Raw genomic sequence first — 118901 nt, forward strand, 5'->3', positions numbered from 1 at the left:
CGCCAGGTAATACGAGGATGTTTGCGCTTTCCTCGTATTGACCTCCATGTCATCGCAACTCTTGGTATGCGTAATTCATTTTGTCGCAGAACATGTCCCGCAAACTTCACGCGACGCTCTGTCGAATCAAAACTTCACTAAGTGTTCGACTCCCAGTTCGGCATAGAATTTCCTTGTTTGAGACCCGATGTCTATAACTGACTCTCAAAATCCGTATCAGCCATTTTTGTTGAGCCACATTTAGTCTTTTCTCAATTTTGACAGATGACTTCCATGTTTCACATGCATATGTTGCAGTTGGAATGACGATTTTGTTGAGAAGGTGTATTTTTTGTCTCGAGTCCAATGACTTGGCTAGTCCAAATAGGCTGCAGCCTTTGGAAAATGCTCCAGCTTAGGGGTGCAAATTTATTTATTATGTAAACAGTAGTATCACATTAAGAGGTGAATCGGATACGAACAGCATACTATTGTACACCATTTAACCGGTACCAAAAGGCCTATTTTGAGTTTGTGTTTCCACACAAACTGTCTTTGTAACCTTGTTTTAAAGTTTGTACAACTCCCTGGAATTAACCATGCATGCATCAAAATGCATGCATTAAAATATGGCAGTCAATTTATTTGATCTTGTATTGTCTACTAAACACCACTGCAGTACTATAGAAAGTGTTGTTTTTTTTTTTTTTTGAGGCAACAAAATTGTCCTTTGTAGTACATTTACACCAAAACTTAGTACTCTATTTGTATTAGACTTGTTTTAAATAGCTCTTTTGCTTAATTAATGGTTTTGCCAGTGACTGCTTGACTAATATTGTTTCCAAATTTAGACATCACAAGCACTATATAAAAAGATTAAGTGGGTAGTGCAAACAGTTCAATAAGAAACTGTGGTTGCATTATGTGGATTTGTCACTGCTTTAGACACTTTCATTGATATAAAATAAAAAACAAACAATGACGAACATTCTTTTATAAATCTTATCCAGGAATGGTACATTACTAATCATAGACTCATACTTGAAATTGTGTATGTGTAATGTTTCTTATATAAAGGGTGGTAACACTGGTATCTATAACTCTTAGGATTGGTCACACCTACATCACACACTCCTTTTGTGCTAAAGGGAGAGGAGACCCCACTGTGTGAGTACTGAGGCTCTTATCTCACTGTAGAACATATCCTCCTTGATTGCCCCGGATATAAGAGGGAAATATTTTAGAACAAACAACCTCAAAGCGTGGTATAGAGGCTAAGTACGCTTGAACTAGGCATGGCTACCTATGATGGGGGCTCGAGGTTCGAGCAGAGTTGTGTTTTCTGAGCGCCTAAAGGAGGCACGGAAAACCTGCTTCCAGATACCCCTCACCCCACTGGTCCACAAATAAGATAGGACCATAACGCTCTGAACATGCTATAAACATGAAAGTAGCGCTATATAAGAGCCATAATTTAGTTTAATTATTTAATTATGTTGATCCTGAGGAAATACTGGGCTTTATCAGGGAAGTGGGGCTGACTACTACAACTTGAGATCAGGGAAAGTACATAAATTTTACAAGAGATATTTATTAGATTACTAAAATGTTTACTACTTGAGCTGTGAGTGGACCTTATTTTGAATACCTCAGTTGTGTTAACTCTTAATGCTTTGACCTAGATAGGGGAAGTAGCCCTTGAGGGCGTATGGGCACAACATAGCCCCAATTGTGCCAATAACCAAACTTTCTGGGTTAAGACTAAGAGACTAAGACTAAGACTGCTTTATTGATCCTTATGGAAATTTGTTGTGATTACAAGGACTCTTTTCTCATATAAAGACAACACAACAGAATACACATAAATACAACAGACAACATAAAGAGTTCATTCAGCGACTACACACAGGTATCTTGGTGCATTTCATGTTCCCTGATCAATGAGTGGCGGTGATAGAGTCTGACCGAGTGAGGTACAAACGAGTTTTTGTACCGCTCCGTTCTTGTTTTGACAGCAGTCGCCCACTTCGCGACGACCTGACGTAGTTCTGATGGAGCGGGTGGCCGTTGTCTTCCAAGATTTTTTCGATTTTTGTTAGGCACGTTTGTTCAAAAAGTTCCTTTAAATGTGGTAATGTTGTGAGTGTAATTTTTTATGCTTTTTTAATGATGTTTTCGAGACGTCGCAACAGTTTAGATGAGGCGTTGCCTTGCCAACAAGTTATTCCGTATGTTAGCAGATTTTGTATAGTCGCGCCGTAAAAAGTCTCAAGGATCTTCTTGTTTAGTTTAAGGCTATTGAGTTTGTATAGAAAAAAAGAGTCGCTGGGCTGTTTTCTTTGTCAGAGTTCCAAGTTGGTCTTACCATGAAAGCTTGTTGTTGATGATAACGCCTAGATATTTATATGTCTTTACTTGTTCTATAGATGTAGTGTTTATTTGCAGTTCACGTATAGTTTGTTTTTTCTTTCTAAGAAGTGTTCCATATGAAAGTTGTCTATTTCATAACATGGATACCATTCTTATACAATTCAATTCATCAAGTATTTATTTCAATCCATATTGAAATATAGGTTTATAAAATATGAATTTTAAAAATTTTGAAAACCTAAGTTGTTTTATTTGATTTAGAAATATATTTTATTGGAAACTAAAAATTGATCCGTAGACTCATTGACACCCCTAAACAACGCACAAGTATTATTAATGGCTTCTACTGTTGTGTTTTAAACTAATGTCTATTAAGATGGTTAAAAACAAATGTCAAAACCCCAGATACATTGTTACAACCATATTTTTTTCTTGTAAACTTTACTAAACAATGGAGTCAGAAGCTATTAGATATCTTGAATTATTGAGTCTTTATTGTTAGATAAGAAAAAGTACAAGAAATATGACATCACCAATTAGCAACAACTCTACTGAGCAAGGTCATAGCACACATACACAAGTCAATGGTCAATTTCGTTTCATACAATTGCATGATGTGTACATTTTACATTCCATTAGACCTACTGCTAACATTGACATCCATGTTGGTTTTTTTTTAAAGAAGAAAATACATGTTTCTACAATATATTGCAATCACTTGCTAGGTTTTGACAATGTTGTGACTTCATTGAATGAGCAACAGAAATAGAAATTGTAGATGAAGTCAACAGAAAAAAATATCACAATTGAAAAAAAAACAGACAAACCATGACCTACATACACAGTTATGAATTCTATTTACATTATGTATAAAGCTTTGCAATTCTTCAAGTAACAATTACTGAAAAGACAGAGTGGACTATATTAAGTTACAATTAAAGACTACTCAACATGAGTATGTGATGTATCAACAGTACTAATTCAGCAAAATGAGAAAAAACTTGAAATTCTTTCCTTTTCCAAGGGGCTAATAAAACATTTTTGTAATGACAAAAAAAGTAGAAATTAATCTTTTACTTTTCTACAATAAACCACTATTCCTAGTAATTTAATACAGGTTGAAGTTAGTAAGATTTCTCTAACCAGCATATATCATCTACAACAGAGACGGATTAGAAGAGCATATATTGCTAGAAAATCTAAATAAGCACTGGCGGACAATGGTTATGTGGCAAAGTATGTAGGTTGCAGCTGTGGCTGCGTAGCTATGGTAAATACTGCATTCCTCATTAATCTTCGGACGCGAAGACAAGCCTTATTATTTGTATTTCTAGATAGTTTATTTGTATGGGCAATATCAACATCAACAACCACATGATGCTAATCAATAAAGTTTAAAAAGAAAAAAAAAACACTTAACTATGATAAGTATTAAATGCATTAACATTGACAGCTGAATAAACAGCAGGAAAGGGACAGAAGTGACAAATGAACTAAAAGAAAAAAAAAGATTTTAAATCTATTTTAGTTTCAGTTCTATTGTATATAGTAAACAATGCTGAACTGGCCAAGTGTTAGATAAGCTTCTAGTAAACTGTTCTAGACATTAATATTAGTTGTCTTCAAAATACACAGGTACAAATAAACAAATCTCACCAAAAATTTTTTTTTATGCAAAACCAAAAATAATTTGATCCACAAACGCACAGCCAAAAGTATGAACCACACACACTATGAACTCTGGCACACTTTAAGTAATAAATTTTATATGATATATTTCATGAAATTGACATTAACAAATAATATGCTTTTAAGGAACAAAATGACAGTCAAATCAATTTCACTAAAAAAAATGACTCACACATAAGCAAAAAAGAAAAACAACTAGCTTTTCATCAACAAATGGGTATCATCTTACATAATACAATTTCATTTCAATAACACTAATATATGAAAATAAAATTCAGAGTATACAATCATTTTTTTTTATTATAACTACCCCAAAATTATGAATATCAAACTAAACTATCTAAAAAAAAACTTACAAAAACTTGAAAATTCTTTTGATGCTATTGACAGTTGTATATAAAAAAAAAATTCTTCAGGTAAAAAAACTTAAGACATTGGGAGAAAATAGTCTTTAAAGCTTTAAAGTTAAAGTGTATTAGTTTTCTGCTTGCCATACTCTGCCAAGTTGTAAAGATACATCTCCCTAAAGCCACACTGCACAAAAAGTTAAACACATCTGCATCACATCAGGGCACTCTATCGTGCCAGGGCACAGATGAGGCTGGCACACATCTCAAAAAACTCTAGTGTCTGGTGTACCTGACCCCCATTCTCCTCATCTGTGTCCATGCGGTCATCAATGGACAGCATGGAGGCTGAGCTGCAAGGGCTGGTGGAGAAGGCAGGTGGACTCATCTCCTGCGGGTCGCTGCAGTTGTTCAAGCTCTTAAAGTCCAGCAGGTAACTTTTTTGATCCACTTGATACAGCTGCAGGCTTAGGCGAGTCTGGAGGACAAGAAGAGGAGCATGCCATCATATCAAGTTTAAATGTGGTGTTGAAGAAAACACATTAGAGCAGTGTTTCCCAAACTGTGTTCCGCAAAGCCTGAATCCAGACCAATGTTATAGAAGCCCTGAACACTGACATGCAATGTCACAACCTGTGGGCAGTTTAGACCAATACCTTATTGCCACACATCATACAGACCTGTGATGTGGCAACCAGCTATTGGTCTAAATTGCCCACAGGTTGTGACATTGCAGGTCAGTTTTCCGGCTTCTATAATGAATGATCTCACCTGAATATGTGTTCAACAAACTATTAGAATAATTAACTAGTATGCCACCATGTGAATTAATTTCTCTAAAAGAAATAAGCAAAGTGTTCACTAAATATTCTGAATGTGAATTGAAGACCTGGGTTTTGAGCTTCAGGATTTTTATTTTAGGATGCCCCTTAGCCCAACCAACTCTAATAAGTATTTTACATCCGTTGGGGAAGTAATTGCGATTGGTTGTTGTGCTGGCCATTGAATCAACTGAGCCTCACCTCATCTACCCTCACAGTAAGGTATGAAAAATTTACTTACCTTACAAGGAATGGAAGAAATAATCACATCATTAGGTAATATTAAGAAATAAAGATCACTGCCCATTATAAAAATAACATTAAGAAATATTAGTCTAGAAATTCCTTCTACAGAAAATCCCAATTTCAAAACATTTATAGTTATTACATCTAACATAAAGAATAGGCAGCAACTTAATTGCATATTTTTAAACTAAAAGTTGTTTACAAGACAAGTAAAAAAAACTGAGTGTAAAACAATGACTTACATATTTCAAAGTAATTGGGTTCTTTCTCCTGACTCGCACATGCCACTGGTTAATGATCTTCCATTCCTGAAAGTAACAACAACAAAAAAATTGAAAAAAGGGATTGATCATCTGGTCCCATGAACACATGGCAGAGCAACAGTGCAAGGAAAAGGATTAAGTTCTATCTGAGCAACACTAGTACCCAACACATTTTTTTTAAATTAACATTTTATAGCCTGGATGGCTGATGACCAAGTTCATCACTATTTATTGCCAAAAAAATAATAGTATATTAATTAGCTAACACAAAGATTATGTGTAAAGTATGAATACTTAAAACTTATGCCCCAGAACACAGAAGGCTAATCCAGGATACAAACAAAATTATTTTAAAAAAAATGTTAGCATGTATATTATAAAAATGTATTATAAATGATATTTTGATAGGGATAGTTGAATAGCAGATGAAAATCAATGTAGAAATGAATCTTAATTTGTGAGCTTACATAATCAAGTGTTTTCATAGCTCTGTAGACTTCATGCATAATATCCTGGGGTTTGCTTTGGGATCTGATACCTATGGATATGCAAATATTTCAAAGTTAATTATGTTCATATGTCAGAATAAAATAAAAGCTCATTATGTTCATATCAGAATAGTATTCTACAAGCCATATGAATGCTTTGATAAAGTTCCTATTTACTTCTATTTATCAAAAATTTCAGACAAACTGCTGAAATACAAAGTTGTAATTGTGATATAGTCTGTGCTGAAAATAATGAATAAATATCTTCCCTAGCATCAAAATCAATTACTTTTTTTTTTCCAGACAGTAATCCTTTACACTCCAGTGGACATTTTGGCTTACAGGTTTTATTAATTATGTATGATGACTGACTACTCTTTTTTTTTTTCTAAATTAATCATCTAGAAGATTTTAACAACTGGATTCAGAGTTAACTAAGTCACTTTTACAATGTCAAGATGTACAGCCATCATAGCATCAAACAAAATATTGAAAACATGTATTCAGCAATAGCTCAATAAAAAAGGGGGTACAAGCAAACTAATGCGACACATGGAGTGGCACTTGGGTCAATATAAAACAACTGTCACAGTACTCGGGATATACATTACACTTATTAAAAAAAAGTACCTTCCTAACTTAAGTTGATGTACAACTTTATATACCTATTTATTCTTTTATTTATTCAACATACTGAACAAACTTTAACAATATTTAATAAGATCACTAGTTTTGAGCTAAATATTCCTTTAAACCTAAAAAGAAAAGGGCTCGGTGGTAGAAAGTAAAAACAAAGGATGGTGGGAATGCGAAGACAGCATTGGACAGCAAAAGCGATTGTTTTGTGTACTTTATGTTGCACAACATCTTTAAAATTCTTCTCAAAGAAGATTTACCAGTTTCTCAACCAAAAGTTAGATCTACATTTACTTTAAAATTGGGTGTTTAATTCACATATGACAATAGTTCAATGACACATAGTTATTTGGAGTTATGCCTATGGTGTCAGCACCAATCAGCAATAGGATTTTTTTATCAAAGGAAAAAAAGCAAAGGAAATTAGGTAGGCAAGACAATGATGACTGCAGAACAATACAATTTAATCATAATTCATACTACCAGTTAACTAATGTCAACAACTTCACATGATTAATAATGCATGTCTCAAAGTAATAGTAAGTAAAAGTATGCTCAGGGAACAAGCCTCAAGCTGAATCACAATACTAATTCTTTATAAACCTCTATTACTATTCTCTATGTAACCTAACATATTTACTATTTCTATCTCTCAAATTGCAGGAGGAACAGTGGCTGAGTGGTAAAGAACTTAGCTTCCGAACTAAGGTAGTCCAGGGTTCTAACCCTGGTGTTTTTAATTTAAGGAACTTGACTTTTTTTTTACTTGCACACTTTCAAAGAATACTCTTCTTACCATAATGGTTAAAAATGTCACTAAGTAACGATTAGTCGGGTGTTTTAAGTAAACTACATAACTGCATACCTAAATGCCACTTCGCTTTCTTAGCATGGCCGCTGTTCTTGTTGTCAATAACTGGGTCCAAGGTATGTGAAGTATTTTTCATCTCTGAAAATTCGGCAAATACATTATAAGAATGCTCTCCTAGCTTTAGTCCATACCTAATTTAGGTAATATTTAACAAATCAGCACTAAAAGGAAATTGAAGAAAAATGAAAGTGGGTAACACAAAGGATAGGGAAAGGCATGAGGTGAAAAAGGTCTTACGCTCTTTATCCAAAAAGATTATTTTTTTCAAGAGATGCTCAAAAATATCAAAACTTTATAAACATTTTATTGCAAGCTTGCATTTAAAGTATTCCCTCCCCACCCCACCCCCCCACCCTAAAAAAAAAAATAATGTGCAGCTTAGCATTTGTGGAAAGCAAATAAATATACATTATATAAAGAATTTCAAAACTAAAGATGAGTTGAAAAAAAAATATATTTGGGAAATTAAAACAAAACAATAATGTATTACCTGGCATTCTTTCTGGGTGTGGCCTTAAGGGACTAGACGCCTGTACAATTTAAAATATAAAAAAGAATTAAAAGCATAGATGGTTAATAATCAGTAAAACAAATTAAAAGCAATAACTACTAGACCACTATCAGAAGGAAAAAGCATTCAAATTCATTTGACTTTGCGCCCATGATTCTAGTCTCTGAATATATCAGATTTTTTTTTACTCCAATAATAGTTTGTTTTACTCTGAAAAATGTATTCTAATACAAACATTAAGACTAAGATGATTAGGTAAGGTAGAGTTGTAATTTTATACTCTAAATACTCTGAGACATTTTTTACAGAGTAAACATTTTTTTTTTAGCTTTCTCATCAAGCAAACCAATGTCCTTTGTTAGTGAGGAGACTGAATTTTTAATTTGAGGAATGTTAAAGCAGTTTCGAAGATTGAATAAACATAACATTCACCATACATGGCCATCTGCAGGTCCAGATTACCCATCTGCTTTATGTTACAGAATCTGCTTTATAGTCAAAATTTAACATTTTTATCAATTTGCCATTCAGCAAAATGTTCTGAAAGCTTTAGACAAAATGGCAGCTTTAAAGCAGTGTTAAAAAAAAAAAAAGTTAAGTTCACTTTTAGACCTTGTGATCTAAAGGGCAGATGATGTAAAGATCATCCGTTTCTGCGGCTCACTGTTAATGAGAGTGTCATGTGGCCAGCACAACGACCAACCGCCTTTACTTTCCCCAACTAATGTCAGGAATCCATTAGAGCTGGGTGGACTCAGAACCACCCAAAGATCTTGAAATTAAAATCCCAGTTCAGTAAAGGTTCAACAGCAAATAAAAAAAAAAATTGATATTCATAAACATTTGACCAAAATAACTGGATTTTTAAAAACTCTCCCTTATATTACTTTTACTTCTAATTTTTTTAAAATTTCAATTTCAAGAACTGGTCTTTCTCTATATAAAATTAAGTTTTCTGTCAAATTTACCATTAAGTTTTCTGTCAAATCTAGAATTAAGATTTCTGTCAAATCTAGAATAAAGTTCTCTGTCAAATCTAGAATGAAGTTCTCTGTCAAATCTAGAATAAAGTTCTCTGTCAAATCTAGAATAAAGTTCTCTGTCAAATCTAGAATAAAGTTCTCTGTCAAATCTAGAATAAAGTTCTCTGTCAAATCTAGAATAAAGTTCTCTGTCAAATCTAGAATAAAGTTCTCTGTCAAATCTAGAATAAAGTTCTCTGTCAAATCTAGAATAAAGTTCTAGTCAAATCTAGAATAAAGTTTTGTCAAATCTAGATTAAAGTTCTCTGTTAAATCTAGAATAAAGTTCTGTTAAATCTAGAATAGCTTACCATGTTGAATGATTCTGGTGGTGGACTTGATGCTAGATAAAAGTCCTGGTATTCACTTGACACTAAGACAAGAGGTAAATAAAACTGTTACTGGCAGGTTTTACACCATGAAATCATCAAGACTTAGCTTTAATCATCCCCCAAGAGCAAAAATAACATGAATTGCTTACATGTCTCACCTTTTATTTTGCATGAGATTTATCCACAACATTTATCTTAATAGCATGTCTTCATCTAACTTTTTATGAGTTAAAAAAGCACAAGACAGTCTAACAAAGTTGACTGTTCATCAGATATCATCTAAAAAAGTGGTTTCCAAACTTTTTTGTGTCATAGACCCCTTGGAAGTCTTCGTAGACCCCTGGAGGTCTATATAGACCACTTTGGGAATCACTGATCTAAAACATCTTTTAAAAGAACAAAAATACTGCAAAAGTGGGGAAAACTACAAAGGGACAAAAAGGATCTTTAAAGTAGGCTGTATATAAATCTACAATTAAATACATTTTGATAAAATGTATACAATATAGGAAAGATGTTAATGTGTTCTACAGCTTTAATGAAATTTTGATATTGAAAGTTAATCTCTAGCATAAAACTTTAAGCGAGAAAAAAATTGCAAAAAGCCTTTGAAGCATCCAAATTTTGTATCTGTGGCATTTCAAGTCTCAAGAGATTATCTTTTCCACTAGCATCTTATCTAAAGAGTGGGATGTGTGACAGCATTGTATTTGTTGTCAACCGCTGACTAGCAATTGAACAGTCAAGAATTTTTAATAGACAATTTTACTTAAATTCTTCCACTCATACACATTAAATGGGTTTAAGCAGGATAGTTGCTATATTTTTTTTCTTTTTTTAGTTTAAAAAAAAACAACAACATTTTTTAATAGAGCCTTTCTTATTTAAAATGAATGGATCTGACCAACAGACAAGTGTAAAATGAACAGATTCAAGAAGCCAAAGCAATACCTCTCTCATGCATCAGCTGGTTGTCCAGGATAAGATGATAAGCAATGTAGAGCTGATCATGGGGGTTGTCATTCAATAGAGCCCTGTGCACTTCTGTTTCATCAACGTTGAATTTCTAGCACACGAAAACAAAAAAGTTCTTTTTAACCATTTTACAACCAGAGTAGCCAGAAGCCACAGCTACTGGTAGACAGCTAGAGTCGCTGGCAATCAAAGATTTTGGGTTGTTTCGTTTATGTAATCACTGCTAGCTTTTAAATAACTATTTTTACCTTTACAAACACTGACCTAAGTTAGTGATAGTGACACTATTTTTAGGTGTTTATTTGGTATCTGCAGCATGTTGGAATGGAATTTTATGATTTTTTTAATATTACGTTATTTTTTTTTGCTAGCCCACAAAAATGGAACATATTGGGCTAATTTGTAGGATTGAATTGAATAAGATTTTAATGGGAATATTAATGTTTCAGTTGTAGAATAAGGACATTATGGTTGGGATAAGTGAGACCCATTGAAGACAGTAGTTAAGAACAAATTGTTGCTAAATCTAGTCAAACTGGAGAATGGAATGCAATTAAATCTGACGAGATTATTTAATGTATGTTTTTTTTTAGCTCTGTAGACCTATTTAAGACTTGAACATGATGCTAATCCCTAGGTCTGTTTCTCTATTATAAAAAGAAGGTTTTTGTTAGGTTTTACTAGTTTTTTCTGTGAATTTAATAAAATTGAGTTTTTAAAATTAATAAGGAGTTATCTCTTAGAAATGAGGGAGATAGTTTCTGACAACGCTTAGTGGCTAAATGGTTAAGCCAATGCCTACAATAAATACCAACTCATGGGTATTAGCTGATGAACAGGTGGGTAATAATGATCCATGGATAGTAGCTAAATATGTTTTTTTTTAAAAGGTAACATTTCTGTGTTTCCTATACTTTTAAAGGGCTTGACATTAGGGTCAAGATTCATTTTTGATTGCTTTAGCATGCACTCTGATCCAAACTCTGGACATGTTGGAAGGGTTGGGGGTATCTGGGATGTTTCCACACCGCCTTAGAGCACTCAGCAATCCACTCAGCTTAAGTCAAATTCCAATAAAAAACTCTTAGTCTACATCAGAATTTTAACTCGAGTCCACTCGTTAGGTAGACAAGCATTTTATCCCACTGAACCACACATTCCACGATACAGCCGTGTTTAGCTAAGGTAACTTTCAGTACGTTAGGCTAAAGGATAAAATATAATCGGGAGCTCAAATTTAAAGATTATTATTTAGAATAAGTTTAGATAATTGCTTCAAATGATTCTGAGGTATATTTTAATTTTATAATTATGAACCCACTTTAAAAGAATCCACGTTTTTTTTTATAGAATAATTTTAAAATACTTCATGGGTGACTTGCAAAAATTAAAAAAAAAAAAACAAGTAGAGAATCAAATAGGATATTTTTTTGAGTGAGAAAAAAACAAAACAAATTGGTACCTCACAAATTTCCCTGACAATCTCTGTATTGACAATGGAAGCATCCTGATCTGCTGATGAAGGGAACAGGTACTCAGGTAAGTCTTTCTTGAACCACTCTGTTTCTCTGTTTGTTTAAATAGAAGCATAATAATAGAAATTAACATCAGTGATTCATACTGAGAAACAGTCACAAGTAAAGGTAAAATTCATTATTACTAACACCAGGGATAACTGAGAATTCTGTCCAGGGACTTGAAACTACAAAATAACATTAATTAAACAAAAAAAATTGTCATAGAGTTCTATTTGCTTAGTTAAAGAATGAAAGTCAAAAGCTGATATTAAATTTTGAGTAAATTGTGAAGTGGAACTCAATATGGTTAGTTAAAAATTGAGTTTTATGCAGATATTAACATAATTTCTATTGTGATACAATGTGATATTTACTGTTAACTCCTAATAAGGAAATTATGAGAGTTTTATATTTAACTTTTGTATTAGAAGAGTTCTTCCTGTATTTAAAAATATAAAAAAATATGACCAGGTACTTTTTCAGTCTGATTTTTTTCTCCACAATCGATTGTCTAGATTTAATCTTTAGTGAGCCTTTTTAGATTTGCTCATAATTACTTGATATTAGAGCTTCAGTGCCATTCAGTTCGTTATCTTATGCATTATGCACATTGAGCATTCTATCAAAATACAGATTGTGAATACCATTTACTTTAGAAGTAAGAAAAATTGAAATTGAATCAAATTTTCTTGTTAATTTGGCTAGAATGTAAATGTATAAACAGAGATTTGTATAAACTATTTATTTATAACTGAACCTTATGTCCTTGATGGAGGCTCGCTTGACAGGATCTACTTGCAACATGTGACACAGCAGGCTGACAACGTCCTTGTTCAGATAATCAGGAATGGCGAAAATACCAGCTAAAAGGACAGATTTTCCACTTATATACAATAAGCAAAAGAAAAAAAAAACTTTTAAAAAGTAAGCCTATAAAGATTTGCTTCAAAATAGAAATATATAAAATGCGTATATTTACATTTGATTTTTCTAAATAATGTTGGAACATGCTCATCATCGAACGGCAGCTGAAAAAACAAAAAACATATGATTTTAAGTAACTTATCATACTTAATTTGTTAAAATATACTTATAATGAAATTTTAATTTTTGCACACTATTTCTACTTACCGTGCCACAGAGTAAAGCATACAGTATGACACCACAACTCCAAATATCAACTTCAGGACCAGCATATAATCTAGGAAATTTATCATGGTATTTTTAATTACATCTATCTAAACTAAGAGCATTGTATCTTTTTAAATGTATTTATTTCATATACATAGTAGCACTGTACAAATTCTTTGAAAAGTTCCTCTAGGAGAGATAAAGATGTGTGGGGCAGTTTAAATAGAATACATCTATTTGGTGAGTTTCAATGAGGACAGCTTAACAGAAGTGCTGTAAAGGTCAACCTAGTAGATTGTTTGGCCGTACTAACATAGAACAAAGCAGCAGGAAGAAAATGGCTTCTGAGACCCAAAGAAAAGTTGTTGCAAATGACAGGACAGACATCTAAAAGAGAATTTAAATAGTCCCATGGATACAGGTTTGTCTGCTTTTAGATGTGGAAACATGTAGGTCCCAATTGGGTAGGAGTAGTCAGGTAAAATACTTAATCTTCAGACTTAAAAAAAATTGTTTTAATATTGTGACCATAACAACAACAAAACATTTTACTTTTCTGAGACAGAAAACCTAGAGTAAAAATTTACATATCCCCAAGTGTACCAAAAAGTGCGGGGGAGTGGTCTTACTTTCCAGAGATGACCTCAGGAGCGGCATAATTTGGAGAACCACAACTTGTGCGTAGAAATTCACCATCAGTCATCATGTTCGACAAGCCTGAATAGAACAAAAGTAAATGGCATGGAGAGCACAACAGATTGTTTATAGGTAAGTGCACATTATTAAGTTTAGTAGAAGTAGTTATTGTGATTAATAATGAGATGTAGAAGAGGTCTGCTCATTATCTTATTATGTCTCAAGATTAAAACTTTCAAACTCAAACCAGAGAATTTATACAATAAAATTGTTTTTAAAAGTATAAGAGTTACTAAATTATTTCAGAATTAAAAAACAAAACATTCTGAAAAAGTTAAAATTAAGTAAAATAAATGTTACCAAAATCTGCTATTTTGACATTGGTGTTGGAATCTAATAAAAGATTTTCTGGCTTGAGATCTCTGTGGACTACCATGTGCCTGTGGCAGTAATCAACTCCAGAAATAATTTGCTGGAAGAATCGTCTCGCTTCTGGTTCCTTGAGCTAAAATAATTTGTTTAAAATTAAAAATAAATTTCAAAGAAAACCTATCAAGCTTAGAACATAATATATACAAAAACAGTGTTTAAAGCTAAAAGGGGTCATGGGGGCTGAATGGTGAAGCACTTGGCTTCTTAACTGAGAATTCTTAGGTTTGAATCTTGGTGAAGACTGGGATGTTCAATTTCTGGATTTTTAGGATGCCCTTGGGTCCACCAAACTCTAATGGGTACCTGACATTATCTGAGGAAAGTGTAATCCATTACTTGTTTCTTTAGCCACATCACACTGTTACGTGCACAGCATAGCGTGAATGTGGAATGGTGTGAATGCATGTTGAAAGGGTTAGAGAGAAGAACTAAAATGGAGGAATATATACAAAAATAGTGTTTAAACTGTTAATTAAGATTAAATTATTTATGAACTATGATATTGTCGTTTTGGTGTTAGTGTACCGCTAAAGAGTCTCATTACATAATTAGACGTAACACACTCCCTCATTAGTCCATAGAAACAGATCTGCCATATAGATGAAAAGGTCTGAAAGGTGTACATTACTTAATTACTATCCAAGCTAAAATCCTATATTGGTAGTGGTAAAGGAGACTAGACACCTGAACTAGCAGACATGTTGATAAAGTTAGAAATAAAGCAAAATGATCTCCCTTGTCTATAATACTGTGAGCTTATGAGATTGTTTTAATGGTTATTCAAATAAAAACTGTAGACTACCCAATCATAGCCTCTGAATTCCCTAACCCTAATTCCTTGCCCCTAAATCCAATTTTTTCAATTTAAGACTAGACTATCCTAACCTTAACTCCTACATTGTACAGAAAAAAGGTCAAACAAGGTAGATATTATAGTTCTGGTCATTAAGAAACAAACTGGTGTATTTCCAATAACAATATATTTTGTATCACTGTATTAAATTTAAAAAAAAAATAATTTCAAAACAGTTGTCTCTGGATAAAACAAATCACATATTTACAATCTGTATTTTTTAAATATGAATTCTTAAAATTATATAGAAACTTGATTCTGGTATCTAGTCTCCTATACTAATACCCTATATTTTACAATTTTACAGAAACAAAGCTGCTTTACATAGAGAGAAAAGGCAGCCAAAGCATTTAAGTGTACTGCTTACCCTTCCATGTTTAACAATGTAATCAAACAGTTCACCACCTGCCACATGTTCCATCACCATGAAGATATCAGTTGGTGTTGAGATTACTTGATATCTGATTCAAACAATTTAAGGTAATCAACATTTGTCTATTTTAACAACACAATATTAAGAAAAATAACATTTTCCTTGAAATGAATGGAGGATGACAGCTCATGGACTGATACTGAGATGACAAACATGATTCTGAGCTCATATATTTTAAATTCATTAGCATTATTGCATGATTTCGAAACAAATTCTAAAATGAAATAACTGGTTGAAAAGTTATACAAAATTGATACTTGGCTTTGGAAATAATTTGTAAGAGCATAGAATTACTACACAAAAATTTATTCAACTGTGGCTCATTTAGAGATAGTTGCATTTATAAACATTACTGGGTTTTTTTTAGACCTTGTGATCTATTGGGCAGATGATGTAAAGGTCATCTGTTTCTGTGGCTCATTGTTAACTAGGTTGTTTTGTGGCAAGCACAACAACCAACCACCTTTACTTTTCTACAACTAATGTCAGGTACCCATTAGAGGCAGGTGGACTCAGAGGAGCTCTAAAGAACCCTAAATTAAAAATCCCAATCTTCAACAGGATTCAAACCCAGGATACCAGTTCAAAAGATAAGTGCTTCAACAATCAGCCACAGCGTCTCCAAGTGTTACACTAAAGGTCTGTGAATTCTGTTTCTCTTTAAAATGTATCAAAGGATGTGTTTTAATTTTCACTTACAATTTAATAATGTGTGGATGCCGAAACAGCTTGAGATTCTGAATTTCCCTCCGAATTTTTCCAACAACATCGAGATTTTTTATTTTTTGTCTGTTAAGGATTTTCACAGCAACTTTATGACCAGTTAATTGATGTGTTGCAACTGAAATATAGAACACAAATGTATAAATAGTGTAAACATTTATGAAAAAGAAATATAAAAATTGCTATAGTTTTGTTGTAATACTCAAAATATATTTTTAAAAAATTCTATATAAAATAAACTAATTGTATTTATAATGGAAAACGTTAAGTATAAAGGTTTAAGTTTGTGCAGTTAGAAAGCATTGAATTTGAAAAAACATCGGAGTTTCCCTTTAATGTATCTTTATTTTGATGATTATTACAGAAATACAGTGCCATTACGGTGTGCGATCCAAATGCTTAGAAACATATTTTAAAAATTAGTAAATTCTTGAGATCTAAAAAAAAAACTGGGGTTCTTTGAGATTGTTTTTTAGCTTCTAAGGCAAGTGGCACTTCCCTCAACTATACTGAAAGGGAAACTAGATTTAACCAATCATATCGTTTCATTCTTGCAGTAGCTGTTAAGCTTAGTGACGGTCTAGTCCAGAGCTATGGTACAGTTATATATATAGAGAGAGAGATCTAAAAGCATTGGGATAACCAGCTCGAGAAAAAAAGTAATTTTCATCTAAGCACCTCCCTGTCCAAGAAGTAAATAGATTGTGTGTCTGACTGATTCGAACAAACTGGTCAGTGTAAGGCTAGTCTAGACTACGTGTAGTCAGACATGACAAGACAAGCAAGCAATAGTGTTTGTTGCCTGTTGAGTGGTCAGGCAAGAAAAAACAACCTGCCGTGATTAGTCAAGAATGTAAATCTACTTTTAACACTCATTTTTTTTCTTTGCTGATAAGATCTAGATCTAACTGCATAGTCAAAGATATATTTATTTTACGAGAAAGTAAACTTTAATGTTTTTCGTTATACAGTAAACAAGTCATTAGATTACATTAATATTAGAATTAATAGGTTTATGTGATGTGACATAGAAACCCGGTGGAAAGTCTGATCGTTTTGGATACGCAGGCAGGAAAATTACGCAAGAAAAACCCTATCACTAAATAAATAGTAAATTATTATTGCAAATAAAAAAAAGATGAAGAATATATTAAAATATTCATTAATGACATTCATCTGTAAATCAAAACACATATATCAAAATTGTCTAAACCATCGGAGTTTCCCTTTAAGCACTCAACACAAAATCAACACTATTGGTAAAGACTAAAGTTACTCATAATAGTATTAGTAAATTTTAAAATTACACTTCAGATATGAATTAAATTAATTCAATTTTTATTTTATGAGAGAGTGAGACTCAGACTGAGAATCGAGTATAATCACTCAAATCACTGTCAGTATTCGACTAGAGTGTCTGAAGCCTACGTTGCCATTAGATTCTACTCAAATAAGTTATGATAAATTAAGCATTTTTAAAAAGAAAACAATTACTTTTGACTTTCCCAAAAGTGCCAACACCAAGTGTTTCGCCCAATATGTAATGTCCAATTTTCACTTGGGCCGAGGACGACCCACTTTTGTCCGCCATCTTGATTGACCCCTAAAAATGAAAATAACAACACCTGTTCAAGGTTTCTTAAATTACTGATTAAAAAAAAACAACATAAAAGAGAACAAAACTTTTCAATATGTAAAACTAAATAATGAAATAAAAATAATTTAATAATAATACAAATTAACCTTTTTCATGATTTTGTGTATAATTGAATTATGGTTACTAATTTGACTAGACTATAAGAAGAAAAACGTTTTTTTAATTTATTGGTTCGTAGATCTATAATTTTCTCCATAGTTTGATTGTTTTCTTGCTTTATGTGACCTCTTGTTCAGCAATTTTTTTCCCTTCTCTAGGCATTGTTTTTGTTCATGCAAAACATAAACAAAGTTCACTGAAAAAACGGGACATTGATTAGAATTACTAGTTTATAAAGGTTACATTTAAAATTGAAACGAATTAAAATTAAGCATGAAATTTCGCAAAGGGATAGTAATTTAGGGAGAGTAATTTGGAGGCTATATAGTAACTATATAGATTTTACTAAATTTAGATTCTAGATGTTTATTGCGAATGAGTGGCGCGTTTCTCGGTGAAAAAAAAAAAGGGGGGGGGGGGATATTAGGCCAAGGTAAATAGTGGTACCCAACATTTTGTTTTTAGTGGGCATAGCTTAATAAATTAATAAACAAAAAATTTTGATTGTTTGCGTATCTTTAAAATGTTTTGTTTTATATGTTTTCGGATGTTCCTTCAGAGTTGAAGATAATTTATTCCCTAATCCATATCTCTCGTAAGACGATGGGGAATGGGAGCGGACAGGGTTTGGACGCGATTATATAATAAATCCGAACGACAATCCAGCGCGTAAACCGCACTACCAGGCATCTGATCTAGTCTATTACGCAATGTGAATTGATGATTGACTGCATTGGATAGGGTGGAAAGATTTTGTCGGCTACTTTGCATGGTAAATGGGGATCAAACCTATAATAGCCATCCCCTAACTGTTTTTCGACAGATTTTCTTTTATGAATTTCGAAGGAACGTCCGAAACATAATTTAAAAGACACTGAAATTCAGAGAACCCATGGGTAACCCTTTACTTAGATAACTTTTATGTTGCTTGTGACCCCAATGGTAATGGGCCCATATACATATTATAATGAACCACTTCGCGCCATGGTTACTACACCACGACTGTTGATTGCGAAACTAAACTGACCAGATGAAACTGGGTAAACATATAGATCTAGACTAAGTTTATTATAGGAATAGTCATTCATACATTAACAAATCTAGAGACATTTCAGTAAAATTAAATAACGAATGGAATATGATCAATATGTAAATTCTGAGATAATTTTGAATGTTATAATTTGAAAACAATATAGATCTAGTTCTTAGTTATCTATTCAAAATTTGTTTTGGTAACGAAATAGTAATTTTAAATGACTTGATCTAGTTGGGTTAAGACACGCATGCGCTTACTTGCCGAATTCCGACATTTTTGTTGTCAAGAGAAGCCAAATACACACAGTGAGTTAATTTATGTTAACATTAATCATTAAAAGGCTTCTAAAAAATTATAATTTTTAAAACTTAGATCTTCACAGATGTAGATCTACATTTGTATTTGTTAAATTGATATTTTAGTTTATGTTTTACTTTTAGTACATTTATCTAGATCTATATACTTAAATAATAATAAATACTATATTATTATTTATAATTATTAAATTAATTTAATTAACATATTATTAGTAATAAAAAATAGTACTAATCTGAATCAGTCTAACTAATCAGTAATCTATTATCTAGATCTACTGATCTAGGTCTAGATTCTAGTTTTAGAATTTTAGATACTTCAATACTTCATTACTTATATACTTGACTCAAGACTTTACGTCTTGAGTCTTGATCAACTTGATGATACTACTTTACTAACGTTACTAGTAAAACTAGTAAATCATCAATTGCGCACACACGTTGGCGCATTTTTTCAGTTTTTAATTTTTAACTTCCTAATGGTTAAATCTAGGAAAAAAATGAAAGTATATAATAATATATAAACTCATCAACTAGCCTATTGGTCAATAAAAATAGATTAGTTGCTTTGATTGCCAACACTTTTTTATACTTAGGCTCGTAAAGTAATTCTGTACGTAGTAAAGAATGAATAAAATGCATAGCCGAATTTATTTTCTAATACAAACTCTTAAATTTCACTTATTGACTGCTTCCCTACCCAAACTTGGTCCCGGGAAATCTGTTTCGCATAAGCCCCCACAATGCCCTTCTATTTAGTGACGGGTGAATATACATAGTAGATTACTTGTTCTCTTTCCATGACTTCTTGGTCACAATGGTTAAGTCCAGTGCTGCTATTTAGTGTTTGTAAAATGTTTGTTTGAAAAATGTTTTACATGTTTCGGATGTTCCTTTAGAGTTGAAGATAGTTTACTTCTTAGTCTAAACCTCCCGCAGGACGAATGGGGATGAGAGTGGGCAGGGTTTGACAGTCCAGCGCGCAACCATCCGTAGCGATGTGAATACCCACTTCCCCCCCCCCCCCTCCCTCTTATTTTTTCATGGGGTGACTATCCGCAGAAATAAGAGAGTGATCTTTCCTTTACTTCTTGCTCGTCCAAACTGTTGAGCGAAGAAGAGAATTATATATATAGATAGGCACTTACCACACTACCAGACAGCATGTTTTTTTGTTTTCTTTTTTTATGCTTACATCCTAAAGGAATCAGACCTTAACGTATATCTTTATTATGTCTTAATATACAGTTATTATTATGAAGTACCACCAACAAAAGAACAATTATAATCAATGCTTTTTTTTTTGTAAAAGAAAAAGGTGCCGGTACTCAGTGATGGATTCCCTAACTTTCAACTACTAATAAATTCATAATAAACGTTAAAATTACAAGAGAAGTAATAATTTTTTCCCCACATTGAAAAAGGTGCAGGTACGCCGTATCGGTGCATTCCGTCACCAAAAAAGCACTGATGTTAATACTTTTTTCTCCTTATTTCAAATACCTTTGCTCCCCTTGGACTTTCCAGTGCATCCCACTGTGTAATCCAAAAAGTTTGGCTATAACCTTATATTAGATTTTTCTAAGGCTTTTGACAAACCAGGGCAGAGTACCAAAAGACTGGAAAGAAGCTAATGTCACCCCCCTATTTAAAAAAGGAGAAAAATCTGACCCAGGAAACTACAGACCAGTATCACTTACCAGCATCACATGTAAAATCCTAGAACACATAATATGTAGCAACATCATAAACCCCTTAGACAAACATAATGTCCTCACACCATACCAACATGGCTTTAGGAAATATAGATCATGTGAAACACAACTAATAGGACTAATTGATGATTTTTCAAAAGGTTTAGATAATAGTGAACAAATAGATGCTATCTTACTAGATTTTTCTAAGGCTTTTGACAAAGTTCACCACCATAGTTTGCTTAAAAAATTAAAATATTTCGGCATTAATGGTCCACTGCATCAGTGGATTAAAGACTTTCTGATAGGGAGAGAACAAACTGTAATAATAAATGGCTCTAAATCAACACCGATAACAGTAAACTCAGGTGTACCTCAAGGAACAGTCTTGGGTCCACTACTATTTTTAATTTACATAAATGATTTACCAAATTGCATTACTTCAGGAACAAAAGTCAGATTATTTGCAGACGATTGCATAATATATAGAACAATAAAAACAACACAAGACACAGATATTTTACAAAGAGAATTAGATGAATTACAGAAATGGGAATCAAATTGGAGCATGTCTTTCCACCCAGAAAAATGTCAGTTGTTAAGAGTAACAAAAAAAACTAAAACAAAGTAATTCCACTTATCTTATTCATGGCAAACCAGTACACAGACTAAAAACGCAAAATACCTAGGTGTTATAATAAATGAAAAACTGTCATGGAATCCACATATTGATGAAACTACAAAAAAATCAAACAAAGCATTAGGATTTATTAAAAGAAATTTCTATAAATCAAATAAGAACATAAAACTAAAATGTTATTTAACCTTGGTTAGGCCAATAATAGAATATGCATCCTCTGTTTGGGACCCCTCAACTCAAGAAAACATTAAGAAACTAGAACAGACACAAAATAGAGCAGTGCGATTCATAACAAACGAATATTCACATTTGACTAGAGTAACACCTTTAGTAAAATCACTAAATTTAGAAAGCCTTCAGGACAGAAGGCTCAAAAGTAAAGTAGCAATAATACATAAAACACTGAACCATAATCTTCAAATACAAAAACAAAATTTAATAAAATACTCTGAAAGACACAAAGATAAAGGCACATTCCTCGTCCCATATGCTAGGACAAATTTGTACAAATACTCCTTCTTCCCTAGTGCTATTAGAGCATGGAATGGGTTGCCTGAGCTAGCCAGGAAAACCAGTGACTTGGCAGAGTTTAAGTCATTGGTTAATATGCATGACTAAATGCATGACGCGTAGGACGTAATCATCTTCTTTTTTGAAGTAACGTCTGTATTATATAAGATAAGAAGAAGATAAGATTAGAGAAGGAGCCAAGTCTTTACAAAGGGGCTTACGATCTGCCAATAAATAACACTTCAAATCATAGAGAGCGGTGGAGGTTGCAATTTTTTTGACCCAATATGTAAGATTAAAGCCTAAGGTTAAAATACTTTTTGTGTGTGTATATTACAGATATTGGGCAAAATGTAGACAGGATTTAGGGGTTTGTTTTTACGACCAAAGAAACAGAATGACAGCAGTTGATGTTGACCTTGACAGTTTCATAAAGCAACAGAAAGCAAAACTAGCCAATGAAAGACTGACTCTGAATAAAGTAAGTTGATGTATTTGTAGCCTATAATGCTTCCCCTTGATTTCTTTATGTTAAAATAGAAATTTATTTTAAATAAGCGTACATAAACAATTTCTGTTTTTTAATTCAGGTGCATGTTTTTCAAATGGTGTAAATTCATCGTGCTTAGCAATACGTGTGTGTATGTGTATATAGGAACTTTCATTTTGTTTTACTTTACCATTTTTAGACCTAATGATCTATAGGGCAGATGATGCAAAGTTCATCAGTTTCTGTGGCCCATGGTTAGCCAGGGTGTCATGTTGTCAGCACAACGAACCAACTACCTTTACTTTTCTCCAACTAATGTACCCTTTAGAGCTGGGTATGCTCAGAAGCACCCTAAAGACCCCAAAATTAAAAATACCACTTTTCACCAGAATTTGAACCTGAGACTTCTAGGCTTAGACGCTAAGCTTTTACCACTCAGCCCCCCTGCCTTATTACTGTACATAATAAATATAATTTTCTTTGCATATATATGGCTAAACTCTTTGAAGTATGTATAACCTTTGGTAATCCAACTTTTTTACAATAATTCTATCACTATCCCGGTCACTATCAAGGGTCAACTGTACTTTCTTTCATAATCATTTGTTATATATTTAACAAAAATATGAATCTCCAGATATACAATTATTTCCATACAATAAAGTTATAATTAAAACTAAAAACTTCTACCTCTGACAGTAAATTAAATTCATTATAAATTATTTAGGTAAAAATTTGTCAGTGTTTAAAGATTATCCACGTTTTAACCAGCTTTTCATAAAACATTGTTTTTAACAGATCTTCAATGCTTTAACAGATCTTTTAACTTTATGTAAATTAAAAATTAAATTAAATTAAAAATTACAGTTGAACATTGATACAACTTATGTCAAGGCAACTTTCATTTCATTTGATTCAAAATATGTTTCTGAATAGCTAGAAAATGGGAAATTCAATAAACTTTGATATATTCACAGTCCCTTTCTCAGTAGTTTTAGTTTATTTTATCAAGAGTAATAAAAGGGCTATGCTTTAAAATGTTAAAATATTTTTAAGGGTGCATGATGGTATGCTACTTGTGCACAGCACAGAATTCATTAATTGTCTGGTAGCCAGTAGTGATGATGAAATCAATTATCCTTATGAGATTTTACTCTACACTTTATTTGTCCTATGTATGCTCAACTGTATAAAGTTTTTATTTTAGCTGACATATATCAGTATCAGTAGTTGTAACTGGTTTGTGTTCATTTCTAGACTACAAACTATTAGTGACTTAAATTTCTTGGCTTAAAGAGGCACATCATTTTTTAGCATTAACCCATTTGACTCTGACCCCTACGCTATTGCTTTGCTTAAAGAGGCACATCATTTTTTAGCATTAACCCATTTGACCCTGACCCCTACGCTATTGCTTTGCTTAAAGAGGCACATCATTTTTTAGCATTAACCCATTTGACCCTGACCCCTACGCTATTGCTTTGCTTAAAGAGGCACATCATTTTTTAGCATTAACCCATTTGACTCTGACCCCTACGCTATTGCTTTGCTTAAAGAGACACATCATTTTTTAGCATTAACCCATTTGACCATGACCCCTACGTTATTGCTTTGCTTAAAGAGGCACATCATTTTTTAGCATTAACCCATTTGACCCTGACCCCTACGCAATTGCTTTGCTTAAAGATGCACATCATTTTTTAGCATTAACCCATTTGACCCTGACCCCTACGCATAATTTTTTGTACTAACAACTGACAATTAACATCTTGCATAGACTATAACTTTGTCAGAAACCATTTATTTTTCGCTTGTTGAAATTGTGTGAATGAATTTGCATGTTTTTTTCGCTTAGATATTAAAATTACAATAAGTAAAATCTATTAAAGCAGATTTATATGAAATTAATTACTTCCCTTTGAGGACAGAATAACAATCTCTAGCAAAGCTGAAACATTTGCTGTAAACTAACTGCTACATATATATTTCTATAAAATTTAAATTTCCTAAGTTCACCTTAACTCTTTCTCTCCATAATTATCTTCCACATTCCGATGGAATGATTAATTTTGCTCATTTGTGTTTCACTACCCTGTTATGATTAAACTTCAATAACTTTTTTGAAGGTAATCAGAAAATGTTATATTAGGTATATAATTATAGAAGAATGCATGCTCTTTTTATATCACACAAATTAAAGCTTATAAAGCCGAAAACTAATTTAATGTGGTCAAATCAACGTTGACCACATCAGTTAGGAGAGAAAGAGTTAACTGTATTTAAACAAAGACATAAGAGTACATTGCTACACAATATTGTTGTGTTGTTTTTATTTTTGTACATTTTCTCTTCTCTCTTGTCTTAAATGTTACTTACTTATTAAAATATTTTAGTTAAAATTAATTGTTCCCTCATATACCTACTTCTGCATATATACTTTTATTCTACTTGGGACATGACTGTTAGATATTTGTGTTATAAGCAAACATTCTTCATAGCAAATATTTTCTACTGTTTAAGAAATTCTTAGGGCCCAATACCGAAATGAAACAATAGATTCTAAAAATAAGTAAAAAAATTCAGCTTCTATTTTATCTTGTCATAAAACAACAACAATTAAAAGAGACTGAAAACTGAAAGAATGAAGCCATAGCTTTTCAAACTGAATATAAGTTTTCATTAAATTATGGAGAAATCTGACGGGATGCCAGATAACTCAAGGCCACGGACATACTGCACCAATAGACTAGTAAGAATTAGACTGTTCATTTGTTACAAAGAATTCTGTTATTTAGTTTTTTTTTTTTTGTTTTTTTTTTACAAATTTATGTAAAGCAAAAGAATGAATTTTAATTTTTTTTTTTTTTGTTTCTTTAAAGTTGATTTCTGATTGAGATTTTTTTTTATTGGCTGGTTATCAACGAAGATATGTAGAAAATATGCATATGTAAGAGAATATTTTAAAAGTTTTGAGCTTAATGTTCAGTGAAAAAAAATATAAAAATATGTATTTTTGTTCCATCTAAAACCTGACTTTTAAATCTATTCTAAAATTCAATATCCATCATGAAATATAATCTTTCTTATTGTATTTTGCATGCATGCTTTTTTTTTATATATATCTTGCTCATATTGTTTCTATTTGTATTGAAAATTTAATGCTATTTTTTTTTTAAATCAGAAATTAATTTTGAAATTTTTTATTTTTAAAGTATGCTTTTTTTTATTTATTATAGCTATAATCTTAATTGCCTTTCTTCCGTGCAAAATATTTAAAGTTTGTCTCTATTTACTCTTCATATTTTCACACTTATAACCTGCACAAAAGAAAGGTGCAGGGTTAACAATTTTGTTTTTTACTCATAAACACTGCATAACAGAAACTATGGGCATACCAGTGGGTCTTTGTACCTCCTATAGTTCATTATGTGGTTGTGAAATGTACACTGGAAAGCTTTATGAACATCTCATTATAAACCTCAAGAAAACAAATAGTACCTATGGTAGTACTGGTAGTACTTTATGTACCGGTAGTTTATGCTTTGCACATAAAGAATGTATAAGGGTGTGGGTTGTATGATTTTGTTTTTACTTATTTTTTAAATTGTTAGATGTATATTTCATTTGCACATTATACACGTAGTATGCGAATATATGGTAGTAAACTTGTAACAGTCAATTGAATCGCTACTAAACTTTGGTTATATCAATAATACTTTTATGTCTACAACTTATCACATTTCAAAGTTTTACCAGGAAAGTTTTGGCACTGCCACTGTAGAGTAATTATACTTTTCTCAAAACAGTAAGCACCACTGACTTGAGTTTGTCTTTATTTGAAGGTAATGACTTCATACAAGTATTTTTTTTTGACTTAACTACCATGATATGTGTTAATGCTAAGTCATAATTTTAGACACCTAATTTGTTTTTCTAAATAATAACTTCATTTGCTTTTATAATGTATAATATGACTAGAGCTTCTGTTACAGTTGACCTTTTCTAAGTTTTTCATTTCTCTGCAAAATAACTAGTGTTTATATCTATAACTTGTTTTTCAATTTTTTTTTCTAAAATATTTAGACATAGTTGTTTATCCATATAGTTATTTGTAATAATCAATTTTTTAAAAACCTAACTGAACCATTCTCAGTCGCCATGGTTTATATAATAATAAAGGCTTATTTTCATAATAGAAGATTAAGAAAGAATGCAGTACTTCATTAGGCTTTGAATACTCAGCTTTGATCTACATATTTTTACACATTCAAGGCAGACAAAGCCCTTTTGGAGTCTATTATGTTTTGTTTTTTTCGCCATCTTTGTTGATAGCTTTACTATGGATCTAAAATCAAATGCGTGCCCTCAACTTTTGTAAGTTCCCCAGCTATCTCTATGAAAGTGAAATCAGGCTGACATCTGGTCTGTTCTTCAATATTTTTCCTTGGGTCCTCTGTTACTTCATCTTCCATTGAACTCACCAAAAAAAGATTGTGTTTATATTCGGTACGTGACGTTTTGGCGCCGCCGTTTTGGCGACGCCGTTTTGGCCCCGCCGTTTTGGCGACGGGACGTTTTGGCGCTAGCCGTTTTGGCGACGGGACGTTTTGGCGCGAGTTATCATTTGACGATAATTTAATAAGTACGTAGCTTTTATAACAATGTTTATTTCACTCAACCATAATATTGTATGTATAGTATGAATTCTAACACCGTTCAGCGAATTGTTTTTTTTTTTAATTATAAAGGTTTTGCTTATTTCATGAATATTGGCCTATAATAAGTCAGATACCTGAATGGTAATGACATGCTATATTTGAGTTCTGCTAATCGCACTGGATGACATTTTTGAATTTCTTTCCAAAAGATTTTTTTTATTTGACATTAGTGTAATATACGAACTAGCTAAGTGTCACACTTTAATGTAACAAAAACCATGTTAACATCTAAAGCTCTATTACGCTGAATGATGACAATAACTCCACACATAGTAAAGATCAAGACACGGAATGTGATCAGTACAAACTCTAACGTGAAAAGATATATTTTGAGAAATTGGGTAGGGGTGATTTGAGTGGCACATCTCGCATTGACGCAGGAAGAGTTAAATAAATGAAGACAAGACCAGCACCGAGCACTGGTCGTTGGCGTCATGCGTCTGGCGATCATCTCCTTGGGAATGTTCATTACATGTGACGCCTATCCCGCCCCCTCTCTTCTGCTCACATTTCACTCCTTGTATATACTCTTTCCTCCACCCCTCCCCTCTCTAACGCGATATTTGTTTTTAATTTTAAAGTAATATCTTAAAAAACTTTTTTGAAAATAAAAATGTGCTTCTTAATAAACACACATACACAAGCCAAAATGTTTATTAAAGAAAATGATGTGAAAAACAAACACACATTTACATTTAGTACGTGAAAAATATGTCTTAACACAAACACTCATGCAAAACATAGATATGAATAATTCTTTTAAAAGAAATAATACAATAAACGTACATAATGTATATCGCGCCAAAACGTCCCGTCGCCAAAACGGCTGGCGCCAAAACGACCTTCGCGCCAAAACGGCGGGGCCAAAACGGCGTCGCCAAAACGGCGGCGCCAAAACGTCCTGCTTCGGTTTATATTGCATTCCTATTTACATTTGAGAGAAGTTTGTTGTACTAAAAATTTAATGTAGAATTTTAATGAATCTGGCTTTAATTTTCTTTAAAATAATTAATCTATGAACTGAAGTAAAATAATACTAAAACTGATGACTTGAAACTAATGTTGTAAATTCAACTAGATTATTCTATTCTTTTTATATTTCCATTTATATGTCCATTAATATAACAATACTTTTTGCTTTGTTATTAACATTATTTTTGTTATTTATTTAGTTGACATAGTTTTGTTTAGACCTATGAACTATTTCTTTTATATTTGAAATAGTCAATATTACGCAAAGTACAATGGAATTATCATTTCTAATTATAAAGTTTAAAGCTCAAGTTTTATAATATACATGTTTTAAAAAAAATTGATTGAATAATTTCATATGATTTATTTTATTATTGCTATTATTATTTTCTTTTTGCATGTGATTATTATAATTTTAGATTCCTACTTTACTAGAAATCTAAATATGTCTTAGTTTATGTATTATTTTATTTTTTTAATGTTTGTTTGTCTGATATAATACTTTATAATTACTGCTTTTTTTTTCCTCTTTTTTAAAACAAATAATAACCAATTTTGACAATCATTTATGCTTGTAATCTTTGAATTATAAAAATGATTTTTTTTTAGGTATATGTATCTGATTTTTTTTTTTTTTTAAAGAAAGGAAAATCTGATATAAGTATAGAAAAAAATCATAAATTATATTTGTATTTTGCATGTTAAACTAGATAAAATTTAATAGATATTTACATGTGTATGTTAAATATAAATGTTTGTTTTTTCTGCTTGGTCCCGAACAAGTAGGCCTATTTAAAAAATTATGCATGCTAATAAATGTGTTTAAATATTTCACAGTCTGTTGTTCTAAAGTCTTAAAGAGGCTACCAATGCATTACATATATAGTGTTCATTAGTAATTGTAATGTGTAACTAACTGTAGTAAAAATTTTCTTTAACATTTCAAATTAGCAGCTGATTTTTCTTTTCTTACAATGTAGACTTAAGTCTGATTTTGCATAGTTCAAATATTTTTAAAAGTATTTTTATCTGGCTTATCACACATAACTACTAAACTGCTTATGAAATGATTGCAATTGATTGAATCAGATGTTTACTTTTGAATTATGCTCTGCAGATTTTAGCATGTGAGAAATTCTTTAGCTCTTGTCTTCAAATATTTTGTATGTATAAAGTACTAAAAACCCCATTAAGAACGAAACACTCACTTATCATTGTCTACATTATTAAATGAATGAATTTCGAAAAGAATTTAATTTTAAAACACAATGACATCATAATTATTATTATTATTATTATAGCTTTTATATAGTGCTACTTTCATGCTTATAGCATGCTCAGAGCGCTTTTGGTCCAATCTCATTTGTGGACCAGTGTGGGGGGAGGGGGTATCTAGGAGTTGGTTTTCCGTGCTGCCAGCCAAAATAACTTTTCTTGTTTTCTCTTGATCCTCTTTGAACCTTTCTCTACACAGGCTTATTCCCTCCAACCAACTAATTTTTTTGAGACCCTTCCTTGAATTTGTCATGATCAGATTCAATTTTGAATTATTAGATGAGAAATAGTTACAAATGTATTTCCTGCTTTCATTGAGAAAAGATTTCCTCTTATGTGGTGCGTGGAGAAAAGATAGTAGAGAAAGATGAAAAACTAGGATTCTTGTTTTTGTCCTTGCCATTGTGTTAAATACAAAATAGACAAGGAATTTTCAAGTGTTTATCAACACAAAAGTTTATTTTAATAACACCTAAAGGAGAATAATTTCTGTACTAAAAAATTTGACAAATGGAAAAAGGAGGTTAAAGAATTTTTGTTTAGCAATGTTTACAACGATCTAGAATGAATTCTGTCATTTTTTTTTGTCTCTTGTTAGCATTGCCTTGTCATCCTCATTTCCAGAAAGTTATGTCCTCTGTAGTGCTGATTTGGATTTGTGGGTTTATGGGTAGAAAAATATATTTTGTACAACTAGCAGTACTATGAATCTTATTGTCGTATTTTATATACATATATTATTTCATTGTTAGTTGTTTTTTTTTTTCACTTTTTAAAAAATATTTTACTAATCATCACTAATATTTAGTGTAATTTAGCATACACCAAATGAAAACATTTTGTAAAAAAAAACTAGTGCAACGTTTAATTCTATAAACTTAGAACTCTTCTCCGCCTGCTTTTTCTTTTTTTTTTCTTCCAGAATTATGCTATCTGCTTCCTACAAAATAGTAACCATTGTTTTCTATTTTTTGTTACCGCCCTTTTTTTTTACTTTTCTTTCAATGATTATGACTTAAAACCGAAAATAAGATACAAAAAGATTGTTAAAAATTGTTTATCGTGATGGAGCAGGAACCCATGCACCAAGGGGCCAAAGGGAGACGCAAATGGGGCCCTCCCGTTGACATTGAGTCTACCAGAGAGACTGAGAAGGAGAACTATAAGCAGCTATGGCATGATTTGAAGGGCAAATACATTGAGGTACATGTAGATCAATAGTGAGGTACTTAGTTCAGTATTGAGGACCATTGATAAAAAGGAGTTTAGAGTGGAATATGTATTTAGGAATATGTATTGTCTATATTTTTTAAATCGATATTGTTATTGTCAAATGTATTGCTGATATTACTTGTTGCAGTTTTATCCTCCTATGTCTCAGACTAGTTTGGTTTGTCTAAAGTTGTTATACACAATACTTATTATTACTGGACTCATCAGTAGGATGTGAGCCAGTGAAGACTTAAAATGAAAACATACAATTCAGACAATTGAACCTTTGCCTCTATGTTGACAAAGTAAACTCACTGTTAAACTGTGTCTACCATTTCCTGTTTTGTTATAACTGGTGAGAGGCTTGTTATTAATATTCACAAGATGCAAACTTATACAACCAATACTGTAACCAAAGCACACTTTTAACATTCAGTATTTTAATCATGTTTGATGCTATTAATATAAATGTAGTATTTTTTTAAAGTTCTTTGGAGGTCTTTGTATAATGTAATAAATTGCTACTAATGCTACGAATCAGTAATATTGCTCTAACTGCCAAGGATGTCTGTTCACCACTTATTTTTCTTGTTATGCTGTAAGAAATGTGTTTTAAACACTTTCTTATGATCACAGATGGTGTTAACTATTTTAAGGTAGTATAGGTCAGAGTCAAAGAATTATCAGTTTTATTTTAAACATAGTTTTAAGTCTTCTTTAACCCTAGACTTTCAGATTCTAATCTGTCTAGGAGCATACCATTTGCATATTCATTTGCATATTTTTGTGGTTTAGCCATCTAGCAACCGCCAGAGATGGGGGTCCCCTGTCAAATTGTCACCCAGGGGCCTTCTGGACACTGATGCCCTTATCTTGGATGTCCAAAAAGAAAAGGAGCGTGCCGAATATGAAGAGCTATGGCGGCGCCATCATGGAATGGTAAGAAATGATGGCAAACCTTATCACAAAGAATTAGGTTCTTTCAAGGGGATAAAAACTTGAGTTTATTATACTAGTAATAGTTTGATATAATATTAAATACCTTATTTAGATATATTTAAAGCTAGACCTATTTATTCAAAATATCATTTCCATTGTAACAATATTAGAGAAAAACAAGAACTTGAACTTGACGCTTTTTATTTCTATGCTCTCTCTTACCTTTAAGCTTTGAATCTGTTGCACCATGGGTATAAAAGTAATTCGGAGAGGTTTATCGAAAATAGTATTTCTTGTTTTCACCATGATCCAGCGTAAACTGTAATAACAGATGAACAAAGAACTAAGCAATGTGTACTCAGTCAGAAAATTGATTTCTACAAGACAGAGAATTAAATATTTATACTGCAATGCTAGTTGCTAGCAACAAATATAGTATTCCCTTTGTCCAGCGCTCATCAGAAACTAAAATAAATCAATGGCTGCTGACACTTGGATAACTTTCCCCTTTTTAAGATCCACATTTCTTTTACTTTTTCATCAATGCTTTTGAATGCAATTTAGTGATCAAGAAGAAAGCAATTAAAGAGATGTATGTGTATAGTTTATGTATTAACTTGAGTCATTACTTTGTTTTGAGTTGTACACTGTGGCGCTTTTTTTTTATTGCTATTTAGGATCCATCACCACGTGCACCAATCAATGATCGTGGAGCTGGCAACTCTGAGGAACTAGAGCCTACTTTTGACCAGTCACCAAGAATACTAAACAATAAAGAGAAAGACGAGTATAGGCGTCTGTGGGAACAGCAGCATCCAGAGGTGGTCAGTTGCTTTAGTTTTTCTTGACCATGTTATGATAATGATCCTATACTATAATATGTAATAACGGGGAATTGGCTATATGCATCTTTCATTGTTGTATTAATATAAATACAAATACTGTTCTCATGGTTTTTATGTATAAATGCTTTTGAATTTGTTTTTATAGTTCTAGATTTAAAATTAACACAAAAAAAAAAATCAGTTCATCAGTTGTTGTTGTTTTTTTGTGGATAAAGTATTGAATATCTTAATAATATTTTGTCCCACTTAATAAGAGTACTTCAGAACCATGTTGCCTACAACATGCATCATTTAGTGACTTTTAAAAAAAAATGTTCTGCACCACAACTTAAAGTACTTTGCAATCACTAGACAGTTAAACTTATTTTCTTGACTTTACTATGCCTCATTGTTCTGCTTTTGCTGCTAATTTATTTTAAGAAAACATATATAGACTGCCTATTGGTAGGTGTATGGTCTGTTAATGTTTAATGTATTCTTGTAACACTGCTTAGCTTGAATCTAGAACAGTGTTTCCCAAACTAGTTCCTTAATGGAACACTTCGCACATTCTGAGTATTTAGTGGAACACTTTGGTTATTTTTATTAAAAATTAATTCATGTGGTGCCTACTAGTTAATTATTGCATTAGTTTGCGGAACACCTATTCAGGCTTCATGGAACAATAGAGTTCCGCAGAACACAGTTTGAGAAACACTGATCTAGAAGATTAAACATTCATTCTTCTATCCTGAGATAGCTTACATCCAATGAGTTCATTTGTGCAATCATTATATCATTTTGTCTGAGAACATGTCCCGCAAATCTCTTGCGATGCTCTGTCACAACCTCACTATGAGGTTGACTCCCAGTTCCCAGGATTTCCTTGTTTGAGACCCGATCTCAACCAGCTTTAGCTAGTCTTTGTATTTTTGTTATCTTAACTTTTTTTACTTTCCTCTTCTGACTTAGTTAACACTCAAAGGACATTCAAAATTTTTCTCTTGTTAAAATTTATAAAATTTTGTATAGAACAAGCTGATACTTGATAAAATATTTTGAGTTCTTAATAGAAATCTTATCTTCATTGATCAGGTTAAAAAACCCAGCCCTCCTAAAATGTACAACCGGACAAAAGCACTGGACACTGCCCAGATCATCAGGGAAGTAGAGAGAGAAAAAAGAGAAGAGGAAGAGTTGATGAAAATGAAGAACCCACTTCTGGGAGGCGGTGGTAAACAAGACTATAGACAAGGAAACAGAGGATTAACCAATGGGCAGACGGCAGGAGTAAACAGAGATGAGTACAGAAAGTTGTGGGAGGAGCAACATGCAAAGGTAATTTTTTTTTCCCTATTAGTTCTAGACTAAGAGAAAAGCCCATTATGAATATTTATTTAAAAGGCCCTTTTCCTTTTTTCTCCAGTTTTATTGTAAAACTTTAATCTGAGACTTATGCATGATATATAATCGTATTATTTAGTAGTTTTCGTTTTCAAAAGCAGGACATTATTAAGGGAAGTTGCATTCATCACAAGACCAATTTCCCTTCAGATTAATAAGGCTTATTATTACTATAATTATTATAATATTTGTTTACATTTTTTGTTTTCTTTCTTATCTATTAAATTTTTTTTCCACACACTTTTGGTCCATTATGGACATGATTGCCATTTTTTTTTTTTGATGAAATCAAACTATCTCAACACAAAGAAAAAAAGTTGTAACTTTTGCTTCTTTAACAAGTTGTTAGTTTTATAGTTAAGGATTAAATTGTATGTTCTGTGATTAATGTGCACTTTAGAAATTAGATTTTTTTTCTACATTGCAGTTAGGATTTTACGGTGACCAATCTATTTTTCTTCATACTTACATAATGATTCAGCTTTTTGGCAGATATCTTTTTTAAGTCACATAGTCATAATCTTTCTCTTCACATTTCTAATTATTTGAATGATGTATAAAGGGAATTAACTTGGAAGTAAAATAACATTCAAATAACAATAACCATTGAATTCTATATTTTTGCTTATTTGATAGTCTTTTGTATTGATGGAAGAGGATTTTTTTTGTTTTCATTTAAGATAATATAAATTTGAATTTAGATTGTGATTCATTATTATTTCTGCTTATTATCTAGTATAGTTGACTTGTTAGCTAGTCATTTGAGGAAAATTATGCTAATACATTTTTAAATTAAAAAAAAAAATCTATAGAAGTATCAATTCTGTAAGGTAAATTCAATCAGCAGAATACAAACCGTTACTTAGGGATTGGGTCACCTGAATGTTAGCACCCCAGTATTGTAGCTCTAGGAGTTGAAACATTGTCAAGTTTGCGATCTTTAGAATCAGGATATCTGACCTTTCTCAGCACTCTTTCTTAGCACTCCACATTAAGTTGTGTAAAGTAGTGTCTGTAAGACTTTTGTGCTGGACAAGAAGCATCTTTCTTCACATTCAGCCTTAGAAGCAAATGAGCTTTACATTTACAAGCTAATACATAAACACTAAAAAGAATTTGTACTTCTGAGCTTTTTTAAATTGTTCTTTCAGTAAATTTCTTTGGCTAATAGTTTTAAGAGCTTTATAAGATTTACCCTTTGACAGCAAATACAAAATTGTGTTTTTATCAAAATAATGTAGAGAGACGCGGTTGGGGTCAAAGGTAATATAGAAGATACACGGTTTGAGGATAGCCAGAAGAACATTCAGGATAAAATAGCAGAGGCCAAAAAAGAGGCTGAAGAGTATCGAAAGCGTTGGGAAGCACATCACAATAAGGTACACTCAAGGGGGCGCTGTATTCATTACGCCATTTTTTTAATTTTTGCCTATTCATTAGTCACAGTCATTAAGATTTTTTTTTTAATGTGATGTAGATTTGAATAAAACTACTAACGGCTGCCTTCGTATAAATGTTAACACATCTTTGAAGTCTTTGTCTTTAAATGTAATTTTTGCAATTCTTATATCAACTCACTCTGACTGTAAAAAGTGTGCACATGTTATTTCTCCCACACCCATTCTCAGATCAAGCTGAAACTTCCCTCAATTATTCATTGACGTGAATCCCCAAAAAAAAGTAACCAATTAGATTATTAATTACTTGTAATTCATTATTTTGGTTAATAGCAACAAATTAAACTATAATTTTGTTGGGTTTAGTCCCCTTCAATAATTGTTAATGCTATTTCTCCCTCACGCATTTTCTGATCAAGTTGATACTTTAAACAATTATTTTTTGTACCCAACAAAACATAAATCAATAAACAAAAATACTCAATTAGTCAATTAGTTATTGGTAATTAATTATTTTGTTTGATATTGAATAAGGGAAATAGTTTGTACATTATTGGTAGATATAGTTTTAAGAACAGAATTCTTCCCCCTTTAGATAAGCTTTGTTTCTTTGAGAAAAGGATTTAAAAAATTTTTCTTGATCTTTTTGCTATGGATGAGAACATTGAGAGATGGATCTTGTAGTTCTAAATTTAAAGTGAATGTCTCTTGTTCCAATCCATGTTTTAGATTAGAAATCAGTTCTGGAGTGGAAAACAAGAGTAAAGTACTGGTTTTATGTGCTCATGACTTTTCCACATGAATACCTAGCGCTGGCTAGGAAATGTAAAAGCAATTGTACTCTCAACAGAAAACACTTTACTGTTATGTTAAATTTGACATAATTTTTACCTCAAATCTTTCTAAATCTCTTTAAATGACTCTGTGGTCCACACTGACAAACTGATTGAAACAACTCTCTATTTTTGTGTGGCCATTTAATTAAGTGTGATGCTGTTATATGGTCAAAACAATGACCAACATGTTTCTGCAAAAAAATATCTTCAGGCTTTTACTATTGCTGCATGAAATTAAGGACTAACAAAATAATCATCCTCAATTAGAGAATTCTATCCTGAAACCTTTTGTTTAGCAGCTTAGTAGAACCTGAAATGAAAAACTTAATGCTTTTTTTTTTACTTTTTACTCAACTTCAGTTTATGCTTGTCTTTCCCTACCACTTCTATTAACATTTCTTCAGATTTATTTATCTTCCACTTCTTATGGTTATCATTGGCTCCCAATCTGGAGGCTGAGTGGTAAATGAAGCCCCAGTTTCACTAGTTGGGGAATAGTAAAAGTGGTTGGTTGTTGTGCTGGCCACATTACACCCTCATTAACCATAGGCCATAGAAACAGATGACATCATCTGCCCTATAGACCACAAGGTCTGAAAGGGGTACTTTACTTTTTTTTTTTTTTTACACTCCTATGTAGCTTTTGATTTTGAAATTAACAATTTTAATAATGTGAAACATTTATTGACCTCTCCTATCTATCAGCTTAACATTTTTGTTTTTAATTCTTTTATTATATCTAAAAGTGAATATAAAAATAACATATATATTAATTAGTAATTATGTGAAACCTACATTTTATTGTATTTTTTCTTTTTATTGTTGCTTAATATGAATCTTCTGCGTTGACCAACAATAACATGATGTTATAATCTCTTAAACCTGTGAAACCTTCTTTCTACAAAAATGTGTAACTTAAATGCTTAAAAAAAGATGTATTTGTTAATTTGTTATAAATTTTACTGCCTGATTAAAATATATATGTATAACTTAAAGGAGAAATAAATCTTCTGCAATAAGATGGGAAAATTTTGTCAAAAAAAAAAGTAAAGCTTTAGGAAAGTTAATTCCTCTTACTGACTTTGTTGTTCATTGTGTAATGCCCCTGATTGCATCACACAGACAGGGAGGCCTAACTCTGAACCTGCGATTGAGAATGTCCTCCCCTTGGGTGGCTATGAGGCCAATAGGAAGAAACTTAATGAAGAGAGACAGAGGGAATATAATGAAATGCTTAGACAGGTACCATTGCTTTTTCTTTTCAGTCATGTTTATTTTGAATGAAGCCGTGTTGTTCTTGTGACAGGTATGTCTGGTCTATGATTATTGGGACTGTTTTTACAAAGCTTATATCAACCTACTCTGTCTGTCTCTCTGTCTGTCTGTCTGGTAATAAGTTTGAACATGCTTTTTCTCCCATTTCCCATTCTTGGATCAAGTTAAAACTAGACATGAATCAATAAAAAAAAATTAAATTAGTGATTAATTATTTTGTTTGATATCAAAATAAAGGGAATAAATGCTACTTAATGACAGATATGGATAGGCTTATATATATATATATATATATATATATATATATATATATATATATATATATATATATATATATATATATATATATATATATATTTTATCCCCTTATTACGTTTTTTCTCCCTTTTCCTATTCTTGGATCAAGTTGAAATTTTGCTTAATTATTCATAGTCAATGATCAATCCAAAAATTAACCAGTTATTTAATCATTTTGTCGTAGTTAATTAATTTTGTTTTATATAGCAGAAAGGGAGCTAAATCCCGTAATTTTCTGATAAATGGCAGTAATTAGCTGTTCTTTCCCTTTAATACGCTTTGTTTTTTTTAAAGTATTCTTTTTTCTATTACTTGTTAATATTTCTATTTATTTGTTTTAGTTTTGTGTTAGACTCCGTCATTTGACGATTCTTCTCTTAGTGACCTACTTCTTGTGTCAGGTTTTCCCGGTTCATAAAAATATTCACAATTTTGATATAGGGAAAGTTTAAGACACGTTCCAATAAGAGTGCCCCATCTTCCGAGCCAGTTGTCGAGGACCCCCTACCTCTTGGAGTCTATGAAGAGAACAGGAGAAAGCTGAATGAGGAAAGGAAAAGAGAATACAGAGAGATGCTTCAGAAGGTAGCTGATTAGTCACTTGTATGACAAGTTAAACCAAAGAGAAAAAAAACCCATCAATATTGAACCTCTATCATACCTGAATCTTTCAAATTAAGTTGCATTTTTATAAAACATTAAATCCCACAAAGAAAATATTGTGTTAAATAATTAAACAAATAATTATCATGAATCATGAAATCTCATAGAAAAAAATGGGCCCTAAGTCTCAGTGGGTACAGCCAGAAGAGCAAGGAATGATTCCTTTCCGAAGTCAGGAGGAGAAGAGAAAGAAACTCAATGAGGAACGGAGGAAAGAATACAATGAAATGCTTCAGAAGGTATAAACTTGGCAGCCTTCCAATTTTTTTTGTTTTTCTATCAGCCGCCAGTTTTGCTTTTCCCTACATGTATATTTTAATTAACGTACTAATTACTCAATATATTTTTCCAGAATGATTTTGCCTTGCTTTTAATTTTTTTTTTCAACAATAAGGATATTGCTTGCTTCTTACATTTAACAAGACCTTTTTTTAAAAAAATTTTGTTTAGTATACATACAATTTGTGTAAATATATCAAAGACATACTCATGATTTTGGTATCATTTGGATAAGAGGCTATATTCAAATACAATATAAATTTTAACTTTGAATAATTATTTATCTGATTTAAAGTATGTTTTATATGTTTTTCAATTTCTACATGTCCTAAGTGAGCTAGATAAACATTGTCATTATACATTTGAAACATGAATGACTAGTTTTCACAAACAAATTTGTATAAAATGAAATGATCTTGCCTGGAATGAAAATGTATGAATGATAGGATACAATTATAATTTAAGGAACAGCATTTGAGGAGCAAATGTTTCCAAAAAAAGTTAATCAATTTTTAACACTCATAGCACAGCCATTCATATGTACATGTATTTTGAATTTGTTAAACATATTAAATTATCAAAGTTTTTAAATATTCAATTAACTTTATTATTGCTACTTTTTTTGTGTGTGCCTATAATGTTTTATTCCACATAAACATTTTGTTGAAGCAATGCATTTTCTAATCTTGTAAATACTTTTGTTCGTATTTTTTTCTCTGCCAACTAACATTTTTTAAAAACAATTTTTGCATAAGCTTTGATACATTATTCTTTTAAAATTCTTAAAACTCTTTTTATACCTTCATTTGATCCTATGTTAAGTAGTTTGCATTTGTAACCATGTACTCGACACTAATTAAAGTAGAAATAGTCCATTGCCATTAGGCTTATTTATTAATACTAAAAATGCTTCTAGGTAAAAACAAAAAAGATATTGTCAGCTTAACACCTATTGTTCTTTGTTGAAAGAAAAGTACTTTTCATGCATCACTTGTTTTGGAGTGTCCTCAATTTTAGGAAAGGCAGAGAAGTGTCAAAATATTTGATTGGCTGCCTGGTTCTGTGGTATGTTCAGTATGTGCTTCCGACTGTTGTCATATTGCTCCCTTGTTGAATCCTGCCCACTGTTGTCCCCGCTGTCCTGCAGGATGTTTGGGCTTGGACTTTATTTTCATTTCTGAAGAAATGTCTGAAAACATATGAGTCAAAATCATTTCAGTTTTGTTTTATAAAAGTGAATTTTAACCCCAGTTACACTGTTGAATGCACATTTGTCAAGGGTTGATAAAAAAATACCAAGATGTGCAGTAGTCAAAATGGGCTCAGCAATTATCTTTCAGTATATGTCTATTTGCATCTGTACATTGGATGGCCCTCTCCCTTCACTCAATATAAGCTTTGTTGTTGTTTTTTTTTTAAAGAATTTTTTTTTTGCTTGTCATCATCTGTTTACATTGACTCATGCTGGCCCCAAGTAGCATTACAGTCTTGTTTACTGGTATTTGAATGGCTACCTTGTCCTGTGGACTGTTGTCTTGCTGGTCCCAGGTTCAAACCCTGCTTGACACCATCCATCTCCATCCTGAAGAGGTTTGTGTTAATAGAGAATATCTTCAATTCAAAAGATGTAAAGATGGTGAAACAAACAATCTCACGTTTTTTCTTGCCAAGGAAATGTATTCTAATGTCAAGCATCACTTTTGTTTTTGAAACATACGTTCTCTTGTGTCCCTCCATATGTTTTACTTTCCATCAAATATGCTCTATTGGCTTATTCCATATTTTGTTTCTTTCCCTCAAATAGATTCTGACATAATTCATGTTTTTTTTTAACTTTCCTCCCAAAGCCTCTTTTGATTTATCTTTGTGTTTTTATTTTCGCTCAAAAAGGTTCAGTTGGATGATGCCTGGCTTTCTGTTTCATTTTTTAAACTTTTATTCATTTGGTTCAGAGAACTTTTGCCAAGAAATCCATGAAGCCAACAGAGCCTGGCGTCCTGATACATGACGGGGACAGGCTGGACAAAATGAAGTTGATGGAGAAAGAGAGGAATAAAGAATACAACGATTACAAGTCCAGGAAATCAGTTGGATCTGGGGCACATGATAGTCACAGTAAGGTTCTGCCTAAAGCTGTTGAACCTGGTGTGCTCATTGCAGATGAAACTCGGAATAAAAAATTGCTCAGAATGGAAGAAGAAAGAAATAAAGAATACAATGAGTATTTATTGAAGAAGGTGATAAGTGTGGTTTTTGTTGACGGATTCACCTTTCATTTGCTGATTCACCTTTTTATCTGTTATATTATGTCACATGAGTTTATCCCCCTTGATATGTTATTAGGTCTCATTAGGACACTGCACAGGGCTGTTTCCTATGATATTTTGTTAGGTCACATAAGTTTGTCTTTCTTGATATGTTGTTAGATCACATAAGTTTGTCTTTCTTGATATATTGTTAGGTCACCTAAGTTTGTCTTTCTTGATATATTGTTTGGTCACATAAGTTTGTCTCCCTTAATACATTGTCAGGCTACATACGTTTATCTTCCTTGATATATTGTTCGGTCACAAAAGTCCATCTTCCTTGATATTTTTTAGGTCACATAAGTCAGCCCGTCTTGGTATTTTTTTAGGTCACATAAATAAGTCTGCCTTCATATGTTTTTGGGTCTTTTTTTACATTTGTAACTTTAGGAACATAAATACATATTGAGTTTCAGCTTGATGCTAACTAGTTTTGAAGAAACTGCTGCACATTTATAGCCAGTCACTTGACGATCTCCCTACAAGTTTTGTTACTGGCAAGGTTCATTGAAAAATATATGTTAAAATTTTGGTTGTTTCACCATTGTTTCATTTTATAATACATAATGACTTGTTTGTTTTTAATTATAATCAGCTGAGGAAGTTTTTTAAACTTAGCGTTATAATGCTTGCTAAGAGAATAATACGATAAATGAATAAAATGAAAATGAATAAAACAATAAGTAGGTATTGATCAGATCCTGCTTCATTATACCTTGCTTACCCAGTAGCTAGTTATAGATAGTACCTTTTAACCCACTAAACATGTGATGATTGCAACTGTAATCGGATAATTGCAATAATAATTAGATGAAGATATTTAAAAGAATTGAATCATTAAAAGAAGCAATTAATAGTCAATAAATGTACTTAATTATTTATTCAAACCATTTAAAGTAGATTCTTGTTTAGATCTATACGTAATCTTCTTAGGATGAATTATATACTGTAAGTTGCTATATGTTATGCTTCCAGCATATATATATTACTAACAATTATGGTATCTATTATGGTTAGTTTTCCTATGATTATTTTAAAATGCCTGTGTTACATATCTTCACATCACTTTTCACAACTATCTATCCCTAGATTTAAAACATATTCTTTTATTCACTATTACTTTTATATATGCTCTACCTTAGTCATTTTTTGTGTGTATGTATTATTGCATTGCAGCATGGACCTCCTGCAGAAAAATTGGACTTGACTGAGTTAGGTTTAGCTCCAGAGGTTGATGAGTCGGAAGACTTTGGTCTTTTTCACAACCTCGGAGCAGCAGACAAAAAGCTTAAGGAAGAGAAGAAAGACCCACCCAATCAGTTAAATCTCCTGGGACAAAATATCTACGACAAAACTATTCGAGTACTTCTTTTTAACTTGATTTTATTTTCATGTCTTAACAAGCACTTCTTTTTTTGGTTCTCTTAATATCTCTTCAAGTAGCTAGTTTATTCTTGAGCAGACTTCTACATTTTTTATTTATAATTGGACCTTTTTTATTTCATGAAAATTTTCTTATTAATAAATTAATTCATGTTTTTTTTTTTTAATAACGATCAGGGCCTCTTTAATATTGTCAGTTTAAGTAGTACGTTGAAGCACATAGTTAAATGCTAACATTTTATATTTTGTATGTTTTCTCTAATGTACTGCTCACAGAAAGCTTTGCATGTGGTTTCCACTGTTACTCTATTAGATTTTTTAAATCTTTTAGTCTAATTTAAATACACCCTATATTTCTCTGCATTGTAAGATATCCTTCTATTTAGCCAGTTCCAGTTGTGTGATTGTTTCTTGCTGTCACTTCAGCCCTTCTCTGATTGTTTCTTGCTGTTACTTCAGCCCTTCTGTGATTGTTTCTTGCTGTTACTTCAGCCCTTTTGAGGCTGAGGAGTAAAGCGCTTGGCTTTCAAATAGGGGGTTCCGGTTTGAATCCTGGTGACACGGTGGTGACGACTGGGATTTTTAATTTCGGAATTTTTGGAAACCTCCAAGTCCACCCAGCTCTAATGGGTACCTGACATTAGTTGGGTAAAAGTAAAGGCGGTGCTGGCCACATGATACCCTCATTAACTGTAGGCCACAAAAACAGATGACTTTAACATCATCTGCCCTATAGACCACAAGGTCTGAAATAGGAACTTTTGAAAATCCTCTTAGCTTGTTAACTCTTCATGGGTGGCGAACATGTCTCTTATGATTTTCTAGAAATTTGGCAGTTTGGGGAAAACAAATTACTACCTTATCTGTCACTCTGGGAAAACTCTGGTTTAACCTTTATAATTTTTCAAAATATAATCATCTTAACATTAAATTTGGTCTGGAGATCTAGATCTTGAACACAAGACAGTGTAAGCTCTCGCATTTATTCACTAAAGAGTTAAATAAACAAACATTTATCCCACTGTCTTATGTAGAGTTCTAGTCTAGGCTACTGTCTTTTTTTTATGCCTCTTTTTATGGATCTGTATCACCAAACTAGAATCTTATATACCATATGTCTAACTAGATCAAGTATTCTAGGGGCGAATTTGGGCATGGAAAAAAAAAATGTTCCTTTTTTTAATATCTATCATTCATTAGTTATTAAGAACGAAATAATCACTCTTACACAAAGTCTTCAGCTTCGTAAATGAGGAAAAGTCTTTTGAAATGAAAGTATCTTCTGTATATATAATTCTCTACATCGCCCAACCATGCGGGACAAGATGCATGCACGCAGACTCTCTAACCCTCAGTGAAAAAGTCATGGAAAGATAACTCTTTTATTTCTGCAAGTCATTCTAGAGTTAACCCACATAACTTTCGCGTCAACAGAGAGTGTGGCTCAGAAAAAAAAAGAGCAGAGAGGGAGAAGAAGTAATCTTCTCTGTATATCTAATGCTCTACGTTGCCCAACCACCCACTCCATTAGGACTACTGTGTCTTTCAGGAAGTGTTCACCCATCACTAAATAGTGGCGTATGCTACACCGCTGGGTCGACTAGTTTTTTTAAATATTTTTTCTTGTTTCAGAATAAAAATGTATGCAAGTTTTTTTTTTTAAGCTTTTTATCATTATAGTGTCTTCCCCAGGATAACTATTAAGTCAAAACACTTGTACCTCTACCCCATTAGTTTTTTTTAAATATTCTGAGTAGGATACTGTTTACATTAGATGTGTTGTCTTCAATTTTTTTTTTTTTTTACTCCTTTGTTAACCCATTCATTGCTGGATACTCTCAGCTCAAGCAGACTTTGTTCCTTGCTAGCATGACTGCACAATGTTAAAGCTGCTTACCTAAAGATATATATGGCTGTGTAGTTTATAGTCTCTGCATGCCTTGTTTTATCTTATGAAAGGTTTAATTAAAGTCCTTCAAATAAAAATAAACTACTATCTAAAAAAAAAGACTATAAGAATTTTAAGTTAATTATAATATGTGAAATTAAAAATACTACTTGCATTATTCATCATTGTATTTTTGTTTCTATTCTTTTAATTATTTTCTCAAAGAATTGGCTATGAACTGTAATGCTAGTGATTATCCAATTAAAAAAAATATTATATTAAGTAGACAAACTTGATAACTTTGGTGAATACATTTTGAATGATTTTAATTTTTTTTAATGCAGAAAGGTTACCAAAGCCGTCTCCAAGAGCAGACGGATGATCATAAGACAGCACTGTTGATTGCCAATGAGAGTGATGCCATGAAGGTAAGCTTAACTATATCAAATGTGATTTGTGTGCTGGAATGTTCCAATAACCTCATAGATATTCATATTTCTTACACCTGAAATTTAAAGGAGTTAAAACTGTATTTTGTGCAAGGAAGAAACAGTTAATTTGAATGTAGCCTTTAACAACTATAAACTTATGAATATTTAAAATCTATTTTTGTTTAATATCCAATGTTTAAAAAAAGAAATTCTAATTTTGAATTTTTTGTTTCATTGAATCTCAACGTCAGTTAAATAATTTTTTTTAAGTTTAATAAACTCTATATCCACATAATTGTCTACAGTTTAGGCAAACTAGCATTGTTTCCCCTGAATACAATGGCCATGCCCTCAACACACTTGATTCTAGTTTGTCTGGACACTCTTACCTTATAGACCAGCGTATTAAAAGACAGAAAGAGATAGATATAAAACCTTACTCTGTGAGATGACTTTCCAGCTGTGTTGAAACTTTGTTGTTCCTTTTTTTTTTTCAAGTTCAAATTTATTTTGAGAGTTTTTTTGTTTTTATATGACTTAGTTTGACCTCATTTAATTTTTTCTAAGCTGTCCACTTTGACTGTGCATAATATATTATACTGACTGTTATATAGAGATTTTATATGTTGTTGTTTTTTTTCATACTTTTTAATTAAATAAACTTTTTAATATTAATTTTATATTATTGAATATTTCAGTTGAGCATTTTTTTTTAAAGTATCATACTTATAAAAACAAGTTTTTTAAGAGTCACTGAAAGTAAATGTAACCTGTTTCACTTAGGTATAAAGTATCCAGCTTGGCTGCTTGATTGTATTGTATGTGCTCTAGACTATTGTTTGGTGGTCTTGAAGGTCCTGGGTTTGATCCCTGCCCACTGTAATCCTGCAGGAGGTTTTTTGGCTAGGATGTAATAATCTTCAGAAACTGAAGGAACATCTGAAACATTTAAAACATTTTACAAAACAAAGCATAACGTATTTAACACGATGATTACCCACAATTATTGATGCCATTTCTCCCCCCCCCATCCCTTTCAGACCTTATGATCTATGGTGCCTATGATGTTAAGGTCATCAGTTTTTTTAGCCAATGGTTAATGAGCAGGGTGTCATGTGGCCAGCACAACGACCAACCGCCTTGTTTCCCAGCTAAAGTCAGGTACCCATTAGAGCTGGGTGGACTCAGGGGCATCCTAAAACCCAGAAATTAAAATTGCAGTCTCCACTGAGATTTGAATCCAAGAATCCAGGTTAAAAAAAAACAGCGCTTAATCACTCAGACACCATGCCTCCGATGCTATTTCCACATTGAACTTATTTCTAAGCTGTCCACAAATTTTTATGTAATTATTATTTAATTAAAAATAATGACAAACCTATGTTCATTGTTGGCACTGTTTTGATGTGTTTTTTGGTTCAGCTTCAGAAAATCAAAGAAAGGAATGAAGAGTACAATAAGTTCCTGGCCAATAAAGCGGAGAAGGAACAAAATCGATTTGCTGATAAAAAGCCTGCAGTGGTAAAGATTTTTTTTTTTTATTTTTAATTAGTTAAGTCAAACCTTTTACATCATAATCTTTTAATATCACCTTATGAATTCCAATCCTAATCAAAGCAAAACATTTTTACATTTAGAGCCAAGACGATGGTGTTTATGCAACAATACCAGGTCTCAGATATTCTAATTCTGCCCAGGTAAGCTGACCCGATTTTCTGATAATAATAAGGGCTTAATAAAATGTTGGCAATTTTTATGTTGTAATTACTGCAATAATTTAGATTGAAGTGGCAATTTATTAAGATAAGTTTTTATTTTTAATTATCTTTTTAAAAATGACATTTATTTCATTTTTTGTTTGCAGAAGGTAAGTCTGTTTTTTTAAACTGAGTAGTTGTGCAAGCTGGAACACTGTCTATCTCTCTTTTATTAGTATAGTATCTTTGTAGCTAGTGGCTAATAAACTATGCACAAATACTTAATATATGTTGTAGTTACTTGTATACCATAATATATTGCTAATTAGATGGGCCTTGTAAAAAAAGTTCTTTCTGAGTAACATAAGTTACTAAAATAGCTTCTTACATGAATAGTTCATTGTTTCATTAAAAACTTTGTTCTTCAATTTCATTTGAGTTCTGGTGACATGATCTTAACATACACATTTTTTAACTTATCATTAGTTACAAATGTTAATTTGCTCATTTTTCTAGATGTATTTTATAAAAATAGTTTATTAGTTTTGCATTCAAAATTTTGCTAACATCTTTGGTTTTCTTAAAATTTTCAATCTTTTAAATCACGGAATAAATATATCTTCATGCCCTTTTTTTTTTTTTTCGCCTTTCTGAAATACAAAATAAAAACAAGTTTTTAAAAAGAATGTTTTCCATTGTTTTTTTTTAAGACATATTTATTGTAATAGGCTGCCTGGTAATGGTATGCGCTCTGGACTGTCATTATGATGGTCCAGGAATAGAACCATGCTCACTGTCATCCATTGCCTTTCTGCAACATACTTTGGCCAGGCCATAATAATTTTCATTTCTAAAAGACTGTTTAAAACCTGCCAGTTAAGATAGACACAAAAAGCTTATAAACTGCTACTTGAAGTAGTGATCAACATTTATTACTTTCTAGCTGTTTTTTAAAGTATTTTCATGATTACATGCTTTTCTCCTACATGCAGGGCCAGATTTACTTATAGGCACAACAAGCTTTAGCTTAGGGCTTGCTTTAGTAATATTTAGCATTGACTTATAATTTCTGAACTGATAAATGGCCCCAAAAAAGCCCCATATCTCAAATGGGGCCTTTTCAAGCCTAAATAGGGTAGATGTGCTTTAAATTGTGTTTTAATTAACTTTGCATTATTTCATTATTTGTCCATTTTATTGATTCCTTATTTGAATAATCTTCTTGGTCCTAAATTGATGCACACCTAATCATTTCAAGATGAAAAAGTTTCACAAGAGTTGTAACGTTAATATTTGTAATTATTTTCCATTTCTAGTCATATGTCAAAACTAATTGTTCTGTAAGCTATTTTCTAAACTCAATCCTGTAAAAAAAATCTTTAGTCTTAGCTAAGTTTATTTTGTAAATATTGTGAACTCCTGTATGCAAATAAGAAAACAGTTCTTTTATATATTGCTTGATATTGTTGCAAGCATGTACTATTCTTCTATGCTAAGATTGCCAATATTTCCTGAGGAGAGTAATTCACATGAATGGGTGGTAGGTCAACTTTGTGATTAGGGAATTGACATCTTATTAGGGGATCCACCTCTAAAGGCTCAGTCATGCTTTTTGCTAAATTATAATTGAATTTAAATTAATTTGGAGTCTTTTAGTTTTAATATTTTAGATACAGAGTTTCTCTTTATGAATATTTTATTAATTAGAATCATTAAAATTTAGTCTTCATTAGTGATACTGATAACAGATTACAGTAATATAAACAAACCTGATTAAATCTTACTTTATGAGTAGTTAAGTTAATCCATATTTTACATATCAAAGTATAGATGTCACAATGATAAACTGCATTTGACCAATAATTTAAAGTTTTATCTTATGGAAACTTTTAACAAACTTAAGTAACATCACATGGCAGATTTCTTTAATTTTCATTTCACTTTAACTACACAACTGATTTTATCCTTTTTTTTTTTTATGACGTTTACTGTCGATCTATGTGTTCAATTTTGGATCCATTCCTTGTTTTCAATACTATCTGTTTGATTTACATTAATTTGATAATTTTCAATAAAATTGTGATTCTTAATAAAAGACTTATACTTGTGATGTAAAACTATATGTTTATTTCTTTAATTCAGAAAAGAGAGAAAGAAGCAGAGAGGAATAGGGAGTATAATGAGATGTTGCGCCAGAAAGGTGGAAGGGTAAGCACTCTGTCATTCTTAGACTTATCTTTTTTACTTAACAGAACTGACCTTTAGATGGATTTCTAATTCTAAGTAAAGAGCTGAACTTTGAACTGTCTAAGCCCATCATTAAAGACGATTAGATTTATTGGAGCTTATCTAATTCATTATATGTCCTTTATAAAACAACTTGTTCTAAGCATTGAACTTGTTGGGCGTTAAAGTAAACTATGTTTCAAATAATGAATATTTAACTCGACACATATTTCAATCAACAGAGAAAAGGATGGGGTACACCAACTTACGAGGAACTGCTGGAGCGTAAGAGGGCACAAGAATCTCAGTACAGGTAGACTGAATTAGTCTAAAGTCCAGATAATCTTTTTAGACCTTGTGATCTATGGGGGGGGGGGGGGGGGGGAAAGATGATGTAAAGCTCATCTGTTTCTATGACCAGTTGTTAACATTAGTGCCTTGTGACCAGCGCAGTGATAACTACCCTTTACTTCCCCAACATGTCTGGATGGCTGCCTGGTCGTGCAGTTTGCGTGCTGGACTGTCGTTTGGATTTATCGATGGTCCCGGGTTCAAACCCTGCCCGCTCCCATCCCCCATCGTCCTGTGGGAGGTTTGGACTAGGAAGTAAACTATCTTCAACTCTGAAGGAACATCTGAAACATGTAAAACAAACAAACAAACATGTCAGGCACCCATTAGAGTTGGATGGTGTCAGGGACACTCATTACTCAGATTGGAACTTGATTTAATTACACTTTTCTATAACCCCTAAACAAAAATATATCTTTCTTAATGTGAATGGGTTAAATTGACTGAACATGTAATGAAAATCAACTAGCTGTTGTCCTACAGAGTTTTTTTTTTGGACAACCAATGAAATTATATACAGTGCTTCATTTCTTTATTTAGATTATAACTTTACTTCAGTAATACTAATGGACTATATTTATATATACAGTACTAGAAGAATATTTCATTGGTTCTAACACTTTCATTTTTTTGCAACCTTATTGCAGACGTGCCAATGATATTGGTTATGAACCAACAGGAAACCTGGCCGAGGTAAAAGTTTAGATTGTGTGTTTTCTAATTTCTGTTTTTGTTTCACATAAAAATCATACTTTTTACTTTAGTAATTAAACCCACTCACATTTCTAACACCTATGTTCTAGTCTGTGTGTGTGAATTATATGAAATATATATAACATGAGTTTATTTATAAATGTTCATCTTTTTTTTTTTTTTTATTTAATTTTTAATCTACACAACTTACTGCAATGCAAAAAAAATAGCCTATTTCTAATTAGTCTGCTTCACATGCTCACCTATTTTTCTATATAAGGATGTATTTTGAAATGTTTGATTTGACATTTAAGCAAGAATTGTATAATTCAGTTTTACTGAATTAATAAACCTTCTTTACCTTTAAACTTATCTAATTATTTATTAATTTTTTTTTTTCATTCATTATCCAATTGAATATAAAATGTTTTTTTTTTGTGTTTTTTTTTTTTTTATTTTTTAAACTTGTATGGAATGATTTGATCTTTTTTATGGAAAATTTAGCTAAGGCTAAAATATTTTTTTTACTTTCAATGCAAATTTGTGTGTCTGTGTCTGTAATTGTATTAATAATTTCTTTGTTCCCTTGCATCTGTTGGTTTAATAGACAGATCGCAGGATTAAAGAGCTGGAACAAGATTTAGCACTTAAGTAAGTCACTATAAACAGTCATGTAGAAATTAAATGATGTCACTTAAGATCTAAAATAGCATTTATTTCTTTCATTTTTTTTTTGGTGGCCCTCTTGAGTTTTAGATTTTTTCTGCATAGAAATTTTAAATACTGTTAGAATGATTTCAATTGAAACATTTCCCTTTTTTTTTTTTTAAATTCCTCTCTTTCTTATGTCCTATTGTTTTTTAGAAGATATTTAAAGATATTTTTTGGAAGGCTTGAATTATGTTTGTATTTGTAATTTGAATCTGAGTAATAATACCTATACTATTTATCAAATTCAAAGTACAGGCGGTTGGTTGTTGTGCTGGCCAAATGCCACCCTGCTTGTTAACTGTTAGCCAAAGAAACAGATGACTATACCTTATCTGGCCTATAGACCACAAAGTCTGAAACGGGGAACTTTACATTACATTACATTGGATTACAGGGCCCCCTCCTCCCCTCCCTGGTGGTGACTTGCATATTTAATATATTCTACAATAGTCTAAGTAATATTTATGCAGAGTTTCATCAATACAGGTCACTGGTGTCGATTTCTACAAGGGGGACATACATACAACTTCTGTTGTTGTTTTTTTTTATATCAGCTTAATTTGTGGTCCAAATCCAAAGTTGCCTTCAGAAGAAGGACCATCATTAAATAAATTCATAGGAAAGAAAAATTCTTCTGTTTAAAAGTCTGTATTTTTTGAGAGTACAATTTTCAGTTTGTTTGGTTTAGTACATGAAAAAAAATTTTGCCCAATATTCTTTATAAATATCAGCATTTTGTCAATAGTTGTAGTCATAGAAAAAAGGACTTTCGAGAGTATAATTATATTCTGTGATTCTTAGATATACTGTTAAAGACAGTCTATTGCTACAGATAGGCATATGTTAAATATAGTCTGTTGCTACAAGTAGGCATACTGTTAAAAATAGTCTGTTGCTACAGATAGGTATACTGTTAAAGAAAATCTGTTGCTACACATAGGTATATGTTAAAGATAGTCTGTTGCTACTGATAGGTATACTGTTATACATAGTTGGTTGCTACAGTTTGGTACATACTTAGATGAAATGGAATTCACTTTTAGGCAATAATGTTGTAACTGTTGATGGTAATCAATGAAAGGAAGTGACCACATCATGAATGTTTTAGTACGTCTGCTGCACAGGCAGAATCTTTAAGCAGTTCAGTCACGAAGCTCTGGTGCTTAAGCAATGTTAGCATGTCTTCCTTGTGTTACACATTTCATGTAGGATTGTTTGGTCGGTATAAATTAAATATATATTATTGTTAGGTGGTATAGGTTAAAGATATATTATTGTTAGGTTGGTATAAATTAAAGAATTATTATTGCTAGGTCAATATAAATTAAAGATATTTTATTGTTTGGCCTTTATAAATTAATGTTATAATATTGTTAGGTTGGTATAAATTCAGAATTTATTATTGTTAAGTCAGTATAAATTAAAGATATAGTATTATTTGGTTGGTATAAATTAAGAATTTATTTTTGTTACGTCAGTATAAATTAAAGTTATATTCTTGCTGGGTTCAGGACATTGCGAGCCCCTTCTTGTAGCCAGTATTATTCCTAAGTTTTTAATTTTGCTGTTTACATTATTTTATTTCATTTATATCTAAATGATTTTTGCAGTATAAACTAGAGCCTTTTATTTTCAAATTCGGTATATCTCAAACACTGACTGATTCTATAATGTTTCCATTTACTGTAACAATTCCATTTAAATATTTGCTCTAAAGCATCCCTCTGGAGATAGAAAATGATTCTTCTGCTTTGATACAAGAGTATAAGGAAGTGGTAAAAAAAAATAATTGCACAGTTACTTGTATAATATTGTTCCCTTAATAAGGCACTTTAAAGTTCTTTTTTTTAATTAATGTCTAGCTTGGTCCTCATTTTTTACTAAGCACTTTTGTAATTATTTTAATCATCTATTATGTATACCTTATATAGTTGTTGTGAATTGTATTCTGTTAGTTGTTAGTTAACCTCAATTGTAAATTTCACTCCAGACAGACTTTCTGAATTGCTTGTTTCAGAATAATGTTGTACTGACAAAAGGTTTTTTGGACTTCAGGATTATTATTTAACTAATTTAATTATTATTTATTCGTTGAACTTTAACCCTGCCAGACCAATGTATTGCTTGGTCCAGCAGTGTTACCCATATGTATGTTTATCATATTTTTAAAAGATAACTTTTTATAATTATTTTGTGCTTCAGGCAAAAACATAATATAAATGTTGTCTTGTATTTAAAATTTACTTTTTTTTATGGGGGGCTTTGAATATTTATTTTTTTTGTTTTGGAAAAATTACTTTTAGTGGAACAAAGTTTTTTTTTCTTCTATATTACTAAATATAACTTTACTTTAAAATGATGACATAATGAGCACTATTAGACTTTTTAAAAATGTTTACTTATGAGGGATGATAGATAAAAAGGAAATTACATTGTTGCTTTAAGGGATGCTGCACTGAGACAAAGCCGCAACTTTAATGGCATATTGGAAGACCCTTATTGGTTAAGTCCTAGAAGATCATACACAGAGAGGCCTTATGATAACTTGGTAATAACATAACAGAGTAGCCACCAAAACATAGCATAGAAAACTAATGACTAAAAATAGGATTTTTTTTCTAAAATAGAGTAAATTTGATTTAAATTTAAAATGTTCAAATTTTATTTCAATAATTTTTTTTTTTTTTACTTTTTGAATAATAGCTTTGAAAATGTTTTTCTTTAAAAAATAAAAAAAAAAAAAATATTCTACCTAATGAAAAATATAAAAAATCCTTTTTAATGTGCATTAAAAAAAGGGTACACATAGAAAAAATTATGTTTTAAAATTCCATAATTTATTTTTTTAGAGAATTGACAAAAATCTTATATATCTTATCCCTTTATATCTATTTTATTTCCCCTTTTTTTCTTTTTATCTTTATAAAGTTGTATATAGACTTAAATTATTTTAATAGAAATCTGAAGTGTATTTTTTTGCTGATAGATTTTATCTATAAACTGTGAATGTATTGATAGCAAATTTGTAGCAGAAAGTTCATTATTTCAAAGTATATTTTGTGATTAATAAATTTGATTTAGCTATTTTTGAATCCGAACCCTTATTGTTTTTAAGTGCCTGTAATGGAAAAAAATGCTTTGTAGATTTATGCATAAATGTTTTTACCAATTCTATATCATGGTAGTACTCTTATAATGCTCCAACCACAAAGGAGATAGTTGTTTACACATACAGCACTTATAATTGTTAGTCAAAGCATTTTGCACATTATTTTGCCCGCATGCATTTCCCATTCTTTTGTTTTCTCTGTATTACCAACACTGTTTATGAGTTACATAACAGTCTACTTAGAATTCATTTGTGAAGAGCTGCTAGTTGCTGTAAACAGCTTATTTAATCCAAATATTATCTAACAATGTTATAGTGAAGCCATACTACATTAACACTTCACAACCTCCCTACTGCAATAGACTCAAAAAGTAATAAGATTTACATGCTTGAACAATACAATAAACATACTTATAGAAAACCCTACTGGACCAAAGCAAAAACAAGATGTTTGGTCACTTGGCCTCCATTAGCTACAAACAAACAAAAAAGAGAAACAATGACAACAAAACAGGAAAATAGTTAAACTTAGCTTTTTCAATATTGCTGTCCTTCTCTGTCTTGATAGACATATTCTATACTTCGATTTCTTGTATGTATGTTTATTGTATTTTCTATTTCCATAGAGTCTGTTGTTTATGGGTTATTCCTAATATGATATAGTTTTATAACTTTTTATAAAAGATGAGCTCTATTGTACAAAACAAGAAGATATACTTAGAAATTTTTTTTTAGAGAAAATGGGCTAAAATTGTTGAACTTAAGTGCCAAAACCAAACTGTATAAAGCCAACCCCATAAATCTAGTGTTTATTAGGCTTGATTTTTTCTTTTCTTTTTGAAACCAGACACATTGTCTTATTTAATAATGTGATTTTGTTTTTTATAATAATAATTTTTTTTTTCTGTAAGAATAACAAACTTCTAAAATAATTATTTAAAGAGTTCTTTCTTTGCTTAAGAGTCAGACATGATTTTTTTAAAAAGTGAATTGGCTAAATTTTATGGAGCCTCTTCTCCATTGTTTGTCTGAAAGTTGACTTTAAAGCATGTATTCTGTGGCTAGATATGCATTTTTAAAAGCCAGACATTCCATTAATTTTGTATCTATAATGTTTTCATTTTAAGACCTAAAGATCTTTTAAGCAGAATGTTTCTCTAGCCATTTCATTTTTTTTAAATGTCAGAAGGCCAGACGTTGACCCATCTTCCATTAACTCTTTAAGTAAATTCTTGTACTAATTTTAGCTGAATGGACTTCAAGGAATGTCCTGAAACCCTGAGAAAAAAGTAGTTGTCTTTACCAAGAATTGAACTTATAATCTTTGAAATAAAGGCTCTACACATCATATGCTTTAATTATAACAAACTTATAAATGTATTTTTTTAATGAAAGACTAAATCTATATGAAAATGTTAATTTTACTTTTCTAAGAAAAGCAGTCTTTTAATTTACAAACTGTTTTTTTTTTCATTGTATAGCTTTCACGTATAAAAGATGCCAGTGGTCTGGAGGTAGATTATATTTATAACCTTTTTTTTTCTGATAAATATTAAGAAAAGTTTCATTTTCATGAACATTAATTTAACTCTATAAAATATTGTGTATTTCTACAACCTTAAAGGCATTTTATTAAAAAAAATAAACTGAGAACTTAGGTAAAAATTCTTTGGTATTAAAATTTCTAATGTATGAATTAACCTTCATTTTTACCAACTGCTGGACTAAGGAGGACAAAAAAGTTTATCCAGTTAAATCCCACCTGGCATATCCAGTTGTAAATACAAAGGTAATTGATAGAGGATATGCAGTACATACAAAGTTAAACTTATGGAATTTATTTTTTGTAACACATTGTGTACTGATTGACTGTATTTTCTCTTTTAAGCTGATTGGGGACATATTTTATTATTTTATTATTATTTTCATTGAGCAATGGTCAGATCTGCTGACCATTGCTACAAATGTTACATGTAGGTTAAGAAAGCCTGTTAATTGTACCATTTTAGAATCTTTGTTTGACATTTACAGCTCACTAAAAAAAATGTTGCATATGCATTGGTATGCGTGTGTGCTTAATCCAACCACTAAATTCCAATCTCTACTTGCTTGAATATTCTTTTAATATTTTGTATTTATTAATAGCTTAGTTCTAATGCTTTTAGAAATACATTTAGTTGAACTAACATAGTCACTAATGCTGAGTACAGTGTGTGGCTGACACTAGAGTATATATAACATTCATTTTATGTCAATTAATAGTATATTAGCTAGATTTTAAACAGTTCTTCCTTTTCTATTTCTAAGCTTTACTTAATTAAGTACCTATTGAGAGGCTTTCATTTTTACCAAGCATAAAGATTCACTCTATTATGATTTAACCCTTTAAAGTACTCCTTAGGTATGAAAATTTGAATGTAAATATATTTATTGTGCGATTCAACTCGTATAAAGTTTGGAATTTTCTGATTTGCAATAACTTTTACATATTTATTTATGATTGAATTCATTTTTTGGGGGGCAATATTGTTCTCATTAAATGTTAGTTAAATGTTATTTTTGTTTTAATTTTTTTCTGAAAATATTTTTTATCCCTAGAATTACCCAGACAATATGAGCAGAAATCTGCTAGCTGATGACCTTAACCCTAATCTTGGTAAGTTTTGTTTTTTTAATGTTTTAATTTTTTTAAGTAAAATAATTTACATTTAATAATTTGATGATTGGAAATATAATATTCAACTTAAACACAAGCAAACTAATCAATGCCTGTTTTTTAGAAGTAAAATTGATGCAGTAAAAGTAATGTAACTAAAGCTCTAGTTTCTATGTTTGCACATGATGTAAAACTCAACTGTTTCAATGGTTGATGGTTAACGAGGGTGTAATGTGGACAGCTTAATGACCAACCACCTTTTCTTCCCCAACATATGTCAGATACAATTTAGAATGAGATTGACTGAGGGACCTTTTAAAAACCTCCAAGTTCAAAATCCAAGTCTTCACCAGAATTCCAACTCAGTTCAGTAACAAACCTCTTGACCACTTAGCCACCACACCCTAAAAATTTTTACTACCAGTATTTTCTTAAAAAATAAACCATTATTTATGTAATCTAGGTGTTATAATAAATGAAAAACTGTCATGGAATCCACATATTGATGAAACTATCAAAAAAAAAAAAGCATAAATCTAAAATGTTATTTAACCTTGGTTAGGCCAATAATAGAATATGCATCCTCTGTTTTTGACCCCTCAACTCAAGAAAACATTAAGAAACTGGAACAGACACAAAAAAGAGCAGTGAGATTATTAACAAACGAATATTCACATTTAGCCAGAGTAAAACCTTTAGTAAAATCACTAAATTTAGAAGGCCGTCAGGATAGAAGACTCAAAAGTAAAGTAGGAATCATACATAAAACACTGAGCCATAATCTTCAAATGCAAAAACAAAATCTAATAAAATACTTGTAAAGACACAAAGATAAAGGTACATTCCTTGTTCCATATGGTAGGACTAATTTGTATAAATGCTTTTTCTTCCCCAGTGCTATTAGAGCATGAAATATGTTGCCTGTGTCAGCCAGGAAAACCAATCAATTGGCAGAATTTAAGAAATTGATTAACAAATTGATTTTTTTTACATTATATTTTTTATTTTCTACATGTTTCCGATTTTGTTTAGAATTAAAGATTATTACATCCAGTGGCATAGCTAGGAATTTGCCATCATTTGGCGGCCCGGGGGATTAGCCTCTTTAGGGGCCACTGCATTTTGACATTTGACATCATGACATGAGATAATGGCATCCTTAAAAGCTAAAAAAAAAAGTAAAGTTTCCTTTTCAGACCTTTTGATCTATGGGGCAGATGATGTAAAGGTCATCTGTTTATTTGGCCCATGGTTAACGAGTGTGTCATGTGACCAGCACAACGACCAGCTGCCTTTACTTTTCCCTAACTAATGTCAGGTACCCATTAGAACTGGGTGGACTCAGAGGCGTTCTTAAGACCTCAAAAGTAAAAATCCCAGTCTTCACCTGGATTCAAACCCGGGACCTCCAGTCTGGAAGGCATCCTAAAGACTTAATTTAAAAATATTTGAGGAAAAAATGACTAGTAATTAAGATGCACCCTGTTCTTTTTACAATCTTCAGGCATGTCTGAACAGCAGAAACGTAAAGAAGAATACAAACGTGACCTACAAAGGCAGATTGCTGAGTCAGCTCAAGCTAGAAAAGCGTAAGAAGCTTCTTTTCATTGCAGCAATACATTTTTATTCCATTGTTTTCTGATAAATGCAATGAGTTAGCTTTATTCATTTTCGTTTTCATTTTTCAATAGTGAACGTGAGCTGGGACTTCTGGTCAATAACAATGGCATCATTAACCCTGAGCCTGCAGTAGTTTACTATGAGCCCAGGCCACGGAGAAAAGATCCAGCTGTGGAGGCATATCACACCAAGATAGCCTCTGACCTGAACAAACTGGATGATTTGAGGTATCAAGCAATGCCTTTATTTCTAAGATGGTTGATGAGCATAGCTATTTAGATCTATTACCATGTCTTAGTTTTTTTTTTTTTTTGTTTTATTTTTAGTTCTTAGTTTATAGTAGATTTTCATACAAGATTAAAGATATTATCTTTAAAGCTACTTTTTAGGTGTAAAAAAGAAGTAGTAAAAGCATCTTTTAACATCCAAAATAATGTTTTTTTTGTTATGGTCTTGCTTAGTCCTCGTCCAACAGCTCTGCTAGGTCTTGGTGGAGACAGAAGAAATGTTGGGGGCTTCAATCTAGACATTAACCCTAATCCGTCTCTTCAGCTGGGGCGATCAGGAATTTTGGACTTGGGTTTTGATGCCGCCCTGAATCCTGCACGAATCACCTCCATGAATCCTCCCCCTGGTGTTCAGTACCAGCCATCGTAAGTAGTTTGGTGTTTTATTTCAAACTTCAGATACTTACTAGAGTTGAAACATTCTATGGCATTCAGTCATCATAGTAGCCATGAAGTCCTCTTATCTCTTTGGTGTTTGTAGATCAAAACTTTCTATTTAAATTTAATGAACTTTTCTTTTGTTACATGAAACTCTTTTTTAGTTCAATGTATTTGCTTATGTTAAAACCACAAAGTCTTATTCATGTCTCTATTACGTTGTTGTATCATGTCTGATTCAATTTCTCGTATTTCATTTGGCTTTCATATTAGTCTTAGGGATTATGCATATATATATATATATATATATATAAAGGCAGCACTAGGGACTATATTTTTAATTAGAGAAAATAGTGAATTATAAATAACAAAATAAGGGACTTCACTGACCTAGTATTATTTTTTTGTATTACCTTTTATAAATTATTCAGAATGCTAAAAGACTTTTTATGCAAATTAGAAAAATTTGCTAAAACTTAAACTTTTCACTTTCTTACTTATTTTGTTTCAACAATCCCTACAAATATAGTAATGTAAATACAATCAGATATTTTTATAAGTTAAGAATATAACAAGAAATGTTTTCTAGTTAATTATTTGCCATTATTTTTTCCATTCAATTATGATTGTATATTTTTCTTTCTATTGTTTTCTTTTGTTCATATGTAATGCATTCTTGGCCCCATTAATATTAAAAGTTGCTTTTGAAAATGATTGCATTTCTACTGTTTTAATTATTCATTGAACACAAATGCATATTTATTCACTGTGTTAGTTTAAATTCCATATCTTTAATTAAATTTATAGAACTGATTTTAATTTTTTTTAAAGTAATAATGTTTCTTTTTGTCAAATTTAGTATTGAAACTCATTTATAATAAATATAATTGCTTTACCATCTGCAAAGTTCCTTAAGTGAATTTGAATTCAGAGATTTTTAAAATGATGTGCACAGTATTTTTGTATACTTTACTTGAGAGTTATTCAGTAGGGTAAGGGAGATAATTGCTGATCTAGTCAGAGAACCTGAATTCGAATTGTAATGAAATAATCGAAATTGCAACATTTGAGTTCATCCATCTCTAATCTTCTTGAATGGGAATTGCTAGGTGTCCTCGCCAAATAATATACTTACACTTCTTGGACAAAATCCTGATAGTCTCAATCACTATTCAGAATTTCCCAGTGTCCACCAAACTGCTGGTCATGGTAAAGGTTCAGAAAATTGATGCAATCAACTGCAGACTCAGAAATGCTTTGCATTAGCAAGCTATTATTTACATGGTTTAAAAAAGTATCCTCAACTACTTATTTCAAAAATAATTTTAAAATATACACAGTGAAAGTATGGTTTAGAAAACAACACAATTCTGTTAGGCAAAGTTTCATATTGGAATTAGTATTATTACTTTTGTAGAATGTACTTTTCTTGCCATTTTTTTATTTCTCAGTGTATTCAGCTCTAATCTCTTTTGTGGACCTGTAGGGAGGTTGTGGGGTAGGAGAAGATTTCTTTGCTGTTTTGGGGCATTCAGCAAACACAACTTGGCTCAAGTCTTTAATCCCAATTAAAAATTCATGATTCACATTAGGATTTGACTGGAGCCCCCCCCTTGTAAGATACCGCCGGTACGCAGATTGGGTCATGCAGCCCAAGTCATTACAAATAATATGAAGAGAAATGGGAACCTAAGTTGTATTTCACAATCTGCAGTGTGTAGGCTTAATATTTTTAAGGATTTTATAAATCAATGAAGGTCATGTCTTTGCGTGTCAAAAACACAAACTTTTAAGATCACTCTTATAATTTCATTTATCCAGTTAATTTTGAATGTATTTGTAATGCTAATAAGGCAAAAACTTTTAGTGAAGATGTTCTATATACTTTGTCCATTTTCTAGCTAATAATTTGTTACTTTCATTTGTGTTTATATTTAATTTTTTTTATCAGATGTTTTTTGCAAAATTGTTGGTGTTTTGTGACCTAAATTTAATAAATGGTAACATTTAAATACACTATCTCTATTTTTTTTACTGCTATTGCTGAAAGTTTTCTAAATAATGTTGTTTTTTTTGCATAATCTTTTTGAAATGCAGGCATTGCATCAGGAGTTCAAATATTGTCTACATTTTAGAATTAACAATAGAAATGCTGCAATGAAATTTGGATGAAAAGTATTTTACTTTTTCTGTGGGCTCAAAATCTATTTTATAAGAGTGAAAAGATAGTCGATGCAATCCAATTTCAGGTCACCGTGTACTCAAGATATTAAGCTATCTACAGTTATAATTATAAGCCTAGATAGAAATTGTTCCTGATATTTTACATTTTTTCTATGTTTTGGCACCACCTTTAAACTGTACAAACTGAGCTTTTGACAATGAATGCATTGATCGAGTACACTTGGAGAAAACAGGAAATAAGATACAGAAAGATATTTTTATATTAATATTGGTGAATAAATGCTTGAATAACAAAATTTTTGTTCATCTAATTGAAGTTTGGTTTCTCACAAGAAATTTTGTTTAAATCACTGACTTACTGCTTAATGTTGTTTGTATCTTATGTTACTTAGTATATAATTCTGGTTTCCAAACTCAAAGTCATGACCTTTTTTGAATTTTCATGTGTCTTCTAAGCTCTATATTTAGAATGCTCTAATCAGTACTTAAGTTGACTTATAAAAAAATAAAACCGTTTGGTATGAACACATATGTTAAGAATTTCCCTTTATAGTTTTGTAATGTCTTCAAGTGGCCCTGCTTAAAAGCTTATTAACATTACATACAGATGCCTTATTTTTAAAACTAGGGTTGTGATTTTCAACCGGTATATGAAGTAAAAAAAAGGTTCCCCTTTCAGACCTTGCGATTTATAGGGCAGATGATGTAAAGGTCATCTGTTTCTGTGGCCCATGGTTAATGAGGGTGTCTTGTAGCCAGCACAACAACCAACTCCCTTTACTTTTCCTCAACTTATGTCAGGTACCCATTAGAGCTGGGTGGACTCAGAGGTGCCCAAAGTACCCGACATTAAAAATCCTAGGCTTCATCAAAATTTTAACCTGGGACCCCTGGTTCGGAAACCAAGAGCTTTACCACACAGCCACTGCACTTTCTTTCAACAGGTACCTGTTTGGAAACTGCTTTTCTTTTCTTTATCCTGAATATAAAGTTGTTGTTTTTTTAACCTTTGCAAAATAAGTGTACGTGTCACAGTTTTATCAGTTATTTTCATTTTTATCATTTTGTTTATTGTCTATTTGTATTTGTCTATGATCTATGATTAATCTAGACAAATAATCTCAGCAAATAATTTGAAGGCTTACACCAAACATTACATTTGAAAATTTGTATCTTTGCTTTGCATCTTTTGGGATGTTCCTTCTGATTTGAAGAAAATGTTTATCCTAGCCCAAACTTCCTGCTGAAGGGCAGGGAATGGCAGGAGGTAGGATTCAAACATCAGACCATCAAGATGACAGTTCGAAGCACATACCCAATGACCATGCAGCGCTTTAATGGGAATTCAATGCTAAAATATAAATTTTGTTCTCTTTTGGGGCATTTCAATAAAACATCAAAGTTTTGTATAATAATCATGATCATTGGCTTGTTGAGAAAAGAATTCTTATAAGAAAATAATTTAATGCTTATTTTCATTTTTTTTCTCTCTCACCTTTTCTTGTCCTGCAGTGACTCACTGTGTGCTGCTTTTGGCATCTTATTTGTGAAGCTTAAATTTCAAAATGGCCATTTCAATATGTTCATATCTAATATTTTAATCACTTAAAAAGTACAAAGTGTATCACATTACTATTTTAAAATTTCTACTACATATTTGGCACAAAGTTTTGTATTTTTTGTCATGTTTCTTATTAAAAGATTGATTTCTATTCCACCTAATATTTAAATAAGAATTGCAATTTAGATGAAATCAAAATAGTATGTAACATATAATAGCAGTGCTAGATATTGTTGTTATTGATAGAAATAAATACTGCAAAAAATAGTCATTCTTCATCAGGGCTAGACTTACTATTTGACATTTTCTTACAGCAATGCATAAACAAGTCAATATCTGACAAATTCTCAATAAAAAAAGCTGTTGGTTAATCTATGGAAGAGCTGGAATACTCATTCAATCCTCCAAAGCTTGGAATACTCTGATTCCTCCTCTATGAAATGACTCAGGACAGCATTTATAAAGCTTAACAGCAAAAACTGTTATTCAATGGATACCAGCACATATTGGACTAGAAGGAAATGAGAAGACTGACACACTTGAAAAGTGGGGGAGAACAAAAACACAATTAAGCATTGCACTCTATCCACAAGAAATGAAGAAACTAATAGTGAACAGAATAAATGAGAAATGGACAAGCTCTCATCCGAATCACAAATATAAGCTATCCCAACAAGAACAACGTCTAATCTTTCAACACATGACCTGACACAGAATAAGGCAACATATGTTCTGGAAGGTCAAAATTTTAACTAGTGAAATCTACCTATGTGGAGTGTCACCAGAGTATGCTGACCATGTCCTTCAAAACTGCATTCATAATCAAGAGGCCCAAACAAGACACTGGCCCCAAAACACCCCTATAAATGAATACTATTTGGAGAGTTGCCTGATTTGGAAACCACTGCACATTTCATCTCATATATAGGTCTAGTCATCTGAATGCTCCAACATAACAAATGATAACCAGGAAGAAGAAAAAGTTGGTCTAGCTTAACCCACGTAAATGCTATATGTTACATGTTATTTAATAATTATTTCAAATTAAGCTGTAAATTTATCACTTATGACTTTTAGGAATCAATCTTTTATAAATGTATTAAATATTACAATTGATTTATGTATGCATATGCAATAACTAATTTTGCTCCTTGTGCTCCAAGATGGGCTGAAAACATGTAAGACATGGACTATTTTTTCTTTGGCGGAGTGATTTTCTTGTAGTGTTTCACTTTGCCTTTTTCATTTCTTAACTGAGTGTCTTTGAAACATTATTATTATCACACTGTCACATACTGTTCTTTTGTTATTACCATTTTACCCAAACATTTTTTTTACCAAGTATAATTTGTTTCACATCAATTTTTTTTAGGTTTTATCCTTTTTGTTTAGTTTTTTACAATTAGGAAACAGTTAACAAAGTAATTGAAAAGTAACTGATTTACTTATTTATACAAAGATGTAGATCAATTTTTAAAATATATTAAATTACTATTGTGAATGTAAATTGGTATACTTTGTTCTATTTAGAACATTTCTAAATTATAAAATAGTAGGTGTATTTCTTTTAGTGATGTTGGGTCCATGGCAGCAATGAATGTAAATGGCCTCTATTTCTGTTGCAAACACATATCTGTGAAATGCTACCAGCACAATACAAAACTGCCCATACTTTTTCCAAATCTACTTAAAGTATCCATTTAGAGTGCATAAAGACTTAAGCCTAAAACCTTAATCTGGATTCAAAACTCACACCCCCCTTGGTTCAGTAAACCAGTTTACCCTCACACTTGCTATTACTCCCAACTCTGCTCAAATTATTTCTCCTTAAGAGGACCCCCGTTATTACCCTCATAAACGTTTCAATGGTTAAACTTAAATTCACATACTGTTTGGAACTTAATATCGTTACATGTAGAAGTATTGATTGAAAAGTTTGAAATAATTACTGATATATTCTGTTGTTTTTTATTCTTCCCCTTAGAACCTATGTAACTGCCAGCACTGTTCCAGTGATGAATAGTTCAGTAGATGAGGCTTACAACTTCTATGCCACCAGAAATCCTTTGGAGCCTGACCTTAACGTTGGTAAGCTTCTAGGCATAGAATAATAAGACAGTTAATTTATTTGTATTGAGGTGTAGAGAGAATACTAAACCCAATGGGTCATGGCTTCTTTATGAGTTTTCTTTTCTGAAATGAAAGTACTTGACTCCACCATTTAATCCCTGCTTAAGGATGGCTGCTTAGTCATGCGGTATGGTGCTGGACTGTCGTTTGGTTGTCTCGATGGTCCTGAGCTAAAGCCCTGCCTGCTGACATCCCCCATCATCCTGCAGGAGGTTAAGAAGTAGATTATTTTTAACTCTGAAGGAACTTCGAAACATGCAAAACATTTTACAGATATTGTAAAAGCCAAGGGCTCTCTCTCTTTTTTATCTTGAAGACAAATTAAGTAATTTATTACTAAAATAAAAGATTACCAGGCAATATTGAAATAGACCTTTTAATTAGCTGATTTTAGACTTTAAACAAAAATTGGCATTGAAATTGAGGAAACAATAATTAAACTTTTTTATACAGCATCCAGATGTTTTTCCAAAACACACACAATTTTTAAAAACAATTAGCACCCATTAAGCCACAGTTACATCAGATCTGTATGAAGTGATTGTTTTCATTAAGGCTAGAGCAAGAAAGATTCTAAAATGCCTTTAGCTCACTTTTAATCAGGTTGTTTTAAGGTCACTTTTTGTCACTGAGAAGTACACAGAAGCCTAATTCAAAATGCACTAGTCGTGTGTGTTCAAAATTTATGGATGTGAATGCTGTTCACGTTTGCTGCAATATTGTTATTGTTATAGTAGTAATGCTGAGGTGGACTATTGTAGTCAAATGGAATTTCCATTTGTTTGGATCAATGAAATTATCTTAATTTGTTGTCTATTATTATGACACAAATTCTATTCATACTGAAAGAAAATTTTGATATTTGAATGAAAAATATCCAGTCATATTTTCTACTAATTTTAGAGGCTTTGTCAGCTCTGAGAATAAAGCCTCATCAAATCCATCCTGGCCTTAACTGGGATTTCCTGTTGCACACAACTCCATTTGATTCTGTGCCTGATTCCTTAGCAGTAAAGCACAATGATATGTCAGGTGGACATGACCACTCTGGGCAATCATGTAATACAAGCACTGGTAGTAAGACCACAGAAGTTTATTTTGTTTTAATAATTTCAACTGGAAGTTGTTGTTTTTTATTTACCTATTTTTGATTTGTTAAAATTTTTTTTTTTTTGAAATTTTTTATTTTAAAAACTTTTCTATACATTTTTTGGGCATTTCTTAGCACATTATGCCGAGCTGGATTAGGAGGTCTAAGCTCTGGGGCAATGAAGGCGCAGAGGCCCCTAAATTATTTTCTAAAAAAAAAATCAATTATTTTCCAGCAAATCTTTCAAAAATGTATTGCCAACAAATAAAATTATTTAAAAACTCAATACAATTTGTTTAAGTCAAATGCAGTTTATCAAAAACTAAACTGTTGTGTTAATGAGTGGCGGTTTGCACTCTTGTTGGCTTAAATGTCATTGATAATTTTGCTGAAATCCAGCTCTATCTCTACTCTGGGGGTCACTCTCTTGTGGAGAGCCCTGGGGCAGTTGCCCTTTTTTGCCTTCCCCCAAAATCCATGTCGAAACAGAAAAATATTTCAACTTATTTTGAGAAGAAAATGTATTTATTAAAAATTGCTGTCATTCATATTTAACATAAAAAAAAAAGAAATTGTAAATGGATAATTCTTTAGGAGGTAAAAAAAACAACAAATGTGACAGTCTCTGAGGAGCTGCCTGAAGAATGCCTGAGAAGATTCCTATGTTTAATGATATTAAATATTGGCTTCATGAATATTACACTGTTATGTCCTCTAATATTAATTAGAATATAATGTTGATCTCAAACAGACAACATGCTTCACTACATTCAAGAAGAACATTAAGACCTATCTGTTGAAACCTTTTTTTAGATTAGTTTGTCATTTTAGCTCTCATGTTTATGTTTGTAATGTTATCACAACGCCTTGAGCCTACATTATGTTTGTTAACTGCGCTCTGTAAATGAATTTATTATTTTTATGTTAGAAATGAACAAGTATTCATCCTCTGTCACCACCAGGGTTGAGTTTTACTAAAGAGAAACAAAATTCATTGTAGTCCCTTTATTATTATTATTACTGATGAATAAATGAGTTAATCAAATTCTTAAATAGTGTTTGAAAACTCTTCATAAATTTACTTATTTTGATTCTTTCTTTTATATTTTTTTACAGCACCATTGGGAGGAGGAGGTGTTGGAAGAGGCCGTGATGTTCCTTCTCTCAATCTGAATGGCATTGGAGGGGATGGTGGTCCAGGTTCACGAGTGCGGTTTAAAGAGCCACGGTAAGTTCTTAAGGTTATACTGTCATGAGTGGAATCTATGATATAAACGAGTTTAGTCTAGACCAGTTGTTATAGAAGGCCTCAACACTGATCTGCCATGTCACAACATGTAGCTATGAGCTATTGGTCTAAACTGCCCACAGGTTGTGACATCCTGAGGTCAGTGTTAAGCCCTTCTATAACCATTGGTCTCAGTTAAATACTGTGCTGCTTTGCCACTATAATCAAAACTCGAAGTATTAAATGTTTTCTTTCTTTTTCTAGGGAAAAATCTCCTCCCGCCATGGGGATGGTGTTTGCCTCCGATGATGAGAAAAAGAAAGGCCAGCGGAATGCACAGGCAGCCTATAGGGAGGAACTGGAGAGGCAGATGATGGAGAAAAATATTAAGAAGATGAAAGAGAAAGAAGAACAAGAAAGGTTAGATGCTATATGCATAAAAGCACAATTTTAAATGTGAAACATGAAATAATAGCATAAGGGAAGAGCAGAATTATTCAATGGAAAATTACTAAACCAGTATTAAAACACAGAAGTTATAATTAGTCCTGGTGGTGAAACTAATTTATTTCTCAGCTCCTTAAAGACTTACCAGGCAATCTTCTTTTATGATTAAAGTTTTACATCCTAATCCTAAGGATAAAGAAAATCTCCTGGTTACTTACAAAGTTCATTTATCAAATACCAATCAAGGCCAGAGTATTTTGTATTGTGAAAGATGAGTGCTGTCATCACAATAATAGTCACCTGTGTTAGTTTCTTAGTTTAGTCTAGAGTAGACAGACTTTTAACTCAACATTTTAATGATTACATATGTATTGGGTTAGAGATTATTGATATAGATTTTTTGGACAGTTACCGCTAGGCTCTTGGAGGGATAACATCATATTTAGTTACTGACTCGACTGTGGCCCATTCTGTATTAAAGTTCTTTATTATATTTTATCACGAGTGAACTTAGTTATTGTGCAATGATCCTATGTGCAATGAATGTTTATTGTTTGTTCTCACACATTGAATGGACCATACAGTATACCCAAACATTTAAAGATTATTATCAAGCTACTGTAGAAGTACATTAATCACAACTCCCACATACATCCGTTACACCTGACATTTTTGAGGGAATGTTAAATTTGGCTGTTGGGTTGGGGTGGACACATGACACCCTCATCACAGAAACATTAACATTGTGCTAGGGAATTTTGCTATCAAGGGCATTTAATCTTTCTTTATTTCATTACTTTGTTTAATTGCTTTTGTTTTCTGGTGCAGATATGACTTGAAGATGGAAGAGGAAGCAAGGACCTATGATCCCTTTGGTAAAGGAGGAGGTGGGGCGCCAATGAGAGATCAGTTTGGAAATGTTATAAGTAAGTGGAAGTCTTGTGTTTTTGTTTTGTTTTTTATTTCCATCTAAGCTAAAAAAAAAAAATTAAGTTTTTGTATCAACCTTCCAATTCGACACTTGATTGTTGGATGAGGTGCTGCCAGATTTTTTATCAATGTATGAGTTAAAATTTCTGATAATTCTGTTTTGTATATTTAAAAATAAAATAGTATTTTTTGGCAAATAGGATCAAGTTCCAAATATTTATAATTCAACAATATAAGTGACCTTGTCCCAAGAAAAGATTCATCTTCATTGAGACTTAGTCCTTTTTGGTATCATTGAGTATAACTTAAAACTCAGTCCTTGTTGGTATCATTAAGTATAACTTAAAACTCAGTCCTTGTTGGTATCATTAAGTATAACTTAAAACTCAGTCCTTGTGGGTATCATTAAGTATCACTTAAAACTCAGTCCTTGTAGGTATCATTAGTATAACTTAAAACTCAGTCCTTGTAGGTATCATTAGTATAACTAAAGTCCTCCACCCCTTCAGATTTCAAAATGTCTACATTATTGCATCAAGAGACAGAGAAGTCCACTCTTTTATCTTGTCCTATCAGATTTATTGGCAACAATGTCATCTTGCTTCTTACCCCAAACTTTAAGGATTATCTTAACTAATGAATCTTGTATAAAAGTGTATATCAATATATTTTTGTATTGAAAATAAGCAAGATTTTTCTTTTTCATTCTCCACAACAGCAAACTTTCTTTCTTACTCTCTCTGAATTGAGTTTAATAATTAAATGACCACATCTCAGCCATCTCTGCAGGGCAATGAACAAGTGTAGCATAGTTGGGGGCATGTTTTTATATGGCTGCATGGAAGGAATGCCAAAAAGTTCAGCTTTTGAAGCTATGTATACCGCAGTGAAATTTCCATTTTCTTAACAAGAATGACGGATAGTGTTATCATCATTTAGGATAGTCAAAAGCATTCCTCCCTGCAGCAAGGATGTCATATTCACTTTTCAATAAAAGTGTCATCTCTAACTTATAAGACAAGCTTATCAAATCTAATATTTATTTTTTTATATCTTATACCAGTGTTTCTCAAACTTTTGACCTATGTGTGCCCCTTTTATAATTTTTGTAATGCTGAGTACCCCCCCCCCCCACCACGGCACTTTAATTTATTAATAGAACATAATAAATGGGTATTTAAAGAAAAATCAGCATAGTTAATGAGGTGCAACGCATTCCTCCTCCAAAGTCTTCCCGTACCCCTGGGGGTAAGCGTACACAACTTTGGGAAACACTGTCTTACACTATCAAAATAGATGCTGTGATCAACATTGCATAATATATTAGTATAGATTTTTGGGGGCTTAGTATTTTTATTACTATAAATAAAAGTCAAGCATTTATAAATGCGTACATGAACATTAACCCTTAAGGCTCTCAATAAAATGACAATGTCAAATGTTCACTTCTTTCCATTTGCTATTGATGCATCTCAGTGAGTATGTATATATTGTGAATGTGTTTGTGCATTTGTAACACATATTTGTGAAACACTTCATAATCTTCACTTTTAATAAACCTATACCATATAGCATTGCTAAGAAAAAGAAAAAAATACAATTCAACTTGTACAACTTTATGACAAATTAGAGAGAAAAAAAAATCAATTATGAGAAAATGATTTAATAGATGTGATAGTTAAATATATAATGAACAATCAGAAAGCATATAAATAATTCATAATCATCAGAAACAATCTTCACTTTTAATATACATACATATCACTACCTAAAATACAAAAATACAGATCATCTTCTAAAAAGTTAGAAAACAAAAATAACTTTAGATAAAATAATTAAATAGACCTAATAGATATATATTAATATATATTATGAACAATCTGGAAACATAAATTTAAAAAGTCCTAAGCATCCAAACCAGTTTGAATAAATGGGAAAAATTGAGTAAACTATCAGACATAGAAAATGTTTCATTCTGAGCAGATTCACACCCTGTTTTGTCAGCACTGAAACTATGCACTTGTATATAGTTCTATGTTTTAAATAGACCTGATGTTGAATTTAACAGACAGCTTTGATTTGGGTTCATGCATTGTAAGTTTTTTTTTTTTTATAAACTTACACATTTGGTGTACACACAAAAATATCTACATATTAGGAATAACAGTAATAATAATTAAAGATAATAAAATTAAATCACATTTTGTAATAGTTTATGACTGTCTATTTTTTTTTTAAACTACTCTTCTTAATGTCTGCATTGCTTTTAATAGACTTTGGCATTAATTTGGAGACATATTAATAAAACATCAATTCAGCAATATGTACTTACATTTTTGGGGGTGTTTTTTTAGACAGCTTATATAAATCACTCCCTCCCTATGGGTGGATTCTTTTACACTTTTTTCTCCCACTTCCCATTCTCAGATGAAGTTGAAATTATGCACATTTATTCATTATTGATGACAAGACATGAATCAATAAAAAAACATTAGTTTATATTTCTAGGAAAAAAAAATAATTAATCAATTATTTAATTTTGTTTAATATAGAAAATGGGGGGAAGTAAACATTGCTATATTGAGAGATATGGCAACTATTAAATGGTGGTTTCCCTTCACTCAATATAAAAAAGCTTTGTTTTTTTTTTAAAAGTATTTTCTATATTTGGCTTGTTGTAAAGGTTTACTAATTGTATGTAACCAGGGCTGAATGTTTAGTTCAAAATATTTATGTTGAATTTTAGATAAAAACCAAATGAAAAACCTATCAGATGAGGAAATAATACAGTAGATTTTTCTTTTAATTCATTATTATAAATATGACAGGAAGAGACCGAATTAAATGGCAGGTTTATATATGGCTCCTTTTGTCTTGAAAGACAATGGATGCACCCAAAAAGCAGCAGCACCAGAGTTTCCTCTCCGGGGCGCATTCCTGGGCCTTGGATAAAGGGGTCATGGGTGGCCCATGCGTCATGATCCCTCCCGAGACCTTGCTGATGTGATCCAAAGGAATGCATCACATTACATTTGGCACCAACTCATTTGCAGAAGCTGCCGGAGGGAATTTCATAGCTGATACTCCCAACGCCTAAGGGGCTTCACTCCAGATTTCTCCTCGAGGTTGTCTCCTGAAGCCTCAGTACCGCAAGGCAGCGGGGGTTTGAAGTCAGAGTACCCCTCTCCTAGATGAACCTCCTTACTAGGCTGACGAGTGCCATCTGCCCGAAGCTCCCGGTTTTGTGGCGCCAGGTATCCGCCTTCACCTGTTAGTAAGAGCAGTTTCGCCGGGCTTAATATCTAAGCCACACGAGCAGGCCAGGTGCTGGACTTAGTTGTCAGAGGCTATTTGAGATGCATGCTATTAGGAGTATTTTATAGACAATGGGAGCTTAACCCCATTGACACCCCTGGCCATGACAACCTTTGAAACTGGCAGGTTTATCAACATGGCTTTAATTAGAAACCTCAGACAAAATGTTCTTTCCTTGAGTATCTTTGATCCATTATTATAACAGAACGTTTTCAAGGTGTCATGTTGCTGCCATGCAGACTGTAGGGTTAGGGTTAGGTCTGGTCATTTTTTAAAATGATATCAAAACTGTAGTTATAGACATGTTAAGGTTTAGTCAACTCTGAGAGAAAAAATATAAAAAAAATCAGCAACCACAATGTTATTGACTTGACAGCATAATTATTTTGCACCATCACTCTTAAATTTAATGTTTTTTTGTGTGTGATATGAATAATTTCTTTTACTTATATTTTTTATTTGTCACTTTTGTATCATTGAATTTGTTTATGTATGTGTGTGTGTCTTTTGGAGTTTTTTTTTGGCTTTTAAAATTGTATAATCCTGGCCTGTTGGTTTTTTTTAAACAAGTTATTTAATTAAAATTCTAGTTGGACAAGATGTGGATATTTTACAAAATTATTGATATTTGTAAATTTTTTCTCATTTTTAAAGGTTTAAATGAGATTTTAAGCTAGGTAAACAGGTCAAAGAAAAAAAGAATATTAATTTAATGCTCTGATAATATTTTAGTGACATTATTTATACTATTTTTAATAAGCAACAATATCAACAATTACAAATTCTTATAAAAAGACTGATTAGAACTGTTTTCAAAGCCAATGTTATCATAAACATTTTTACTGAATTGAAAAATGAAATTTCAGTTTGAGTTTTAAAATTTAAAAGGTTAAAATTTAAAAAACGAATGTACATTATGGAATAACTTCATAGAATTTCATAAGTATTTTTTAACTGCTTTGTTTATTTCAGTTTATAATATAAAAAATGTGTTTAACTCTGAATTTATGAAATCAATATCTTATGTTTAATGTCACCGTATCTAACAAAAGGTAAAGGTTTTCATTAAAAATGCATTTGCACACATTTTTTTTTTTTAAAGTTGAGATATCTGGGTTGAAAGAAAAGGTACTGACTTCTAGTGTTGCTTTATTTGACTACCTGGTCTTAGTTCATATTTCTAAAAAAAAAATTTTTAATTCAATTTTCAAATTGAAAAGTTGTAAATGTAGTAGATGCATATAAATTAAAATAAAAACTACATCAGACACTAAAACATTTTAGACAGAAATCAGATTTGCCAACTCTCATACCTTATAGTGTATGCTAAAATAAAAGTCGTAATATTATTTTTTAATTAATGTTGATTTTGTCAAACTATTTCTTTAAATTTAATCTGAAACATGTTTTTTTGTTTGTTTGTTTTTTTTTTAGCTGATTTACGTCAGATAAGAAATGACAACATCAACAGAACAGAGAATAAGTATTCTCCACGTGACCCAAGCCCGTATGGAGGGGGTGGCTTTGGGGGAGTTGGGGGTGGCTTTGGGGGAGGTGGGGGTGGCTTTGGGGGAGGAGGTGGGACTGCCCCTGGTAACACAACAAGGGCAGCAAACAGCTACAGGGATGATCTGATTGGCCCCCCACCTGTGCAGACTACTGCTGAGGGAGAGGCTTCCTTCGCCAGAGGTGGGCATGGGATCTTCGGCATGCCAAAGGTAATCTTTTGTCGGATTTGGATGAGCTTCATTTTAAAAAAGAAATCGAAAATATATATATATATATGTTGTTATGAATTTACTTTTCACATGCTTAATATTCTGGTGAAAATGCCTCTCCAAAATAGGGCTTAATAGCCACAATAAGAAATTCTCAACAAGATGAGCTAAAGTCATCTGACAAGGGAAGCTTGCCAGTGAATACATTGTTATAAATTCTATTAACAGCAACATCTTTAGTGTGTTATCATTGTTGTCCTTTGGAAGAGCAGAACAAAATTTTTATTCCCAGAGCCTTAAAGAAAAATGTTTTTTTTATTGCTTTTATCTAACATTTACATATAGTAGGTTAAACACCTTGTTGTCTAATGGTCTACATCAGCGGTGCCAAAATTTTTTCCCTTAATGGAACCCTTGCACATTCTTTGCTTATTTTTTAGAGAGATTAATTCACATAGTGGCCTACTAGTTAATTATTCCAGTAGTTCGTGGAACACCTATTCTGGTCTCATGGGACCCTAGTGTAACAGTAGCACATCAAGGAAATGCTTTCATTAGATTAACCCTTGTATCCTAAGTTCTCTGTAACATGTTGTTTTGCCCCTGTCTGTTCTTCTTTGCCTTTATTTGAATTGCTTTGAAAAACTTCCCAAGATCTAGTTCTTGATTTGTGATGAACTTGACTGTTGGTTTCATTGTCTCCCAAACACTTAAATTTGAGTGGGAGTTTTTTTACTGTAGCACTGGATGAATGGTTGGGAAAGTAGTCCACTAGTTTAAATATATATTTATAATGATATAATATGTTAATATATAAGTAATATTAAGTTAACCCCTTTATCTTTTCTTAATCTATGTGCCTGCTCCTTTTTAAATCCCTTCTTACTCTTCATGGGGGAAAAAGGGTTAATCTCTTGAAGAGCTTTGTCAATAGTCTTTTTAAACACTGAAATATAATTCTTGCAACTTTCATAAATATTCTTTCATGAAACTTAATATGGGGTAAAACTGTTCAAAATCTTTTGGCATTATATTTGTGTCATTAATCTGTATTTTTTATTAACAGACTGAAGCAGAGAAGGTGCAAGCTGACAGATATAAAATAGATTTAAAAAGACAGGTAAAATCGAAACCAGAAAAATTTCTTTATTATAGAACAATAACAACAATAGAGCAATGTATCTTTTACTATAAGTAACATGTGATAACAAAATTAAATTTAAAAAAAACAACACCTAAATTTAAAACATATTGTATTTTAAGTCATATTTCTATCTTTTCTTTCTTATGAAGATTGTCTTTAATCCAATGATAAAAATTGATACTACAATATATAATATAGTATGTATAGTTATTAGTCTACTTAAATTCCCCTTTCAGACCTTGGGATCTATAGGGCAGATGATGTAAAGGTTATCTTTTTCTATGGTTGATGATTAATGTGGCCAGCACAATGACCAACTACTTAACTTTCCCCAACTAATGTTAGGTACCAATTAGAGTTGGGTAGACTCAGAAGGGCCCTTAAAATCCCATTGTTAAAAATACCAGTCTTCTCAGAGATTCGAATCCAGGACCCCTCGGTTTGGAAACCAAACACTTTATCACTTGACCACCATGTCCCCATTGATCTATTTACTTAGGTCCAACCTTTTTAGTGCAATAACTGCTTTGTATCTATCTTTAAATTGCAAGACCTTATTATTAGCTATGCAATTTGTCTGCTACCAGTCGATAAGCTGTTATTATAAATTTTTACCAACTCTCTACATTTGTATGCATTCAGGTTGTATTTTGTTTTAAAGTACATTTCATTCTTTACTCATTTATAAACAAGTAATTGTTTTGTTTGAACTTCAGATTGAGGAGAAGAGAGCTGAAGAGCTCAGAAAGAAACAGTTGGAGAAAATGGATGAGGAAAGAGAGCAGAAGCTGTTGGAAGAGCAGAGGGCCAAGATGCAGAGAGAGTATGACGAGGAGCAGAGGAGGCTCAAGGAGAAGGAGGAGGACGTAAGTCACATTTTCTTCCGGAATATTTCATCGTAGCACAAGAGATATTAGAAAATATTAAGTAACACACTTATCAGCAGACGACAGATTTATTGATATAAAACAATGTACACAATCCAGCCTTAGAGGCATAAATAATGATGAACAATCTGAATCACTGTAAAAAAAAACATCCAACTTATTCAATAATCATGTCTAACAAATTCACAGTCAATATGGATCATACGTCCAAACACTACTAGAACCAAAGTAAAAACTGTGCTGTGGTAAAAAAGCAATGTTGTGACACCTCTGATTGTCATCTGGGAGATTGAAATCATCAGCTACCTTTTCATCTTGTATGTACAAGTGAATCTAATAGTCTGTGGTTATAAACTGCCACTCTTCATAAGGTTTTGATTATAAGATCCAAAGTTATTGTTATTTCGAAAACTTACTTCATTTTACTTTTTATAATTTCTTCTTCTGTTATCCATGAGGAGATGTAGAAATTATTCTGTTGAAAAGTCTGTGGCCTCAAAAAGGAGAAGATTTTCTTATAAAGTCTCTGCCCACTTTTCTTCATGGCAAGTTTTCTTTTCCTGCAACTGCTCTCAGTTTATTCTTTGTTGGGCTGTACATTTGAAAAAAATGTCAATGGCACTAACAACTTTGAAGTCATCTATCTCATGGAAGTCCTCTAAAATCAAGTTATTAGACTGAGTTTTGCCTACAGCTTTTCCTCAGCTTTACTTTACTTTTGTTAAGCATTGGGTTTCACATGTTTATATTTTCTATGCATTTTTCGGAAAGCTTAGGCATGACAATACTATATTAGAGTTAAATAACATAATTGTAAATCTTTACACATTTAATATTGATTTTGTTATTTTTCAATTGCTCTTTGGTTTCTCATAAAACTAATTGTTTAAAGTATTAAAGCTTCACATGTAACTGTGATCTACATGCAGAGTAATTATCTCATTCTATTTTTTTGTGTGACATTTCATCTACATCTTATTCCCAATGATTCCACGAGCTTTTAATTCATACATTTATTGTAAAAAATGACAAGGTGGTCGACATATCTAAAAGGTTTACATAAATAATTTCAGGCTCGTCGCAAGAATGAAGAAATTATCAGAGCAGCTGAGGATAAGAAGAGGGATATGGATAAAAGGAGGCGTGAGGCAGAGGAGCAGAGGCTGCTTGAGCTGAGACAGGAGAGAGAACGAGAAAGACAAATGGTAAGAAATCAGAAAATAATCAGCATTAGTCTTTTGCAATCAGCAGATGTGCAATACTGTATTTAGAAACTTGATTTATATGCATTAAATTGGGATGAGTTTGTAAGTGGGATGTTAGGATAAGTAGGATCTATAGCTGAGTAGGATGTGTTTCTAAGGGGGATGTTAGGATAAGTAGGATCTTTAACTGAGTGAGATGTGTTTCTAAGGGGGATTTGCGGAAAAGTGGGATGTGTGGCAGAGTAGCATAAACCTCTATCAACGGGGCTCGAGTTCAAATATCAATTTGATCAGAGTTGTATATTCTCAGCACAGAAACCTTCTCTCAGATATCCTCTCCCCCACAGGTCTACAAAGCAGATAGCATGAATGATGCACTATGCAAAAGTAATTTTAAAATAAAAGTCTGTAAGGGCTTAAATTCATCATCAAATGGCCTCTTCATCAACATGTTACCAAAATAACCATATCTTATGCATATCTCTTTTTATACTTAAAAAAGATAATGATCGATAAGATGGTCGCATAAAATTATTATCCTAATTTATGAGCTGGAAAGCTTATAACCAAAGTGTATTTCAGCTTAAATCTTTTCCTTTGAACACTTTTGGTGAATGCTTAAATTATAGTCTCAGAATTCATACAATGTCTAATTAAATTCTGGTAATATCTAGAAAAAGTAAGAGTAGTTTTTCTTGAATAGGTTACTTAATCTTTCCTTTGGCCTCAGAAACTGATTAATTTCTAATTTACACTTTTAAAGTACACCAGAGTGTATCAAAAAACTATTATTTTTTTTTGTTTCAATGTTAGCTTTTCTAGTCATGTGAGAAGTGATGTGTATCAAAATCAGGGGTTGTCTGTAAGGACATATTATTCTTAAAATGTCAAACAATTTATTACATTTTTAAAAATATATATTTTTGCTTAAATTCAACAAGATTAGCAGATTTAAAAGACACTAGTGTTTACCAAAGTATCATCAAGAGCCCTTACATCAATGTAACATTATTAATGCTCTGTATGTCATGTAATCACAAACAGACTTCTGTTGTGAACCAAAGAACATACTCCCCTCCCATTCCTGCTCTAAGGGGCAAACAGGAACAAGGGGGAGAAATTCAGAAGGTGATACAAACATTGAGTTTTCTCCCTTCACACTTTTTTAAATTGGATGATCACCCTTAAAAAATGGTTTCATAGATGGCATGCAGTAGTAGAATGTATATGATTTGCACATTATTAACTCTTTCTCTCTTCGTTCCGATAGAATATTCATTTTGCTAATTTGTAATTCACTATCCTATTATGATTAAAACTTCAATAACTATTTTGTTTGTTATCAGAAAATGTTATATTTGGTATCAAATTATAGGAGTATGCATGCTCTTTTTACACAACACAAATTAAAGTTTAAAAAATCCAACAATCAATTTAGTTTAATGGGGTCAAATCAATGTTGGCATTGTCAATTAGGAGAGAAAGAGTTAACTTGGTCAGGTCAGTTTGGTTATGAAAAAAAAATTGAATTAGATTCTGTTTAGATATGGCTAGTTATTAACTTTTAAAAAAAAATTAGTTTCTTGTGAAGATATTATGATATTTCTTATTGGATGAGGAGCAGACTTCTTTGCCATTTAATGGGTTGTCATTTGAATAAAGTTCACACATTGTTTTCGTTTGAGGAATTTCAAAGTTGTTTTATCCACTTGCTTGAAAGTTTAAAAAGACACTAATGGAATTCTTTTTTTTTTTAAATCAACTGCAGTGTGAAAAAAAAAAGTCAAATAAATAAATCTAGTTTTGCTAATAAAATTCTTCATTTATTTTCATGACGCTCCTATAACCTTTACTTGTCTTGTCAGATAAGTCTTACCAATTTTAATACAATGAAATTCCGTTGTTGTTTTTTTTAAATAAAACTTAAAAGAATTTGCAATTGATTTCTAATTCTATTTTTGGTCAGAGTGGGTAGACAACTCTAGTTAGGTCCATTGAATCAATACCATTTGTTATAGAAGGCCTCAACACTGACCTGTGACATCACAACCTGTGGGCAGTGGAGACCAATAGCTCGTTGCCACATGGTACAGACCTGTGACATGGCAACCAGCTGCTATTGGTCTAAACTGCCCACAGGTTGCCACATTGCAGGTCAGTGTTCAGGCCCTCTGTGATGACTGGTCTCTATTGAATACACTTAACAACAACAGACATTACAAGCCAACCAGGTGTGCATAGTTCATGAAGGATAAACGCAAGCAATAGGATTGTTATGGATTTACACAATTCAACTATTTCAAAAAATTCTTAAGGATTATTTGATGACATTTGTCTGTTGCTCTTTTTATCACCATCACTTTTCAGTGTAGTGCTGAGTTTTGATTGCAGTTTGGTCATTTGTTTGTTTCTTTGTTGCTGTTGCTTTTGGATTCATTTACTTTAGAAATAATTAATATTTCTTTTAAATCAAAACTATTTCTTTTCTCTTTTTTACAATTGAAATTAGAAATTTTTCATAACTTTTTTATTAAAAAAAATATATGGTAATTTGTAAAAACAAAAAAAAAATTTTTTTTATATGTAATGCAAAAAGTGAATTATAAAAAAAGATAAAGTGCCAACAATCACTTTTTTTTTAAAACTAAGTTCATTAACTAACATATTTGAACTTGTGTTTTTCATTTAAGGCTCCATCTCCACCAGTTCCAGCTGCAAGACATAAACAAATGGACATAGAACCTGCACCTGTAAGTTGCTATACAAATTTGTTTTCTCATTAATTAGGTAACATCATCATTGGTTAAACCTATAGAGTTATAATATAGTATTATATTAGGGCTGAAGAATTAGTTATCTGCTTTTGTGCTGGACATTAACAAACTATTATTAAATATTTTGTTGTCAGAAGTAGCAATCATTTGTGCAATTATTTTAAAAATGTGAATGCCCTTATAACTGTTTTTCTCTCTTTTATTCAGTATAAACTAGCTAGCAAAATTTTTTTGGGTTTGTTGTTGGGTGTGTGTGTGTGTGTGTGGGGGGGGGGGCTTGTACTAACCATCCTATCATAGTGTCACTTTTGTTATGGGAATATGAGTAGAATTATAGCTGTTATTAAATATCTTGGAAAGTATAGAATTTTTATCTTAAAAAAAGAGCCTGGCATTTAAATATTGTCATAGGTGGAGTCACTAGAAAATATTTTGTTACCACTATTCAACTTGTTATTTCATGGAAACTTCCTGGAACCTTCTGGGTGGCTGGAACATGGACACAGATCTAGAAAACGGTTCTGATAATCTGACCATCTTCTTAGAAATTTGACAGTTGATGTATATCATTGGAAAAAGAATGACTAGCTCATTGGCCACACTGGGAAAACTCTAAATTCACCCTTATAATTTTTTATAGTATAAAAAGAAATTAATTTAAATTAAAAATCTTCCATTGTTTTTTAATATAAAATTCCTTAGTGATTAATAGACAAATAATCACTCTATAAGTTTATTTTTTTTGTTTTTTTCTTGTTTTGCCTTTACAAATGTGTTTAAATTTAAAAAACTAGATTTTGAGGCTATATAACAATTGTGTATGTAAAAGTATTTAGTAATGCTTTATTATGTTACAATTATCTTCTTCATTCTTGCAGTCTAAACAAGATTTCACACCAAGAGCACAAAGTAAGTGTCTCTTCTTGTTGTTGTCTAGTCAGTTCCTTGTCATTAGCTTATGATTCTCTTTACACAAGTTTCAATGGAAACCATTCTGGAAGCATTGCTAAGGAATCCTTAACTTTGAATAGGAAGTTAATTAGTACAAAATTTAAATTACATCATGCTAATATCACTGCTCGTCATAGTTTTATAAAAGATCGACATATATTTTAAAAAAGTTTTTGATAATTAAATTTAATATATTTATAGTCAAGTTTCCCTTTCTGACCTTGCAATCTGTAAGGCAGATGATGCAAAGGTCGTCTGTTCCTGTGGCCCACAATTAATGAGGATGTCATGTGGCCAGCACAGCGACCAACCACCTTTACTTTCCCCATCTCTTGTTAGGTAACCATTAAAGCTGGATAGACTCAGAGGCGCCCAAAGATCTTGAAATTAAAAATCCCCAGTCTTCACCAGGATTCGAATTTGGGACCCCGGTTCAGAAGGCAAGCGCTTTATCGCTCAGCCACTGCACCCTAATAACTTTATAATCAGCATTAAAGTTTCTGGTGGATTTTTATAAAAGTTACTTAACTGGATAAATATTTCAGACCCAAAGAAACATCTTTAATGAATACAGTGTGCTGATGTGGAAAAGTGCTAAGTTATTTAATAGACTCTAGTTAATAATGACCTTGCATCAGATGTTTCAGGTTGCAACTAGTCTGCATTGCCACAGGAAACACTGCACCCATCCTTAGTCTTCCAACTCAATTACAATGTCTTATTGTTTTAAAGAGGGGAAAGTTTTGCAAACTGTTGACCCTTGTGAATGTGACCAGATGATAAAATCTTTTACTTAAAAAAAATAGTAACATACCATTTGCTATTCTCCCTCAGGTGCTGATGTGTTGAATCAGTTGGCTCAGATGAGGGCGCAGTTACAGAATGAACGCCTGCGAGTACAGACTATGTTGGATGACCAGGATGTAAGTCTAGGTTTTTCTATGTTTTATTAGTCTTACTTTTTCTTTATTTACTGCTGAACTAAACAGCAATAGCAATGAAACTTTTATGAGGTTTTGTAGTAAATAAAGTCTTAATTGAACAAGAAAAGTTGCACAAAGTAATGTCATGCAGAAGAAAAAGAAATCAAAGAAAAAGAATATTTAAATGTCACACCTAATTTAAACCTATGATAAAACATTGAAAGAGTAATTTTATTCATTTAAATGGTGTATGCACTTCATGCTTCATTTTTAAAATCATATATGACTGTGAAGCTCAAAATTGGAACCAGTGAAATCTACCCATGTGGCGTATCACCAGAGAATGCCGACCACGTCCTCCAAAACTGCTTTCTTTACCAAAAGGCCGCATAAGACACTGGCCCCAAAACACCCCAATAGAAAGAAAACTATATGGAGAGCTCCCTGATTTGGAAACCACTGCACAGTTCATCTCATGTATTGGTCTAGTCATCTGAACACTCCAACATAAAAATGAGAATGAAGAAGAAGAAAAATATGACTGTCACATATCTAGACAACAGAAGACAACCCTTGTTGCTAATAACAAAGGAAGTTTTGGGACATTATCATTTGAGAAATCACTAAATTAATTTAGTGGAGTTAAATACCTCAGAATTTTCTGATCCTTTTTTGTGACCACTCAAATATCTTCTAGATAATATATTTGCAAAACCAATGTATATCCTCTTTATAATATACTATTTATTATATCATCAGGATGAAGTTGAAATTTATGATCCTCGACAAGGTCACAGACTTCCACCCCCAACTTCCATTCCGTAAGTGTTCAAACTTAGCAGATGCTGTAAAAAAGAAATGAATGAACAAAACAGAAAAACTTTGAAGATTTCTTTAAGACTTCTCTTTCTCTCTCTCTCTCAATCATGTATATAGTCTTTAGAAATTATGATTTATTACATATTTTTTTTTTAAACTTATGTTTAGTGCAAGCAGACCTGAGGTAGATGTATTTGAAACAGCCATGAACCGCAATGCTGTGGCTGTGAGGAGAACACCCGCAGGAAGGAGACCCTCTGAAGACCGAGCCCATCCACAACTTGTTGAAGAGTTTAATGCACTCAAGCACAAAAGTAAGTGCATTTTTTACTTTATGGTTTGTTGTTTGTTAGCTTCCAAGCTGAGGGTTTTAGGTTCAAATCCTGGTGAAGAATGGTATTTTGAATTTCATAATCTTTAGAATGTCCTTAAGTCCACCTAACATTAGTTGGGGAAAGTAAAGGTTGTTGGCCTTTGTGCTGCCCTTTTGAATACCCTTGTTACCCATAAGCCTAAGAAACATGTGACCTTAACATCATCTGCCCCATGGATCACAAGGTCTAAAAGGGATACTTTATATATTTACTTTAAGACTGAGCTACACATTAAGATAAAGAAAATATATTGATCCAATGTTTAAAAGTTTGGCTATCAATCTTCATGTCTTAGGTTTGAATCCTGGCCAAGACTTTGATTTTCATCCTAGATTACAAGCCTGAACCTAAGTCCCAAAATATAATTGAGTTTAATTGCATCTTAGTCTTATCCATGTGATGTGTGTGTGTAACAGACCACTGCCCTGGCCACATGTTCCCTATAGTAAACTATGTGTAGTAACATCTGATGAACTTAGTGTTGATTACCATAAAGATCTTTGCAACTCAAAGGTGAAAACCAAAGGCCTAATACTTTTTATTCATAATAATGTAATGGAACATCTGAAACATTTGAGGGGGGAAAAAAAGCCTGCATCATCCAACAGCTTAAGTTAAAATACAGATTTCATGCTCGTATGTTTATTATTTGATTATTTTGGTGTAGAGTAAAACATTATCAATTATTAGCTTTACTCTCAAAGAGATTACAGCTATCAGACTTCTTCAATAACAAAACCTTTACTCCTGATAATAACAAAAATCGATGAAAAAATATGAACAGAAATGCAAAGAAAAATTTTAAATGGGAAATACCAACCAAAAAAAAAAGAATAAAAATGGATCTGAAAATGATATGTATATATGTAGGTATAAAACCTCATTACATAGAGATTTGTATACATTTGAAATATTAAAATATCTACACATTTTCTTCATAACTTCCTTATATTATTTTTTTTTACACATAATTTTCTATTCCCCTTTATCACCTGAGGCATTAAAGTTATATCCCATTTAAATGAGTATGGCTTTGTTGTCATTTCTCTTGTACATCTGTGACTAAGTCTATGTGTCAATTCTCTTGCATACTTGTGTCTTAGTGTGTACATGTGTTTCTGTGTGTGTGTGTGTGTGTTGCCTATCCCATACAACGGGCTTATCACATTTTTCTTCATGGATGACTTCAAATGAGGACAGCTCACATTTGAGAAGACCCCAGTGTCACGCCTTGATCTTATGTTAAGCCGGAAGTTGAAAACTCTATGTCAAACCTCTTTCTTCTTCATAGGTCTAAAACCTAATTTGTTTGAATTTTTTACAAATCAAACAAGAAATTAAACTAAAATACCTTAACCTTGGTTAGACCTATGAAAAAGCAGACATACTGGCCAAAGATGGAAGAATAAACAAAAAAATGAAAATCCCTCTCTACTCAGAAGAAATAATGAAAATAATAGAGTGTAGAATTAATGAGAATTAGACCAGCTCACATTCCATTTACAAGAAAAAGGACGCCTATTATAAGCTATCTTGACATGACCAGGGCATAATTTTTTGACTCAGAACCCGACACAACAGAATGAGACAACATATATTCCGGAAGCTTAAAGTTGGGACGAGCAAAACCTACCCTTGTGTAGCATCACCAGAGAATGCTGACCATGTCCTTCAAAGCTGCTTACTATATCAAAAGGCCCAAAGAAGACACTGGCCCCAAAACCTTCTTATTGAACCAAAACTATACTGAGAAATGTCTGATCAGGAAACCATTGCACTGTTCATCTCAGATATAAGTTTACTTATCTACCAACATGTTAAATGAGAACAAAGAAGAAGAAGACATATAGTATATAATGCTTGTTCTGTATCAGACTACTCAACTCAGGAAAAACTAAAGAAACTTAAACATGTGTAAAATGGAGCCATATAATTTTACAATGGCCATCTTACATCATTGAGAAATGATAATAGTACTTGGTCTATGAAAAGAGTGAAAGTGTCTCACAATAAATATTTGTTAAATTGGGAGATAGCCCAAACTATGCCTAAACGTTCTCATTCTCTTCATGAGTATCTGGCTTCATTTTTATTTACAATCAGAATACTTAGTGTTAGTTATAAAATTGTCTGCCTTTTTTTTTCTTCCCTTGCAGATGATTCTGATTCCCGTCAAAAGTTTCGTGAGATGTTCCCTAATGAGCCTGAGACAAGTGATGCTTTGGAAACACAGCAGGCAGCCCTATTGCGACAGCAGGAAAACAAGCTGCAGAACTTAAAAGGCAAAAGTTAGTGTTTTTGTTAGTCATTCCTAACTACTGTATTCTATCAAATCTAACCTATATCCTTTTTTTTTTTTTATAGTTCAAAAGCCCGAAAAATAAATTAAAACCCAAGAAAATATTTTTTTGTCACAGTACCCTTCCCTGCCTCTGCTTTTAAATTCAAGAATATGTAAATGTTATTTATATGCCTATTCTTTTTTTTTTTTTATTTCTATTAACCCATCTGTCCTTTGACTTGAGTCATAGAGATGCTGTTGTGGTTTGTGTATTAGGTCTAAAGTAAAGCTAGAGTAGGCCTACTTGTGTGAAGCACTGACATAAGAAGGTTTTAAAGAACCAAATATAAAATGAATAAAAATGACAAGCAACAACTTTCATCTTGTTTTGCAAACAAAATGGCCTGTATTATTTTGACCTGAACAAAATTGGCTTCTCTTTAAAGATTTTGACAGAAAAAGGCTTTTATCAATTGGGCTTCAATGAATAAGGACCTTAAACCTATGGATAGAAAGAAAGGTTGTTTAAATAAGGTTATCAATAAGAAAATCCCAACAAAAATTCTACGTGGCAAGCCATGATGAACCCCGTAAGTGATAGCTATGACACGTCAGTTTTTGTCCTAAATCATTTTTACGATGAACAAAGTAACAAGAACATTTACAAATGAAGTTCTCAGGTGTAAATTTACCTTCATTGGGTTAGTCTTATGGGTTCCTATGGTTTCATTTTACATAATGTAGAAAAAAAAAGCACTTTTTAACTGGTAAAGTTATATTCATTTTTACTTACAAATTATTTTTTTAAATACTTGTTTGATAAATTTTTGTCATTATTTGCATTTCTCAGCTACTTTACAAAACATTTTATTAACAAGTGCCCCACCTCCCAGTACCCATACTATTCTTTACCACCATTTACCCACAATGCTAAGTTTTCCTCTCAAGAAAGCAAAAGCCAATATTGAGCAAATCTGTTTTAGCCTTAATTTCACCAGCTACTTAAGATTGAGAAATGCTGAATTTAAATCTTTCTTGTAGTTTTTCTTTTCTTTGCTTTGTTTTTCCTTTTTCACATATTTTTTAGAGCTACATGTGTGTTCAACTTTATGACTTAAAATAGATCACTTATTTAATGTAGTCTTTTTAAAATTTTTCTTCTTTGTTTTTTTTTTTTTTTAATTCACGCTCTTTTGTCAAATATTATTAGTTTAAAATTCTGAAAACTAGTTTGACTTTTCCAACAGGACACATCAACGACACAGACAGTCCATACATAGCTAGAGATGTTCGTAGTTCTTCTCAGCTTCATTCCAACAGTGCTTTTGTAGGTCAGTGACCCTTTCTATGATCTCCTTGACTACATATGCTCTCATAAGGTGCATCCACTTTAAATAAACACGTAAATTGCTGTAGCCCCTGGTTTGTAAAAATTATATTCAACTAAAAAAGTGTTTTTTGAATAGCAAGTCTACAAATATATTGTTAACTGCCTTACAGAAGCAATTACATTGACAGAGACATAAGAACTATGGGGCATGGTGGCAAAGTGCTTGGCTTCCATACTGAGAGGTCACAAGCTCAAATGCATTTGAAGTAACTCTGCCACCATGCCCTATGGAATATTTTAAACTCCATAAAAATAGGTTTCTATATTTTTTCTTCTTGTAAGTTTGGAAGAAGTGTGATGGTTTGAGAATTCAACTAACAGATTTGTTTTTGTTTATTTTGTGTGGTTGCACCTTTTGTTTAAATAACTTATGGTCGTTAATTTTTATTTAATACTTATAGCATTCTTATCACTTTGATTCTACTCCAACCTGTATCTTTAGATGGTCGAATCTTGTTAAATGTTGAAATCGAATTGACTGTTATGTTAATTTTTATTTTTACAAATCTCAAGTATGTGTGTAGCTCAAAAAATATATGTTTGTTCATAAAATGTTTAGCATGTTTTGGATATTCCTTCAGCCACCTTCCCCATTTCAACTCAAAAAACATAAAGAAAATAGAACAGATACAAAATAGAGCATTCAGTTTTATATCAAATGAATGTTCATATTTAACTACAGTATTTTAGTTAGCTCAATCACTAAACTTAGAGACACTTCACGACAGAAGGCTAAAAAGTAAAGTAGCAATAATACATAAAACACAAAACCAAGTCTTACAGGTACAAATACAGAACTTAATAAAATACCTAGAAGAACACAAAATTGAAGGCACAATTTTTCTGTCATATCCTAAGACTAATTCGTACAAGTGCTTCCCTGGAGCTTTTGGAGCATGGAATTGGTTGCCTGAATCAACAAGGAAAACCAACGATTTACCAGAATTGAATTCTCTATCTAACATGCACAACAAGATTATATGACGTAACTGTCTTCTGTTTCTGAAGAAACGTCTTTAGTTTATAAGATACACCATATAGCATTTTTAAAGCGATTCTGCCAAGTACTTCCTGTTTAGACCCTTCAACTCCTCACAAACAGAAACATTTTTCGATTACGTCATTTCATATGCATTATTAAAAGAGAATGAAACCCCACGTGAGGGCGCTCAGATCGGGACGGTGACTAGCCGGAATCTCATTTTAAAAATTTCTAGCAAATGACTAATTGGGGGAAAAAAAGAGCAAAGCATGTCTAGTATATTGGCTACCATCTTTTTGATACTTCCCAATGCGCCCCTGCTCTGCACATTTTCTATCCTCTGAGCTCACCAATAGGCTTATGTTATAAGCTCCCACCGTAAATTATGAATCTACTTAGTAGGCTTAGGGGATGGGGGGGGGGGGTAAGCGAGTGCGAATTACAGCAACAAGGAAAGACCAACAGATAATTGTGTTTTAAACTGAATCCCTTGTTGAACCACAAGTGTCGTCAAGATTGCATAAGCATAAACAAGCATCACCTGGTAATGTCGGGTGTCATTTTAATGATTTATGTTGTTGTTGGTCTGCTTATCGATATTAAATAGCAATAGATGTTTTGTCAGTCACCACAAAGGGCCAACGGATGTTCGGGTTAACCTGTTGACAGTTATCACATCTAGACTTAAAGGATGGTGTATTTAGTTTGACCTGTCTCTGTTTTCTTGAGACAGTTTGACTTCGTGTGTTCTCTTATTAAGCCTATTGAATTATAAAGCCTCCACTCTTTATCCCACCTCCCCCCCCTCTATTTCTGTTTCGTCAATTCTCTGTTACTTGAACTCTGAATAATATTATAGCTAAAGCCAATACAGATGGACTTACAATCTGCCAGTCGTTTGACTAGCTGTCACATGCTTGTTAGAAGAAAAAAAAAAGGCGACTCATTGGCCAAGAAACACATTGGGATAATAACCACACACACACACACACACACATGCAAACGCATGTTCACCTTACTGTTTTGTTTTATCTCTAGTGTATTTAGACTTTTCAAACAAAGATGGCTAATGTAAAAATGTGGACGTTTTGTCTCCATTGCTACTTTCTCTCCCTCTTCTTATCCTTCCCACTCTCTCTCTCACTTCCTCTCTTGCCCCTCACCTTTCCCCCTCTCTCTATTACTCACTTTTGTCTCTCTCTCTCTCTCTCTTTCTCTCTTCATCTCCCCTTCTTTTTCTCTGTATCTCTCTGGTCCCTCTCTCTGTCTCAGTTGTCTCTTTCTCGACCTCTGCCTCTCTCTCTCTTCCTCTCTCGTTCCTTCTCTCTTCTTCTTCACTTCTCTGTCTCTCTTATTTTTTCCCCTTTCTCTTCCTCTGCCCTCTCTATTTCTCTACCTCTTTCTTTCAAACCTCCCCATCTCTCTCTCTCTCGCTTTTTGTTTTTCATTGTCTTTTTCAATTATGCTAATTAAAAACCTGCTCGTCCTAATTACATTTTTTTTAAAATTATTTCTTTTCTTCGCTTCGAGTTTTTTAGTTCCCAACACAGCATTCACAACTCAGCTTTTACAAAAGTGGTAAATCTTACAAAACATTATAACGAAACGAAATGTCCCTAGGGTCGTATCAGATTTATTTTATAATTTGCATCTGCCTCGTTTTGAAGTACTCCTGCTGGCATACCATTAACCGCCATTAACTTAATTGTTGTCAAGAAGTTTAAGAATGCTAGTTTGAAAGAAGCGTTTTATCAAAAAAAATTATTTCGTTCATATAATCATAATAGATGAAGATATACGTATTAATGGTCCAGGGTTTAGTTTTTCACTTAACCATTAGCATCAGTTGACCTCAGACAACAGGGGTATCAAGACTTTCGGTTCGGATAAAAGCTGTGCACACACTTAAGTTTTAGTGGCGTCAACCATAAGATTCTGGGCCGGATTTAGGTATGTGGAGGCTCGGGGGCAGATTTTTTTTGTAGGGTCCCCTACACTTTTTCGAAACATTTAATAAAAATGCAGAAAAAAAACAACCATCTTTTATCTAAATGTAGTAAATCGGGTTCAAGAATTTCTTGGTGGGCTCCCCTTCACCAAATGAAAGGAATTTGTGGTAGTGTGTGACAAAACAATTGAGTAATCTTTATCGGTACAATTACTAAAAGACATTCCAGTGCAAGTAGTGTCCTATCGTTTGATTCAGTTAGGACAAACAATAGTGTTTTAAAAGTCAATGTTTGTACAACTTCTTTACAGACTTCAACGACTTAAAGGTGTTTCATTTTTGTTTCTCACTTTGATGTCATCCCAAGCTCTCATGTGGGCTCCCAACTGGTCATGGGCCCAAGCGCAATGAACCCTTTCGCACCACTGCTGCTACGCCACAGGCTGTGGACCCCTAATGGTCGTGGGCCCGCGTTCATTGAACCCCTTCGCGCCATGGATGCTACGCCACTGCTTAGGCCACTGCAACCTATACAGTCGCAGTTGGCACCGCGCTAACTCTAGGTGTAAATTATTAAATTAAACCAGTATAACTTATAACAGGGTTCCCTCGGCATCCTGATTTTTTCATGTTACTGTAAATCTCATGAAATTGCAAAATTTACGAAAAAGTCCTGGAAATGTAATATTATTTTATAAAAATCTCTTGAAAAAATAGACAAAATTGTCCCTTTGGGGTGTCATTCAATATGGGAAACGCCAATCCTACGCGCGATTAAAAAAAAAAAACGGCATTGTCAGCTTTCATTTTATAAAATGTAATAATAGGGCGAATTTTAACCAAAACCGTAAGTTCCATTGCTTTATTTACCTTAATAGTCACTGGCATATAAATATAGCTCTAAGTCTATCTCATACTCTTTAAAAAAAAAAATCAAAAAGCGATTTTTTTTTATTTTATAGTGATTTTGTACTTAGTAAAGAATGAGTAAAAATGCAAAGACAAATTTCTTTTCTAATTTTAACTTAACATCCTTATCCCTATCCAGACTGGGCCCCGCGCAATCCGCTTTGCATAGGGCCCCGCTATTGTTAGGGCCGGCCCTGTGTAGGAAAATCCGAAATCTTTAATTGAAATGACCTTAGTCTACATAGTGATTCTAACTAGAGTTCCTAAGTGTTTTACCCGTGTCGTAGCTAGGGTGGGGGGGGGGGGGTCGAGAGGTGGAGCGTTTGGCTTTCGAACCGAGGGGTATCGGTTTCAAATTGGGATTGGGATTTCGAACTTCGGGAATTTTATGATGCCTTGAGTCCACGCAACTCTAATGGATAATTGTCGTAAAGGCTGTTGGTCATTGTCCTCGCCACATGACACACTTGTTAACAGTTGGCCACAGAAAGAGATGAGCTTGTAAATTCATCTGCACCCATAGACTGCATAGAGCCTTCTGAACTGAAAGTGTAACCCCTTTTATTTGATGACGTGTACCAGTTGTGCCAAATCTTTCACGGGCCGTCTTAACGCTTAAAATCTTTGAGCTCATTGGTTCTTTTTTTGCGGTTTCTTTATGCAGTGTGTGCAGAAGTTTGAGTTGGTCAAGTAGCATATCGATACGATGTATTTATCTTTGGAGAGCAACGTTTCTCTGTCTTGTCCTTATCACAAATAATACTCGATACATGGATGTATCGTTAATTCAAAAAAAAAAAAAAAAGCTCTCAAAATCGATTACACATTCTCGTCTGCTTACCAATTTTCCAAAATGTCACCTGCAGAGTCAGGCTGTCGACACTTCTGTAGACTCTATTACATCTTTTTAATCATCTTTTAATCATCGTCTACCCTTGCGGGGGTAGACCCATAAATTAATCTTAATTCTTCTCCCCCCCCCCCCGGGGATCTTTTCTTTATCAGCGCGTGCAATGTGTACAGTCTATTGGATGCCGCGTTGGTGTCGTGTATGAGCGTGTTTGTATGGGTGCAACACTGCGACATCTTAATAGTCAGATTTATAGTCGGCTAGATTTTGGGTTTTACGTCATCTGGTGTATAAACTTATTGTAATATACTTATTAGTTGCTTTGAGTTTTTTGGAGTTTCTTTATTGCTAGCGATTTTATCCTGCTTATAAACGAATAATCGATTACTCCGTCTTCATCGGCTGGCGCCCATTCATTTGGAGATGTGTCCATGGCTTAGGGTATTTATTGTGATTTGTGATATGATCTAATTCGATTCTAATATCGAGTTCGGGCTGCTGCCTGACTAATGATAACATAATTCGTGTTCAGAACGCGCCTTTACGCAAAATAAAAAAAAGTTGTTTACAAAAGCGATGGCATCATTACTGTCATTAGAGGAAAATCTAGTCCAGGCGTATGAAAGACGCTCCATAGTATTTGAAAAGGTGGGGACACCACTGGGACAACTGCGGAGACATAAGATGGACATTATGAAGAGAAATGAAATGATTTTGAAGGAAAAACTAGACGTTACATTCATATTGTTACGATTTTCTCTATCAGGCCTTCTGTAAACACGGCTAAAACAAACACAGCACATCTAACACAAGAACTTGACAACAAGAGCTTCAATAAACAATGTGGCGTTTAAATTACAATTACATCGACAGCCAATTCAACACAATGGGCTACTCTAACTTCAAATGCTTTCTTGCACTTAACAGAACTGCCTACTAAACATTACAAGTCTCGTACAGCTACATTCTCGAAGACTCACAGTATCGCATCGTCCTTATTGCCTTGCTGTCCTGGACTCAACTCTCCTTTCTTTACACATTGTCTCTCGACCGTGAAGGCTTTCTGTCACATGACCATAATATTCATCATATTTGCATGTACTAGCAGTAATGTCCCTTGTTCAACAGCCGTTGACCCGTTGACATGCGTGATTGGCCTGAGTTGTGTGTATCAGTAAACCGCACACACATTAACCCTTTCGGTCCGCCACCGGAGTTACTACAATATGAAAGACGGAAACCTTTCAGACCACACTCGTATATATATATAGACAGACAGACGGATAGGATAGGAATATTATGAATCGTACGATTTGGTAGAAAGATAGGGAGAGATATGGATTGATTGAGAGATATGGATTGATTGGCTGATTGATTGATTAATTTACATCTAAATAAAAAAAATACGATTAGGGAACTGATGTTCGCCGACGATGCGGCACTCACTATCCATTCGCTAGGAGGATTACAAAGGCTCTCTCAGCTGCATGTCAATAGTTCAGCCTTACAATAAGGTTCAAACATGACTGAAATTCTGACACAAGACGTCTCAGAAATACCCTCGATAAGTATCGAAAACTACTCCCTTACGATTGTGCAGAAAGGTACCTATCTGGGATCAAATAACGCGAGCTACCTAAATTTAGACATTGAGTGGACAAAATAAAAATAGGAAAAGCTTATGCAGCGATAGCAAAACTTTCTAATCGTGTCTGAGGAAATACTAAACTGACCACCGCAACCAAAATGCTAGTGTAGAACGCCTGCATAGTGTGGACTGTAATTTAATGGTCACACTCATGCTACTTTGAAGAATCCCAAAGGAGATCCTCTATGCCGAGCTTGCTGAGGGAGTCCGACCCAAGGGATGCCTAAGATTAACCTACAGAGATGTATGCAAGCAATAACATAGCATTAAAGGCATGGAGCTATTGGTCTAAACTGCACACAGGTTGTGACGTTGCAGGTCGGTGTCTAGGCCTTTTATAACGAATGGTCCCGTACAAACCTCGACGAGAGCAAAAGAAATGAAGCGGCTATTGAGAAAAGATTGAGAAAGCTGCCCTATCTGATAGCTCCAAAACAGGTGGATTCACTTGCACGAACTGTGGCAAACTCTGCCGCTCAAGAATCGTCATGTCTAGGCACATCAGATTCTGCCCAGACTCAAGAAAAACCACGAAGCCAGTGATTTCCCTGGGCGCATCCATTGTTTTCCGAGACAGATGTAGCCGGAGTACGGTTTCACAAAGTGAGACCCTTTCAATTCATCCTAGAGCTGTTTAGTTTATGCAGCAAATGCAGTTAACAGTTCTGAAGTTCGTGGATTTATTAGTCTTTTTGTACTGAAAGTGTCAAATCAATTACAGAGTTAACGCGTCTTAGGTGCGTCTGGTTCTTTTCTTTAATGATAGGCCAAATAACCTCTTTCATATCTCGTAGACAGGTATTTAGATTTCAGAGATTAACTTTTTTAATCACTGTATTTAACGTTCTGTTATCTTTTGGTCACGTGTTTTGTTATATATGTTATCGTGCTTTGCAGTTTATGCGTGTGATTTGTTTGACGTGGCGATATAATTAGTGATTAGACAATTCTGATTGGCTGCAGTGTGTCAGATGATAGTTCGCAGCCTCGTTGTCAGTTTTGTCTTGTTGTGATAGTGCTAACTATAATTGATCAGCATTGGGCAACTTAGAATACTCCTAATTGAAGGATTAGCCTGAGTCTCAGTTACAACCAGCTCTCCCCCTCCTCCCCCTCTCGGGGCACCTTTTCATCTGATAGTGAAATTCTGTTCTGGGCTCTAGGCAGTATCCAAAAAGAGTGAAATTCTGTTCTGGGCTCTAGGCAGTATCCAAAAAGAGTGACATTCTGTTCTGGGCTCTAGGCAGTATCCAAAAAGAGTGAAATTCTGTTCTGGGCTCCTAGACAGTATCCAAAAAGAGTGAAATTCTGTTCTGGGCTCTAGGCAGTATCCAAAAAGAGTGAAATTCTGTTCTGGGCTCCTAGACAGTATCCAAAAAGAGTGAAATTCTGTTCTGGGCTCTAGGCAGTATCCAAAAACGCGTCGGGCCCATGATGTGTTTGTGCTTGCTTAATCAGTCAGCTACCATTGAACAGTATCACAGGGGAACGGATCCCCCTCCACGGAACAGAAAGAGAGCAACGTTATGTAGCATAGAGTCGCAACTGTATCGGACTCAGTTCAGGACTCGTTCCCTCTAAGTTGGGGGTCATGTCCATTCTGCGGTCCCTGCTTCTTGGGTGTACCGATCTCTCCTCCGTGTTTGCTTTGACCCCCAACCTTTCTCTTACCCTGTGAGATCCAGTCTAGAGCCTGTTTTGCAATGTTGTCTGCAGTTCTTTGCGGTGTGTGCCCAATCCAGCCCCATTGGCGTCGTTGTTTAATTGACGTGTTGACGTCATGGTGGAAAGGAGTAGAGAATCATTAGAGTATGGTTGTATTTAAGGAATGGACGTGTTGACGTCATGGTGGAAAGGAGTAGAGAATCATTAGAGTATGGTTGTATTTAAGGAATGGACGTGTTGACGTCATGGTGGAAAGGAGTAGAGAATCATTAGAGTATGGTTGTATTTAAGGAATGGACGTGTTGACATCATGGTGGAAAGGAGTAGAGAATCATTAGAGTATGGTTGTATCTAAGGAATTGACGTGTTGACGTCATGGTGGAAGGGAGTAGAGAATCATTAGAGTATGGTTGTATTTAAGGAATTGACGTGTTGACGTCATGGTGGAAGGGAGTAGAGAATCATTAGAGTATGGTTGTATTTAAGGAATGGACGTGTTGACGTCATGGTGGAAGGGAGTAGAGAATCATTAGAGTATGGTTGTATTTAAGGAATTGACGTGTTGACATGTATTCTAGTGTATCTCAGCATTACGCTAGCCACTATGGTATGAAATACATTAGGGTGGATGTGTTCAAGACCTCTTACTCAATATTGTTGAAGCCTTTCCTGCATCTTAACCAATTATCATGAAAGCATGGTGTTATAGCTAGGTCCCGCATATGACAATATAAATATCCGGCCAATAAGGTTTTTATTTGTGTTGGTTTTTTTTTTCAATATTTCAGATGTCAATGACTTTGGAAGTTTTCCTGACGACTTTGAAGACATGCCGCGTCGTAACGATTCAGCTCGCTACAGGCGACGGACAAGAGCGCCACCTACACCCAAGGTAAGTTTCTGTTTTCTGTAGGGATTTGCTGGCTGAGTGGTAAAGCACTTGACTCACGAACCTCGGCCCTTTTAGTACGAATCGTGGAGAAGACGAGTCCACCCAACTGTAATGGGTTCCTGACATACGTTGAGTAACTACTCTAAAAACTATGTGAACTCATCCGTGTATGCCCGAAATTCTTGAGATCATAACAAGGAACATACAATTTTGTTTTTTAAAGACAATTCCTCCTTTAAGAAACTGATGACTTCAAGAGCGATTATTCGACTCTTAATAACTAATGAATGATAGATTTTTACAAAAATGAAACATTTTTCACCCCCCCCCCCCCCAAGCCTATCGCCCTAAAAAAAAAATGGATAAAGAATTTAAAAATGTACTCAAGAGTATATAAAATTCTAATGATAGGCTATATTTCTCATCCAGATCAATTGGGTGAACAATTATTTAATGTACCTAACAAAACATGAATCAATTTTGTTTTAAATACTCAATTACTAAATTAATTAATGGTAATTGATAACAAAATAATTTTTACATTATTGGTAGATGTAGTTTTAAGATCAGAGTTCTTCCCTTTTAGATACGCTTTGATTTTTTAAAAGTATTTTTTTTTATTTTGCTTGTTTTTTTTTTTTTATATACATTTGGTTAAAGTATTAGTTCTCATTCAGGTGGAGACCCCAGACATTGTCAGCCGAGCCACATTTGGTTCCCGTGCCAGTCTGAACGTGGACAAACTGGCCAAGAAGAATGAAGACAGACTGAGAAGACTTCGGGAATTGCAAGGTAATAAGAATGAACGGACTGGTGTCTATGTTCTCTGGCAATGTGTTAATGTGAGCGTGCATGGTGTCAACCGTATACACGTGTTATATTGGAAAAGGGAAATAAATCTTACGGTATTGAGATCTATTGATGTAAATGTGGAGTTAATCTTCTTAGATAAGCTTTTTTTTTTTTAATAGTATTTTTTATATTTTGCTTGTTAATCTTTAAGCTTGAACTGAATTATATTTTTTTAGAAAGGGGAGTTAGTCTCCTACAAAGTAACTTAGAAAAGGATCAACTGTTAACTAGACTAAAAAAAAATCACATTTATTTACGAAAAAGTTTTTCAAAATGTTGTTTTAGCTGTTGTTTTGTTGTTGTTGTTTTTGTTGTTATATGGGCATGTATTGTTATACATAATGTTAATATTGTCGATTTTATTTTTGGACCAGGGGATGATCTATCTCTGTATGACCCAGAAGATGTTTTAGACAGGTTTATGACTAAGCAAGGTCATAACAGGTGAGGCTACTTGAAAAGAATCAGTTTTAACTAATGTAGCCAATGTAGCAAAATAAGTTTGAATTCATTAGGGGTTGTTTTATTTCCTTGTATTTGATGTTTGTGTTTTTTTAAGTTTTCTGATTTCTTTTTTAAACAAAATTCCCAGGGGAAAAAAAACAACATCTTTTCTTCAATTTTTGAGTGAATTTGTTATTTTTTCTCATCATCTGCTAATTCTATATTCTTATTGTAATTAACATTCACGATTTGATATCTATTTTTAAAAAAATAAATTGGGGGGGGGGGGAGGAGGAGGGACAAAAATATATGTACTGTTAATGTACTGTTTTTAAAGATAAAAGGGATACAAGTCTTAGTACATTGCTGCAGAACTAGGAGATTTGAACTCTTGACCCTCTGGTTATTAGCATGATGCACTAACTGCTCAGCATTGGTACAGTCTTACTAAAAAAGACTTGTTCAATCGTCCAGAATTTTCTTACACAGCGGCACTAGATCCTTTAAAAAAACTTCAAACATATCTTGGTTGTTTTTTTTTTTACAAAGCAGATATTAAATTCATCTGTCTGTCTGGTTCTTCCCATCTTCAGATCAAGTGGAAATTTTTGCTGTGTTATTCGTTGTTGATGACGACACAAGAATCAATAAAACTATTAACCAATTAATTAATCAACTAGTATTGATTCATAATAAACCTAGAAATTTAATTAATAATAAACATAGAAAAATGGTAGATAAAACTTACAATATTGAGAGATATGGCAGCTTTTTTTTTTAAATAATTATTTTTATATCTTGCTTGTTATTATTATTATGCATACGGTCTTTGAGGAGAAATGTTATGGTCAGACATTGGGCACATTGTTTCCTATACCTTTTACTGGACACTGCCTTCGACTTCATCTGTGTACGCCACTCCCAGTGTCTCCCCACACGCCCATTTCGAGATCTTTTAATTTTTTACCAACTTGAAAAGCTAGTAGGCAGACCAACCTCGTATACGAGAGTGATTTCGCAGTCACACGAAAAACCTTTTAGTGACTTAGGCGCGATACAGGTGGGGGGGGGGGGCGCAAGTATCGCAACGTCTCATTGTCACAAACTGTGTCTAAAATTTGGGTGATTCTGGGCGTGCAAAAGTCTTGACAAAAACGTAAGAAGATCGATACTTATCTTATATAATACAGAAGTTACTTCAAAAAAGAAGATGATTACGTCCTACGCGTCATGCATAGTCATGCATATTAACCAATGACCTAAATTCTGCCAAGTCACTGGTTTTCCTGGCTAGCTCAGGCAACCCAGTCCATGCTCTGATAGCGCTAGGGAAGAAAGAGCATTTGTACAAATTTGTCCTAGCATATGGGACGAGGAATGTGCCTTTATCTTTGTGTCATTCTGAGTATTTTATTAAAATAAAAATACTTTTCTGACTAGCAACAAAAGCGTCCTGTGTTGAGTTGGTATGACACGCGGCAAACCTCCATCCCCCCCCCCCTTAACTCCTCTTTTAAAAAAGTCCCTATTGTATGTTGTTGGTTTTTTTTTTAAATCAAAGTCAACGTAGTAAAGGTGACTGACATCTTCCGTGCAACTTTTCCTTTGTAGTCTTTGTAACTTCTTTCACACTTAGTAAAAGTACTGCACCTACTCTAAGGGGGGGGGGGGGGGGACACCCTCACACGTGGTAAGACCAGGGCTGCACAAAGTAGACTTGTAATCTATCATGTGATGGCTGGTTAAACACAAGATTCCAATTGTTAAAATGGGGTTAGCGGGAAACAATATAATAAGGTCGGGAGGGAAGGGGGGAACTCATCTAGTACCTGAGGGAATGAGGTGATTTTTGTTTCCCTCTGTCAAATCTACGTAGAAGATGGGCCTTGTACCGAACACAATAGCTCCTCTTTCCGTGCAGCTAATCAAGAAGAGTTAAAAGGAAAAAAAAAAGTAATTACCTTAGGGGCTAAATCCTGTCAAAAAATGACTGAATCTAAAAAGGGCAATGCTAGAGTTTGCATTCAAGACAAGGGAAGGCGACTAGGGTAAGCTTAAGGCAATGTTGCATTTATTTTGATTTATCTCGCCTTAAAATCGCCTTTTTTTTATTAACGCTGGCGAATCCACAAACAGAACATTCCTAGACGATTTCAGTAGATAAGGTTTTCAAATTGAAATAATAACCGAATTGCTCGTCTTCGTAAACGTTTTTGCCCGATTCGGCGAAGTGGAAGTAACAGATTAATTAAGTTTGAGTGATTTTTTTTTACTCATTTTTTTTCCACTTGGATCAAAAAAAAAAATTGGACAAAGAAATAGAAGACAAAAAAAAAACAAAACATCTACATGTTAAATCATGTCTAAAGACTTCGATTAATTAAAAATTAGAATTAGAAAAAAGAAATTGAATAGAACAAAACAATATCTAGCTGCTTGAAGAAAATCAAGTGTGCAATTAGATTCATCTTAATATAGGAAACATTACTCCTCTTTGCAAAAGGTCAGCCGTAATTAAACCAAACTTTGACTTAATTAATTGTCTTTTTTTTATTATTATTTTTTAGTGTAATTTACTGCGCGCTTGGCATTAAAATTGTGGCATAAAAATTGCCTTTAAATAACATGGTAGGCGATTTAATTGCTGGAAATTATTTTAAAAAGTTTAACTGTTAATGATTCTGAAACGAAGAACAGAAAAAAAAAAAAACAACGTAGAAAATGCAGGGGGAAAAAAACAAATAATAACGTAGAGAAATGCCGCGTCACAGATGCCCATACAAAAGAAACAAATAGAAAGGTTTGGTCTGTAGCTTGTATAGTGATCCATGTTTTGTGTGTGTCTTTAGGTTCCTTAATTTAATTTTTTTTTTTTTTTTTAATTTGACGATTTTTGTATTGGCCTGTTGTATAAGTGATAACTAAACTTATTTCGCTTTGGCGTGTTTTTGTTTTTTAAATCTAACCGGGTTTTTTATAGAAAGAAATCAAATGATAATGAGTCTCAGTGTTTTCAAACGCGGCTATATATGTACAGTGTAGCAGCTGCGTCGCTAGGGGAGGGAGCGTGAGGTGCAGACTTCACCGCATGACAATCATATAGGGGTCCCACCCATGGGGAAAAAGAAAGTGCTTTTTCTCAAAAGCAGATAAAGCTTTTCTTCTTTTTTCCTGATACGACATTACTTCTGTATAAGCCTTCTGTGTCCAGACACCATGGATACTTTAGCATAGTGTGCGCTGGCATTACCTGCAGTACAGCCTGGTGTGTCTAGACACAATTGATAATTTAATATGGTGTGTCTTGGCACAATTGATAATCTAGCCCAACACTCTTAGTGATCTAGGCATGTCCAGCTTTCATAGCCTGGTGTGTCTAGACACAATTGATAATTTAACATGGTGTGTCTTGGCACAATTGATAATCTAGCCCAACACTCTTAGTGATCTAGGCATGTCCAGCTCTCATAGCCTGGTGTGTCTAGACACAATTGATAATTTAACATGGTGTGTCTTGGCACAATTGATAATCTAGCCCAACACTCTTAGTGATCTAGGCATGTCCAGCTCTCATAGCCTGGTGTGTCACCCCTCTAATGTTGATGTTGTCCCTGTAGGTTGTACGGTGACGATGTTGACGTCAGATCTGACATCTTCAGTCCCGCATTTGGCGTAAGTGTGAATCAACGCCCAATTTCTTTCTCTAGTAGTTCTAGACTCTATTATGGCATATAGATCTACCTCTTCAGCACTAGAGTTTCATTTCCTTATGAACTTTCGATTTCAAACCTTACGCTTTCACAAGTTTTAATATTTTACAGGAACTCTTCTACTGCAGCTGCTTGCCTAAATTTTTTAAAAATTCTATATCATATCCAATAACATTTGACTTCGTAGTGATAACATCTAGATTTGTTACATTCATAAGTAATACTTTTTTTTAAATTTCTTTTTATAGCTTTAGCAATTTTATTTTTATTGTTATTTATTTTTATTAAAATTTTTATAGAAATAACATTTTTTAAAATTCTTCTGTTTGCTGATGGCAGTATTTGACCTTTAATCGGGAAAACCCAAAGAAAGTCGTCTCATTTTTAAAAGGAAAAAAGGAAGTCACGTTTTTGTCTATTCCTTTTTACTGCTCACTATGGGTGATTTTTATAATGGAGTCTTTGGTGTATCCGGTCAGGGAAAAAAACCCACCAAAGTGATGAAGAACTAGAGATTTTTAGAGCATATCTATTTTTATTAATTTTTTTTTAACACTGAAAATACAAATTCTAAGCGCTTACACTTGTATGAGAATGTAATTTCTTCTGCTCCCCCCCCCCCCACATATCTCTATATTACTTGCTCTTCCTTGTCTATGTTTTTTTAATTTTATTTATGGCTTATTTCTTGATGATAGGATGTAAACCTGCAACATAGTTAACGGACTTCTACAAGATATCTAGTAACGTCACAAATACTGGGGCTTGAGTTTATGTTGTTGTAGTCAGATGGTATTAGGACTTGAAGGGGGACAACATTGATCAATTGTTGAACAGTCTGGACTTAGTTCTTCGTCTGTCCTGGTGATGGGTTTTGTCTTTGCACCAAACTGTCATTAGTTAAAATACGCCCGTCCAAGACACTCACATCATCTGAGTAATTTGTCGAAGCTAGACATACATCTACAACAGCAAAGAAGCAACCATTACTTACATATATATATATATATATATATATATATATATATATATATATATATATATATATATATATATATATATATATATATATATATATATATATATATATATAAATAGACAGACAGATTAATAGATGTATGTATGAATAGACGGACAGAGAGATAGAAAGATACATGTAATTATTCCTACTTATTAAATTGCCCGATAAGTTTTTTTTTCCTTTCTTTTTGTAGTAAAACACTAAAATATCATATGACATATCTTTATGAGTTTAAGTATCAATCTTAGTAGTTTTTATTTTATTTTTTTTGTATTTTTTTATATCTTATTTTTGTTAAATTCATAGTAATTGATTTGGTTAAAAAGCAACAAATTAATTATAACTTGTGTCTCTTTTTATTTTTTTTTTTATACAATCAAGTCAAATGACCAATCAGGCCTATAGGTCTAGACGGAAGTGATGCCGATTAAAGTGGCCAGATTTCTGTAACTGTTTTTATACATTGTTGTAAAATTTGTGTTGTTTTTTGTTGTCGTGATAGCCCGTGGACAAAGCACTAAATTTGTAGCACTTTTCGGTTGGAATTGTATTTCTTCACAGTCACGTGATGCTTTCCGTTACTGGAGTATAGATTGTTGAGGTGTATAGGCCTACATAAAAAAAGACAATTGAAGAGGTATTTTGAAAGTCATCGGAATAAATGCCAAAAATGTATAAAACTTGAGTCACACAAAGTCCTGCACAAAGAATAACGTCAAATGCCCTATCTAAACGTTTTAACAAAATATTATATTCAATTTAAGAGCACCAAATTAAAACAACTTATGTCGGGAATGAATAACATTACACTATATTTTTTTTATTAATAGCTGGTTTAAAAAAAAAAAAAAGAATTTACGCTCTGCAAGTTTCTAGCAATTAGAGTGAAAAGTTAAATAATAAATTGTTAAAATGTATATACAAAAGATACATACATTATTCAGACTGCTATTACCTTTTTAAATTAATTTTGGAATCCAAAAAAATCAATAGAAGTACAGTATTCTCGAATAATTAATGCATAAAATATTTCCAGAAACATGTGATTGTAGATTGTGTCCCCATTGCGTTCAAATGGACGTCGTCTGACATACGTAAGGAACAAGATGGCCACAACTTTTTTTTTTTAAAGCGCTTCTAAGCCAGCCCAGTTGGAACGGCTATTTGGACATTTTTTAGATGGTGCAGTCGTTGTCCTGGCCACATGACACCATTGTTAACTGACCGTTTGCCAAAAAAGAAACATGCACACTTCGCACCACCTGCCCTCTTCTACACCTCTCTGCCGCTTAGATCTCGCAAGCGGGCCCAACGAGTGTGGAGCTGAGATGCTATCCCACCACCCCCACTCGCCCCGCCCCCATACCAAACCTGAAGTTAAGAAATATGGTATACCCCCCCCCCCCCACCCCCCAAAAAAAAAAAATATTTTTTTTTAATAATAATATTCGCCCCCCCCCCCTCCCCCCCTGTCTTCTTGTCTCCCTCCAAAGTCTTGATCAAGACACTGTTGATTGTTTCAAAATGTGTTGCAGTAGGACCAGGGTTGTTGTTTTTTTTTGTCCAGGCCTCTAGGTGATCTCAACTCCCAGTGATCAATCACGCATTTCCCCCCCCCCCCCCCCTTCTCTTTTCTACGTGGATGTCTTGTAAACTCGGCCCTCCAAAAAAACAACAACAGACTACTGTTGTAGTTGTCTTGTTTTGTTTCCATTAAAGTCTGTTTGTTTGGTTGTTACTTTTTTTGTTTTGTTTCTCGTCTGCTACCAGACCAAGCCCTGGCGTCAAATTCCGTGATTCAGAGCAATTAAATTCTCCCAGATTTTTTTTTGTGTGTTTGTCAAAGTTATTCAATTTTGTTATAAAGTTTGTTTGCTTCTTTTCTACACAATAATGTTTCATGTTTCTGCTTTAACGTCATTGAACGTTTTTTTTAGGTTAACTATCAAATGTTTACACTGAATTGATTTGTTTTTATGATCATTGTTGTTTTGTTTTTTTTTAATGTTGTCCACACTGGCAATAAGATTTTTTCAAAATTTTATTTTGTTCTTTTTTAATGTTGTTCACATACCGGTTTTTTTTTTTTCTTGATTTGGTCAAATTTTAAAATAAATGTAATGCTAGTTTTGTCTCAATTTTTCGACCCCCAACCCCCGGCCAAAAAAAAACAAAATAATAATAATATTTTAGTTTGTACACAAATAATATCTGGTCACATTGATTGGAATCTTTTACGATGTTTCTCTTTCCACATTCAAGTGCGATATGGATTCGTATTCTAAAGATATAGTTAAAAAGATCTAGTTAATAAACTTTTGTCCGATTAAGGAGGAGTACTGGATTTCCCGTGGCCACGGAGTCCTAGCCGGTTCCACCTCTCTTCTTAGGTCGAATGTTGAGCGCTACGAAGGAGTTCTCCTTGATTCTTACAATGTAGCACCATTCTAGCACCATTAAACCGCGTGAATGTCTCCACTGCAGCGTGCAAAATTTGTGAGGATTGGTTGGCGGGTAGGACCGAGACCATTCGTTATTGAAGACCTAAATACAGACATGCAACGTAGCAACGTGTGGGTAGTAGTGACCAATAGCTCGTTACCACGCCACAGCCCCATTAGTAAACCTTTCTTTCTTTTTCAAAACTTGCAATGCACTCGGTTCTATGGAAGATAACAGTTATTTATGTTTCCCTATATATATATCGAGGACGTTTCCACCACGATGCCTCGTTGAAGTCTGCAATGTACCGCTCCCGGGGAGGCTACTCTGCCTCAACGTGGAACTCGGTTGGAAACGATCGCTTGAGGAAGTGATTAGGCTCAATGGGTACCAACACAAGATTTTTGTCGGAGTGTCTAATGGAATGGAATGTGGGACCTTTCCCATTGCACAGTGCGGAGTTGAAAGAAAGCTTTCGCGTCCCAGAGCCGATCCTTAAGGGATCGTTACATTAATGGCGAGTACTGCACGGTTAGCTTGGTAAACTAAAGGAAAATAGCGGGAATTCCCGTTGTGCTCGGCTTTGGGCCACACATTCTAGTGCATGCGCCCGGAATGTCTGACACATAGGAAAAATCAGTGTCTTATATAGACATTGACTTTTACTTCTTCTGGACAGGTTTGTTCAAGCAGGCTTGCAAGCCCAGAGTTCGAAGAGCCTTCAGTTTAACTCTTTTGACAATCAAACGGAGTGTACCGCTCGTTGTAGCATTTACCTTTTTAGACACTTCTATTGTAGATCTAATTTTTTTTATATTTTAACTCTTTTCACCTTGCTTTCTTTAATGTTTACCTATTTTATATAGTTTTACCATTTATTTATTTAATTATTTTTTTTTTACATTTTCTTACTTGTATTTAGATGATATCTTTAAGAACATACGATTTCTTTAAAAAAAAAAAAGAAAATTTTTAATTACAAACTTATGCCATTCATACAGTGGCGTAGCTAGGGTGGGGGGAGGAGAATGTGAAAATCCCCCCGGGCCCCTACTTGATGGAGGCCCCAAATGAGTGTTTTTTACATTAAAAATTAAATATTACGTCAAAGAGGTCAAGCCCTCCGGGCCCCTAAAAGATGAAAAATTCCTAGCTACGCCCTTACATTCACGTAGAATTCCTTAAAAACCTATTTACTTCTAGATTCTAAATAACTAAGAAATTTTCCCCTTGTCGGTAATTCGATATTGTCCTTGACAGCAATGACAACGTCACTCTTAATTTCAACCAAGGCTGTTGAAGAGACTATAAAATTGTATTTTCTCTAAATGATGCCAAGTTTATATATAAATGTGTTTATGTTCTCTCCACAGAGCCCCGTCACGTAACACGCTTTTGGACGACACGTGGATGAGAGCCGGAAGTAAACAAAACTAAACCTTTTGGTTAGCCGTTTGAAAACTTGGACGGGTCTTTTTTTTATGGAATAAATATTTGAAAATAAATAATGTATAATTATTATCAATTGTTTTATTAGCAAAAAAAAATTATTTTTATTGTATATATTTATAATTTATAAAATACATACTAAACTGAAATACATCAGACTCTTATGTCACTGTTAAATCTTAAATTGTTTCTTTTTCTATGACATAGGTAACTTTTTATACATTTTAATGTATCGGTAGCAGAATGTTTTCATGGCTGTAACTCCAAAATTGTTTTTGAATTTTTTTATATGTGATAACTTTGATGAGATGAAATAATTTAGAGTATTTTTTTTATTGTTTTGCTTCAGTCTTCCACTGAAACTTTCAATCAAATAAGAGTTTAATAATAATAATAATTAATGACATGAAAAATGTTCCTGGTTCTGACAAAACTAGTCACTATTAATGATAATATCACGGCATCTTCATAATATCCCTTACACTTTCAGTAAAATCAAGTACTTCTTGACCACGTATGGCTGCCTGGTCTCGTAGTATTCGCTCTGGACTGTCGTTTCCGCCCGCCTCCATCCCCCGCTGTCTCGCGGGAGGTTTGGGCTAGGATGTAATCATTTTCAATTCTGAAGATAAACACCCGAAATATTTAAAATAAAACATGACGGTCTTTTTAACTTCTGATTGTTCAAGAATGTAATCACTGCTGACAACTGGTATGATTTCCGACATCACTGAGTGGCTAGCTTTGTCAGACATTCCATTTTATCACGTCTTATAATTGGTGTCAGGAGTGAAAATTTAGAATAGGCATTGAATAAATAATCATAGACACGTTTTACGTGAGCTGAAACACTGTAAAATTAATCTGTGGAGGCTCTTATTCTAGCTTTTTGCTGCTGAGCTGTAATGTTCTTAAGTCAGTTGTTGTTGGTTTTTAATGGGAACCTTTATTGAACAGAACTATGTGACATTCTGAACCAGATTTTCAACGGCAACCCTCTGTGATAGTTGACAGGTTTTTATGTCAATGCTCAGTCTGTGATAATGATGGTAAAGCTAATAAAAGTCTACAGTCTGATGTACCATAGCTTATGAAACAAGTTGAAAAGTGTGTTTTGGGGGGGGGGGGTATTTATGTGTGTGTGTATATGTAAGTGTTTGTTTTGTTGCGCGATTGAGTAATTGTGTGTGTTGTGTATTTTGTTCGTATAGTAGTTTGTACATGTAGCTGTGTCTTGAGTGTGTTAGTTGTTTGTGTGATTTTTTAAACGTGTGTTTATATATACATTGTTCTATTTACTGCTAAAAGATTTGTCTGTGTGTCTGATAAAAAGTGTGTGATTGTTACTTAGTTATATTAACAATGTCAGCTCTGGGAGAGGTTGTGACAGCGTTGCATATTGTCTGGCGAAGAGTTGTAGCCGCGAATGTATCTCCGTCATGTCATCAATCAACGTTCAACCTTTTAAGTTATCAACTCCAATTGGGTGTGTGTGTGGGGGGGGGGGGGGACATTGCTTAGTTGTAAACGACAACAATGTTGTGTAGTCGTGTGTGTTTGCAGACATGTGCGTGTCTGTGTGTGCATGAATTTTTATGTATGAATGTGTATGTATGTATGAATGTTGGTATAAATATGTGTTTATGTTTGTGTATGAATGTGTGTAGGTGCTAATATCTAATCCAGGGGTTCTCAACCTGTGGGTCGCGACCCCGATTGACTATTTGCCAGGGGTCGCTTAAGACCATCGAAAATATGGATTGCTATTGTCTACTCTTCTGTTGCTGTATGTGTGTGTCGGGGGGGGGGGGTCGCGGCAGAGTGGGGGATTGTAAAAAGGGGTCGCCGAGTTTAAAAGGTTGAGAACTGCTGAAATTCTAATCGAAAACAAAAAACATTTGAGCACGTTCGTACTTGTTCTTTTCAAAATATTTCGCGGCAAGGCGAGTGGCAGAAAATGTTTTGAGTACCGAGGCCAAGAGGCAATGGTGCACCTGAAGCTGTGGATGAGGATGCCACATTTTACGGGCACCTCCTGGGAATGATGCTAACTTAATCTGAATGGGCTGCGAACGAATAAATGAAACGAATCGTTTGTCTTTTTAACTCTCATGTTATGTTATGTTAGTCTGTTGTGTTAGTGTGTGAATATTGTTCGTATTTGCAACTATATTGTTATTGTTACATTAGTTACGCTGAGATGTTCAGTTGTAGTCAAACTGAATTTCCATTTGATTGGACCATTAACAATTATCTTATCTCTTTATCTTGTAGCGTATTGAGCCGAGACCAGTCGCCATATAAGGCCTGAGCACTGACGTCTACGTCGCAACCTGTGGGCAATGGAGTCCAATAGCTTGTTGCCAAGGCACAGGTCTGTTCGACGTGGCAACGAGCTATCGCTATCATTCTTCACTGCCCACAAGCTGCGACATCGCGAGTCAGAGTTGAGGTCTTCTATTACGATTGGTCTCGATTGAACACTGTTTTTGTTATTATTTATTTATTATTATTAATGAAGAAAACATGATCCAGTGTAGTCCCCCCCCCCCTCTATTTTTGTTTTCATGACAAAGTTCCCTTTGTAACTAGTGACACAAAAAAATATTTTCTTTTTGGAATGTGTTTATATTAATGCATTTTCCATACATAATTACCAAATATATGTCCATATTATTAATTACACTAGACGTACTCATTATAAATGTATAAGAAGACTGACATGTGCATGTATTCTAAGTTACTGTACATTTCAACTTAATGAAAACTGATCTATAAATACAAATGATGGTTTGATTTCATTGAATACTGTCATTAAAAATAAATTATTTGAATATTACCTATCTAATATTTCCATTGTTTTCTTTTTATAGTTGACATCAGTATGGAGAATGCCTTAAAGGCTGTGGTCACTAGACATTCATTTGTCTTGATAAATAAAGATTCGTGTCTTTCTTGCCTCCTGTTATGTTCTTTAATTGCTCTTTTCTTATCACAGACATACGATACCTCCACTACGCTAAACCAGTTTACTTATTGTATTTTAAAGGGGGGAGAATCGTGGTGGTCGAGTGGTGAAGCACTTGGCTTCAGAAACAAGGGGTCCTGGGCTCGAATCTCGAACTGGGATTTTTATGGGCGACCCAGAGTCATTATTTCCTCTAAAATTTTTAGGATGACTTCCAGACTGGAGGACCTGTGTTTGAATCCCGCTGAAGACTGGGATTTTTAATTTTGAGATCTTAAGGTTGCCTCTGAGTCCACCCTGCTCTTATGGGTACCTGACATTAATTAGGGAAAATAAAGGCGGTTGATCGTTGTGCTGGCCACATGACACCCTCGTTAACCTTCGGCCTTAGAAATAGAAAACCTTTACATCATCTGCCCTAAAGATCTGAAAAGGAGGGAGGTACTAATATGTCTGTATATAGGTGAAATTATTTTCAAATGACTGTAGAATCAGTGATTAAAACTTATTTCAGTTGTCGCCTACAGCTTGTCTCCAGGCCTTCTCTGTATAATATTATAATCCGAAATATACAAAGACTAAAGCACATTTCTTATTTCATATACAAGATCAAATTCGTATAACGGCTTCTTCTTTCTACTGATTTCGACCATTAAAAAAAATGTATCCCGAATCATCCAAAAACAACAATGACTTAGTAAAGTGTGTTTCTGATTGATATGTTACCTAGTATAACAGTTGGACATTTTTTGTTAATACGCGTAATTATTTTTGAAGGGACGTCTTTAATATATAAGATAAAATATATTTCATTCGCGCCCAGTGAAGCATTATCCACTTCACCTGAATTGTTTGTTCATCATTGTGAGCCTCATGGCCAGCCATGAACCTGGTGATGAACCTGACAGGTTCACCGTGTGTAGTACGCTAGATCTACAAGGCATCGTCATGATTTGCTTGGACAGACTTCACACTGCCACTTGTAGACCCATCGAGCCCACATCAGCAAACAGCGACACAGCACGGATGTCATAATATTTGCACCTGTGATGTCACGGTACTAGAGCGCCCCGCCCCTCCACGGCATGGCAGTATGAACTTTTTTTTTTTGGCTATCTTTCGTGGAATCCCCCCCCCCCCCCCAACGCAGCGCCCCTTTCTCCTTCAGATTTTCTTCTTTTCCGCAAAGTGTCACCCTTTGCCACGTGACTTTCAGGTCCAAAAGTTTACAGGTGTGGTCACCCAAGTAGCGGTCAGTTTATGTTTCGTCCCCTGTAAAGATATAGTTTTTCTTTTCTTTTTTAAATTTTTCGTTGGGTTTTTCCCCTTAGATTTCGTATGCGTTAGATGAGTGGTGTAGGGGGGGGGGGGAAGGGAGGGTCTGTCAAGGGGAAGCCTTGCCCTGATGTCAGACTGACATACTGCACGAGTAGCACGACCTGCATGCAGTGCCACTGTGCCAAAACAATTGGATGTTCTGTATGGACGCCTAGTCAAACAAATATACACCACGATGGGAAGCTGCTGTTCTCTTCTTGTTTGTTCTGGTTAGTAGGTGTTTGAACACACAAAAAAAAGCCTTTACTTTGGGATAACCATTTTAGCTTCAAATTATGGCAGGACAATGAAAGGAAAAAAAACGGAGGGGGGAGGTTGGTTTTCCAGCCAAAATAAGCAATATGAAGCCAATAATAATATATTTTACTTTAGGTTAAAGGGTACTAGAATTTGTTACCATCAGAAGGGTAAATTGAAAAATTCGGGGGAGGGGGGGGGGTTTGTACAAAGTGTGTGTGTGTGTGTTTATATAGTAACTGGGGGAGGGGGGAAGAAGATAGAGATTGGTTGTGAATGATGCAACATAGGTGGCGTTGTCGTCACTTGGTCTTAGTTAGAGGAGACGACCCCTAGACGTGAGACTGAAAGGTCGTGTTATTGTAATGAGTTAGATTTGTTAAAGAATATTATGACTTAGGTCTACAACATTTATTTCGTTTCACCACAAGCTGATTTTGTCTTTATTATAAATAAAGTTCTATTTAGTTTTGTTCACAAAAGGAAGTTATTCCAAGTCTTATTTGTTAGATACTGTCGGGTTCCTTTTATTTTTCTTGGCTTGGCTCATTAGGGGTTACTTAATAATTACAATCAAGAACAATTATTACTAAACACACTTCAACTCCAACTATAGATATCCATGGAAATATAAATAATACTTTAATATTCAATAAACACACAATGAAATCAACTCAATAAATATTAATACAAAACCACCAGTCCAGGAAGCAACCGTCCAACCATCCTGGACCGGGGACAAGACCTCACTGACTAACACACTCGCACATTCAATGAAGACTAAATCATTCAGTTCATAACACGTACAAAACTATTCTCATTCATGACCTGGGAGTACGTAAAAAGGGGATATAACTATCATACCAAAATATCAAAGTAACATATTCACTCTCGCCATACCGCCCCCTGACAGATACATTACGCCTACAGTGGTTTAGTTGTCTATCACCGACTTCTGTGCGGGGAGTTAATTGCTGGGGTCGCTCCTAGGGAGATCAGTACAAGCGCTACAAAGACACTCTCAAGAGCTCCTTCAGGGAGTGCGACATCGACATTCGCGGCTGGGAGGCGGTGGCCCTCGGTCGCTCCTCATGGCGTGAAGCAGTGAATCTCGAAGTCTCGAGATTTGAAGCGGGGAGAGTGGCCGGGGTGAAAGAGCGCAGAACCTACATAAAGCTGAGAGAACAAGCAAGACAATACCTACACGTGCCACGTATGCGGCCGGCTTTTTAAAACGAGGATATTGGACATCTTCGAGTCGATAGGTTATGAGAAATGTGCTCATTTTCGATCACGAAGGAGGAGCTATATATATATATATATATATATATATATATAGTTGTCTACCAGCAGTTTGGTGCTACAAGTCAACGACCGATAACAACAGGGAGTTTAGGTCAATATAAAAAATATGAAGTCTATGACCTACTTCACGCAGCTAATCACGTGTATTGGGAGACTAGAATGTATGTATGTGTGAGTAAAAAAGTATCCTATCAATGCTACAGAAAGATCTTAGGTGTTACTTACAAATACCGCATCACAAGTGAAGAGATAAGAAACAGAATTAATGAAGCAATTGGACCCAACGATGACCAGCTAACCACGGTTTAAAAAAAAAACGTAAACAATCTCTATGGCCACATCACAAGGTCCTCTGGGCTCGCAAAGACCTTCCTTCAGGAAAAGTACCAGGAAGAAGACAGTGAAAGCGAGGGGAGGACAACATCAAAGAATGAACAGGCCTGTCAGCGAATGAAATTCTATCCAAGGCAAAGAAATGGAAAAAGGTCGGTTGACAGATCTTGTGTGGTGCCCCAACGTCCAACAGACTGAGGGGGGGGGGGTAAGGGGAGGGGAAATGTTAAAAAACTAGACTACACTTAGGCTAAACATTTTACCTTTAACTTTTGTCAAGGCAATTAAAAAAACAAGCAAAATAAATATTTTAAAAAGGCTTATCCATGGGGAAATACACTTAAGACTAAATTTCTCAATAAAGTAGAAGTTATTTTCCTTATTCGATATCAAACAAAATATATATATAATTACCAATTATTATTTGACTAATTGTTGTTTTTGTTTTTCACGTTTGGCTAGGTACAATAAATAACTGTTTGAAGTTTCAAATTGATCTGAGATTTGGTGCTGGAGAAATAACGTGTTCAATCCTCTAAAAAGACAAAACTTGCATATTTAGCAGTATATGTGAATACTGACAGATTATTTGCCTTTGTTCGTATAAAAAAATAATTACCAGTATTTAATAGACTTATTGGTTGTTTTTTTTTTATCGATTTATGTCTTGTTTAGGCCCATGCAAAATTGCAACTTGATCTGTGAATGGATGTGGGAGAAATAATGTGTACACATTTTTACCAGACAAAAAGAGTTAGTTGCTATAAGCTTTGCAAAAAAAATAATAAAAAAATGGGGAGGATATACGACTTGAATTCGAACTCGAGGACTCAAACCTCCTCAAACCAACACACTAACCGCTGTGCCATAGAAGTGCTTTTGAAAATAGAGGGTTTTATAGTCATCAATTGTTAGTTTCAAACTTTTCAAAATAATTAATAGCCAATAATTAAATAATCAATTACTTAATTTTTTTAAATTGATTTATTTTATTTATTTATTTTTTTTTTTCAAAATTTCCGCTTGATCCGAGAATGAGTGTGGGAGAAATAACGTGTTCAAAGTTTTTAAAAGGCAGACAGTTAATATAAGGTTGGCAATAAAATTGAGATCGGCTTGATAAACTGTCTTTAAACCAAGCAAACTACCACGATATGGCATAAAAAGACATAAAAACAAAAACAAAATTACATTAATTTTTTAATGCAAATTTATGCTTAGGAAACTTCGAGTTTAATGTAATTAATTTCTTATTCACGAATTTTTTTTTACTCATTTTTCTTTACCAAAAAGTTATTTCTAGAAAAAAAAAACACAAAAAGTTTAAATTTATATCTTAAGAAGTTGACATCATGGATGGCATCTGATATGCTCCTCTCTGTAACTGGATCTTGACATCTGTCATCTTATATATGCCAGGCCAGCAGAACTTCTGAAGAGGGAACCTGCAACATATACTTTTATGCCCTATATGTTGTCATTTCTTTCGTCCTGTCGTAAATAACATTCTTTTAGCTAACTTTTTAGAAAACTCAAGGGGAAATAACTCAGATGAAGAAAATTAAAAAAAGGTAATTAAGAGTAATATTTTCCTAAGTGTATAATTTACATGCAATATTATCTCAGTAGCACGACTTGAACATTAGAATGGAAATTAAAGTTGTGTAGTTTTTTGTTAATTATAGCTTTATTTTAGCTTTTGAAGCAGGGGAGTTAATGAGTTGTTGAATGTGCTATTTTCAATGCTTTATCAATGTGAATGTTTATTTCCACACTTTTTTTTAGTAAATTACTTTTTTTAAATACCATAGAGTGATTATCGCAGCCATTGCGTAATGTGGTACTTAATCAAATTTTATCCAATGAATTGCTGATTGTTGAAAATTTATTTGTAGAGATGATAACCTAATTATAAGCTGTTACTTTTAAGATTGACCATCGTTGTCACTGCATTATGCTCAGATTGAAATACAATAATTACATCCTTAAAAGAAGACACTAGACACTATCCTTAAAGAAAAAAAAAGGCACTAGACATCCAGATTAATATTTGTATTGATATATTTATACTCGTAACTAATTGATAAAGGATTATTATAGCAATTGTCAATGAACTACAAGAAAATTGTGAAATCCGGTATGGATTTTAAGTAATCCTGTTTCCCATTTATATATGTTACATTTTCGTTTATCCACAATTGTAAACAAAAATTGATTCATTAGTACATAAACAGTTTTCCCAAACCATCTTGTTTTACATATAACAACAGATCGTTCATTATTTTAATTGGATAAATCTTTTGAACACAAAATTAAATGCGTTCGATTCAAACCCAGGGGATATTTACCCCAATGTTAGAATTTTCTTTATTGCCTCCCTTGAAGCACCCGCCAGAAGACAGTAAATCAACTTGAGGGATTTTTCCGCCTCCCGTGTCAGCACAATAGTTTCACATTACATTTGACAGTCATAATTTTAAATCATATTTTTTTTAATTCTTCGATTCACTTTTTTTATAACCATGAAACATATTTTTAAGTCCTTAAAATTGCAGGTAATTGTAATCTTTACAATTTTGAAGGCAGCGTTTCTCAAACTGTAGGACGCTGTCGCCCCCCCCCCCCACACACACACACCTCCCGCCAGTCTGGACCGCGAAAAGCTGACAAAAAGGCGGAGCGCGAAAGTGGTCTGTTTTTCCCCAAAGACAATAACATGTTGCATTTGCATTGTAGTCATAATTTTTTTTTCTTGAGTAGTAATTCTTTGCGTAATTATTGTCCTCGTTCCGATAGAATGATTTATTTAGCTCATTTGTATTTCACTATCCTGTTATGATTAAACTTTAATAACGTTTTTGTTTTTTATCAGAAAATGTTCTTGTAGGTATCGATCTCTAGGGGAAGGCGTGCTCTTTTTATAAAGCACAAATAATTAAAGTTTATAAATCTTAATATCAGTTTCATTTCACGAAGTCGAATCAACGTTGGCATCGTCAATTAGGAGAGAAGGAGTTCATCAACTAAGAGGGACATCGCCACCAATGTCTAAGAAGTTATCGAATTAATCGCCGTCGTTTTTGATCTTCTCATTTGGGCTCTCCCATACAGTTTTCGGTCAGACTCAATCACCGCCACTCATTGATCAGGGAACATGAAAAGCACCAAGATACCTGTGTGTAGTCGCTGTATGGACTCTTTATGTTGTGTCTGTTGTACTTATGTGTATTTTTCTGTTGTGTTGTCTTTATATGAGAAAAGAGTCCTTGTAATCACAACAAATTTCCGTAAGGATCAATAATGCAGTCTTAGTCTTAGTCTTAGATTATAGCAACAAATGCGATTGGTCTCGCATCACCCCTATTTCACTTTGCTTGCTTTTCTTACCAGGAGACACTTTACGTAGCGGACACAGGAACAATTCAAACATGTAGCTCAGAGTGCAGGGGCTAGCTGGCTCATGGTGTTGGGGCATACTTTGCTTCGGTTCCGCACCGAACTTTGACTCCCGATGCCGTCCCTGTGGAGAGAGCGTCGAAACAGTGTCGCACGTCTTGTACGAGTGTCCCCAGCTCCGAGAGCTAAGTGGGGGACGTGTCTGAGCAGTCTCTAGACTTGTATGGTAGCTACGAGGCATTACGCCGAACGGCCCAGTTTCTTGCCAGAGCACTACGTGGGAATTGATTCCTTCCTGCTCTGATTTTTCATTAGGAGTTCATCTCAGGCTCATGCTGCGAACGTGTTTTTTTTTTTTTTTTGGTGTTTTTTTTAGTCTGTGGGTAGGGCTCAATTAGTAAATATTTGAGAATTACTGTTTTAATATGTATTCTACCTTTAGTAGGTCTATAATTCTACAGTACGTGTTATGGCTTTGAAGGGCGTTTAATTATGGCACAGTCTAGATCTAAACGTGTAACATTAGAATATTATAAAGTCTAGTAGATTTATACATTCACTTTACCAGTTGTTGTTTTTTTCTATAGAGGGTGTGGGACGGATTTCAAAATGTTTTTTTTTTAATCTAATATTCTTTATTTATTAAGAGAACTGGAATCGCTTTATAAGTTGTATTAAGAAAGTATTTTTCTTAATTTTTGTAGAATTTTTGTTCAGTGTTTTGAAAACCCGAAAACAATAAACTTCTGTTCTCTAGCTCAGCTTTTCCATGATTCATGCTTACACCTTCGGTAAATTAAAGTAACAGGTTGTTTTTTTTCCTCCCACACAAATAAGCGCCTGTTACTTGACACATTCCCAGAGTGCCAAGATGCCTGTCCCGCGCTCAATCTGAATCTATTTCACGCGCTGGATGCGATACAAAACAAAACACACAAAAAAAACTGTTTCCTTTGACAAAAGAGCTCCTACATTCGGACCTACATTCTTGCCGGTTGACAATTCGCTTGCTGGGGGGGAAAGTGATACCTGATAGTAATGATGGCGTATGGGATAAAGAATTAGAGGTAGATGTTTGGGGTGGGGGTGTTTGGGGGAAGGGGAACGAGGTCGAGAAGAGATAACGTGTGACCTAATTAAACGAAAGGTAACCAAGAAGGATGACAACATATCCTTTCAAAGTGAGAGAAAGAGAGAGAGAGAGAGAGAAAGAGAGAAGAGAAAGAGAGAGCGAAAGAAAGAGAGATAGAAAGAGAGTTAGAGAGAGAAAGAGAGAGACAAACAGAAAGAAAGAGAGAGAGAGAGAGAAAGAGAGAGAGAGAAAGAAAAAAAGAGAAAGGGAAAGAGATAGAAAGAGGGAGAGAGAGAGGGAGAGAGAGAGGGAGAGAGAGAAAGTGAGCAAGAGAGAGAGAGAAACAGAATGAGATAGAGAAAGAGAGAGAGGGAGAGAAAGAGAGAGAGAAAGAAACATAGAGAAAGAGAAAGAAAGAGAGAGAGAAAGGGAGAGAGAAAGAAAGAAGGAGAGAAACAAGGTACATCTAGAACTGTTATTTTGTTGTAAAAGAAGGTGTCTTGGGTGGGATGGTCCAACTACATTCTATACCCAATCTTCAAGAATCCTTGAGTGAATTCAAGACATCCATTCTCTCACTGACTGATTATGTCACTGATGCAATGTTGCTCTGGCGGGTGTACCTAACGTCAAAGTCGTCAAGCTGCATCGAGTTCAGAACAGCGCTATGCGGTTAGTTCCCATGCGGTTCTGCCACAGCTTTCCTGCATATCTTCCACTGGCTATCTATGAGTACAAATCATCGTTTGCAAGGTGGACATCTCTAATGGTGAAATGCTGCACAGAGTTGCACTCCATTCATAAATTTTTTTTTCTTGTTTTCTCTCTGTTAGGACACGGTTACCCGAAAATTCGGCCCGAAAAGTTATGTGTTTCATCCTTTAAAATTTAAAGTTTTCTGGCTGTTTCAGTGCATTGGACCTCGCTCCCCATCAAGCTTATTGACCGTTGACAGTTTTGTGCTTTAAAAGCTACGGATATTTGTGCGGAAAATATTGAAACCTGCCTCTTTACCCGCATTGAAGAATCAAAAGTAAGGTGGCAATAATACATACCTACATTAGACGGGTTTTAGGAGTTTTGTGACCAAGCGTCGTGTGAGGTTTGCGGGACATGTCCCTAGACAGAATTACGCATACCAAGAGTTGCGATGACATGGAGGCCAATATGAGGAAAGCGCAAACATGGACGTCCTCATAAAACGTGCCGACACACATTCATGGAGGACCTCAGAACAGTGGACACCAGGTGGGAAGAGGCTTCAGACATTGCCGGTGACAGATCTTAATGGAGACAGTTTGACGCCCAATGCGCCGAACGACGCTGGATGATCTAAGTAAGTAAATACATAAAACACTAAACCATAATTTAAAAAAAAATACAAAAACAAAACCTAATGGAATACTCAGAAAGACTCAAATATAAGTGCACATTCCTTTTTCCATACGCTTGGACAAATTCCTACAAGTGCTCCATATGGAATGGGTTTCCTGAATCAGCCAGGAAAACCAACGACTTAGCAGAGTCACTGATTTGCATGAATATTTTGATTGGAAGAGAAAATAAGTAGGACGTAATTATATTTTCTTTTGAAGTAACGTCTGTAATTTACAAGATAAGAAAATTGCTTAGATTGCAGATGGCTCATCGGTAGACCTTTTGGGTGCTGCATTCTAGTTTGTATTAAAATATCAACTCTTTTTTTTTTTTTTTTTTTTTTATTTTCATCTCTTGTTTAAGTCCCTGTCATCTACTGAAACAAAACTCACGTGACGTAAGTAGGGAGACGCTTCAGAAACAGAATTGTCCAGCTTGGTTCACTCCCCCCTGGTGTAAGTACACTTTTGACAATTACTCCGTCTTGACAGCCTTACCTGGATTTATGTGGAGGATCTCGAATTGAAGTGTTGAGTCTCTCGTTGTTCGTAGCGTTAATCCGGTCAAATGTATGTCGGTAGTTCACTGCACACTTACATTATATGCATATACAGCACCTGGTGCCTTAACTGGAATCTGTTTATCTTTTTTTAAAACAGTCAATGTGCCCACAATGGCGACGCATCCCTCCCCCCCCCACCCCAAGGCACTTTAGTCTCTTTCTTCCGAAGCTTTTTTTTCCCCACTATAATGTAAAAGTCATTTCTTATTCCATATGGTGAGACTAACTCGTAATAAGTTCTCTTTCTTTTCCCTAGTGCCATTAGAGTATGGAACCCCAGATAGTAAAATCAATACGAAAAAAAACATAAAAAATACTTGTAAATAAAAAAAAGAAGCAAAGCTTATACGTAGTGTAATTGCGTTAATTTATTTGGAACAGCCATGTAATTGAATTTGTAATAGATCTAGACCAACAACAATAAATCTCTGTGATTAATTATATTTTTACCACTTGTTTTTGTTAAGCGCTGTTTCATACTTTTAGCTTTTTCAATACGCTGTGATCCTATCACTTATCTGGACCAGCTGGGGGGGGGGGGGGAGAGAAAAGTATATTTGGGTGGATTTTACCTTAATTGGTTTAAAAATATGGGGAATGACCTGAATTCGATCTCGTGGCACACGCCTCCTCAGACCGATTTGCTAACTACCCTGCTAGCGAGTTACTTTTGTATAGATAGGATTGTATATTTATATATTGTTACTTTCAATTTCTTTCGAGTGGTGACCTAAAAAGGGAACTAATTCAGCTTACACCACCACTTCAATCAAGCAATTTCTTTCCCTTGTTTGAAATACCAAACAAAATAATTAATTATAATAATTACCAATAGTTAATTAACTAATTGGTTAATTTTTTTAAAGTAATTGTTTTGTTGTCTGGTAAAAAAAAAAAATTGTTCAAAATTTCAGCTTGATCCGAGAACGGGTGTTGGAGAAATAACGTGTACACACTTTTTACCAGATAGACAGTGTGTTGATATAATAATAATTTGTCTGAAGATAGACTGGCTAACCCAAACTCTATTTGTTTAACTAGTATGGAAAGCTAACCTTATCTAACCAACACTTCTTCTACTACTTTAATTTTTTTGAAAAAGAAAAACAAGACATCCCAAAGAGTTTGTGTTTTTCCTAAAACTCAAAATCAGCCATTATGCATCAACCCATGAGTTCGATTTTTAGTAAAAATAAAATGCTGATAATAAGTCAGGTTTTGATATTTTCAGTATTTTGGAAATGTAATCTTCTGCTGAATAAATATATATATATATATATATATATATATATATATATATATATAATTGTATTTTTAATAGCTTTTCTACTGAAAAACAAAAACATGTCAGATGGACGGACGAACGGACGCTCAATTTGTGTTATAACATTAACAAGAAAAATATTTACCCAAAGATAATCCCATGCTGCTTTTTTTTTTCTCAGCTTTCAACTAAACTAGCACTGATTGGATTTGCTTTCTAGTTGCAACTTTGACCAATCGCAGACTTTCTTATTGTAACTTCGACCAATCACAGACTCCTTTACAAATTACTGTTGATAATGACTTTGACATTAGCGCTGTTAATTAATTACTTGCTGAAGTTTT

The 118901-nt window shown here is 33.4% G+C and overlaps 2 protein-coding genes across 29 annotated transcripts; one reads left to right on the plus strand and one right to left on the minus strand.

Moving 5' to 3' along the window:
- Positions 1 to 2821: 2821 nt before the first annotated feature.
- LOC106080129 (5'-AMP-activated protein kinase catalytic subunit alpha-2-like) lies at positions 2822 to 17908 on the minus strand. 2 transcript variants are annotated; one of them, XM_056029610.1, is made up of 16 exons: positions 17770 to 17908; positions 16252 to 16393; positions 15487 to 15580; positions 14195 to 14339; positions 13828 to 13915; positions 13199 to 13268; positions 13047 to 13095; positions 12825 to 12930; positions 12013 to 12118; positions 10527 to 10641; positions 9555 to 9616; positions 8201 to 8240; positions 7705 to 7788; positions 6183 to 6253; positions 5695 to 5760; positions 2822 to 4863 (listed from the first exon to the last, which is right to left on the minus strand). In XM_056029610.1, exons 1-16 carry the CDS (start codon positions 17864 to 17866, stop codon positions 4615 to 4617), a joined length of 1584 nt encoding a protein of 527 aa, XP_055885585.1. In that variant the 5' UTR covers positions 17867 to 17908; the 3' UTR covers positions 2822 to 4614. The 2 variants fall into 2 exon arrangements, with proteins under 2 accessions (XP_055885585.1, XP_055885586.1); XM_056029611.1 differs by lacking the exon at positions 7705 to 7788.
- A 1307-nt stretch (positions 17909 to 19215) lies between these two features.
- Positions 19216 to 107661, plus strand: LOC106052056 (centrosome and spindle pole associated protein 1-like). 27 transcript variants are annotated; one of them, XM_056029371.1, is made up of 49 exons: positions 19217 to 19372; positions 22565 to 22706; positions 25408 to 25464; positions 30755 to 30883; positions 31688 to 31831; positions 32509 to 32655; positions 33751 to 33993; positions 35301 to 35438; positions 37415 to 37534; positions 38306 to 38449; positions 38635 to 38766; positions 42289 to 42474; positions 44728 to 44811; positions 45120 to 45257; positions 46237 to 46335; positions 46452 to 46511; positions 48654 to 48719; positions 48980 to 49050; positions 49736 to 49781; positions 50389 to 50432; positions 52210 to 52267; positions 55083 to 55115; positions 55331 to 55390; positions 56200 to 56257; positions 57762 to 57846; positions 57949 to 58104; positions 58339 to 58530; positions 64272 to 64375; positions 65321 to 65494; positions 66624 to 66735; positions 67000 to 67155; positions 68011 to 68108; positions 72862 to 73145; positions 74212 to 74265; positions 75006 to 75155; positions 76250 to 76381; positions 77426 to 77509; positions 79072 to 79131; positions 80034 to 80064; positions 80941 to 81029; positions 81789 to 81850; positions 82017 to 82162; positions 84379 to 84510; positions 85751 to 85834; positions 94684 to 94787; positions 95465 to 95579; positions 96014 to 96083; positions 99701 to 99755; positions 104630 to 107661. In XM_056029371.1, exons 2-49 carry the CDS (start codon positions 22623 to 22625, stop codon positions 104642 to 104644), a joined length of 5085 nt encoding a protein of 1694 aa, XP_055885346.1. In that variant the 5' UTR covers positions 19217 to 19372; positions 22565 to 22622; the 3' UTR covers positions 104645 to 107661. The 27 variants fall into 27 exon arrangements, with proteins under 27 accessions (XP_055885368.1, XP_055885346.1, XP_055885342.1 ...); XM_056029367.1 differs by lacking the exon at positions 52210 to 52267 and adding an exon at positions 52938 to 53040; XM_056029369.1 differs by lacking the exon at positions 52210 to 52267 and adding an exon at positions 52938 to 53040 and having other exon boundaries at positions 32509 to 32652.
- The last annotated feature ends 11240 nt before the right edge of the window (positions 107662 to 118901 follow it).

Source organism: Biomphalaria glabrata, chromosome 5 (genome assembly GCF_947242115.1).
Source record: "Biomphalaria glabrata chromosome 5, xgBioGlab47.1, whole genome shotgun sequence".
NCBI lineage: Eukaryota > Metazoa > Mollusca > Gastropoda > Planorbidae > Biomphalaria > Biomphalaria glabrata.

What these genes read in the sequence shown, in the direction of transcription:
- LOC106080129 (XM_056029610.1), bottom strand. Translation starts at nt 17,866, where the DNA reads ATGGCGGACAAAAGTGGGTCGTCCTCGGCCCAAGTGAAAATTGGACAT. An exon ending in CCAGCTGATGCATGAGAGAG is followed by an intron (nt 9,617 to 10,526) that starts GTATTGCTTTGG and finishes CTCTTGTCTTAG; the next exon opens with TGTCAAGTGAATACCAGGAC. An exon ending in CACCAGAATCATTCAACATG is followed by an intron (nt 8,241 to 9,554) that starts GTAAGCTATTCT and finishes TAAATTGTACAG; the next exon opens with GCGTCTAGTCCCTTAAGGCC.
- LOC106052056 (XM_056029367.1), top strand. Translation starts at nt 22,623, where the DNA reads ATGACAGCAGTTGATGTTGACCTTGACAGTTTCATAAAGCAACAGAAA. An exon ending in GGCGGCGCCATCATGGAATG is followed by an intron (nt 31,832 to 32,508) that starts GTAAGAAATGAT and finishes ATTGCTATTTAG; the next exon opens with GATCCATCACCACGTGCACC. An exon ending in AAGATGCCAGTGGTCTGGAG is followed by an intron (nt 55,116 to 55,330) that starts GTAGATTATATT and finishes TGCTGGACTAAG; the next exon opens with GAGGACAAAAAAGTTTATCC.